This window comes from Tachysurus vachellii, chromosome 5, assembly GCF_030014155.1.
Source record: "Tachysurus vachellii isolate PV-2020 chromosome 5, HZAU_Pvac_v1, whole genome shotgun sequence".
Classification (NCBI taxonomy): domain Eukaryota; kingdom Metazoa; phylum Chordata; class Actinopteri; order Siluriformes; family Bagridae; genus Tachysurus; species Tachysurus vachellii.
The window spans coordinates 20,120,788-20,251,394 of NC_083464.1; the positions used below are offsets into that span (position 1 = coordinate 20,120,788).

The 130,607-nt window shown below is 37.4% G+C and overlaps 10 protein-coding genes and 1 long non-coding RNA gene across 25 annotated transcripts; 7 read left to right on the forward strand and 4 right to left on the reverse strand.

Moving 5' to 3' along the window:
* The first annotated feature begins 1,766 nt into the window (after positions 1–1,766).
* cct3 (chaperonin containing TCP1, subunit 3 (gamma)) lies at positions 1,767–7,173 on the forward strand. The gene is made up of 14 exons (XM_060870298.1): positions 1,767–1,881; positions 2,462–2,523; positions 2,598–2,648; positions 2,992–3,054; positions 3,140–3,236; positions 3,391–3,508; positions 3,711–3,897; positions 4,397–4,546; positions 4,638–4,770; positions 4,899–4,980; positions 5,092–5,272; positions 5,593–5,838; positions 5,966–6,097; positions 6,891–7,173. Exons 1-14 carry the CDS (start codon positions 1,854–1,856, stop codon positions 6,981–6,983), a joined length of 1,623 nt encoding a protein of 540 aa, XP_060726281.1. The 5' UTR covers positions 1,767–1,853; the 3' UTR covers positions 6,984–7,173.
* A 2,795-nt stretch (positions 7,174–9,968) lies between these two features.
* On the reverse strand, positions 9,969–15,827 carry tmem79b (transmembrane protein 79b). Of its 2 annotated transcripts, none has more exons than XM_060870299.1 (5): positions 15,674–15,827; positions 13,702–14,381; positions 13,112–13,306; positions 12,736–12,952; positions 9,969–12,093 (listed from the first exon to the last, which is right to left on the reverse strand). In XM_060870299.1, the coding sequence occupies exons 2-5, from the start codon at positions 14,270–14,272 to the stop codon at positions 11,892–11,894; spliced, it is 1,185 nt and encodes a 394-aa protein (XP_060726282.1). In that variant the 5' UTR covers positions 14,273–14,381; positions 15,674–15,827; the 3' UTR covers positions 9,969–11,891. The 2 variants fall into 2 exon arrangements, with proteins under 2 accessions (XP_060726282.1, XP_060726283.1); XM_060870300.1 differs by lacking the exon at positions 15,674–15,827 and adding an exon at positions 15,014–15,068.
* A 1,356-nt stretch (positions 15,828–17,183) lies between these two features.
* Positions 17,184–19,928, reverse strand: LOC132845318 (cortexin-2). 2 transcript variants are annotated; one of them, XM_060869267.1, is made up of 3 exons: positions 19,249–19,277; positions 18,850–18,893; positions 17,184–18,719 (listed from the first exon to the last, which is right to left on the reverse strand). In XM_060869267.1, exon 3 carries the CDS (start codon positions 18,618–18,620, stop codon positions 18,387–18,389), a length of 234 nt encoding a protein of 77 aa, XP_060725250.1. In that variant the 5' UTR covers positions 18,621–18,719; positions 18,850–18,893; positions 19,249–19,277; the 3' UTR covers positions 17,184–18,386. The 2 variants fall into 2 exon arrangements, with proteins under 2 accessions (XP_060725250.1, XP_060725249.1); XM_060869266.1 differs by lacking the exons at positions 18,850–18,893; positions 19,249–19,277 and adding an exon at positions 19,712–19,928.
* A 4,040-nt stretch (positions 19,929–23,968) lies between these two features.
* phf20l1 (PHD finger protein 20 like 1) lies at positions 23,969–37,096 on the forward strand. Of its 7 annotated transcripts, none has more exons than XM_060870301.1 (24): positions 23,969–24,107; positions 25,124–25,257; positions 25,343–25,514; positions 25,854–25,949; positions 26,575–26,665; positions 26,747–26,835; positions 27,985–28,150; positions 28,231–28,356; positions 28,497–28,546; positions 28,700–28,922; positions 29,280–29,414; positions 29,952–30,125; positions 30,295–30,354; positions 30,471–30,761; positions 31,054–31,266; positions 31,503–31,553; positions 31,652–31,753; positions 31,994–32,137; positions 32,233–32,417; positions 33,565–33,664; positions 33,744–33,939; positions 34,361–34,610; positions 34,912–35,077; positions 35,777–37,096. In XM_060870301.1, the coding sequence occupies exons 2-24, from the start codon at positions 25,175–25,177 to the stop codon at positions 35,917–35,919; spliced, it is 3,306 nt and encodes a 1,101-aa protein (XP_060726284.1). In that variant the 5' UTR covers positions 23,969–24,107; positions 25,124–25,174; the 3' UTR covers positions 35,920–37,096. The 7 variants fall into 7 exon arrangements, with proteins under 7 accessions (XP_060726284.1, XP_060726285.1, XP_060726287.1 ...); XM_060870302.1 differs by having other exon boundaries at positions 27,988–28,150; XM_060870304.1 differs by having other exon boundaries at positions 25,124–25,202.
* Positions 37,097–38,029: 933 nt separating this feature from the next.
* Positions 38,030–70,494, forward strand: tg (thyroglobulin). Its single transcript, XM_060870333.1, is given in 49 exon segments — positions 38,030–38,096; positions 38,099–38,182; positions 38,762–38,870; positions 38,984–39,078; positions 39,280–39,468; positions 40,015–40,174; positions 41,646–41,752; positions 41,975–42,118; positions 42,293–42,475; positions 42,897–43,949; positions 44,953–45,549; positions 45,628–45,861; positions 46,118–46,255; positions 47,434–47,511; positions 47,725–47,825; positions 47,946–48,060; positions 49,152–49,352; positions 49,467–49,673; positions 49,788–49,933; positions 50,044–50,188; positions 50,737–50,901; positions 51,128–51,277; positions 51,422–51,586; positions 51,764–51,886; positions 52,109–52,224; positions 52,706–52,814; positions 53,182–53,379; positions 53,714–53,884; positions 54,157–54,243; positions 54,396–54,479; positions 54,657–54,788; positions 55,075–55,248; positions 57,050–57,161; positions 57,275–57,354; positions 57,478–57,615; positions 57,821–57,886; positions 58,732–58,866; positions 58,964–59,128; positions 59,389–59,593; positions 60,271–60,358; positions 60,642–60,780; positions 61,087–61,283; positions 65,166–65,330; positions 65,468–65,635; positions 65,739–65,926; positions 67,635–67,742; positions 69,068–69,208; positions 69,322–69,515; positions 70,038–70,494. Coding segments are annotated over 49 exon segments (8,247 nt in total). The 3' UTR covers positions 70,169–70,494.
* On the reverse strand, positions 60,802–64,835 carry LOC132845926 (src-like-adapter). The gene is made up of 7 exons (XM_060870335.1): positions 64,564–64,835; positions 64,102–64,201; positions 63,087–63,173; positions 62,364–62,461; positions 62,149–62,280; positions 61,933–62,056; positions 60,802–61,775 (listed from the first exon to the last, which is right to left on the reverse strand). The coding sequence occupies exons 1-7, from the start codon at positions 64,640–64,642 to the stop codon at positions 61,556–61,558; spliced, it is 840 nt and encodes a 279-aa protein (XP_060726318.1). The 5' UTR covers positions 64,643–64,835; the 3' UTR covers positions 60,802–61,555.
* Positions 70,495–72,849: 2,355 nt separating the features above from the next.
* On the forward strand, positions 72,850–77,823 carry ccn4b (cellular communication network factor 4b). 2 transcript variants are annotated; one of them, XM_060870311.1, is made up of 5 exons: positions 72,850–73,015; positions 74,693–74,969; positions 75,408–75,662; positions 75,841–76,034; positions 76,265–77,823. In XM_060870311.1, the coding sequence occupies exons 1-5, from the start codon at positions 72,935–72,937 to the stop codon at positions 76,517–76,519; spliced, it is 1,062 nt and encodes a 353-aa protein (XP_060726294.1). In that variant the 5' UTR covers positions 72,850–72,934; the 3' UTR covers positions 76,520–77,823. The 2 variants fall into 2 exon arrangements, with proteins under 2 accessions (XP_060726294.1, XP_060726293.1); XM_060870310.1 differs by having other exon boundaries at positions 76,220–77,819.
* Positions 77,824–77,987: 164 nt separating this feature from the next.
* On the reverse strand, positions 77,988–83,487 carry ndrg1b (N-myc downstream regulated 1b). Its single transcript, XM_060870309.1, has 14 exons — positions 83,289–83,487; positions 82,387–82,492; positions 82,115–82,235; positions 80,908–80,970; positions 80,739–80,799; positions 80,408–80,494; positions 80,055–80,111; positions 79,822–79,925; positions 79,595–79,657; positions 79,440–79,491; positions 79,291–79,338; positions 79,014–79,049; positions 78,868–78,919; positions 77,988–78,681 (listed from the first exon to the last, which is right to left on the reverse strand). The coding sequence occupies exons 1-14, from the start codon at positions 83,337–83,339 to the stop codon at positions 78,473–78,475; spliced, it is 1,110 nt and encodes a 369-aa protein (XP_060726292.1). The 5' UTR covers positions 83,340–83,487; the 3' UTR covers positions 77,988–78,472.
* Positions 83,488–84,733: 1,246 nt separating this feature from the next.
* ptp4a3b (protein tyrosine phosphatase 4A3b) lies at positions 84,734–108,154 on the forward strand. 5 transcript variants are annotated; one of them, XM_060870315.1, is made up of 6 exons: positions 84,734–84,832; positions 100,514–101,027; positions 101,379–101,471; positions 105,404–105,534; positions 106,741–106,815; positions 106,958–108,154. In XM_060870315.1, the coding sequence occupies exons 2-6, from the start codon at positions 100,923–100,925 to the stop codon at positions 107,073–107,075; spliced, it is 522 nt and encodes a 173-aa protein (XP_060726298.1). In that variant the 5' UTR covers positions 84,734–84,832; positions 100,514–100,922; the 3' UTR covers positions 107,076–108,154. The 5 variants fall into 5 exon arrangements, with proteins under 5 accessions (XP_060726298.1, XP_060726299.1, XP_060726296.1 ...); XM_060870316.1 differs by lacking the exon at positions 84,734–84,832 and adding an exon at positions 88,695–88,810; XM_060870313.1 differs by lacking the exon at positions 84,734–84,832 and adding an exon at positions 89,744–89,940.
* Positions 108,155–109,291: 1,137 nt separating this feature from the next.
* Positions 109,292–117,891, forward strand: csnk2a1 (casein kinase 2, alpha 1 polypeptide). 2 transcript variants are annotated; one of them, XM_060870318.1, is made up of 15 exons: positions 109,292–109,434; positions 110,548–110,645; positions 111,161–111,239; positions 111,641–111,769; positions 112,997–113,108; positions 113,223–113,324; positions 113,559–113,609; positions 113,913–113,972; positions 114,152–114,235; positions 114,420–114,530; positions 114,661–114,762; positions 115,332–115,432; positions 115,553–115,701; positions 116,653–116,742; positions 117,427–117,891. In XM_060870318.1, exons 4-15 carry the CDS (start codon positions 111,669–111,671, stop codon positions 117,546–117,548), a joined length of 1,185 nt encoding a protein of 394 aa, XP_060726301.1. In that variant the 5' UTR covers positions 109,292–109,434; positions 110,548–110,645; positions 111,161–111,239; positions 111,641–111,668; the 3' UTR covers positions 117,549–117,891. The 2 variants fall into 2 exon arrangements, with proteins under 2 accessions (XP_060726301.1, XP_060726302.1); XM_060870319.1 differs by having other exon boundaries at positions 109,318–109,455.
* A 6,606-nt stretch (positions 117,892–124,497) lies between these two features.
* On the forward strand, positions 124,498–125,905 carry LOC132845319 (uncharacterized). The gene is made up of 5 exons (XR_009648412.1): positions 124,498–124,513; positions 124,618–124,659; positions 125,556–125,600; positions 125,750–125,785; positions 125,893–125,905. It is a non-coding gene; the product is annotated as an uncharacterized LOC132845319 (long non-coding RNA).
* Positions 125,906–130,607: the final 4,702 nt, after the last annotated feature.

Sequence of the window (130,607 nt, forward strand, 5' to 3'; positions counted from 1 at the left end):
GCTTGGAGAGAATGTATGAGGACATTTGGACTACAACTGACTGTCATCTACTGTCTGATCAGTGTATAACATTCTTTAACATCTAATATTTTAGCTGTCTGGTGATTCCCACATTGTCAGTGCCAAGATGGATGCCACCGCCAATGATATTCCTCCAGTTTATGATGTACAAGGGTAAAGCTAAAATTTGTGCTTGGAATTTTAGAACAAATTCGGTTAGTTTGTTATTCAGTTGCATTGTACTGAACATAAATATATCACTTTTGTGCTTTAGATTCCCAACGATTTACTTTGCTCCTGCTGGACAAAAAGACCAACCAAGGCGTTATGAGGTACATGTGATTTTAAAGGAACGGACAACCCACAGTTAAAAATCCACAAAATTTGTTTCACTGTTTAGCTGGAGAAGGATTTTAGGAATATGTTTGGGAGTTCCTTTGTGCTGTTTTAAATATTAATTATTTATAGTACAGACATTTACACATTTTGCTTTATCAGTATCATTACTTAAGGTGCAATTCCTTGTATGATTTTCATACTGTACTAATTAAGGTCCTGTATAATGAACAGATTAAAAGGAACTGAATTTGTGTTTTATATGTCTATTTCTTCTCTTAGGGTGGACGTGAGGTCAGTGACTTCATCAGCTATCTAAAGAAAGAAGCTACAAATCCACTGGTCAATGCCAATCTAAGGTATGACCTGTGAATTTGACTTGACATTGAGAAAGGTCAAAATTCAGAATATCTGACATTCTGGACTCTGAGACAACATGATTATCATTTCATCCCCATATTAGCAGTTTTTTTTTCTTTTTTCATTTCTTTTTAATATCAATCTATAATCATGTCTGGGATACCTGGAGCTGCTCCACCATTGCATACATGAACTATAAAACATGTTGTAATGAACTGTAATTTCATCAATATAATTCAATTCAACATAAATTGAACCTGTATTTTTGCAGTTTTTCTAACAAAGCAGGAGGCTCCAATTTTTTTTTGCATTGTGAATGTTCATGAAAGAGATTAACACTATTTTACATGAGTGTAAAATAAAAGGTTTTATTATATTGAAATACAAAGAATATCTAATCACAGTTTTTTTTAGATATGTGTGTATTTATATATATACATATATATGTATGTATGTGTGTGTGTGTGTGTGTGTGTGTGTGTGTGTGTGTGTGTGTGTATATATATATATATATATATATTTAATTTGCGTATATATTTGTTTATGGAATACAGGAATTAGATTAAGGAATACGGATGCATAGGAAACCTGCATATTGAAGCTATTTTGTACACACTGTGATTGACATAAGCCTGTGATATTAAAGGAATTTGGTGAATATGTAATGTGTCACAGTCAAATACTTTTGCATTTATCAATATTTCAAAGTTTTTTTTTTTTGGACATTGTAAAAATTTGCCAAAAACAATGGTATGTAACATCGCACGGCCATGATTTTGCCAAGTCCTTGACTTTGTTCTCTTCTGCAGATGAAATTTTAAATACTTTTGTCCATACATCTTTAGACTATTGAACAAACTATTGTTCTAATACATTTCTTTATATGGACCGTTACACAGTCACAGCAAGTTCACCAGAAATTTCTGGCACGTTCACTAAAGCCCGCCCCAACACAAATCAACTTCATAGAGGATTTTCTCTGTCCCGCCTATAACGACTAACACGTCGCTGTGATTGGCTAAGCATACGGTCTATCAAACTTTCTTTGTCGTTCATTGGTGGACAGCTATAGTGAGTCTCCGACCACGCCTCAGTCTTCCTTTCTTCTCTACACTGCGTGCTGATCTCTGTGCCGGCTAACGAACCACGCCGCAAACATGATGGGGAGACCGGTTCTCGTGCTCAGTGAGGCTCTTTGCTTTCTATGTCCTTAAATACGAACTTGAATGCCGTTATGTTAACGGTACTACAGTTAACTCAATATGACCGTTTCTCATAGTGTCTGATGGGAGGCTAACATGCTAACTAGCACGGCATGGGCCTTGCTTGGTCATCGGTTAACTTGCTTATCCGGCGCTTAGCTTAGCTTAGCATAGATTAGCTTAGCATGGTTTAGCTTAGCATAGTTTAGCTTTCTTGTCAGTCTGTGGTTACTTATCTATGTTTTTACATGCTGTATTTAACGTCATGGTCTTGCTCTGCATACAGATCGATGGATGATGCTATATTTTGTATTTTACGGTTATAGTTACGGAATGCATGATAACATTGTATTATATTCTGTAATAAGGAACTATAGCTGGAGATGCTAACCGGGTTTTGGAATTGGAATGGAAGGTGGTGATGTTACTCAAGTCATAGTGCTAAAGCTAGTCAGTCAAAACTGGTTATGAATGCTGGTTTAGTATTTAGCAAGCTTTACAGTCCCGAAGGGCATGCAGTTGTTTCTGTGGTACACTTACATTTATTTATTTTATTATTTTAGGCCAGAATATGAAAAGAGAGTCTGGCAGGAAGGTCCAGATAGGAAATATTAATGCAGCTAAGGTAAGTTATTTATTTAATGAACAAATTCACATCTCATACACTCTTGAGTTACACTGATGTCTTTGGTTTTACAGGCTATAGCAGACGTAATCAGGACATGTCTGGGACCAAGAGCTATGATGAAGGTGTGTAATGATTTTTACTTGGTCTCAGCATCCGATCCATACTGACCAGTTATTGTGGATTTTGCTGTAGAATTGTAACCGGGTGCCATGATGCCATATGATATTTCCAGCTGAATAGAAATGACAATTTAGTTTAAAAAAAGGAGACACATCATTCTACTCACTAAGGCATTATCATCTATCTGTGGTGATTTGATCACAAATGGGTGGGTCTAAATAGTGTCCATTGCATTTTGTTGGACAGTACTGAAGCATCTTTTTTGTCCCGTTATGATTATATCACTATGAATGCTTGTAATAACAGGTGTGCCAAGGGTTTACAAAATATTTTTGTTTTGAGCAGATGCTGCTGGACCCTATGGGAGGAATTGTTATGACCAATGATGGCAATGCAATTCTGAGAGAGGTACTTAAACATTTCTAGCAGACTGACACGGTGATGTACCTGGTGTTCTTTGGTTGATTGCTTTATCACTAACTTTTTGCTGCAGATCCAAGTGCAGCACCCTGCTGCCAAGTCTATGATTGAGATCAGCCGCACTCAGGATGAGGAGGTGGGAGATGGCACGACTTCTGTCATTATCTTGGGTGAGTGGATTCTTCTTCCACTTGTAACACTATGGATTCTTTAAATACTTGTTTGTTGCCAGTTTGATAATTTGAAATCAGTTTTTGATATGAAATGTACTGTTTGGAATATCATAAGTGGTCACAGTATAATAAGAGACCGCATTTCATGTAGCTGGAGAGATGCTGTCAGTGGCTGAGCACTTTCTGGAGCAGCAGATGCATCCCACTGTGGTAATCAGTGCTTACAGGCAGGCTCTGGATGACATGCTCAACGTGCTCAAAGAGCTCAGGTAGTGTGTCTTTCCAAACATGCTGAGTTTCGCTCAGGCTGATGAAAGTGTTGGAGAGATTATTAATTTATCTCAGCAATGCTCAATGCATTTTGGAAGTTGGGCTGCATGTAAACACAAATAGTCAAGCAAAACAATTCACGTTCTCACACTGGCTTTGGATGGTGATGTGTTTAGTAAGCTGGTTCTTTTTGCCCCTCAGCACTCCAGTCGACACAAATGATCGGGAAATGATGCTGAAGATCATTAACTCAGCAATTAACACCAAGGCACTGAGCCGCTGGTCAAGCATGGCTTGTAATATTGCGCTGGATGCCGTGCGCACTGTGGAACTGGAGGAAAATGGCCGCAAGGAAATCGATATTAAAAATTATGCCAAGGTGGAAAAGGTAGGGGTCACATGGGATTTTGTTTTCATCAGCATAATGAGTAAGTCTGAGGGGGAAAAACAATGAATATGAATGATATAGTATGAATATTTAAACAAGAAATAGCTTGTATTTCATTTTGGCTGTAATTATGCTTTTGCTGCTGTTCAAGCTCAAGGGTTCTAAAGTCAGCTAGTTGTCTGTGCTGTCTTGTTATCATTTTTTTAGGAGGGCACACTGTTCTCTTTGCATTTTAATAGTTTTTACATGATTATAGTTTCATATTAAATAGGATTTATCTTTCTTTGCTTGGAGTTTAGGCTAAGATTTCTGTCTAGTCATTTTATGTTATGGTTAAATATTCTGAAAGGAGATGTGTGCCATACAATCATCGTCGCCTGCAAACCTATTTTTTAAACCAAGGTTACATTTGTTAAAAAAAAATATATAGTTCAGTGATTTTAGCATAAACTACTGGGAATATAATTTTTTTTCAAACAGCTTTTTTGGGTTTGTGTAGGTGCCTGGTGGGTTCATTGAAGACTCATATGTGCTGAAGGGGGTTATGGTAAATAAAGATGTAACACACCCCCGCATGCGCCGTCTCATCAAAAACCCTCGCATCGTGCTCCTTGACTGCTCCCTAGAGTACAAGAAGGGTGAGAGTCAGGTAAGGCAGAGTAGCAAAATAATATACGCTCTTCCATTTACTTCCACACACAGCTCCAGCAAACGTTATTGAACATTTTTACTTTCTCCAGACGGATATAGAAATCACTAAGGAGGAAGACTTTGCCAGAATCTTGCAGATAGAGGAAGAATACATCCAGCAGATCTGTGAAGATATTGTTCGCCTCAAACCTGACTTGGTCTTTACCGAGAAGGGAATCTCTGGTACACACACACAAGTGCACACACATTCTGCAGTTTAAATGCATAGAATGTTACATGCTGTGATCCACACCAATAACACTTTCAGGTGATTTGATTTGATTTTTCCCTAAATATCTTTCCCACCTTAGATCTTGCTCAGCACTATCTGATGAAAGCCAACATCACTGCAATCCGCCGTGTCCGTAAAACAGACAACAATCGCATTGCAAGGTAAGACTGGAATCAAAGAGTATTGCAATTTTCTTTCTTTCTTTATTTATTTATTTGCTGAGGAGTTATGAATTTAACTCATCCTTCAATGTTTTTTCCTTTGTTCCTCAGAGCCTGTGGAGCACGCATCGCCAGCAGGACCGATGAGTTACATGAGGAAGATGTGGGAACAGGTGCAGGCCTGTTTGAAGTGAAGAAAATTGGTGATGAGTATTTCACCTTTGTCACTGAGTGCAAAGACCCCAAAGCCTGCACTATCCTGCTGAGAGGAGCCAGCAAGGAGATCCTGGCGGTGAGACATTAAACAAGTTATAAGTATGCTTATCCATGCACACCGTCGATCTGTTGGTCAGAAATTCCCAATAAGAGCGACATAATATAGTATCAGAACAGAGCTGTTCATGTGTAGGTTTATCCAGAGGGTGAATGTTATTAGAGCTGTGCAGTTATGGGTATGGTTGCTTTCCATGTGTGATAAGGATATAGGTATGGCAGCATCACAAATTCTTTCCTCCAAAAATCAGGTTTATAGCTTAAAAACGGATTCATGAAATGGTGGTATGTCAAATTTTACTGGCTCCCCCTTATTTTCTGCAATACTGTGTGTCCTAGGAGGTTGAGCGTAATCTACAGGATGCAATGCAGGTGTGCCGTAATATCCTGCTGGAGCCGTGTCTGCTGCCAGGTGGGGGAGCTGTAGAGATGGCTGTGTCTCACAGGTTGTTGGAGCGTTCACGAGCCCTCACTGGTGTTGAACAATGGCCATACCGTGCCATGGCCCAGGCACTTGAGGTCATCCCTCGCACCCTCATCCAAAACTGTGGAGCCTCCACCATCCGTGTGCTCACATCCCTTAGGGTGAGTGTGATTGTGTCCAAGGTCCCGCCCCCTCCCCCTCCCCTTACACCTCACTGCATATTATGTGCTTATAGCGTGCAATTGTTTCCACATTGTGAGCGTTAAAATAAAACTCTTACTGCTCCAGGCAAAGCACACTCAGGAGGGCAGCGCCTCATGGGGCGTTAATGGAGAGACGGGCACTCTGGCAGACATGTCTGAGCTGGGAATCTGTGAGCCGCTGGCTGTCAAGGCCCAAACGTACAAGACGGCAGTAGAGGTATACACTATAAAAGCATTACTTATTTACCACTGATTGAGAAAATGCAATAATTATACTTCTATGGTTAGTTTTCTTTTATTTTTGAATAATATAAGCAGTGCTAAATATGAGTGATAAACTAAACATCTAGGGCAGCTATTATTTTACCCGACTGACATAAAGAACATTATCGGTAGCATCATACAGTGCTTGTCAAATGTCAGCAAAAAGTCACAAGGAGGCAGTATGCCTTTATCAAAAACTGTCTATAATAAATTATTAATAATGTGTTTACTGATATTTCTTAGTAGTAAAAACCTGGCCTTCACACAGGAATAATAAACTGAGGCCAAATCCCAAATAGGCTTGATAACGCATGCTCACTATATTAGGTATATATGCTTCAATCTAATGTCACATTAAGGGCAAATTGTTTATTTCTAGACCAAATAACACCACGGCCAAAAAGCTTTAGGAAAAATCTCATTTCATTAATAAATAAAAAAATTGCACAAATTAATGTGATCACATTTAATTACTAACAATTTATTTATTAATTAATTACATTTTATTTAAATTAAATTTAACATTCTGTAAATGTAATTGTTTTATTTTTACCTTATGTTTTAGTATTATATACTTTTCAACTTTATAATAATTTCATTTTTTTTATATAAAATTTGAATATACTTTCATCAGCTTACATTTTTACTTACTTTTATGTTGAATGCTTCTTTTTTTTTTTCCACGTTAATTCTTTGTGTTTATTTCCTATGATCTCCATTATTGAGCTGTACTCCTATCTTTTTAGACGGCAATTCTACTCCTGCGTATCGACGACATCGTGTCTGGCCACAAGAAGAAGGGAGAGAATCAAACAGGGGGAGGACAGGGAGCTGAGTAAAAGGAAATGAAGAAAGCAAGGCTGTGAAATCAACCACAAGATGGATGTCTAGAATAGCTAACTGATTTCTGATCGACTTGCCATCTACCTGCTTTTATTCTACCATTAGCCTTGTTTATGTAAAGATTTACTTTGCTGTTCGTTTTCAAGCCCTGTGTGAGGATTAATTAAACAGACGTTTAGATGTTTACGTTTGTTGATGTTTGTATGCACTCTGATTCTTCACTCCATAGTTACCTGATGAGGTTGTTACCTTTATTTTCTTCTAAATTTCATGCTCACTATTAGATTAGATTCATTAATTACATTACATTAATTGTCATTACACATGTGCAAGGCAACAAAATGCATCTAACCAGAAGTGCAATAAGCAGCAAGTGCAAGATGTAAAGTATTTACAGTATGAACAGGATAATATAAAGAGGAATATACTGTGGACATATCGGTATGTATGTACAAGATATACAGGTTCGGTGCTATAGACATGTAAACTACAAAGTGTTCTATATTATATCAACAAATATACAGGTGATATTGACATAATATACAGAGGTGGGTGGTCACTGGGAGACAGAGTTCAGTAAGGTGACAGCTCTAGAGAAATAGCTGTTCCTCAGTATACTGGTTTTTGTCCAGAGGCTCCTGAAGCGCTTACCAAAGAGAAGGGGGACAAACAATCTATGGGCAGGGTGGGAGGAGTCTTTAAGAATGCTGAGAGCTCGACGCAGACAGTGTTTCCTTTGGTTGTCCGCCATTTCTTCAAATAAAGGTCCAGTGATGTGCTTTTCACCACCCGTTTCAGAAATTCTCATACCAGACTGTGACACAGTTGGACAGGATGCTCTCAAACAGCGATAAATATCCAGGAAGGCTGAAGACAGGTTATGTCTCTTCAAAGTTCTCAGGAAGAACAGGCTGCTGGTGAGCTTTCTTGACCAGGCTGGAGGTGTTGGTGGTCCATGACAGGTCCTTAGAGATGTGGATCCACTTGAAGCTGGAGACACGTTCAACTGACAGCTCGTTGATGTGGATAGGGGCATGCGTGCCTCCTCTCTCCCTCCTGAAGTCCATAATGAGCTCCTTTGTTTTGCAGATGTTAAGGAGCAGTTTGCTGTCAGCTCACCATGTGGCCAGATGCTGTACCTCTTTCCTGTAGGCTGTCTCATCGTTGTTGGTGATGAGGCCAATCACTGTGATATCATCAGCAAACGTGATTATGGGATTAGATCCATGCACAAGCCTGCAGTCTTGAGTGAAGAGGGAATAGAGGAATGGGCTCAGCACACAACGCTGTGGTACACCTGCGTTAAGGGTGATGGTGGCGAGCGGATGTGGCCTGACCTGACATGATGGGGTCTGTTTGTCAGAAAGTCCGTAATCCAAGTTTGGTGATTAACTTGTTAAAGATAACTATAATAAATGCTGAGCTAATGACTGCATCCTCTGTGCTCCTATTGCTCTGGTAGAACTGATGTGAGTCCAATGTGGATGGAAGGCAGTCCTTTCGGTTGTCCAGGACCAGTTGCTTAATTCCCTTCATGTTAATGGGTGTGAGTGCTACTGGGCGAATGTCCAGAATGGTACAGTTCAAATCATTTATCTAACTATACAGGAACCATGATTTTACAGTTTAAATCTTAAAGAGGATTGTGTTTATACTATAGTATATTATACTATGTTACAAAATGTAGTGGCTCTGACAGCTTCATCTTAAGGTCCCATTACCCAACTCTCCTCCTATAATTAATTGACATCTACTTTTTGGTGCCTTATTTGTCCAGGATGTACACAACTGACCAGCAGCTGAATATTCTTCTTTTAGACGTTTGTGTTTTGTTCTATTTTGCTTTAGGTAATATATAGAAGAATAGAATAGAAGCCTTTATTATCACCACATATACATTACAGCACAGTGGAATTCTGTTCTTCATATCTCCCACCTGAGGAGTTTGGGGACAGAGTGCAGTGGCAGCTATGATACAGCACCCCTGGAGCAGGGAGGGTTGAGGGCCTTGCTCAAGGGCCAAACAGTGGCAGCTTGGTAGTGCTGGGGCTTGAACCCTGATCCTCCAATCGACAACCCAGAACCTTAACCACTTGAACCACCACTGCCCACATATACACTCATCAAACACTTTATTCTGACCAATAATGGTGGTTAAGTCCTCTGTTTTCTCTCAAAACAGTCTTTTGATTACACAAGATGTCTGAAACATTCCTTTGAGATTCTGGTCCATATTGACATGATTGTCAGCTGCGCTTTCATGGTACAAATCTCACATACTTCTCTATCCCAAAGGATTTTGTACTGTTTCTAGAGCTGGTTACTGAGAAGGTCACTGAAGAACACTAAACTCATTGTCATGTTTATAAATCCAGGTCCACCAAGTTGCCACTGCAGGAGCACTGCAGTTGCCACTGCCCTTAACCCTCAATTGCTCAGGTGTATAAACTGAAATGAAAAAATGTAAGTCACTCTGGGTAAGGGTGTGTGCTAAATGCCTCTGCAGGGGCACTGCAGTTGCCACTGCCCTTAACCCTCAATTGCTCAGGTGTATAAACTGAAATAAAAAATGTAAGTCACTCTGGGTGTGTGCTAAATAATGTAAAATCAGAAGGCTGGAGCCAGTCAAGTGATTATTGATAATAATGGGTCTATAGTGTGCCATTAAAACATTCTCCACACCATTAAACCACCTCCACCAATCTGGACTGTTGAGACAAGGAAAGTGGTGCCATAGATTCATGTTGTCGGTTGTTTGTATGTTTATCTAATTTGTATAATTTTAGTACAAAAGTCAATCGTTAAGAAAGTGTAACTTTTGCTTTCTGACAACTTCAACTCATTTTACAGGACCAAGGCAGTGCTGATATCAGTGTAATACTTGCAATATTAGTTGCAGAATCTGTAATGTATTGGAAACAGCGACAGTAGCCTCAAGAAAACAGGAGAAATTTGCAAAAATGTAAAGAAACATGCCAAGGTTAAAATATTTCTAGTTTATTTTGTTCAGTGTACAGTATATAAATGCAAAAAGTAAATACACAATATTTAAACTTTATAGATTGATATATATATTTACATATACACATGCAATCATATGTTCTCTGTCTTTTAAAATAAATAGAGAATTATACTGGGAACAAATAATCATGATGACATCTAATTATTCAATAGTAGTTTTTCTAGAAAGTGGTATTTGTATTCATTTTAGTTCTGGACTGCCAGAAAAATTAGTGAAGTTTCCACTTGCTTGTTGTCATTCCAGATTGTAATAGGCAAACATAGACCACATGTGCAGATTATAGAAAGCCTTGACCTGAAGCAAAAAAAAAACAAGAATAGTTTCAGGCCAGCACAAGGCATGATCAAGCATCTAATGCATGATTACCCAGAATCCCATCTGCACACACAATCGGATGGCCAAAATACAGACACATCTCCTCTCACTCTAGTCTAGGGAACTCTAGGACTGAGAGCCAAGTACAAGAAAAGCCATGATACGTGCAGAATGTGCAGTTCATAAGAATGACTCTTTTGGGATAGATGGAAGAGCTTTCGCGATCACAAAAGGAGTCCAGAAATGACCAGTTATCACAATTTTACCACACTGCTAAAATTTCTACATCTGACAATAGTAGCCATATTTATAAAACTCCAAATGCTATCTGAGTGATTCCCAGTCTGGCATTTCAACAATGTATTAGTTCTGAAAATTATCATTGTGCATTATTTGACTGTATTATAAACCCTGTGATGACTGTGATACTTTAACTACATTAAAGGAACCCCCCTGGTAGTTAGAAAGGAAAGTAAATAGAACTGTGGTTCTACAAGCGGAGCACATTGCCAGAGAACAGTAGCTAGGGATAGTTTATAGGTTATATTATATTATATACAGCTTTTAGAAGACAGAAAAAAAACAAGCAAATGGGAAAAATTCATTAGAAACTGCCATGGCAGTCCTCAACTAACATTGCATACATAGTCTTTTATCACTGTTTAAGGGATACAATGACATGTTTTCAGAGGAAATAAAAAATAAATTTGTTGCATCTTATTTACAAGAGTTAATACAAAAGCATGCAAAAATACCATTTATGCTTCTTAAGAAATTTAACACATTTGTTGTCTTTTTATACCAGCTTGAAATTTCCTCTTCACACATACTTAGATAATCCATACCCAGCATCCCAAATTCATGAAAAAACCTGTATTGAAATAAGTACTAAGTAATGTAAAGTAAAGGTTTTACACATTCTCCTTTTTTGTACTACCATTTTTAAAGAAATAACCCACTTCATGTATATTGCACACACAATTTCAACAAAGCTATGCGGCTATTTTTAAACTCGACATGGCAAGAAAAGAAAAAAAAAATATCACTATGTTCTTTTGGCATTAGAAAGAAACTAGAAGTCTATGAAAAAAAATCTTTCCACATCTGCTTGTGTTGCATTCATAAACAAATTATTTTAAGCAACCTGCTATGACTAAAGCATTTAAATCTTGCTTGATAATGCTCTGGAATTATAGTCATTAGCAGTATTGTTCACATGACTGTAGCATCATAGAACAATAACTTACTTTAGGGAATCTTCTTACTAAATGTCTTACATGTCTGCAACCATATACAGTTTAACCCCACATAATCTGTCAAGACAGATGTGGAATGTCATAACAATCATTCACAAGCAAAATGACAATCACAGCATGAGGTCCATTATAGCCCGAAGTTGTTTATTGGCTTCTAAGACTAATAAAACTTTTTTTTTTCTTTTTTTTCAAAACTGGAATACTACCTTTGATATGTACATAGGTGTTTGATACATGTCCTATGAAGCTAAGAAAAATAAGACATAACTAACAAAGAAATAGATGAAAAAAATGGGGCATCAGATCTCGTTCTATCCCCAGAATCTCTGCCTGTACTCCTGAGGAGGGTTGAGTGGTTCAATCTCATCCTGGGCAAAGATTGAGCCAGCAGATTCAGCCATGAAGATGAAGTACAGGTTGGCCACCAACATGGTCAGCATAGGCAGGAAGGAAAACCCGAAGCCAAAACCCCTCAGACTGCTGCCCCATGCTGCGGCAATCCAGTACACCAGCCTGTGGATTAAACAAACACTGTTGAAGGCCACTACTGTTTATGTGCTCCTGCAAAGTGAATGAGTTACACACAGACACACACTACAGTGTGATGTATTAAAGACAAACAGCTGGAGGTGAGCATGCTACACACATTCTTCGGTGTCTACACAGAAATCTAGTTTCAAATATCTAGTGCCTCAAAAATCCCTGATTTGCAAGATTTGACATTCTGCCACAACCCTGTGAATTGTTACTGAATGAACAGGGAACAGCAAGGTGTTTATCAATGGATGTGCAGGGATTTTAAAAAGAACACGTGTGGCATGAGCTTGGATGTCACAAATCATTTTTCTTTTAACAAACACACAATCGTTTGTTTACAATGATTTATTCTGCAGATGTAGATGATTCTCAAAATCAGAAGGTGTTGATTCGGTTTGCTAACAAAGCATGTCTCTTGTTATGACCAACATACATGATGATGATAATGATGATGATGATTATTTTTATTATTATTATTATTATTATTATTATTAATATAGCAGGTGCAACTACAGTCAAAAAGATATGGAAAATCATAAGCATTGCACCAACATCAGCACCTACATTTACTGACCCTGGGCAATGTATACATTAACCTGAAAAAAGAGATTATGTTACCTGCCAATGGCAAAGACTATGGTGAGGAGAGGCACCAATTTGAGAAGGTGCTGGTTCAGATAAGCAGCCATGACACTCAGCTGAAGGAAATACAGGAGGAAAAGTGAGACGGAGTCGTCAACGTAGCGGCGGTGGATGTTCACCTCTTCAATTTCTCCATCACAATGAGGATTCAGAGAACGGTAGCGCACACGGGAGACACCCAGCACCAACACACCTGAGAGAGTGAAGATCAGAATGAACTAAAATATCTGCATTGAGTCTTATTGTATACAGTTTCTCTTTATCAACAGGAAAGAACTGTTAGCAGCAATAATCCACATCAATCAAGTCAGTGTCTTGTAAGGAACAAAGTTTTCCTTTACAGACTCCTTACCCAGGACAATCGGTATGACTGCAAAAACCGAACAGCGCAGTGTGTAGACCAGTCTTAGAGGGGCGCTATCCAGCAGAGGAGCATCAAAGGGCAAGAAAGTGTGACCACCCCACACCAGGACAGGGAAGATCAGAGCTGACATCATTAAAGATACTCCCATTTTCAGCACATCACGGTATTTCCCACCACATGAACCTCGAAAAAAAATAAAGCCATGCAACATTGGATTACTTCAAAATCACTTTTTCTTTCAATCAGAAAAGTAAAACACCATGGGGAGAGAATTACGATTATGATTTAATTTTTAAGTTTGAATATTCTCATAGATCATAAGGATAAATATGGAAATATGATAATTTTCCTATGAAAAACATTTTTTAGCATCTCTTAATCTTCTTTAAATCAAGAATGCAAAGAATTATGTGTAATATTTATTTTACATCAGTTTTCCAGTTCTGTTTAAGGCTATCAATACTTGGAGAATTGAAAAGATCCTTATGTGTCTGCCTAACACATTTATAGTAAAAATTAAAATATAAATAAATAAATAAATAAATAAATAAATAAATAAATAAATGTGTTTCCCTCACAGTTCTGTTTGGGATAGTCATGGTTGTATCCATGTGGAAGTGTATCTGGATGTCCAAGTAAGACATGATTCTCCTCCTCCCACATTTCTGACCTGCGCCTGGGTGGCTCCGGCATGCTGGTGGAGCGCAGGACGCTAAAACTTGGACTGAAGACCCCAGCTGCTTTCTCTGGCATACTGTTCAACTCCTCCAGCTCAATCTCCAAATGTGGAACCTTCTCTTTTTGCTCAGGCTGCGTTTCCTCCCTGCAGTCTTCACATGCTGCACTCTTTTCTTGCCCACCAATCTCTCGCTCACTCTCAGTCCTGCTTACTTCTCCACCGCTATCTGATCTCTCGCTCTCCTTGCCTTGTACAAGATCCATTTCACTCTGCTCTGGATTGAGAACAGATACTGCTTCTTCTATCTCACCAAGCTGATCAGCCTTGTCTCCCGGCCAGGGCAGCGTGCTTGGCTCCGTTTCAGCACTGGTGAGATTTTCTTCTGTTCTTTCCATGTCTGCATTTATCATCTTTTCAGTTTTCCAGTCAGTGTGATCTGGCACAGAGTCTGAAGAAAGGTCCTCAGACATCTTGAATTACAATATTATAGACTTATTTTATAGCGGTGCATTAAATACCATCCAAAAGTTCATCAAAGGCCATCACTCAGAACATGGATCACATTTTAGTTTCTCCTTTCTGGAAAAAAATGCAGTAGGTCAGCAGGATATATTTTAAACAACATACCACAATAAATGTTTGTTATTGGTGTTTTTCTTCTTTTTTCTCCCTTAAAAATCAAGCTATTCAGGAAATCATATTGAAACAAATTCAAAGAAAAGTGCGGTTTCCCTTTAGTGTCTCAAGGCCTCCATATTTTGAACACATTTTTGCAAACAACATTAATGCTGATTTTGCCTTCATACAATTTTACTAACAATGAAAAATGGATTAATTATAAATGTATTTCTCTGTTTATTATATTAACATTCAAGTTTAGTGTGTATTATTATTATTATTGTTTATTTCTCTATGTTTTATAACATTAATATAATAACATAAATGTTATAACTTATGTTTAGTGTGTATTATTATTATTATGTATTTCTCTATGTTTATTATATTAACATTTATGTTTAGTATGTATTATTATTATTATGTATCTCTATGTTTATTATACTAACATTTAATGTTTAGTGTGTATTATTATTATTATTATTATTATTATTATTATTATTATTATTATTGTTACAGAAAGTAAACATCAGGAAATACAGATATACAAATAAGTACACAATGTGCAGTATATTGTAATATATTTAACATGATACCTGTTTAACTGGTATGATAACATGATTGTCAGTCAAAGTTTGTTTGATACTGAAAAAAGGAAATGAAAATCCAATTATCTACAAACAAAACTAAGAAGAAATGGTGCATTTTAATGGCTCTGTAAGGAACTTGGCATTAGATGAATATTTAAAAGGAGATTTTAGGAAACAAGAGAGACATTTTTACCCAAAGCCATTAACCAAATGTTTTTTATTTTATTATAAAGAACCAAAAATAGAAAAAGAAAAAAGGAACTAAAACGCAAGCTACGTGCAAAACATGTTATCATAATGATCTCAGAGTAATTGAACTGAAATGGTCTGAAGTTTGCCATCTTGATTTAGACGACATTAATGTGCACTTTGGCGTCGCGACACTGAGAAACTTTGCGTGTGCGATTGCGACACTGCAGCTCGACACAAAACAAACACAAACAGTCTGTATAAACCAAATTACGACATTAACAACAACCATTATAAAGGATTATATAAAGATTATATACATTATATTAGTCTATCAACACGGACATACATGTAGATAAGAGAGAGAACAGGCCCAGGTACAGGGTTTCAGACAGGGTTTAAATCCGGAAGTCACCAAAACAGAAACTCTGTATTCAGACACCAACAAACAGTCAGGAACAAATCCAGTATACTTACCCAAAACTCAGTGTCATAGATAGCCTGAAGGTTTGGTCAGGTCAGTTTTCCCAATGAAACATGCTCTGTGTCTTGTTTAGAAATGTTCCGGAAGTTCAGGTGTGTACAGGTGTGTTGCGTCGTGTAAGTGTGTGTGTTTTAACACATTTCTCTCGACTCCATGCGCCTTCTACTGGCTGGGTTTCGCTTGTCGTGGTGTGGGAACGATGACAGACCACAGTTAAGAACATTAACGGCGTAAACGCACATGTTGGATATAGTCCTCTCATCTGAAGCTGGACATTTTCTCCAATGTCACCCATAATCTGCTCTAATGTGTGTGTGTGTGTGTGTGTGTGTGTGTGTCTTCTTTTTCTCTTGAAGCTTATGAAGTTTAAATTTCATTTATTATTTTTCCATTATTTGATCACTATGATAATGATAATGATGATAATAATTTTTAATTTTTTTTAATTTTATGATGCTATATTGTAAACAACGCAAGAGAATTCACCAGATGGGGTTCTAGTCCATGGCAGGTATTATTATTATTATTATTATTATTATTATTATTATATTTTTAATACATTCATTTCCATTCATTTATCAGGAAACAACCTATTACCTATTGTAATTGTCATCTCTACTTTCTTTTGGCTTCAGAAAATATGGGCATGTAGTTATATATATTACAACGGTTGCTACTATTTTAACCTATTCATCATCATCATCATAACCATCATCATCATTATTTTAAATAAAATATTAAAATTCTGGATGATTTTTCATTTTTATTAAGTCAATTGGTTAATGTCAATGTAAGAATACAAAATGAAATAGTGAACGGACTTCTGTGTCCTAATGTGTACTCCGTCCTAATATGGCTAAATAGACTGCTCCACAGGTTACTAAATGACATACTGGACTGTTGACATTGCTCTCTCATCTAGCTTAAGCTCAAATGAAGCCACATCTGTACATAATGGTATAATAAGGAAATAAAGATGGACTTCTGGATTTGAATTTCTTGCTATGTTTTTACATTAGTAATCTTATATTTGTATTAATGAAATCATAGAGTTTTAATCCATATGACAGTAATTAGTGATTTATAAATATGACTTAGCATTTCAGTTTCTAGCACATGTGCACTGCTGTCCCATAGACAAGGATTCAGTGAAACTAGTCAGTGGTAAATTATAGAAATACTCTTTACTAAAAGTAATGTGAGAGTAAATTAATTATCACTTATTCAACGTCTATAATAAAAAATGAAATTGATTGATTAATATCTGTTTTCATGTCTGTAAAATTGATGATTAGGTCATTGTGACATTTCCTATTCAAGGACTAATTGCACATAATACACATATTCCATAAAAATTCATAGATATGTGTAATAAAAAAGACTAAACTTTCTGTAAGCATCTGAAAATATTATGGTTTTAAAAATCTCTAGAATGTAGAAGAGTTTCTGCCCATATTACATGTAGGATAGCAAATAATTTGACTTCTCAATCTTTCATTCGGTAACTAGGGAGAAATACATTTATCTTTATTTGGAAACAATTATAAAAAGCACATCAAATGCAAGACCTATTTGTGAACCACATGGCACATGGTCTTACTGGAGAGTGTCTCAGTATTAAGTACCTAATATATCAAACACCCCCACACACACACACACATTCACAATGTGCATTGTAATGACTGACTACAGTAACTCCTGATGCTAAAGCTTAATGTGCTGTGACAATAACTGCCTCCAATGACAGTTTCAAACAGAGCAATCTCAACTATACAGACTATAAATCAATAGCAGGTAGTAGAGTTAAATAAAAACAGGCACTGAAATGGCAATTGATATCTTTTGCACATCATAGACACATTTCTTGTTTAAGTGAGCTGGATCTCTTTTAAAAACATGTACTTAAGCTAATCACAGCTTTGCAACCAGAGCATTTGCAAAATCAATAATGCACTGATAACTAGTGCACAACAGGAAATTCACACCATTTGAATGAGCAGTTCATTTCTGTAATTAGAAAATACTGTTGAACATTATGCACCACATCAGACACACCCTATTAAAGCACACTGCAGAGAAAAAAGACAGAAAGAGAGTGAGAGAGAGGAGGAACTTGTCAAAGCTCTCATCCAGATGCCTAAGAAGGCTGCTTGGTCATTACATTGATTGACATTTAGCTTAATAACAATGAGGCCAGTTTTTCTGGCAACTCTGTAAACACACTGAATCATAAGGCCAAAAGCTCAGAACTTTCTCAACAATGAGATTTTACGATTCCTAATCCAAAGCACTTTAAGATTTATAAAGGTAGTGGAGTAGTAAATTAAGTAAAGGATTTACCCTCATTGTGAGAATTAACAATTTACACTGCATCAACATGAGCTAAATAGCTCACCCAAACTGTTAATGACAGGTAATTGGCTAGTTTTAGCTTCGGGTGTGTCATCGCTAATACTTGTCAGGAACCCTGGATGTGACATCACTTATCAACTGTGGTGAAATATGTGAGGTATTGCGCTGGCAGTAAATTATCCCATAAGAATAAATGGAAGAAATGTATCATAGAACATGTTTTTTTTTTTTTCTTTCAGAGACTTCATGCCACCATATGTACACCACTGGCATGGGAATGTTATTCGAATCTGTGTTGGAGACTGTGAGGTAGCCATCATGTGGCATCGGTCCACATGAATCCCAGGCAGTCCCTCAGGCGATGCGGTAGTCAAATGTGTCTTTCTCCATATAGTCTGTCCATGTGGAAGAAGGCATGCTGCTGTAGGGATCCAGCAGAATACGGAAACATCGCACAATAAGCAGGCCCAGGAAAATGAAGAGGAGCAACACAAAGACGAAAGCTGCCTTTTGCTCAAGGGTCAGGAAAGGGATGGGCTGAGTGGCCCCAGACGCAGACAGCGTGCTGCTGTGGAGGTGCTCCGCCATCCTTAGGTTCTAAATGCTCTCGGTAACCCACGAACCTCCCTCACCACGGCCTCAGTGGCATGTAGCCAATCACGTTGAGCCTCAGATTCAACAAGTTTCCTGTCAGAAGCATTTTAATATCATTAACGTAGGTCCTTTTTTATGACAAATTGCGAAGCACACAGTTCAATTATGTAGAACATTCTAGAAATAAATAACAAAAGCAAAAAACGAACATGTCATGTCATACCCCATCCTTCATATTGGGTATAATCAGTGCTCTTTTCAGCAATACTGCAAGTTTAAAAATAACAAATACACATATTTTTACATAAATATTTGTTTTGAGTGTAAACGCAACGCTTTATGCCAATGTTCAGCAACTGCCAATGTTCAGCTTGTTGAGCATGCACTACCAGCAATTTAGATGGTTTGTACTGTGAAACCTATTAATCATTAGTATATATTAAATATATATATATTTCTATAATCATGTTCTTAAGTCCTGGAGAAATTCCATTCTGTCCACAAATATCCACATTGCAACTAGCCCTTTACATCTGTGTATCTGGAAACACATTTGACATGTATGGCTTTAAATATAGAAGAATCAAGCTGGTATTTTTATAATCAAAGATGTTAAAATTACCGGCTACACTGGAGGGTGGTGACCTTACAATGGTACACTTCTTTGATGTCAGTACCCAATAATAGACCTGGCACTCCCTGCGAAATTTCACGATTTCATAATGTAGGACCATGCATGTGCTGAACCTGTAACTCTTTAACCACTCGTATTTAACTCATTTCATATTTGTACGAGGAATATTATGATGCATAATAACATGTCTACAAATGTTTACCCAGTAAAAAAGAAAAAAATCCAGTAAACTCACATGCATGTCTTCATTGCTCTGTTAAAAGAATTATAATGTATGTGTAGCAGTACTGGCAATGCCTTACCTTGTTTAGTTTCATATTGATTGCAGTTTCCTATTTTTTATATAAGCCAATATTCTGACTCTGGCTCATATATCTATGGAGTTGTGTATATGGGAGCTTCGTGTTCCATGTCACTAGCAGTTTGGAATGCAATGCAATCACTCACTTACCTGTTGTGGAGGAGCAGCTAAAAGAGATCCGTCAGAGGTAAGCAGATGGACGACAAAAATAAACTGTGAAAGTCTCAGCCCATTATGTGAAAGTCCATTATGACTCCCTGCATGAAGCCATACGTTTTGCCAACTTTTTAACGTAGTCCCTCAGTTCATTCAGAAATCAAAATAATAGCTTCGTTTCCTTGCTTGCATTCCTGGCTTTTGTTGTGCAACTCCCTCTCCTCCCTACCAGATTGAGTGTGTGGTGGTGTCATATCACCCATAGCAACCAGTTGCCATAGCAATTCCTCAAAGTGTGTTCACTGAATGCTGGGCGAGTGAGAGAGATGTGTGATCCAACCAAGGCTCTCTGCAAATCACTGTTTCAGTGAAGCATGAAGATTCAATAAGGGCTTAGAAACGTGCCATATCAACACATCATAGTCATCATCTCTGACTTAAGTCATGGCCAGAATAATAATACATTTTCATTTGGCATTTCTTAGATATTAGTGGTATTAGTCTGAGAATTCTTTATTAACCAAATAAAAGAAAAATAAAGCTTCACAGAATTACACGCATAACTAAAAGTGAGCTTTTATTATAGCACAATATTCTATATTTGTATTCTATTAATATACTATTAAAACTTTTCCATTAAATGAATTAAGTGTGAACAGAAATGCTTAATTCTTATTAAATATATTTGGAGGTCTGAAGAATGCCCAGACTTGGAAGGTGTAGAATCAGTTGAAATTACCAGGCAAAGTCATCCAAAATTACCAGAAAGACTGTCAGTTGATCAAAGGTACAAAAACACAAACCCAAAGAACAGAATCGTGAATAAACACAGCAAGGGTCATACATTCATTCATTATCTACCACTTATCCAAACTATTCTCGGGTCACGGGGAGCCTGTGCCTATCTCAGGCGTCATTGGGCATCAAGGAAGGATACACCCTGGACGGAGTGCCAACCCATCGCAGGGCACACACAGTGGTGCGTGCCAATCAACCTACCATGCATGTCTTTGGACCGGGAGAGGAAACCGGAGTACTCGGAGGAAACTCCCGAGGCACGGGGAGAACATGTAAACTCCACACACACAAGGCGGAGGTGGGAATCGAATCCCCAACCCTGGAGGTGTGAGGCAAACGTGCTAACCACTAAGCTACTGTGCCCCCCAGGGTCATCCATGTGGAACAAAAGTAATAACACAAAGAAAGACACGGAACGTCACGGCAGCAAACAATACTTTGCAATATTTGCAATATAATAATTTGTCTCTGAAAACACCAGCTTATTAAGCGCTAAAGGCATGAGCTAACCTGGAAGTAGTCAGTACTCTGGCGGGGTTAAAGCTGGTGGTCGGGAGGAGGGGCGGATGACGATGATGTTACAGGACCCTCCCTCTAATGAAGACCTCCAGGTGTTCTTTTGGGAGGCCGTCCCTGGGGTATAGGTGCAGGGCGGTCTGTGGAAGTCTGTGATAAAGGATGGATCTAAGATAACATGGGCATCCACCCCTTTCTTCAGGGCCATAACCCTAGTTGACCAGGTATTGGAGTCTGCTACCCCTGCAGAGGGAGTCCATGGACTTATTAGAATGCTGACTCTTCAGTTTCTAATGGCGGTGTTGGAGTGGGGTTTGAACTTTCTGTAGTGGATTGGAGATACTGTAACTGGGGGGGTAGCTGAAGAAGCTATGAATTTGGGGCTGAGTTTGTGACTTGGCAGCATGTACTTGAAATTTCTCATTGAGTGCCATACTAGGTGGCCCAGTTTGTAGGGTGTATGGGGTCATCTCCAGAGTTTGCCTGCAGGCACTGATGCCAAATAGCCCTCTGGACATGAACATGGGCACTCACCCACATTGTTTGGCTCTGACAAATCCAAATGTCTGAAGGGTCTCCAGACCATGGGAACAAAGGGAGTTGATAGCCCATAAAAACAGTGAAAAGGGGTCAAACCTGTGAAGGACTGGAGCAGGGAGTTTTGGGGATATTAAGTCACTACAGGAGTATTGTTCTTGGCTGCAGTATAATCTGAGATAATGGCCAAGCTCCTGGTTCAGACTTTCAGCTTGACCATTAGACTGAGGATGGTATCTGGACGTGAGGCTTCTGTTGACTCCTAACTGCTCACAGAAACCAGGAAGTGAACTGAGTCCCCCGGTCGAGGCTATGAAAAAACCCCAAAGCTCCAGGGAGTTGAAAACCACTGAATGGTTTTCTGTCTGGTTGGCAGGCACGGTTTGGTGAGAGAGGGCATTAGCTTTGCTGTTTTTGGAACATGGTCAATATATAACAGTGAAATTGAATCAGGTATAAAAGAGAGCCTAGTGGCTTGGTGTGGGTCGAGTTGTTTAGCGTTCTTGAGATGAACTATGATCACTTGAAAAGAAAATGTAAACCTCTTCAGCGAATGTTTCCATTCTTCTAAAGCTTCCTTGATCAAAAAATGTTCTCTGTTTCCGATTAACTTTCGCAGGGGTCAGTTTGCAAGAGCAAAATGTGCAGGGAAAGAGCTTGCTAGGGCTGCCGTGACATGACAATACTACCCCATCCCGCAGTTGGATTCCTCTACTTATGCCACAAAAGGGATACTGGGATTAGGACAGTGTAGAATGTGTGCTGTGGTAAACCTGTGCTTAAGACGCTTGAAGGCCACCTGCAGAGTCTGTCCAAAGGATACCCCGAAGAAGCTATGCAAGGGGTGAAGCCACAACAGTGTAGTTTGTTGAAATGTCAATAAAGGGTAGTGAACTCCAAGAACCTTTGTAACTCCTTTATGCTAGTTGAGCTCATCCATTCTGTTACCACCTGTAATTAGTTTTGGAAAATTTTACTCTTCTTCTGCTTATTATGTGGCCCAGAAAATTAATTGTGCCCTGGTGAAATTTGCCTGGATGTATGGTTGGAGTTAGAGGACATGGGACTCTAGGCACACGCATAAATAATGCTCCTGAGGTTGAAACCTACCTTGTAATGCGCATTGTCATGGTAGAGGATTGTGTCAACCCTCCGTGGTAAATGATTAGAGATGAATCAGTTAGTTGAAAAAAGTATGTGATGTGACATGCTGAACCACATGTCCAGTCTGCAGTTGTTTTACCAGCAAAACTTGCAAGATGAGCTTGTTGCCAAAGCATGTAAGTTCTCCATTTTCATCACTCTTTCAGGGGATGAATTTCAGTTTGTTATCCTAAATGGTCACATATGGGTAGAGTTGACAAAACCTGAAATACAATCCTGAACTACTGAACCTTTAAATTTGGATTCATCTTTATAATTACAGGCTTCTGCTGTGCTAGTCTACTATAATTTCCCACTTGCTGACAGTATGCACTAACATTCACAGTTACCTTAAATACAGTATATGGCATACAATAACTTTGCAAAGGTTTGGAAAGTGGGTTTAGCCCATTTGCTTAATGATTATTTTCTATATTACCTGCAATGCTGTTTTACTACAATCGGATGGTTATGCCAATAGAGGTCTCAGAATAGAGACAGATGCAGCTGGAGTTTAATTCTCTAGTCTGCCCAACTCGATCATCACCTCTGGGCACTCTGCTGGATAATCCCTTGTACTGATAACTAGTGATCTGCCATAACTAAACACAACAATGCTGCGTAGCATTATGAACTTTGAGTCTGGTGCATGCTGTATCCACTACATCTACAGGTTACTGGATAATGGTGAGTCTTACAATGAGAACTAATCCTAATATTAATCCTTATGTTTGAGAATGATTTTTTTCTCTCTCCTATTAATCAATATTATCTACATCCATTGTACACAACCAAAAACTTGGGGTGTGTGATAGCCTAGGGGTTAAGGTCTTGTGCTACCAATCAGAAGGTTGTGAGTTCAAATCCCAGGTCTGTCAAGCTGCCACTGTTGGGCCCCTGAGCAAGGCCCTTGTTGTATAAAAATGAAATAATGTAAGTTGTTCTGGATAAGGGTGTCTGCTAAGTGATGTAAATATCACAAAAAATTCAATATACAGAAATTTAATGTGTTTCACTGGAAGTTTTCCTTTAAGTACAGTTTGAATTTTGAGCTCAAATTAAAAATTATAATTTTTAATTTGTCATTTTCCACGTCTAAATGAAATATACATTCGTCATATTTTTTTCAAGAGAGAGATTTTTCACGAGAAAAAGTGAAAACATTTTTGAAAAAACAAAAAACAACAACAACAAAAAAAAAAACAATTACGTACGAACCTACGTCTGTTCTCACGTGACCTATGCGTATTACGTCATTCCAGAGGTTGCCGTACGTTTAGACGCCCCCTGTTTGGTGTTAGCTTAGCTGGCTTAAGGTTTAAAATGTCTCTGAACAGAAGAATGAAGAGACAGCAGTGTAGGAAATAATATCAAAACCCTCAATAAAGTTTCAAAGGTAAAGCCTTCGGTGCATTTTATTGAATTATATATATATATAAATTACACGACAGAACTATAAGAGTACCGTGTTAGTGTATAATGAATGGCTAAAAAAAAACTAGCCTGTCATTTTTGTACATAATGTTATTTTAATCCCCTCGAAGCGTCTCAGCGAGTCTTAACACCACTGATCCGAGATCAGCTGGTCCAGGTCTCAGCGTCCAGGATGATCTCTGGCTTCTGTAAAGTTACTTTTATTATGTTTTAACCGAGTGTTTAACCACGACGGGGCTCAAATATTAATCCTTCACTGTCTTAACTAGCCGTTAGAGATTCGGGCTATAAGAAGTGACCCTATATCGGTGGTGCTAGCGTTAGCAACCTAGCTATAGCTGGTGGGTTTAATGTTCTCTGGCTAGCGAGCTAAACCTGAGCCAGGACGGGATTTTTATTCATTTATTCGTTTCATACGATTCTAAATAAATCCCACACAAAGCTACTGAAGGTTTTACACGTCGACTGTAAAAAAAAAAAAAGTAGAGCTAAAGTGTTCTGTTGTGTGTTTGTGCAGTATAGCTAGCTAGCTAGCTTGCTAAGTAGTGTTAGCTGTCTGGCTAGGTCTGTAAGCTAGCCACTTTTTTATGGTCTTGCTAGCAAACTTTCCATGTTTGTGTATTAAAAATGCTGCTTGACCAGCTGTTGGATGAAAACGGTCATTTTTGGTTATCTAGCACTGATTATTCTACACATATATTCAGTTATATACATAATGTCATAATTGACTCCTTCACTTTTGTAATGGAAGTTAAACTTTATGGTAAAAAGTAGCTTTTAGGTTGTGACAGCTGGTTAATTCGTTAATGCATTACTGGACAATCACATCCTGAAGCTGGATATCTAGGTTGTTAGCTGTTTAAAAACTATTACATGATGTTTGCTTTGATTTCTGCTTATTGCATATCCAGTATAGTTTTATGTGCTTGTTTGTTTGTTTGTTCATGACATGCATGTTTTTGTTGTCTGTATTTACAGGAGACGTGAGTGCGTGTGTCGTGGGATAGAATTAAGCAGATCACCTTGAACATGAGTAAGAAACCTCCTAACAGGCCAGGTATTATTTTTGAAGTTGGAGCCAGAGTGGAAGCACAAGACTATTTACAAAAATGGTAAATGAGGGGAAATGGCTCAAATTATGCAGTTTTGTTTTATGTATAGGTTATATTTATTCTCCCTTTTCCCTAAACCCTGAAGGTACCCTTCTCGTATAGAGAAGATTGATTACGATGAGGGGAAAATGCTTGTCCATTTTGACCGCTGGAGCCATAGATATGATGAGTGGATTTTATGGGACAGCAACAGGCTACGTCCACTAGAGCGACCCATTCTGCGTAAAGACGGGCTGAAAGAAGAGGAGGATTTAACTGTATGTCTTCATAAATAATTCATATGTATTTAGTATGCACTAAAAAAAGGCAGAAAAACAATTTGACGAAGAGTAGAAAAAACGTAGTAGAGCACCTAACCTGGTCTTGGTTCCTTGCTTGCAACCCGTCTGCATTAGTTTTTTTGTTTCTATCAGTAACCTGAGAGTAGCTATTAGTTTCCATTAACCAAAATGTCCCAGACGGTCACAAAGAATGTCCTTGTAAAAGCTTGCAGTTGTTTATGGAAATTGTATAAGACTTAAATGACCATTTTATTCATTCAGATGAGAGTATGTAATTGGACTACTGTTTTTTTATTTTTTAAACATTTCTACCAGGAGAAACTTGGTGAGATGAGATCATCTCGCCTGCGTGAGCTCCCTGGGTGTACAGAGAACACAGAGGACCAAAAAGACTTGCCACCACAGAGACAAGTACACACATCAATTGCCGATCTTCTCAGATCTGGCTTTCTAATAACCTCCTTGTCTCATCACTGTTTTTTCCCCCTCTATCAATTACATAGTTTTAGAAACAAAGGCAGGATTGTCTTTTAATATGCCATTTGATAGGATGTCTTTATATTGCTTCATAGTGGTACAGTTGGCTTTGAAATTGCATGAAAATACTTGTTGATATATTCAGTAGGACTCATCTACGTACAGGCCACAAGTTACTCCATATTCTCCCAACAAGTAAACAAGATCAGTTAACATTTAGTGATAGCTGGCATACTTGTATAATCAGGCGGTTCACCTTTTGAGTTTCTTTTTTGGCAGCTGTTTGATATTAAATTCTTGACGTCATCAAGAATTAGAGAATTCTCCACCTCCTATCAGGCTAACATATATAATTCATATGTTAGACATTGCTGTTGATACTATTTTGTGTAAAGTTGAAAATGATAAGAACTAGAATTTTCATAATCGGAACTATTTCCATCAGTTCTTTACATGTATATAGCTTAAATATATTGCTAAAATCTTGTGAATGTTTATAATGTGTGATAAAGCACACACTCAAGCAGTTTCTATAATAAAATATGTATGTCTATTTCAGTTACAGGATTTGAAAGATGGTGAAGAAGTTCTTGCCCGATGGACAGATTGCCGGTACTACCCTGCCAAGATTGAAAGTGTCAACAAAGAGGGCAAGTATCATTTTCATGTGTCTCAAATTACCTTTATACAATAATCTCCTATAGCCTGCCTAAACATGTCTTTATTCGCAGGAACCTACACAGTCCAGTTTTATGATGGGGTTATTCGCTGTGTGAAACGAATCCATATAAAATCCATGCCAGAGGATGCCAAAGGACAAGTAAGTGACTTTTTAAGATGTCCACAACAGAATTGTTTCATAGGGAAGTTAACACAGTTTTTACTCAGAAATCTTACCTTAACTCTTAACCTTACATCACTTCTTTTTCAAAAGTTATCAGATTATTGATGAATTATGTGATGACTAAAAATGTTTTTCATACTTTTTTGAGCATAATCTTTAAAGTGATGCCTGCAGCCATTTTTTTTTATTATTGCTTTTCCAGACAATGAGTTATACATGCCCAGTTACCTATAGAGTTTTTGGAACATAATATTCAGTGTATGTTTTCTGCTTTGGCCCTGGGGCTGGGCAATAAAATGATATAATGTCCTGTACTGTGATAAATTATGGCACAAAACACTTTTCTCAGTGATTGATGATTAATGCAATGCCTTTTTATGCACTTACGCTGCACTTTATTAGGAATCAACACTATACGAACACTGGGTACGGCTTAAATTTTCTCTGTAAACAGACTCCGTTCTTGGTGATGTGGATTCCACATGATTTTAGAACCATTTATTTCAGATTCTAGTCCATTCTGGTCATTCTCCTCTGATCTCTCGCATTAACAAGGTGTTTCTGTCTGCAGTACTGGATGTTTTTTCTTTATTGAAGCTTTCTGTACACTCTAGAGACTGTTGTGCATAAAAATCCCAAGAGATCAGCAGTTATAGAAATACTTAAACCAGCCAGTATGGCAACAATTATGCCACACTTTTTCATCATTCTGGTGGATTAGCTGAAGCTGCTTGCTGAGATCTGCATGATTTTATGCCTTTTCACTGCTGGGACGTGATTGGCTGATTTAGATAGTTGCGGGAATGAGTAGGAATATGAGTTGTTCCTAATAAAGTGGATAATAAAAGAATAATTTTTTTTTATTAGTGTTCTATTTGTGTTTTCCTCCTTCCCAGTGTTAAATTATGTATTGTTGACATTACATTGTAGATGTTTTTTTTACACATTTAAACCAATATATAATAAATATGTATTTTAGAACTGCTTTCCTGCATAGTGGCATTATGCTTTTTTCTTATCTTCTACCCCGGTCCACCCCACACCCAAAATATGTCCAACATCCTGATATGCTTTGTGGCACATGTTAATCTTTGCCGTGACCAGAGACATGTTATGTGTATGAAGCAGGATTGGATTGCCCTTGTGAAGGCAGCCACAGCTGCAGCCAAGAGTAAAGGAGGCTGCAGGCCTCGCACCAGTGCCAACAGCAACAAAGACAGAGAAGACAGAACAGAAACCAGGCTTGATGAACTCCATGATGAGGATATCAATGCTGAATCTGACAGACTTGGTATGAACAGTTTTGGTAGATAAATAATCATTGACTGTACTATACATTTATTCATGCATTTCTCCTCTGACTCTGTTAAGGCTCTTCTGATGAGGAAGACACTAAGCCATCTTCTGAAGTCCTTGAGATGGCTAAAAGTAAAAGAAAAAGCAGCAGACAAGGTAGTTTTTGCAATGTGAAAAGAGCTCGTCTCAACAAAACAGCAGGTATCATTTGTCTACTTAAATGTTATCATGACTTCATAACCTTCTTTAATGTTAAATGATCAAATTATATTTCATCTCATGTGTTTCTGTTAAGTAAAGTATATTGTTATTTAATTTATGCTTTGCTTTTTTCATTGTAGCCTGTGCCAAAAATGAGAGTGATTGCAGAGATCTTCCCATGGCATCACAGGTGTGATATACAACTGAGTTGATCTTTGTAACATGGATTCTATGCTTCTTTTGATCCTGCTAGGCCATTTCTTTTCTTTTTGATAATGACTGAATGAATGTGGTAATATCTCTGCCTTTAAAGATTTTTTTTTGTGTGTATTTTTCATCATAGAGTGGACTAGCAGCTGAAACATGCCCCGGTGAGGAGCCTTTGCAGTCTGCTGTAACCCAAAGGCATTCCGCATCCCTGCCCAATACACCCCCAGGGGCATCACGCTCTTGCAGACTAAAACATGATTCTGGAGAGTCAACCATCAGCAGCTTGAGCACAAGTACAGCAGCTGAGTCTAAGCCCTCACCCATCTCCATTCACACCCTCTCAGATGCACACATAGGTGGGTAATTCCAAAGAGTCTGTTACCTCTAACCACTAATGTTAAACCAAGGTGACCAGGGAGCTCAATTATTTTTCCTTAGAAATAAAAACACCATTCAAGTACCACTTCAGAGATATTTAGAAGCAAGTAAAGGTGTGTGTCAAAGTGTAGCAGATAGATACCAGCCACAAAAATGACTTTTGCAAATCTGACAGGAACTGTCATTCATGGCATATGCACTACTTGGCCAAAAGTTTTTGAACACCTGACCATCACACCTACATGTGCTTTTTTTTTAACAGTTCATTTAAGATTTAGCCCCCCTTTGCTCTTGTAATAACCTCCAGTCTTCTTCGTCTGTGCATGTGAGTGTAGCCACTTCAAACTCTCCTCAGAGGCGCAGAAGATCCCAGCGTCTTGCAACTTCCTTAGACCCAACATGCCCACCCTCACCACCTACTCGGGATTCCAACTCCAGCACACCACAGACTGGCTGTAGTCAGAGAGCAGGTACAAGATCCAAAAAAAGGGCACAAAAAAGCAGGGATAAGCAAGTAATAAGGCCAAATAATGCCCTCTAATGTTACTGGGGCAAGAACCTTCTCCTTTAAAGGATTGAAATTTGCTATATAAAATGTAAATAATTTCACTAGAAATCATTGCATCAGGCAATTTAAATCAGTTTACGTGTGTAATTCTGTGCTTGTCAGTGACGAGTCTGAATTTAGGAACAGCTACATTTCCTTTGCCAGAAGGGTAATGAAGTCTGGCTCTTGGCTTACAAAGCCAGGAATCCTAACAAAGAACAAATAGACAGAACATGATGAAAACATGAATTAAATTCTCTCAAAAGTGACAAGGGATATGGATTAAAAGAGGAACAGTAGATATTCTTTACGTGTTAGCCAGCTTTAAATCCTAAATCTGCCTTTGTACATGCACATTTACCCACAGCAGCTTTCTCTAGGTAAATGAGGTGGATAGGGAATCGTTTCCCTTGTTTTTTCCATGTAATTACCTCAGTTAATGAAGTATTCTGCTTTTCAGATGCTGACAATAGTTGTTTGGTGAAAGCGGAACCCCCTTTAAACAAACCAGTCACTGGTACTCCTGTTCCTTCTCTTGGAACTGCTCAATCCACAATCGCTGAGAAGGAAGGGAGTAACATGTTGCTTGTCAGTCATGCATTAGTGGCAGAGAGATTGCCATCTGTTGTAGCAGGTAAGGTTGTGCTCATACAACAGAATGGCTGTATTACTTTTGATTTCTCAGTTTAGAATAATTGTTAATATGGGCCGACCTGTTCAGTCTTTTATATTACTAAAAATATCTGAGGATCATTTTCAATTATATTATTTCTCTCTCTCTGTGTCTCTGTCTCTCACTCCAGCTACTGGTCCAAAAACTATTTCTAGGACCCACAGACCCAACAAACATGCCAGAGAGCCCAGTATGTAATGCAATTTACATTTAATGTAAACTTTCAGAGTCTTTTTAAACAATTATTTTGCATTGATTGTTATGGATAAAAATAATGTATTGGATTCCTCACCATTTCCCTTCCAGTAATAAATACCAAGCGATCTGATGACCCCATGTCTCCTAATGAGTCTCTGGTTGACCTGGACCATAATAAGTTCAAGTGTCAAATTCCAGGCTGCTCTAAAGCCTTTCGGAAAGCCAAGCTGCTGGACTACCACCTGAAGTATTACCACAATAATGATAAAGAGTTGGAGGGTGAAGTATGTTCCCCTGAAAGAGAAGGTCGCACCAGGGCCACATCTACTTCTGTACCTACCAGCAACATGGTGGAGATACCCGATAGCAAGAGGCGCAGGACAGTCTCCACATCCTCCTGTATGTGCAAATATACTTTCAGGGAATATGTACTTGATTTCCATTGTCAGTTTATTTTCCTAAATATGCAATAACTGATCTTTTATCTTTATCTGCATAAAATGCTACTTATTTTGTAGTCAGAATACGCAAAAGTGCATGAGCCTGACTTTTTTTTTGTCATAAAAAAAATGTATCGTGTACTGATTATAACACTACTTGCTTACTGTTAAGTGTTATCTAAGGCATGAGCTTTAGCTGCCCAGCGGGATGAAAATTGCTACAAGTTTATTTTCTTTCCTTCCCCCCCCAGCTCTGTCTTCCCAAGGCCACATATTACAGCTGGACTGTGCTGGCTCTTGTCTGAGGCCCCCAAAGTTCTGTAGGAAGAAGCATTCATCTGCTTCTGTGAGCTCGGACAGCACTGAAGTCTCACTTCCTCCTTTATCCAGAGAAAGGACTTTTGAGAACTTCAATGACAAGCTCCTCAAGAGGGTGACTGAGCAAGACAAAAACATTGATCAAGGTATGTATTAAACAGATTTTAAGCCATGTGTAATCAAGATGCATGGAAAACATGAATTTCACATGAATTTCTCTGATCCAAAACGTGTATGGTTTATTGTACAGTTTATTGGGATTATACTCCCTTCACTATAGTAAGAGTCTCTGTCTTACCACAGTCTAGTTGTCACAATTTACTGCAGACATAAGCACCATCATAAGACTGCACTTAAGTGTATTTAAAACTCCCCTCCCCAGGGCTATGTATGAAGCCTGAAAGGAAATTCCAAGAGAAATGCCAGCTCATTGGTAAGCTCTTTTGGGCTACTCTGTTTTTCTGTCTTTAATGTAATCTCCTTGCACATTTTCATAATTTAATAAAATGTTGATTCCTTGTCCTTTGTCAGGGAAAAAGAGGGATAAAGAACGCAGAGATAGAAAAGAAAAAGACCCTTTTAAACTGAAACAAAAGAAAAAGAAAAAGAAGAAGAAGAAATCCAAGCAGTACTGTAAGTCATTGCATTTCTCGGTAGTAAATCCAAGGAATTGTAGATTTGTCATTTTGACTACCTCAGTCGCCACAGCTCTTAGTATGAAAGACTTTCCGGATTTGCCATCTGTGCCCTACAGTGAAAGGCATATTTACCTCATTAAACATTCCACAAGCTTATCAAGGATTAGGCAAAGAGACATCAGAGCTACTGTATTAGCATTGGTGCAAATGTTTAACTCTCATCATCTTCACACAGGTTACTCTGATATGGAAGATGTTTCCATGTCCTTCTTGGAGAGATCAGCATATCTACTCCATCACTCTTCCTCTAGCTCCTTTTCTAAACACACAGCCTTCCAGTTTCCTCGTGCCATACTGTCAGTTGATCTCACAGGAGAGAGTGAGTATTCAGATTCTCGAGTCAGAATGCAAACAGCAGTCTTCTGGTGCTTAACAAATGTTTACTTTTCCCAATCACTGCTTATGTCTTCCCAGACCTATCAGATATTGACTTCTTAGAGGACTCCACAACAGAGTCTCTGCTGTTTAGTGGTGATGAATACAACCAGGATCTGGATTCTCTCACAATGGAGGATTTCCAGGATGAGGAAGACGAATCGGCTAATGAGATTGTTCGTTGCATTTGCGAAATGGATGAAGAGAATGGCTTCATGATTCAGGTGGGCATGTGTGAAGTCTTGGGTCGGAACACATTTACTCATAAGATACCCAAAAGCATTCTTGGTTATTCAGTTTTAATTTACAATTTAATTGAAGATATTTTAGTAATAGAAATGACCAACTTCATTTGGGTTTAAGAATGTTTACCATTCGTGATTTGGAAGCGGGGTTAGCACCTCCTTTTACCCAGGATTATGAAACCCTGCTCCAAAGGAGGATTAATACAGCTTTTGCAGTGCCAAATGTTTGAAATAATTAGGTGCTAGAATGTTACACCTAGATGGTTGACAATTGAACAGTGTTTCCCTCATATTGAATGGAAGCAGGATGTAGAAGCACATAACAAAGGTGTCTTGGGAGCATCAGTTGGCATTGAATGTCACAGAAGTATCAATGATGGAGACTTAAAAGCTTTTTACATTGCTCTGGATAAAGGCATCTGCCAAATGCTGTAAAAGGAAGTGTGTTGCAGTAGCAAGGAGGAAATACCTGACACTGAATTAATGGAAGTTGGATACCAACAAATGGCAAAACTTAAATAGGTCAAAAAAGACTAGAAAGTTGCAAAGCAAAACAATAACTGCTCAGACGCAGAACAGCAGACTGTTCTTTTTTTTTTTTTCCCTCCTCACAAAGCACAAGACAGTCTGACAAGCACACACCGGTTGTGCTCTGTATTTATCCAGGCATGGTTGTTGACTGCAAATATGCAAATAAGAAGGGTTTGGGATTGTAGTGTGAAGCATAAGTGTGAAGAAAAAGATATTTCTGGATTCTGTTTGCAGAGGGTTTATAATTCAAGTGTGAAAAACCATTGTCTGTCACAAAAGGAGCAGTCACAGGTTATGGAAATTGATTATGGAAAAGAGATTTTTTTCTCATTTAAGAGTCACTAGAGGGAGATGTAACCCCATAGTGAGTCCCTAGTGGGGATCCACCCTGAATTTTTAACTCAGACTTGCTAGCCAATCATGACCTTAAAAATCTATTACTTGTATGCAGTGCCTAAATGCTAAACACGGGTACAATAGGTCCATCCTTTTATTATTTTATTCTCATTAAAATGTGTCTTTTTCCTCTGGAGGGGAATGAGTAATTACATCATTTCTGTGCACATGATGCATTGTGATTGTTTCTTTCCTTCAGTGTGAGGAGTGTATGTGCTGGCAGCATAGTGTGTGTATGGGACTTCTTGAGGACAGTATACCTGACCAGTATATTTGCTACATCTGTAGAGACCCACCAGGTAAATAACCCTCCCCCAAGCACAAAACTAAATTTCATATCGATTTTGAGTAATGTGATCTGATTTGTTTGTCTACCAGGACAGAGATGGAATTCCAAATATCGTCATGATAAAGAGTGGCTATATAAGGGCCACATGTATGGTTTATCTTTACTGACTGAGAACTACTCGCATCAGAACGCTAAGAAGATTGTTTCTACTCATCAGTTACTGGCTGATGTTTACAGTGTTAAAAAGGTGCTCCATGGCCTACAACTCAAGATGGACATCTTACAGTAAGTGGATTTATTACCGAGTCTGTGTGAATCAGAGAGGCTCATAGATAAACCTGAGAAAGTATAGGGCTGATTTATATTTCTGTAAACCTGTGTGGTCATTGTGTGTAGATGTTTGCAGAGATTTCTTTTGACTTTCACATATGCAATAGGGTGGCATTATCACAGTTATAGAACAGAATGTACAGAAAACAAAGCAAACATAAGCATAAATTCTTGTTCTGGCTTTGGCTGAGATTACCAGTGCTGCCAGACCTGCCTCCCTGCTTATCTAATCAGCTTTTGCATCGCAGAAGGCAAGAAACAAATGAGAGAAACATTCACAGAGAAATGTTTTGTCTGTTTTTGTTTTTGCTTACTCTCAGACCATCATCATACAGGCATAGGCATATTTTGACGTTTCTTTTTTTTTATTCCAAAGGAATAAACACAATCCCAGTTTACACTTGTGGGCTCGTTCTTGGGTAAACTCTGATGAGGACCAGCCTATGGGTGGAGTTCCAGACTGCATCATGTTCCAGCAGCGTGTCAACCAGAATTTAAATACTGAGACTTATATCACCAGTGAGCACAGCTACCAAAAACCTTCTGGTATGGGCCACCAACACAAGCATGAGCAGAGCTTCCAGACTGCCTCTCAGACGCTGTCATTTATACCAAAGGAGGAGGAGGTTAGTTTGATGGTCACTTGTGAGCTAGAAATCAACATAAGGGAGAATTAGGGAATGCATTCTATTTTAACACTGATCTGATGAGACACACCAGCCCCCATTCCAAAACAAATGTGTATAAAGCTTTCTAGAGTTAATTGTTAATGCACTAAATTACAGTATAATTTTTTTTTAATGAATACTAGTTATAACTTTGTTATATCAGCTAAAGAGTACAGAATATGCTTCTGCTAAAACTGAACAAACTGAAAAGGCTCCCAGGCTAGGTCTAAAGTCTGATGCTCTATATGTTTGGGTGCAGGTGAGCAGTGCGATTTCATTGTCTGGCTGTGTGAGTGAGAGCAGCTCAGGGCAGGTGGAACCAGCCAGAAACTGTCTGCAGTGGCAAATGAACTTACTCACACACATTGAAGACGTTCAGAACCAGGTGGCTGGCCGCATGGATCTCATTGAGAAAGAGCTAGATGGTAAGATTGGCATAAAATTTCCTGCAGTAATAGGCAGCCATATAAATGTCCTTAGGGTGGTATGATAGGATAGTAGGTCCTGCGGGTGTCTGGTGGACTCCATAGCAGCTTTTATTATCCAAGGACCATTCAAGAGTCATGTTTAGGGGTGTGAGTCGGTTTCCCTGCAAAAAAAACCCCAACTGTGCAACCAGAGAACATTCAGTTGTGTAAATTAATGAGTCTACACAGTGAACCTTACATAATTTGGGAAATTCCTCATAAACGTTCATTGTCACAGTTGTTAACAGGACAGCTTCCTTCTTCCTTGAGGGAAATAGAGCTTCACAGCGGCTATGTTTCCAGGTGGACCATTAAAAAAAACACAACACACACGTCTCCCGGAAATTCTGTATAATCCAATCAATCAGATAATGACTTTGAAACTTCTGAAATGTTCCCAATTTTGCAGGCCATATGAATCAGACGCTCAGCCAACGGTTCATAGGCATGACATCTGAGGCCATGAACCAAGGCTGAGACTAGGTGTCATAACTCCTGATTTAATTAAATAATAATTATAAAAATATAATAATTAATGGTCCATATTAAATATGCTCTTTTGTGCAGTAATCATTCTAGTCAACGATATGCCTTACTAATGCAGAATGCTAACTATTTATGTTGTTGATTTTGTCCCTCATCCTGCTGTGGGTTTAGTGTTGGAGAGCTGGTTGGATTTCACAGGAGAACTGGAGCCTCCAGATCCGCTGGCCAGACTGCCTCAGCTCAAATGGCGTATGAAACAGCTGCTGATGGACTTAGGGAAAGTGCAACAGATGAGCACAATGTGCTCTGTGTAAGCATGGTCACAGGTTGCAAACACGTAAGGGCTGTGTGTGTGAATTTGTCAGAACCTTTAGGGCACAACAGCACATACATGCAGAAACTAATGCACAATGCATGCTGTTAAAGAACACAGTTAAAGAAAGTGTAGATAATGATCCTCTGCAATGGTTGTTTCTCCACTAAGTAGTAATGGAATTGTAGGACGAGCAAGAGCTGTGTTCGTAATAAAGATCGAAACCATGCAGCATTCAAGTGTTTACTGTCTCAACAACGCATGTAGATGAGGACAATGTTCACATTATCGGTGTATTTAAATCAACGTAGTGTGTTTACTTGCCCCACTGCAATCAGCAGATAATTAAAAATATCTTTGAAAAATAAAAAAGACATGAGTAAAGTGGTTTTCTTTCTTATCTTGTAGAAATGGCTCTCAGAATAAAAGAAACACAAATTGATGCATCTTTCCAGTTTTCAACTGTTTGTCTATAGAAGTTTAAATTTTTTTTTTTATTTAATTTTTTTTTTAAGTACTATCTGTGTGTTCCCGAATTGTATTTGGGAGAAATGAATGTTTCTCAGCTCTTATTTTGTAACACATTTGAGGAATAAATCTTTACCAGGTATCCAGACTTTCTTTGAGCCTCTTAAAACCCACACGGGTTAATTTGCCAAAAAAGCTCCATTGAACTACATTGTATAAGTGGATAGTCAGGTTGAGTGATTCTCCATGGCAGTGCCCACATTATTTCAAAATATTTTGGTTAGTTATATTCTAACAAATAATTTGGTCCAGTGTGCTAGTCCAGAATGGTTGTGTAATGTATTCATTCATTATCTTATCTCCAAATTCTTGCTTCTGAAAAGCTTTGAGTGTCATTTATTTGTCCCCAGTGTAGTAAACTAGTGTGGAGTTGACAGTAAATGCTTGTGACAAGGATTTTAGCCCGGGTTTATTTTTAAATGTGTATATACTGTTTCTATGTACTGTAAACAACAGGTATGAAAACAAGGCATAGTAGGACAATATATACTTGAACATGTCTGTTTATTCAACATTTATATTGCTCTGTATAAAAGTGTTTAGACCTGAAGTTGATACCAGCTGTACATTAGAGTTTATTTAAAAAAACTTGATGCAACTAACTTTATGTAATTCAATAAAAGACTAATAAAAACTATTTTCTGTTGAGATCTCTTCAGTGTTTGCGTATGTTCTTAAGTTCTTCTTTTACAATTCAGAGTACATTTTGCTCTTTATGGTGATTGCTTTTTTCACTTTATCCTGACAATACTTTCAAGTGCACATTCAGAAACTGGATATTCTAAACGGTGTATACGTGTGTATATATATACATATATACATATGTGTGTGTGTGTATATATATATATATATATATATATATATATATATATATATATATATATATATATATATATATATATATGTGTGAATATATATATATATATATATATATATATATATATATATATATATATATATATATATATATATATATATATGTGTGAATATATATATATATACATATATGTGTGTGTGAATATATGTATACTATATATGTGGTAGTATCAGTGGATATCATGCAGAATGTCATGGTAAAACATTCTAAAATGAACAAATAAATATGCAATGAAGCAAAAGTACTGCAAAAAACACTTAAAAGAACCCAAAGACAATACACAGATGGGGGAAGGCATGCTGGAAATATAAATGCATGCAATAAGATCTTTCACTGTAATAAAAGGCATCAGACACATGAATGAGCCATTTATAGTATATGTTTAATTATGTTCAAAATATTTAAACTTTTCTTTGAATGAGTAAATAATTGTTAAAGTTGAAATACATATCCTATTTGTGTAAGAAAATGAAAACACAAGTCTACTACTAAATATTGGACAATAATCTAACAGACCTCATCCTGGATGAGCTCACCTACCTGACTCAGCTCTTGATAGAAAGTGGCTACTGTGATTAAAAAAACAAGTTCCAAGCTTGACTGCTCACTTTATCACGGTGTATGATCCTTAAGTGCTTGAAGTAGCCAAAAGAGCTTTATGTTTTAATAGTATAGAAGTCAGAGATTTCTGAAGTGCCATACAGCAATGACAGTGCAGATCCACACTGTATATAAGACTGGTGTGTTGCTGCTCTCAGTGGGTATGTAATTGCATTGGAAAGGAGCGATTGCAAGATGTACCTCTGTTACCTTTTGGTTTTGCTTAGAAGCTTCTCTTTTACTCTGTGCAAAATTTCAGGTAAGTCTATGTACTTACTCCTTATTTATTTCTAGTATTTATGAGGAGCACTGACTCTAAAACTTCGAGCTATTGCATTAATCATGAGAGCAAGTCTTTATGCTGGATGCAGTTCACCCTCTAATCCTGTATCTTCCAAGCTGCTTATGGCTAAGGTTTTCACTTCTGACCATCAATACACATCAATACTCTTTCGGGAAGGCTTTCCTCAAGATTCTGGAGTGTGACTGTGGGGATTTGCCTATTCAGCCACAAGAAGGTCTGTCGGTAGTGATTTTAGGCACTGATGCTGGGAGTGGAGGCCTAGTGGAGGCCAAAAGGGTGTTTAGTGGGGTTGGGGCCAGTGCTCTGAGCAGCTCACTCTGTTTCTTCCACTCCAACCGTGGCAAACTATCTCTTCATGGAATTTGCTTTGTGCACAGGGGTCTTCAAATTGTAATTCTACATCCTACACAATTGCATGCTTCTAAAATTGTTTAGGGAAGAACCACATATGTGTGATGATCAGATGTACACAAAACTTTGACCATATATTGTATTTCAGGGCATTGTGAGCATTTGTGAATATCTCTGCTCTAGAATACCAGCTGGAGTCGCAAACTGGGAGTCAATGTGAACAGCTGAGAGCTAATAGAGCAGCACAACAGCAGGTCCACATCCCCCAGTGTTCAGAGGATGGTCGCTACAGGTGCACTAAGACTAATGAACTGATGTGCTACAAATGTGAAGCAAATGCTTATTAGTGAATAAAACCCATTTAAAGTGTATTAAACATGACCTGAAGAACTTGTGTCTCTGTAGACATGTGCAGTGTAATCATCTTGGGGAGTGTTGGTGTGTTAATGGAGATGGAATTGAAATTCCTGGAAGCCGACAGAACACATCTGTGGTGCATTGTAAGTGCTAAAAATGTTAAATATTCTAAAGTGTATGCCTTATTATGCTTCTATGATAGTTCTAGGTGATTACTCAAGTGGAATTTGTGTCATCATCTGGACATGGTGTCAAGCCAAGCGTATTCGTTTCACATTTTCAGTTTCCCATCTCACACTGCTGTGCCCAAGTGAACATGAACAAATGAAACTATTGTGCCTCAGGTCTGACTTCATGCCAGCTGCAGAGACAGAGGGCACTGCTGAGCCAAGACACTGATCTGGTGCCTCAGTGCATGGAGTCAGGTGAGTACCAGCATGTTCAATGTGACGGAACTCTGGGCCAGTGCTGGTGTGTGGACCTGGAAGGCATGGAGATCTACGGTACAAGGCAGAATGGCAGACCATCAGATTGTGAGTGGGATTGTTATTGCAGTTACAGTATATTTGTATAAACTGCATTTCACTAGCCTAAGTGAAAATAAAATACAGGATGCATTTGTGTTATAATCATGTAATATTCTTATTTTTAGAATATTTTGTAATGTGTTTTTTAGGCTTTTACTTAAGGGATAAGAAAGTGATAATTTCATGGATGTTGGAAATTTATTAAATTCACTGGCTGGCTTATATGCCCTATAAACCATATCAAAAACATTAGTATTTGTTTTACTAACATAAGATATTTCAATTTCCCAAATTTCTGTTTGGAATCTCTGTTTTACACACTTTACCACAACATTACTTGAATCACTAATCGATCTGATAATACTTTTCCTCTGTTATTTTACATAAGGAATATTTGCACAACCAAGCATGTTAATTTGAACCAATTTTCTTTCTTTTTTTATCTTTTGAAAATCCTTATATAGCCAACGCTTTGGAGGAACTGCAGCACCCTTTTCCTCACCTGTTATAAGTACAAATTATATAATATTTGTATTTGACCATTAATTTCAGGTCCAGGTGTGTGTCAGGTGAAGGAGCGTAGGCTTCTACATGGAGTTGGTGAGCCATCTCCTCCACAGTGCTCAGATGATGGGACTTTCCTTCCTGTGCAGTGCAAGTTGATTAACACCACCAATATGATGGTCTTTGATCTGTTACATACCTTCAACAGGTGAGAAATTTATCATTTTCAATTTTAACATCCTCTCCATTTATTAGACAACAAGAAAAAATAAAAAATGGATGATGAGGAAATCATAACAAAGCAGTAGAGGGTTTAGTTAAAGGTTACTTGAGTTAAGTGAGTCTAATTTCCATTACACATCCATGGTAATCTAGGGACATAATTTGCCAGGGTAGGGTGAGTGGACTGGGGATTTCTTTCTACATTTTATCGGTTATCTAAAGTACAGTCCAGTTTAAATTAGATGAGGTTGCTTAGGTGTTTCTTGTGGTGTTAGTGTAGTATGGAGACACATACTCCCAGAGATTAAACCTATTTGTCCGAGATCATAAAGAACAGGGATGTCCAAACTTTTTTCCCCAAAGGTTGACAGATTAGACCACATTAGGCACAAAAAAAAATCTCAGAGCCAGTCACTAAAACATTTTAGAGCTCCAATACAGTGAAATTAATTTTAATGGAATAAATGCATAAGCGTAACACCTGACACTTGTTGTGATATTAATGATCATAAATTGACATTTCAACAATTCACAAAAGGTTTTCCATGTTTAATGCTCATTATGATGACCTTGTTTTGTTTCATAAGGACTCATGGTATTAACATCCTTAATTACTGCAAAAATCTTTTGCCTTATGAGACACAAACATTTGCTATAGTTTTTAATGAAAATGTATTATTGTTTCTGGCTCTTTTGAAATTGTTCCATCTCGCTGTTAACTTTGCTCTTATGGTCTGTAAGAGTAAATATCATTAAGTAAATTAATAGGCAGAGATAAAAACTAACTAACTAACTACACGTATTAACACCATCCCACAGTCAAGGAAAATTGCATTGTATTTTCTACTGGTCTATCCATCATTCAATTTAAGAGAGGAGCTGCTGCCCACTTAACATCTGTCCACTTGTCCATTTGGCCTTGGGGTTGGACACCCTGGTATAGAAGCAATTTTTTTTTTTTAAATAAGTAGCATATTTTATGATGAGCTATTTTTAATGTTTCTACTGACAGTTATTCATGTCAGGCTATGGCTCCATAATTATTGTTTTTGAACTGTAGAGACATTTGGAAGTTAGATATTTCCTCCTGTCTGTCTAGAGCTTGTTTTTATCTTGTTTTACATGATTTCCATGTTATCTATCATAAACGTCATTATCTGTCATTTAAATATAGTCCACTTTTTTAAGTACCTCCAGGTTGTTGTGAATTTCCTAATTATATTATATTATACTATATTATTCATTCATTCATTCATCTTCTACCGCTTATCCGAACTACCTCGGGTCACGGGGAGCCTGTGCCTATCTCAGGCATCATTGGGCATCAAGGCTATACTATACTATACTATACTATACTATATTATATTATATTATATTATATTATATTATATTATATTATATTATATATTGTCACTATTTTTTTCACTGAACGTTTATGTGGTACATGTATATCTTAGATTTCCAGAGCTTTTCCAGACGTTCAGTGGTTTTAGAAAGGCTTTCCCTGAACTGTCCAGCTACTGTTACTGTGCTGATTCTCGAGGCAGAGAGCTTCCCAGCACTGGTGAGGCTAATACTACATCAATTCAGTAGCACAACTCTGATTCATATACAAACTTTTGACACTGTATATGTTTATGTTTGTGACAAATGTGACATACCTCAATATTTTGGCAAATAGCAGATCTGTCTTTTAAGAGCTGGTTCCCAGTTGTGTGGTTAAAGGTCATTTATCATTTTTCTGCCAGTAAATGCTCTCTAATCTGCTGCTGTTCTCACTACACAGGCCTGGAGCTGCTCCTGAGTAATGTATATGATACAGCTTTTTCAAGCCTGGATGTAGGAAGCTCCTTCTTGCAGTCCAACATGTATCGAATCCTGCAGAGGAGATACCTTGCTGTCCAGCTGGCCCTGACCGGACAATTTAGATGTGAGTTTACAATATTTCAGTCAGTATGTTAGTCAATTAAAATTTCAAAGTAAGGTTAGTCTTTGACCAATAGTTCAAAGTTAGATTGTACATGCACAACTGCAGAGGATCTGTTGAATACACTATAATACTTGTTAAATAGCTTTTGAATAACAGTAATTTATGATGATGTAGGTCCAACACCATGTGAAAGGGAACGATCTGCAAGTTCCCAAGCTGGTAATGTCTTTGTACCTTCATGTGATGCTCGTGGAATCTACTTACCAACCCAGTGCCAGGCTGGTGGGCAGTGCTGGTGTGTGGACTCTGATGGCAAGGAGATCTTTGGGACTCGTCAGCATGGAGTTCCCAACTGTCGTATGTTTTAAAAAATAATAGCCAGTTGTAACCATGTTTAAGGAATTGTTTAGCAAGCCATAAATGGGACATTTGACATCAGTCTTTACTCATTGTTAATGAACTGAGTTCAATGTTAAATCATTGGCAGTGTTTTATATTAACGTTGATAAGAGCTTGTCCTTTAAAGTGATCATGGCACTGTAATAGTGGTTGCAAATTGTAAAATTTGATTAACATGGTGTTAGATGGAGTAGTAAAAACTTGGCCAGCAGATAAAACTCTTTTTTTTGGTTCTCAGTCAAAGCAGCAGATGTTTAAATCATGCATAATGAATAATTGCAGTCACATTAGGATGACCCAAGAGTGTATGCTTTAAAATGCTTTATTCTTCCCACATGCTGCTTTTGGATCTCAGCTGTTTTCTTGCATGTTTGTGTAGGCACAGGAGCAAAAGACTGCCGCTCTGAAAGGAGACAAGCACTCTCCAGGCTCTTTTATGGTCCAGCTGGATACTTCAGCCAGAATAATGTATTTTCAGTCTCTGTGGCAAACCCACAGAAATCGTTCTCTCCTTTTGTGCCATGCAGCCTGGAATTCCAAGAGCTCCTTGCCAAATCCGGTCTTTCTGGATCCTTGCCTAAATCAGAATCACAGCATTTGGATGTTGGGGAAATTCTGGCTGAAATTGTGCAAGGATTGTTTCCCACAGGAGCTCTTGCTTTAAAGGCCCTGTCGCTCACCACAAACCCAAAAAGACTCCAGGAGAACCTTTTTGGGGGCAAGATCTTGAAGAACGCAGGCAATTTTAACTTTACTGGTACTGTTGGTGGTAGAGGCACTTTGAGATTTAGTCAGCTTTTCAGTCAGATTGGCTTGATCCAAAATGGTGAGGACCTGCTGCAGCTATCCACGTTCTTCTCAGATGACTCAGTTAGTGTAAATCTGGATCAGGAGATCTCAGATTCATATGGCCGCTTTGTAAACCTTAAGCGCAACAGAGACTTGATCAAGCTTATTGGCACAGTCCTAGAAAATGAGCAGTTCTTTACAACACTACAACAGGCAATTACCTTGCTCAAAGCAGAAGATAACAACAAGCTAGGACCAATTTTCCAGGCAGTGTTTCAGAATGACATTTGCAATGCAACTGCTACCCTGTCATCACTGTATGTACCCCAGTGCACAGAAGATGGGCAGTATCATGAGATCCAGTGCCAGGGTGCCGAATGCTGGTGTGTTGAGTCTAATGGTCTGGAGGTTATGGATTCTAGGTCAACTGGGTCCAGACCAAGATGCCCATCTCGGTGTGAGAAGGAGCGCAGAATGGCCATAGAAGTGAAATCCAGCAAGTCAGCAGGCTCGGAGGTGTTTATTCCTAAATGCGAGAAAGATGGAGCGTATGTGCCATTGCAGTGCCTTGGGAAGAGCTGCTTCTGTATGGACCACACTGGAGCTAGACACAACAAGCTAAGATCTGGAGGGTCTCTGCAGTGTGAGTAGTTATTCTGAATAAACGCCTGATTTATCTGATTATAGGGCAGACATTACAGAACAGGGCAATTCATGTAAGGTAACTGAAAAAGCTTTCTTCTCTGCATCTGCGTAAAAGTACATTTTGAATGCATGCAGTTTTTTTTCACATACTGATATTAGATGAAAAGGCATTAAGCGTTAGCTCAGGCAGGCCTCGGAGTCAAGTGCATCAGCTGCTAATCAGCCGTTTCCGGCGCGCCCAATCCGGTACGACTTCAGTAATTTACGACCCTATAAATTCCTTTCTCTCGAGCCGCTCTCGCGCACCGCTGCTGCTGCATTTCTAAACACCCCCCCCCCCCCCCCATCACCGACTCCTCCCAGCCAGAACCTGTCGTCCAGTCCATTAAGTTACCTTCACGTATTCGCGTCTCTTTCCCTTCTCCTTCTCCCTTCCCCTCTCTCTCTCCCCTATTCTATTCACCAATCTATTCTTTGTCAAACTGCAAGCGAAAAAAACAAACAAACAAACAAACAAAAAAAACTTTTCAATTACATGTATTCCATGGTTGTGTTTCTGCTCCGGTGGGTCTCTTCGATTCTTCAGCCGCCGCTCTCCCCGCTCCGTCCACGCATGCGCACGGAAGGCGCGCGGGAAAATTTGCCCAGAACAGAACCATACCGCCAACACTAACTGTATGCATATCGCTCAATAAATCTTCTTTTGACAAAGTGGTCCTGACTGAAATAATTATTGTTTAGGACAGTCACCACTTTTAAACTCACAAGGAGATATGAATATGAGACCATTACTACAGAACAGCTACATAAATACTGAAATGGTTTTAAATGTAAATGTACTACTACTAATAATAATATTAACAATTTTTCAATCGGAAAGATATTAGGCAAATTTCCTTACATTTATTTTAATTAGTTTTCCTGGGATAGCCAAAAATTCTCAAAATGGAAGTTTCTCTGACAGTGTAATGTCTTATTTTGTCATTTTCTTTCATTTCCAGGTCCAACAATCTGCCAGTTTACTGCAGCCCAGAATTTCCTGAAAACAGTCAATTCCATTCTAGTCAGTCCTGCTTCAATATCACAACTGTCTGACGTCTATATCCCTCGCTGCACTTCGGATGGTAGTTGGCACCAGATTCAGTGTGATGGCCCTCCTGAACAAGCCTTTCTGTTCTACCGCCAGTGGCGTCAAATCAACAATGCTGGAAAGCAGCTCCCTCTATCTGAACTCCTTAATATTCTGCAAGAATACAGAAGAATTCCAGAAGCAATGGCATCATTCAAGGGCTTCCTCTTTGCATTATTTCGGGCAAGACATCAGAAAGTGTTTCCTTCTTTGGCAAGATTTGACTCATTTTCAGAAATTCCATCTGAAATCCTGGATGGGAATGCTCAAACTATTTTTGGACAATCTATTTTACTGAACCCTTTGTCCCTATGGAGACTTCTCAGAGGAGACACTAGCCAGTATCCAGGCCCGCTGTCAGACTTCAGTGCTCCTTTGGGTCATTTTAACTTGCGTCAGTGCTGGTGCGTTGACCAGAAAGGAGCCATGATCCCTGGCTCCAAAGCTACAGTCAACCAGGTTCCAAAATGTAAGCATTAATCATAAGTACAAATTCATGATATTTTAGAAGTACAGCTAAAATCTTCATGCTTTTACTGTTTTGCAGGTCCAGGGTCATGCTCTTTGGTGCGGGATCAAAGTGAAATGTTGTTAGCAGAGGTTGAGAGACTGATCTCTCTTTCTAACAGCTCTAATTTGCCTGTGGGTTATAGCTTCCTCCTGGCAGAGAGTGTAACGCTAAGTCCTGAAGAGCTGCAGCATGCAATCACTTCTGGATTTCAGATTTCTGACATTCTGTTGAGTAATACAAACTCTGCCCTTCGCCTTGCAGCACACTCTAGTATGCAACTTTTGGCTTGGTTCCACCGCTATCCATATTTTTATGTCATTTAAGGCTGTTTTTACTGTAAAATCCATACAATTATATGATACTTTATGGCCTGCTATTATATTAAAGAATGAATGTTGATGAGTGCTGATAATTTACTCATTTTGTGACCTATTTAGTATTGAATTTGATAAACAGCACCATAGTAACACTGTATTTATGAACACTGCGAAAATATACATGGTTCAATGATCTCCCTTTGTTACAGCTCTTCAGTTTTACTGGCAGAGCAGCCTATTGACCAGTTTAAGAGACAGTCAAAGTCTGCTGTTTGGATATCAGCCATATAGCCCACAGTGTGATGCTTTTGGTCAGTGGCTGCCCAATCAATGTTATCCAAGCACTGGTAAGACATGACATCTTATAACATTTAATTTATAACAGCTATCAATTATTGCTGTGCAAATTTTTATTATTCACAATATTATCTATGTTTATTGTGTGATATCTGATTACAGAATACAGTATTCCTATAATGTGATATTTTGATATCAATTACAGAGTTTTCCAAGTTCTACAATGCACTGTTTAAAATTGAAGTTTCATTGACAAAACTCACACACAGTCAGTACAGTCAGTAAAACAGATGTCGATGCATTTCTTAGACTTCATTGATTTCACACAAAATGCAATTCAGTGAACACATCTTTTCAAAAATCCATAACTCTTTTGACATTCATACTCCACCATCGGCAAAACACTATATATTTGCAGCACATTTTTCAAATCCTAATATAATAGAAAATCTTAGTAGAACAATTACAAAGAAATTAAAATCTAAAATATTATCATTCATCTAATTGCAGTTTCAGCTAAAAGCATACAAAGATGTCCTGTTTGTATTCTTGTTAGTATAAGGGTCTGGCTTCAGAAGACAGGTTTATTAAGACAGGTTGGTAGGAAAGAAGAGTGGCATAGAGATTCTATAAAGTTCTTTATAAATAAATAGGGCTATTGAACAAATTGCAGCACTTATTCTTTCTTGATGTTGTCCTTCAGCTGTGACCTTTTTGTGGTTGCCACAGTGGAGCATACAATTCACATATCTGACTTTGGCACAGGTTTTACTCCAGATGCCCTAACCCTTTTTTTTTTTTAAATCTGGGCTTGTGACCGGCACTGCGAGTTAACTCCTCAATGTCTGGGTTGGTTCTTTGCCCGAGGAGTGGTGAACCCGCCCCAAGGCAGTGAGAGCATAGGATCCTGTCACTGGACCACCAGGAACTCTCTAATTTGTTCTTATTAAAGTACATAAACTTTAGTACAAAAGTGGAAATCCAGGTTTTAAAGTCTTGAAAATTGTGTAGGAAGAGTTTTGAAACAGTGGCTTTATTATTGACCGATGGCTGTAAGCCATTGAAAAAAAAACATAAAAGCATACAGTATACTGTATAATAAAAATGAATTTCCAAATAGATAGTCTAATTGTGTTGTAATGTATGCTTCAGCATTACATTATATTCCTGGTTGGATATTTTGCTTATATCAGCTATAGGAATCACATACGAGACATCTTCTCTGCAGGTCATTGTTGGTGTGTGGATGAAGTTGGAGGTTACATTACTGGATCTCTTACCGCTCGTTCCATACAACCCTTAAAGTGTAAATATTTATTACTACATTATTTTTGTGCTTAAAGCAGTTTTACAAGATTTACACATTTCCACTGCTGAATTTACTGCTGTAGCTCTTATCTGATTGTAGTTACATTTGTTTTGGCTTGGCATTGCACATGAAGAATGTTTACATCATCATTAATTATATAATCATTGCTATGGACATATAATAACAATTTTGTCACATGTTGTTTTTCAGGCCAAACTACATGCCAGAGATCAAAAGCTCAGTTCAGTATGTCTGTTTGGAGTAAGGCAACTCCTAACATGTCTGTTTCCTACAGACCATCTTGTGAGGAGGTTTGTTTATTTTTACTTGGACATATTCTTTCCAACGTGTATAAGTCATCCATTTATTATTGCAAACCAGTGTTACACCTGCGTGTGTGTGTGTGTGTGTGTGTGTGTGTGTGTGTGTAGGATGGCGATTTTTCTGTGCTCCAGAAGAATGATGGAAATGTTGCTTTGTGTGTCAGTCCTGCTACAGGAGAACTCATCCAACCAGCCACACTTAGCCTTATAGGAGAGCCAGAGTGTAAACAGAGTGGACTTTTATACAACAAAATATTTTCAAAAAGCAGTAATATAAATTCACTTTATAAATGAGTTTAAATATTAAAACTCACACGTCATGTTTAAAGATTCTATATTTCTATTTCTGGTTACTCATAAATTGCTGTATACTCTCAAAAAAACCCACTTTATTAGGAGCACTGTACTAATACTGGGTAGGACATCACTTTTCTCTCAAAGCAGTCTTTGTGGCATGTTTTCCACATGCCTGACACATCCCAAAGGTGTTCTACTGAATTTAGATCTAGTGACTGAGATGACCACTGAAGAACTCTGAACTTATTGTCATGTTCATGAAACCTTTTGCTGATTAATTGAATTTGCTTTGTGACATGGTACATTATAATGCTTGAAGTAGCTATTAGGAGATTGTAAATTGTGGACATGAAGCAATGTATGTGGTCAGCAACAATACTCCAAAAAACTTTAGGATTCAGTGACTGATTGATGTTAACAGGCCCAGACTGGGCCAAGAAAACATTCCACACGCCACAAAGCACAAGGCAGGTTGGGTCCATGGATTCATGCCCAATTCTGACCCTACCATCTGTGTGCTTTAGCAGAAATTTAGATTCATCAGGCGAGGCTGCATTTGCCTGTCTTCAGCTGTCCAGTGTAAGTGAATCTTTGCTCAGTGCAGCCTTTCTTTCAGCCTCAGCTTTCTGTACTTGGTTCAGAAAAGTGGAAACTGACCTAACCATGACTTCTGCTGTTGTAGCCCATCTACCACAAGGTTGAATGTGTTGTTCATTTTTAGATGCTTTTCTGCTCACCACAATTGTACAGAGTATTTATCTGAGTTACTAGATATTTTTTGTCAGTTCGAACCAGACTGGCCATTCTCCTCTGTTCTCTCTCATCAACAAAGCGTTTCTGTCTGCAGAACCACTGCTTACTGGATGTTTTTCTTTATTACACCATTCTAGTTGTCTGAATGATTAGATGTACAAGTGTTCATAATAAAGTGCAAAGTGAGTGTATATGCTGTGATAAAATCTATACTATATATGGTTACAAAATATGACTTATTCCTTCTTTTACATGGCTGTAAAGGTCCCAGTTGGTGTACTCTTCAGAAGAAGCTGGCATCCGAGAGAGAGGAAGGAATTGGCTATTATCCAGAGTGTATGGAAGATAGTCAGATGTTTACTCCTAGGCAGTGTGATGAGGTTTATTGCTGGTGTGTTTCTGAAAGTGGCCGGGAGATCCCCTCTACACGCAGTCCCCGCTTAAATAAAACACCTTCCTGTGACAGTAAGCATTTTCCACTTCTCTTTTTTAGCCCACTTACTTTAAATATTAGTGAAGTTTTTTCATAAGAGTTGTTTTTTTAAAGTAAAATTGCCCTTTTCCTGTGTTTTGTGTTAGCTCCACAGTGCCCTCTTGTTTTTGGCACTTCTACATCCCATGGTACTATTCTCTGTGGCAACGACAGTGTGGCTGGGGAACAAAGGCAGCGCTGTGAAGTTTTCTGTGACGAAGGTTATATGAATGCCCTGTCCGCGGAAACATTCTTGTGTGATCCTGTGAACAGAAACTGGCTGAGTGAAGCTCCTCTGGCCTACTCCTGCCAAAGTAAAATTTGAAAACACTCATAAGTATAACCTATGTAAAGATGCAATCATCACCTTTTGTTTACACCTAAAATCACCCAGAATATATTTATCTAAAAATACATGTTCTTCTCAGGAGTTCAGCCGCTGCAGACTGTGCAGGTATCTACAGTTTTGCACCTGTCTCTGGCAGAGGATCAGCAAAGCTGCAGTGTTCAGCGCTCTGTGTTGCAAGCTACTTTACAGTTTAACATGAGAGCAGCAGGACTCTGTAGCCTACAGGTATCCTACCTACACATATATAATAAAAATATATAATATATAATATTAAATTTGATATCTAATTCAGCTGTCCAGTTGAAACATATTTTCTGTGCTTGTTTGTGACTTAGCTTCCTTCTGGTCTGATCTCAATTTGTGATGAATCGTCTGTCTCTTTGGAGTGTATAAGCCAGCAAAACCTCAATGCTTACATCACTTTAAAAGCTTACCTCACTGATCTGCCAGTCAATGTCCTGCCTGATCTCCATGACATTGGTAAAAGCAACTGCATCTGATGCACAACATATACAACTGATGCACAATAAATATCTCTTTTAAATGTGCATTATACATTTAAAAGAGATCATCCATTCTGTTTTAAGGAAAGATGGTTTGAAAACAATTAAAATTTGTTAAAGATGTGGTTGCGTTTTTTAAAAATGTGTTTCTGGACTGAATGATTATATAATTCCAAAGATATCTTAGCAAAATTGTTATCTGCAATAATACGATGCAGTGTAATCTCTGTGGTTTCTTTATTCAGGGTTTTATTTACATTTTTCCAGCTGGAAATTAGCTCCACCCCAACCAAAACACAGCTGCTCAGCTCTGCTTGTTTTTCTTTAAAAAGCAAATCCACAATGCATATGTCATTGGAGTAGATGGGGTCAGTTTTGGGATAAAGTAATGTCAAATAGTTTTCATGCACCTCATAGGCACCTCTGAAAACTACAACTGCTCCTTTAAATGAATCAAACAGTAAAATTAACCCCGTTTTAAGCTGTTGTTAAGCTAGGCTAACATTAATTTATGTTTCTGTTTAGACACGGTGCTCAGCAGCCAGATGAAACTGGATGGGGTGATGGAGATGATCAGAAACAATTCGTACCAGTCAATCTTTGTCTTGGAGCGCACTACAGCCTTCTCCTTGCCTGCTTCTTTCGGCTGCTCTGTAGGGTTTTGGCTGCTCCCAGACTCTTCTGGGTGTGGTAAGCTGACTCTACTGCTCTTTTCTCTGCTAATCATAGGCCTGCCCTGGATAATGAATGGGCGAAGAGACATCTGGTCCAATACTGCCAGGTTTTATATATTTATCATGATTTTTTTATACCGTTGTGTAAGTGTACTGGAAGACCTTTTTTATATTTTTAGTACTTATCTATGGTTACTAGTAGTGTGTCTTTTTAAATTTCATACATCCTGTGTGTCTTTTAGTGCAATGTCCAGCTGGCTCGTTCTCCAGTGAAGGTAGATGTATTAAATGTCCACATGGCTCATATCAGTCTGAAGCAGGTAAGGACCTATGCATTCCCTGTGCCACAGGAACCTCCACGGCAGCCCAGGGAGCCTTCAGTCCCTCACACTGTAAGGGAAAATTTGAAAAGTGACCCATTTTGCATGCCCATGTAGAATTAATTAGAACCATCTAATGGTTGTTAGGACATGGTTGTAAGAAACTTTGTTTTTTAGTGATATAAAAGTGATGCCATTGTTATCTCTGGTGTGAAGGTGTTTCAGAGTGTCAGCAGAAAAAGCTCAACTGTACTGTAAAAGGGGACTTTCTTTCAGTCCAAAAGCACTTCTTGACTAGCAAGTGGCTTTGTGTCACAGTAGAAGGGGAGGAACTGTCCTGGACATCTGCAGATGAACCCATCACTGCAGAGCAATGCAAAGGTAACAAATGACCTAAAATCATGCAGCTAATCTCAAAAGAAGGAATGTATATTATTTATCAGTAAAAATAAATATTAAAATTTGGAATGAAGATACATACATGTTATGTCCTATTTTTGTCCATGTCCCTCATATTTCAAATTAAGTGTGTGTGTATTTGTGTGTCTATGTGAACAGTTTTGGAGAAATTTAAGGTTGTTTCAATGTCATCACTGTTGCTGAATTCTGTGGATTCTGTGGTGCTGCAGTCTATTCCCTCCTCACAGCCAATGGAAACTCAGATTAGAAAATGCGTGCTTGGTGAGTGTGTATGCATGTTGTTGTTTGCTTGTTGTTTGCTTGTTGTTTGTGTGTGTGTATGGATCATTTAGGCATGTTGTCACAATTTGAATTTGTTTCAGAAGCACTAAATCTTGAATGCACTAAAATACATAAATCACCCACTAACATTGTAAACACTTAATTAATATCTGTTATAGCAAACCAAAAGGACCATTTTGTTTTTTACTTTCCTCTCTTTAGATTGTGCAAAAGACAACTTGTGCCAGTATGTTGCTGTTTTCCGTGAGGGAGCTCAAACCTTATGTGATTTCTACAGCACACAATCAACTAATGTTGAATGCAAGACCTCTCAGGAAGTAATAAATTCACATCTTTCTCATTAACATTGATTCATTTCTCGCTAATAATGTGCATTAAATCAAGCTCTTTCACTCAGAGGCACACAAATCATCCATCTCTCCACGCAATATGCAGTGAATACATTTAATCTGCGTCTTAACACAAATATGGTCAGTGCCTCAATTTAATGTTTTGTGCTTTTCTCTGGAAAAACTATTAGATCAGGTCGATCTCTCATAAATTCAGGCTCAGGAAATTCTCCTCTATTTTTAAGAAACATTTCTGCAAGCTTTTAAGCTGTTATTTGTAAAACAATTCTAATTCAAAAAAGAAACATCTGGAAACAAATGATTGGCTAATCAAATATAGAACGGTCAAAACACACGCATGTGCATTTTTTTTCCTTTTGACATTCTTGAGTGATTTTTTTATTAAGATGGGTAACATCAGATACAGGATAAGTAATCTGCATTGACTTTGTTTCATTTGGCATTGCAGACTAAAGGGTTTCTGGGAAATGAAGCAGCTGATGCTTTCCAAACTCTGAGCTGCATGTTAAAAGTCAAGGTTGGAGACAAGCCTAATCTCACAGTGCTTAGAAAGAAAGGTATGGTAATAAATCTGGGTAGTTGTTCTAAATTGCCTAATAAATATAATAATAATGTATATATAGTCTATTTTGTATGGTGCAGCATTTGACCATATCTACAGTATAAACTGGTCCATGTATCTGTAACAAGATAAACAGTGCTATTTTTAATGTTGCCACAAGTTTTCATAACCATCTTACTCATCTTTATTTTTAGTAAGTTATACAGTAGTTAAAATGGATTTTTGGTATAGAGAATCTACTACCTCACATTTCCATGTGTCAATATTTTGATTAACTTTGGATGGCCTTGACTAAAACGTGAAACATATCAAGAATTCTTTCTCTTTCTCTCTATCCCAATTTCCTTGTTTTCATACCAAAGGACATGAATTCAATACTGCTGGAAGTAAGAGCTTTAAGAGACTGAGTTTTCACAAAGTGACTTCTGGAGCATACCGCACGGTTGTATTTGATGCAGCCGAAGCATCTCTAGATGATGTACACCACTTCTGTGCAGACAGCTGCAGTGAGGAGAGCTGCTGCGATGGCTTCATTCTCAACCAGAATGTCTTCAATGGAGGTCAGTTTTTGTTTTACCTCTGAATTAAGCACTTAAGGAATTGTTTGTAACCACCATGTTCCAATGATCACAAATGACATTGGTAAAAGCAACTGCATCTGATGCACAACATATACAACTGATCCAAAGTCACTGTTGGGCTCTTAACAAGGTCCTTAAGAACAAAAACATTGTACAGAAAAAAACAATTAAACATCATATAGGAAGATATTTTTCTTAAATATATATATATATATATATATATATATATATATATATATATATATATATATATATATATCTGTAATATGGGTAAAGGGTTGAAGAAGTAAGTTTTTCTTATTGGGATTGGCAGGATCAGTAATGTGCGGTCTGCTGAGTTTTCCTGGTGTGCTGCAGTGTAATGAGGACGACTGGGACGTAAGAGGCATAGCTTCATCCAGCCGAACCTGTGGAGCTGGACTCAAATATAACAAACAGCAGAAACGTTTCACCTTTGAATTTGGTGGACAGAATTTCATCATCAGTAAGACACTTGAAGCTCACTGCAGAATTTATGTAAAAGCTTTTGGGAAACATGTGAATGTTAAGTTTTAAATATTATAAAAGATTCAATCTTTCACCTTAAAGAGTTTTATTTGATGGAATCCCTGTGAGAGTTTAAGAGACTTTTACAGGTAGAAGCCCTTTAACAATCTAGAACTATTGAGGGTCTTAAATTATTGTAAACATTGTAGATTTTTTACGTATAAGATCATTATTACATTTTGTTGAGTAGAACTGTTGTCATGCTTCCAGCTGATTCAGCTTTGCCAGCATCAAACAAAAACAAAACTGATTACCAAGCCAGTATCATCAGCTTCCAGCAGGTCTACCTCTGGACAGGTACAGACCCAACAAACCTGCATCATGCTCTAATCTATATAACAAAGTACACATTATAGACAGTTAAGTTGACAGAACAATGCTTATCTTGAACAGCACAGCTTACTATCGTGTTTGCATTATTGGTACAACATTCATGCTTTTGTCTGCAGAGTCAGATATGAGTTCACGCCCAAAGACTGCTGGAGCATGTAGAGGATCAGCACCTCTAGAAGTTTCCAGACCAACTCTGTCTGGTATGAAACTTTCTAAGACTCGTACTTTAACTGAACTTTTAAAGAAGTTGATATAATTATGGTTGACCGGACATGGGGGACATTACTGTATTTTTCAAGAGTACTTTATTTTATAGTACTCTTGAAAAGAAAGACACTGGTGGTCAATTTGTTTACATTTGTTATATGGCCTTGTAGACTCAGTGAAGGAGAATTTTGAGGTGCTTGATGACTTTAAGACTGATTCAAAAAAAGAAATACCAAGTCAGCAGTACTGGGTCTTCAAACACCAGTTCACTGCAGAAGAGGCTCAGCTCTGGTGTCTCAAACGTAAGCTATAAACTAAGTTAATTCAATTAATCAAATTCTGTTGAAAGCTTTGATATAATTCACTTTTATGAATAAAGTTCTTATACGTTATTTTTCTTTCTGCTGGTGTAGTACGTCCGTGCACTTTAATCTCCAATAATGTACTGTTGAGTTCTTTCATAGATTTAAAAAATCACTTTAAAGGTTCAAAAGATGTTACTACCTTGATGGTACCACCACAGTGTCAAGGAAAGGTTTGTTAACTTTAATTCTGTGTGTCTGTTTTCTGTGGGCGTTTGTAATGCAGGCTGTTTGGAGGAGGAGTTTTGTCATGTGACAGACCTTCAAGATGTCGGCCCTGTGTATTTTACATGCTTGCTTTATCCTGACACACGTGTCTGTGGAGCCTATGATAAGCCTCTGAGACAGGCCTGCAGTCTGGTACTGCCACGGGATCCTCAGACTGCCTACCAGAAGAAGGGTGAGCTCAACACTCTCTCACTGTCTCACTGAGCAACCCTGCATCAATAAGCTAAACAACCTCAGTGCAGAATGAGTTAGAAACTTATGCACTTTATTTAAACAGCACCCTTTAAAGACCCCACTGTTTTTAAATTTAGTTCAGAATCTTTAATAATTTCACATGGCTCTGGTATTAGTTCTTCCCACAGCTTTGTTTTGCCAGAAACCACATGAGACCTATCTTTTCTGTATACTTAATAGCTTGTTTTGTTATCTGCTGATCTTAGCAACTGTCCCAGCATTTAAATAACTTCTAGGTTTGTACAGCTGTGTGTGTATTGCTCCTAGCCTCAGCAGTCAGTGAACTGAGAGCTCATCATCTGAGTTCTCAATGCGTGGGCAACCTGTATTAATGAGCCCTGGTGAACGAAGCAGCTGAAGATTATGTCTGGTGTACATGAGAGCTTCTAGGCTGATGTTTAAACAAATTTTGTCTTGGCAAAGCCATTAAAGCCAAATGTTTATCTGGGAAAGCTTTTCAAAGGCAACATATTTAAGATAAGCAATTTTTAAAACACAATATACACAATAGATTTATCTTTGAATATAACAATCTATCAATGTATAGAGAGAATTGTAGCTGGACCATTCAGTCTGTGTTACAGACTGCCCTTACAATTTGCATATATCACACTAAACAGAGTACCTTTGGCCCTTCTCATGACATATAAATTCACCAGATGAGCTCAGAGGATTCAACACCTCGGTCTCAGCCAAAACTGATTAATTAACAACTCATATAGCATTTAGTTTAGACCTAAGTCATGGTAGACCTAACTGCCTTTCTGCCAACTGCAATGTCACATATGAAAACCATGGAATGTTCATATAAATAAAAAAACTACTAAAATTATTTCATAATGATTTTATGATTTTACAATGGTTATGGTTGTTAGAGTCATTTTCTGAACTAATTTACCTTTAAAAATACAAAGACATTACTTAATTGCAGGGATTTCCGAGCAAACTGCAAACCTAATAAAAGTGTATATTCAGTGTTTTCACGTGTAGTGTATATTTTCGTTTGTTTCTCTGTTTGTTGTTTAGATTTTGTTATAGTTTTAAGTTAACTAGATTATTCGAATAGGCTTCTTCCTGGTACATAATTGTTCCCTTGCATTTGTAAGAAGTCTTTATTTTGTCTCCAAGGAGAAAAATCAGTATGTCATTTGTTACTGGCAGCCACACAGTAGTGAAGTTTTCCTTCACTCCATGTGGAGTGCTTTCAAACACAAAGCATATTGAGGCCATGTGGTAACAGCATCTGCAGTAGACCTTTAAGCTTCTTCAGGCTATTCTGTCTGCTATCTATAATGTCTGTGTTATGCTCTGTATGTTAATATCAAGATCATAAATATAGACATTTATTCTTTTTCAGTACACAGGAAATATGGAAATGTTTGTTTCGTGAGAATTATAGCCAAACTGCTAGGACAACATGTCTGTATATATCTGTTTATATCCATATATTGTGCCTATATTACTGTATGTAGTCATTAAGTAAGAAACTTGACTTCTTTATATATGACTATATTTCTCTTGCCATTTTTATTTTTTAAAATTCACTCTGTTTAGCTGAACTTTTCCATAATATATTACTAGCATTTGTATACAAACTCTCCTTTATTGAATTTAATCTTTATTAAAATCAGGAAACGGTCTATTGTATTGAAATTAGTACATCTGCTAACTATAGATCCTAAAGTTTTATTTATTTAGACAAATACACATAAAGCTGATTCTCAATTCTCTCTTTCCAGTCAATCTAACTGGCAGTGTGAAAAGCTTCTACAGCCGTGTGCCTTTTAGAAAGATGGTGTCTTATTCTGTCCGCTACCGTGTTGGTATGCTTAACAAGTCTATCACTGAAGGGTAAGACATAATATGACTTATAATAAGAAAGCAGAGCATCAGGAACAATGTTTACCCCAACTACAGTATGTTTTATGGTTCACGGTTAATGTTTATGTCACTGCTATGATCAGGTTCTTTGAATGTGAGAGACACTGTGATGAGGATCCTTGCTGTAGGGGAATTGGCTTTGTTCGAGACACTGGAGCATCTGGTATGAGCATGTTACAGCTTTTACAGTGAATTTTCCTGTGCTATTAATGCATACAGTGTATTGCTAATAGACAGACTACAACTACATCTCTGTCTTTCTTTTTCTTTCTCTTTCCTGGCTCAGATGTTCAGTGTCTGACTCTGAATAGTCTGGGGATTCAGACATGTGGGGAAAATGAAAGAACTAACTGGAGAGTACAGGACTGCTCTCCGTCTAAAATACAGACTGAAGTCTACCCCTTTGGCTGGTATGAGAAACCAGGTATGTATGTGTTAGGCACATATGCAGACATACAGTATGTATTTGCTTGTGACATATTCCTACAATGCAAGCATCCAGTGTGAATGCATTTAAATTACTATGTTGACTCAAAACCTCTATATTATTATTGTGAAGTTTTCCTGTAGAACAAACAAACCGATCCTACTCATTGCTTACACACATTACCCAACCTCTGTGTTTCTAGTGAATCAGTGGACAGAAAGCCCTGGTATTTGTCCTTCCTTCAAACTTCGCTCTCCCTCAAAAGTTGGTGAGAAACATACATTTTTATTTTAAACCTGTTTGGTAGAAATGATAATTTGTTATAAATAGGTGCCCTATGTCTAAGTTATACTTAACAGTGTTTTGTTCTTCTATTAGAGTAAACCTGTAATATGGAATTTTATTATGTTAACTGAATATTAATCACTACTAATTAGCTTTGGTCATATTTATGCTAACTTGAATATCGATACCATCTTTTTTTGTGTCATATCCTGCAACTGCATCTAATATAGAGTCCCAAAGGACATCAAGTGTCTCTACTGTGTAGTTACACATAAATTATGCACACAACTATAATGTAACTACTGTCAATGTGTGTGTTATGGAAAGATGACAGAAGTATTTGTATCTCATATAGGTCTTGTGCATATCAGACTTAGCATACAATTAAAGGCACAATTGATAGTACTTATACAACTGTCACACATTTTGTTCTCCAGGAGTATGAAGTACATTCAATTCATTCAATACTGTTTTTCCATTTGTGTTGTGTGATAATGTTAAATTGAACATTAACTACATAGAAATTACACTTAACATGAATGTTTGCTTTCTGCAGTAATCTGCAAAATAAAAAACAATGAATTGCTTTAAAGTCAGTGGTTGTGTCAGGTCAAGTGACATTTCTGTAACCTTTTTAGTAGTAGTAAATACATAAGGTAGTTCATCACACATCCTGATACAAAATAAACCAGCAATTTATGCTAATGTGACTACCCATGACCCGTCAGAATACATGTGCCCATCTCTACTACATTCGGATTAACTACTGTAATCCATGGTATATACAGAATGCTATGGAAATGTATTAATGTAGATTATTATTTACAGTTAATTTGAAAAACTGGAGACTACTGGATGCCTCATATGTCATGGTGGACTCATCCATCTCTGCATTCGACAAAGTTCATATCAGCAGAGATATTGCTGATGAACTGGATAGAGTCCGTGACTGGTGTGTGGCTGGTGAGACTTCCCCTTATAACACACATAATAACAACTCTGGTAATCAGTGAAAGACACACCTACAGCTGTGTGGGTGTCTGTGTGTGTTTCTCTGCAGCCTGTGAGAAGAAAGACTCCTGTAAAGCTGTGTCAGTGGCCAGCAGAGAGTCAGCAGTGAGGTGTGTCATGTACCCAGACACTCATATCTGTCTACCGACCTCCACTGGCATGCACTGTGTCCTCCTCACTAAGGAACCTGCCCAGTATATCTACATAAGGAATGGTGAGCAAAGTACTTTGGGAAATTTGCCAAACAGTTAAGAATAGACTCTACAGTCATCCTATAATGTATTTATCCAGATAACAATGTGGGTTTTTTTTTCAAGAAAACAGAAACAGAAACATTGAAACAGCCATTAATGGGACCTCAGTTTATAGTCAGAATTGTATCGTCATTATACCATTTTATCTGACCATCTGAAACATTCTTTTAAATAGCATCTCACTGTCTAATGTTAGTGTTATGGAAATTTTATCTTTAAGTTTTTAGGCAACAGCCAACCTCTGTGTCCATCCCTGGCCACGGAACACTCCTTGGTAAAAATGAGATGAAGCTGATTGGAGTTGACAGCAAGAGTGTGACTTATTTCTTGGGTGTTCCTTATGCAAGTCCACCAACTAGTGAAATGCGTTTCAGGCCCCCAAAGCCAGCTGACTGGACAGGCACCTGGAATGCCACTTTTGCTCGGTGTGTATTTACTTCTGTTTCTTTATGTCATATTAAGATTTGAGTTACATGCACATAACAAGGCATTAAGACAAAAATTGCATCAGTATTCAGGCCTTGCTTGGTCAGCTTATCATTTAATTCATCCACATATTTGAAATCATATACATATCTTCTACAGGAAAGAACCTTGTAAAATATAGTGACATTACTATATACTATGTCAGTGCAAGATATGGAAAAAATAATTGCAAATAAAGCAACTAGAACTGTTCATGCTGAAATATATTGTAATATACTGAACCTCTGTTAGATTTTTTACTTTAAAGCCTTTCATCTTCTCATTCATAGATCAAGTGATGTTGTTGTTGATTTTAAATTCTCTCTTGCTTTTATATCATATTCAATTTGACAGAAAAAGCTGCTTCTTTCTTCTGCATTTTCTCTTCCCCAAATTTTTCATGCTTAAAGGCAAGTGCGTATGTTTAAAGTTTGTGGTCTGTAGTCTGTACACCTTTAAGCAAGAAAAATCTGGAGTCAGTGAGGCATGAACTATGTGATTTGCATAATCTGAATCTAGAAAATCAACTTAACAGCGTTTGGACTTAACTTGCCAATTAGGAATATGGGCCTGAATGTGGTGTTTTGCATTTGTTTATTGTGTGGATATTTGGGCTTATATGTTGGAAATGTTTCAGACCTGCTTGTCTTCAGCCTGGTGACACTGATAACTCTGACTCCAGTGAGGACTGTCTTTACCTCAACATATTTGTACCCAGCAGTGTGGTAGGGCCCAATTAGATCTCTTTCTCTCTCTGTCTCTCTCTCTCTCTCTCTCTCTCCCTTCTCTCACACAATCACACACACACACACACACACACACACACACACACACACATGCACACACACACGCACACACACACACACACACACACACACACACGCACACACACACACACACAAAACTACATCATTGTTTATTTGAACATATGCTGTGTAAATTACATGTCCATAAACCCTTATTTCTGCGTTCTGTGGTGCAATCTTGATTTGTGTGTGTGTGTTATAGATGCAGACTACTTCAGTTCTAGTGTTCTTCCATAATGCTGGCTCCGGTTTTCTAGATGGCTCTTACCTTGCTGCTGTAGGAAACATCATCGTTGTGACAGCAAACTTCAGGGTGTCTGCTTTTGGATTCTTTAGCACAGGTACTACATACTCCGTAAACATATAGAAACACATTGTTTTTATTATATAGCTTTATTATTTATATAGTAAGAAGCTAGTCTGTTCCAGACAACACTAACTTTCTATCCTTTAAAGAATGTTATGCTTTAGGTTCACATTTTAGTGTGAATTTCTATATTGTAATAATTCAGGACTGACAATATTAAGTATAGCCAGATATGAGGTGACTCTGTTAAGTATGGTATCCATTAGTTGCAGATTACTAGATTGCAGATTGTAAAAATTCATTCACAACATTTTAGTTACACATAGCTACATGATTACAGGTTCCAGTAAATTTTCGGAGAACTATGGGCTCCAGGACCAGGCAGCAGTGCTGGGGTGGGTACAGGAGAACATCGCACTTTTCGGAGGAGACCCCACCAGGGTGACAGTGGGAGCAGACAGAAACGGTGCTGACATTGCGAGCCTTCATCTGTCCTCATCTTCATCTTCGTCTCTGTTTCAACAGGTTTTTCTTATGGTAAATGTTTGAATCAAGATAGGACGATGCGCAAGTATAAAGACAAAGTACAATAGTAAAAAATCTGTGTCCATCTTTGGTATTAAGGAGTAGGCAGTATGGAAATAGTGCAATACTTTGAGCGAAATATTTAACTTGCTCAGTTCTCTACATTCATACACCTGTGGCAAGGTGTCCTTCTAATATAAGAAAGAAAAGAACCTTATCCCTTAGCTTTTGTCCATTTGCGGTATAGATTTTAGTTAATTTTGTTTTGTTCCTTTTGTTTAGTATTAGTCTTCCTGGTCCTCTTCCTCTGGGACTCTATTGTACATGTTGTGTCTTGGAAATGAGTAGATAGACCTCCACTTTTTTCTCCCCCCGATATGCCTTTTTTTCTCTTCCACTCCTGCCAGAAAGAGATAGGACGATACACTGTCCTGCACGCCGGCACTGATGTTCAATCTGCATTGTGCAGAGATGGCAGTGGTGTTCTGCTGGTCAAGATCCGTTCTGAGGAGGGATTAATACTTTAGCACAGTTACCAAAAACTCACGTATTTCAGTGAATGTTGGCTGTGATGTGATTGGTTCACAGATTAACCGCGGGTAGCTCTGAAGCTAGACACGTAAGCAGTATATCTAGATATCTCGCTATTTTTGTTGTGTACCTGTCCATTCCAGTCCAGTTCAAGCCATGAGCTCTCACTATAGGAGCAGACTGAGATGTGTGTACTGAGTCAGGGGCTGCCAGGCAAGGACCACTGAGTATACAACACAGACCATCTGCTATGTCTATGTGTGAGAAAAACAACATCCAGATTGAAATGCAAATACTGGATTTTACATTAGTTCTCTCCATGGTTATATTATTTTGTCAGCATTACCTGAGTAGTGGTTGACCAGGTCCTCTAGACACTGGAACGTTAGGCGTGGAGAGATGAAATACCAGTTGTTTGGTAGACGGAGTATCCGATAATGCATTATAGATCTGTGGCGCACAGACAGGCTATACACACCTGTAGGACCAAACAAACATGCATACATGCTCAGAAGCTTAAATAACAAGCTAAAGACACTTCACCATGTAAAATCCTTTCACCTCTTCTGCTCTCTCTGATCATGAAAGAACCGACCCTGTTCCCAGGCAGCTGAAGAAGCTCCTCAGCTTTTTGTCTTGCAACCCCTTCAAACAACCACCTGAATACAACAGGGAGAAAGCATTAGTATTTAGCCTACATTATATTTATAATATATTTATTTTCATACTTTTAAGGTAATCTACACTCATCAACCTTATTTAATCAGCCAATCATGAGGCAATGTAATTGATGTTAATTTAGTTCATTTCAGTTAATGTTCCGATCAAACTTCAGAATGAAGAAACAATGTGATGTCTGTGACTTTAACTGTGTTATGGTTGCTGGTATCAGATGGGCTGGTTTACGATGGGCTGGTTTTTGCGAAACTGCTGATCCCCTGGAAATTTCACAGTCTCTAGAGTTTACACACAGTTTCTTAAATACTCAAACATGCATTTCTACTTCTAATTAAGTGAAAAGCACAAAAACAAGACAACTAAGCAAAATATTTTGGTATAATTTAAATGACTAATTATTATTTTTTAAATATAATTTATTTATTAGATTTTTAGAGAAGTTATTATTTTATAGAGAAGTTATTATTTTACTACCTAAAAACAAACAAAAAATAAATATAAATGTTTTATATAATGGCTCATGGTTATGCAATGATGACATATTGTAACTGACTGAAAAGTTATCTGGGGTCTAAACAGCATCACTATTCAGTAATATTGACTTACCCGTGGTAAACCTTAGCTACATGGCAGCGTGGGATGTGGTTTTCCACTCTTGTCTGTAGAGAGTAAACCTTCACCCAGTAGCCCTCTCTGGGAGAAGAAAGGAGGAAGGATAAAAGGCTTGACTTTCTTGATAGACACTCCAAGTCACAATTTAAAACATTTTATTATTAGAAACAAATAAATGAAAAAAAGTTCAAACCCTTCTCCTCAACCCTCCTCTAAATAGACCCGAATATTCATTCATTCATTCATTCATTCATTTTCTACAGCTTATCCGAACTGTACGCGAGACCCGAATATTAATTAATTACTTAATTAACATGTAAACTCTAAATCCTCAACTGATCTAAGGGTCAAATAAGTTGTATAAGTTTAAATAAGTAAAATAAGTTTACTCAAAAAGTGAACTCAAAATGTGAACCATTTTAATGTACCTGCCCATAATTGGTTATTACAGTGAACACTGAAGGTTTACGCCACAAGATCAGCTTTAGAAATTGGGAAATGTTCCAAGAATAAGTCTACAGGAACACTTTCAGTTTGCTTGCATAGTAAATGCCATTACATTTCAGTGACAAACAGATGGTTGGCAAAAAGAATCACAACCCATCACAACACTAGCCTTAATTTTTTGACTGATTTTATGAACTAATTTTATGTACATTTTTCTATGTGGACTTAGAAAGTAGATTTTTTATGAAGCTTTTATGAAGATTTTTATGAAGACCTGCATCAATATGGCATCTTTAATTATAAAATATAAAATGTGAAACAATTCTTTTGTTTTCTCATTCAGACTACAAGTTGCCAGTTATTTACCTATATCAGCAAATAATAAAGCATAAAATAGCATAAAAATATACTGTATAACTCTATATTCATCTACCCATTCACACTTCTCTTTCCTATCTTACAACACATGATTTTGTACAATGATGTCGCTCTGCATAACAGCGTCTGCCAAATGCGTAAATGTAAATGTACATGAGCAGCCGATAAACGTTAGAGTACTCACTCAGATATGAGTCTCAGCCAGTCTCCAGTCCTGAACAGGGGCTCACAAATTTCAGGGGGAGGATAGTCACTTAACACCACTGCGGGTTCCTTTTCTCTTACTTTTACAAAGTAACACAACAACAAATCAGTGAAGATGACAACATTTTAGATTAAATTAAAAACATGTATGTTAGGTGTTTACTATTTGCATTATTGTCAGTATAGTGTAGTGTTTTTATTTATTTTTTTTTTTACTGACATCAGCAAATATATTTTTTCTTCAGAATAGTAAAATAGATTTTCTACACATAATTTCAAACATCATATGTGAAAATTTGAACCCCTAATATATAAATATTCCAGTTTACCGTTGGTTTAAGCATCCTGTCAGTATTTTTTATATTTTTTAATAAGCTGAAAGTTTAAATTTAAGCTTAACTATTTTCATACAGCATTTTCTATCAGTTACTAATTGTCTTACCTCTTGATGGAAGGTTGTCGATGGTCGTAGCTTGCATGAAATCCCCACTAGACTTAAGAGTTGTCTGCACATTACCCATTACTCGAACTAATTTCCAAGTTTGCGAGTGTTCAGTATGTCCTTATAACTAATATCTTTAACTCAGCATTTGATAAAAGACTTAACTATCATTTTTATTGTGCATTTATTTTTTTATATTCATTTACTGCTGCTGCTAAGTGAAGAGTAGCCTTGAAGAGAAGACCGTGACTGTAGCCTGTCAGAATAGGGAAGCTTTTCTCACCACATTTTCCACTAGTTATGAACAAAATAGGAAGGGGCGATAAAGCTGTCAGCACTATGCAAATTCACACATGCACTGCTGGTAAAAAGCACTATAAATAGACAATTATATATAAGCCACTAAACAGAACAAACTATTTATCTGCCTTATTATAAATTATAGAAATGAGAACATTTCTTATCACAAAATACCATAAAATATAGCTGTTTTTTCCTCCTGGGGTTTATTGATTTGTCTGTTAATGCATTTTGCAGCTTTTAGTTGTTTGAATAAATTGTGTCATTCAATTTCTAGAATTAAATTTGGTATTTTCTTTCAGGGTGGCTCAGTATTCTCTCCAGCTACCGTAATGAGCAAGCAGAAAGCTCAGGAGCAGGCTGTGTCTCTGGGTTTGGAACTAGGCTGCTCATCATTAGAGCTGGAACAGCTACTTATCTGCCTGAGACAAAAATCTGCTGAGAGCATCAATGCTGCACAGACTAAGGTCACTTTCCTAACAACACTAAATACAGGGTTTACTGAGCTACAGCTACTAGATAAATAGAGTTTGAATTTGAATTAAATAATTAAGTCATATTTTTTTTTACTGTCATGGTCAATTGGATAAATATATATACACAGTTGTTGGCAGTCAGTGGTCCCCTGCAGGCCTGGTCTCCAGTGGTAGATGGTGTGATGGTTAAGGAACAGCCATTAGCAGCCCTGAGATCCGGACGCTTCCACAGAGTCCCGCTGATGCTTGGCTCTTCTGCAGAGGACGGTCTGATTAGTAGAGCTAAAAATATCAAGGTCAGAGCCGGCAGAATTTTAACCAGATTGATGAATCACATGGTCAATATGCTTTTATGTATTTACATTGTATTTCTATTGCTGTCTAATGTCACAAAAATAGAACTTTGAGCAGCTTCAGGGAAGAGCAGAGAGTAAAACTGCTTTCTATGAAGCATTGTCCAATTCTTTGGGAGGAGATGATTCCAACGTGTTTGTGAAGGAAGCAGCTACTTGGTTCTACTCTCTGCAACACTCTCCAACTCCCTCTGGCTACAGTGTTTTCTCCCGTGCTCTGGAGAATGCCACCAGGTGAGAAAGAGCAAAGTCGACTGCTTTATACCAAGACATGGTCAGAATTCCGGCAACTGTCGCAGTGACATTTGGATATAATTTATAAATGGAGTGCATTGAACTATAATAAATTGTAAAAATTCATCATGTAAAAAAATCACCCTGTTTTTAAGATTCAGCATATTAGATTTGAGGTTAGAAGTTCTCTTGTGAACGGAAAGTAAATCCACAGTCAAAGAGGACTGACAATCTTTATTATAGCTTTCTCTCATCTGTTGTAGGCATTTTTAATAAAAAAAAATCCTTTGTATGCACTGCAGCATTAAATGTGATGTTTGTGGCATGGTTAAAAAGAAAAGGTACCCAATTAGTTGAAATGTGTGTACATTTAGTATTCTGGAGAAAGTGAATATTCTTAACACAACTTCTAGCTGGGGTCTTTAACATTATCAGTATCAGATTATTAAAGTCTGCTACCATCTACGTGTTTGTGGTTGTGTGCATGTAACACTTTTTTAAGCTGTTTTTTATTAAAATCAAGTTTTATAAAAATGTATAAAATTGTTATATAAATTTAAGTATATCTTTAATTTCTATTCATGGACATTGAATATCACTGTGCTATAATTAGTTGGAATTAAGAACCTTAACAAACCAGAAAGCCAAAATGTTTGAGAATGAAGATATTGTTTTTTATTTCTATTCGAGGCAAAAAATCTAATATGATGAGCGAAAAGCACAAAGTGCCAAAGTAATCAGAAAATAGTCATATAGTATATTAGTATACTAAAAGTACAGCACCACAAAACCTTCTTTAAATAGATTTAAGTAATTAATCAAACATTCACTTTTGCTTTTAAACCTGTTTACTAAAAACTATTGTTCTGTGAGAGATGGAAAGACAGGGCGTGACATTGTTGCTTTATTCCACCTACATAATGACTAGTGTCAAATATAGAATGGACGATGGCTGAACCACACATAAAGAAGTGCACAGTCTCGCAACAAGCAGCACTACAATACAATGTTTTTTTGTACTATATATATAACTATTTGTACTAACTATATACTATTTTAGAAATTATATATATATATTACATATTTTTTATGTGTACTGTAGAAAACTGCCTATTCTCTACACATTGTTGACAGTTTTGTAAGTTGTTCATATTTCAAACATAGTTTTGCCAGATCCGGTACAGTAACAGTTTAAGACCAAACGCTTTATTTAATCTGACTAATCCCCATTTTTGTCCATTACTACACGCTTGAGAAGCCACTGCTACAGTCTATTTGAAACTATCAGTCAAGTTTACTCGTGAGGAAACAAATAAATGTTGTTTTAATAATTAGTCCATTGGAATCTGTAACATGTTGCCGCTAAAAAAATCCACTCATGCCTCACAGTCAAACAGAGTGAGAAAAAGAGACAAATGCATAAATACATGAAGGGAAGCAAAGTTAGGAAGAGACACAGCATGAAGAACTCAATCCTTCCCTGGTGCTTATTTTGGAACATTTTCTTTAGCTACCACCCAAGCAGTTATATTCATGTCTAGTACAGGAGTGGGCGAAAAAAGCCTGAAAAAGCAGCTATCATCACCGTTGTCTTATTTGAGCGATACCAGTTAGAGTTTATTTAGTATATTATATATTTGTCACAGCAATGATGGAGTTAGAGACTTGGATATGTTTGTATGCTCATGACTAGTATTTTCCTCCACAGAGATTTCTTCATCACCTGCCCCTCTGTTGAGATGGCCAGCTTCTGGGCCACCAGCACCCGCTCTGCTGTTTACATGTACCACCTGCCTCAAGACATGGTGCACACAAGGTACAGTACAATACCATTATACTCTGTATTACTCTCAGTAGAGATGTCTTGTACCCATAGATGCAACGAATGACGCATTTAGGATTTGGGGCAGAAGTGACAGTGAGTAGTGGGATAGGGAGATTTTAAATGGGCAAGAAATCACACATATCCAGATAAGTCTGTAATGCTGTAAGTATTCTGGGGAAGTTTGTGCTAGTCACTGTCAAGAGATAACTTTGTATGATGCTACATTTCTCTTATTTTTTTAGTTGCTCACCAAGGTAATATCCTCTATAGTTGTAGCTAACAGACTGGCATTTTTTCCCACTCATTTATTTCCTAATGTCTACCTTCATGTATACCTTCTGTTCCACACATTTGTCTGTAAGTCTATAACGGATAAATCCAAAAAATATATATAAAAAAATAATAAAATCAATCCCCCTGAATTTGGTCACTATGTTTATATATAAAATACTATAGGGCATTGTAGCTTATCAAATAAATAATATAATAATATGTTCTCCCCTTAAATTTCTCATACACTCTAATAAGTGAACCTAAAAAGATTAGCGATATCCTGGAAAGAAATGCTTAATGGCATTATAACCTAATGGCATTTGAGTTATCACACGTCTACATCAGTCTGTCTGTATAAAGGAGGTAAAATTCACTCGTAGCATTTGAAGATGAATGTCATGTTTCCCTCAAGTGTTCACGTTTCCCTCATAAAGGTGGGGAAAGGATCACTGGTTAATTCAGTTCGTTCTGCTTTATTGACTACATTTCTTGTCCTTAATTCTTCTTAGACCATCTTCATTAGGCCAGTATGGTCTTTTCAGGCAGACACCAAAGCATGATTAGAATTTCGCCAGCTTAAACACTTCAACAATGGATTTTGTGCTAAAATGATTTATGCTAGAATTTAAACTATTTAAACTAGAAAGCATGTCTGTATGTTATCTGCAACCCCGTTATGAATTTGTGACTTCCTAAGGGTTCTAACACAGTGCCACACTTTCAATAAAAGTAAAACAGGCTACTCTGGATTCTACAAAAGTTTGGCACATTATTCATCTTTTGTACAGCAAGTATACTGTTACATAAGGGTTCAAAAAGAATCTGTAGAATTTAAATAATTTACAGATATTAACATTGTCAGCATATACAGCCCAGGGTTTAATTTACGGTACATTTTATCTTCTTTCTGGGAGCCTTGATTAATTTTCTTGGAAAATTAAAGGTTTGTATCTGGAAGAACAAAAAAACGGTGTAGGAACCAAAAAAATTTAATTACTCATATTTCTAAAAATGACTTTTATTCTCTTTCCCTCCAAAATCAGTGTTGATTATTCATCTCCTCTGGATGTGCAGTATGTGTTTGGATTGCCGCATATCCCAGAAATGCGAGAACTTTTCACTTCGACAGAAAGAACTCTTTCTCTGCAGATCATGAGCTACATGGCTAACTTCATTAAATCTGGGTAAATATCATAACATCTATTTACGTGCCTTATTGATATGCAGTGGTCACCATGTGTTATTTTCCTATACACATTACTTTATGCTTCATTTTTCCACATAATTCTCTGTGCAGAAACCCGAACCTGCCTCTCTCTGTCTCTGGAGAGTCTTTTAGTGAGCTTTTGCCTCCCTGGCCGCAGTTCCTGCCCCACCCAAATGGACAGAACTATAAGGAGCTGTCTCCTAGCCTCAGTAACCTCAAAAACCTCCAGGCACACCAGTGTTCCTTCTGGTCCCAGTACGTGCCAGTTCTGAGCTCAACAACAGGTCAGTGGCTCTCTGTACTGTGTGTTTGCTGTACTGGGTGTGTCAACTTTACCTAAAATACCAGCATGACATGTGACATCCTGTCAGATTCAAATCTTAATTTTAATCTTTTTAATCTATGATTGGTGTTTAATAGGAGGGCACGGTGGCTTAGTGGTTAGCACGTTCGCCTCACAATTCCAGGGTCGGGGATCGATTCCCGCCTCCACCTTGTGTGTGTGGAGTTTGCATGTTCTCCCTGTGCCTCGGGGGTTTCCTCCGGGTACTCCGGTTTCCTCCCCCGGTCCAAAGACATGCATGGTAGGTTGATTGGCATGTCTGGAAAATTGTCCCTAGTGTGTGAGTGTGTGAGTGAATGAGAGTGTGTGTGTGCCCTGCGATGGGTTGGCACTCCGTCCAGGGTGTATCCTGCCTTGATGCCCGATGACGCCTGAGACACAGGCTCCCCGTGACCCGAGGTAGTTCGGATAAGCGGTAGAAAATGAATGGTGTTTAATACCCTTATATCATGTTCTCTTCCAGGAAAATTCTTGTCTACAAATTCAATTGGAGAGAATAAACCATCTGAAGCTCCAAAGACTGAGCCTTTGTCTGACTTTAGCTCTTTGGTGACACAAACCAAACCCAAGACCGAGAAGGATGCTTACAGTTAAACTGACTAAAATATTTGTTTGATCACATAGTCGGTCAGCCATGATCACATACTTTCTGAAGTTCTATGTATATGTTAGTGGTGTCATAGTGTCATACTCTTCTGGACTTAAAACAATAAATCTGCATTTAAAAAACAAAACAATCTCAGTGTTTCCCTTTAAACAGATGCACCATTAACAAATTATTAGAAACTGTAAAACTGAAGCAGATGCTGTAATCAGTCTAAATTATGGCAGCCAGAATCATTACTGTGTCACATTTAAGGAAGGTATTAAAATAATTGTGCAATTAAAGTTTCCAGCTGTTTCATCATGGTCCATCGCTACTGAACAACATTTATTCTCTAACTAATTATTATTCTATTCTATTTATTCTATTTGCTTTTCTGGTTAAACCATCTGCATGCTATCATTTGCCTTTGACATTGAAACCAGACCATGTTCATGCAATTATTTTTATATAATAGGATGCTAGGATATGACATTTTAATGGTACAAATTAATGGATGTATATTTGTTCAAAAACAATTCAGGAGAAGCATGAGAAAGAACTGTGTTTTATAAATTTGCTGTATTCTATTTATTCGTGGCAGGAAATGCTTAGAAAAGCTCTCATTAGCCAGGCTCTTGTTCAGGTCTTTCAACAGCACAATTTAAGACACGTTGCATATACAGTAAGCAAGCCATTGCTAATCACACACAGGTGTCTGTGTCTATTTATTGCCCTCTCTGTCTCTGCCACTCCACCTCCCATTCACAGCCGGTGCTTTACCATGTTCTTGCTGCCACACACACCTCTCGTCTGAGTCTGATGTTTTGTTTGCGTGTGGTGATAAACTTTGTGTTAAGAAATTAAGATCTGGATTTGAGATGGTTGCTACTACTTCCTTAGATATGATACATATTTACATTGTCTGAAATCACATAATCTAACTCATTCGAGTGTGTGTGATCTAACTTTGTGTGTGTGTGTGTGTGTGTGTGTGTGTGTTTGTTAGCTACATTAGACTCAAAACTCCAATACACAACTATGGAAAGACTTTTTTGGATCACAATCTTCTTGGGTTAACTTTATGGTACCAGAGAAATCCTGTAATTATTTTGTTGTTAATTTCTTTAGCAACATGTTCAGTTAATGACTAAACAAAAATGTAGTCTACAGTATGTTAAGAGGGGGACTCTGTAACCCCAGGGTATAATAAAAAATAAAAAAGTCTCAAATTCTCTCTAACCACCTCTGGTTCTGATTCTTTGCACTCATATATGTCATTATATTACAAGGTATTGCTCGGGTGGCAGAAATGCCACAAATATACACATCAAGTTTTACTAAAAGCCTGGAATAAGCTTCTTATCGCTTCCACTTTGACATTTTTAAGTAATTAGAATATGTATTAAACTTCCACATTCAAGATAATGTAGTTTGACCGAATTCTGCCATTTAAACATGACGCAGAAGCCCAACCATCTTACTTTTCCATGGAAGAATTAGTGTCAAATCAGAAATTAAGTAAAACAGTATTAACAAGTCTCTTTCGGTCTCTTGAAAGTCTCAAATTCATTTTTCATTTTTATTTAAATTATGGTTAATAACCTGTGTTTACATTAGCTAGTCTGAGCATTCCTAGATTTCTGAGAAGGGGCCATGCGCAAATAACTAATCAGCCATAACATTAAAACCACCAAAACAGCTCTGGCACGACACAAGGCATGCACACACATGGACTAACCAAGACCTCTGAAGGATCTGTTGTGCTATCTGTCACGAAGACACAAGGAGCAGATCCTTTAAGTCCTGTAAGTTACAAGATGGGATCATGCACAGATCACACTTGTTTGTCTCGCACATCTCACATAAGCTTGATCAAACTGAGTTTAGTCAATGCAGCTTGATATGCAGCAATGTCTTATATCTGCTGTTTTTGGAGATGCTCCCAACAAAGTCAACGTAATATTAAGGATTGAAGAATAGAAACATATCTGTTTATATAGAAATATTTATTATGCCCTGTCATTTGGGTGATGGGGCTAATTTGTTGGTATTTGCAGTATTTTTCATTACTGTTAGAAGTCGCTGAGACAGACTCGGACAAGATGTGACAGGAAGACAGGGTGTAGTTACAATAGTGCTCAAAAGGAGGCTAAAAAATCTAACCTCTGAAAACATAAGTAACAAAAGACAGATATTGCTGTGAGCCCAAAAAAGTGCACAATCTTTTGGCTGCACAATTCAGTGCAGCTCAGAGACAGAGACTCTGCTAGTTAACAATTAATACCATCCCTAGCACAATGGCGAGATTAGATTAGATTAGATAAGTCAGATCTGATTATCAGAAGAAGCACTAAACAGATGAAGATTAAATTAGAACTAACTCTAATATCAACAGGTATTCAGTTTTGGATAATGTAGGAAATTAAACCATGCTGATGGAAAAAAAATCCAAAAGGTCAGATCAAAGCGGAATGGAAGATCATGTGTTACTTATAAAGCTCAATATGTAAGTCGTTGAGGAAAGGATTTTTCCTTAAACGCTTAGCAGGATTTAGCTAAAGGAGATGAAAGCAGGAGGAGACGAAGAGCTCACGTCAGCACCGCTGTGTGTGTGTGTGTATGAGTGAGTGCGTGCGTGTGTGTGTGCGTGTGTGTGTGTGTGTGCGTGCTTGTGTGTGTCTTTTTTTTTTTCACCGAAAAGCGAGCGGCTGATGGAAGAAAGTCCCGGGCGCACAGAACACCATGAGTTTCATTTCAATGCAGAATGAACTTTGATGTCTGGATGCGTCTCTCGCTGGAGTTCAGTGATGAGGCTCCTGTCGTGGATCCTGTTGGTAAACGGTGGACTTTATCAGGTGAGGAATTTGTTTAACAAATGCTATAGAGCCTGTTCAGTTTGGGTTAACCTCGGACAGAAATTTGTATACACATACGTGTTGCATTAAATAGGAAGTACAAACCTTAAAGCTGAAAGTGAAATCTGGGTTGAATCAAATCAACACTACATAACAAAACCAGAGTCAGTTCTGAACAGTGGAGAATTTGGTCTCTGGACTCAACTATGGATCTCTCCCAGCCTGATAAAGGCACATGATGACTGGAAATCATCTGGAAATGTTTAAAAATAATTAGGAAGAATTTAAAGAAGTGAGTCTAGAATATCAGGTTCAGTAGTTCAGTAGTTCAGTAGAAATATGAATTTTCCTGTTCTCTAAAACTAGACAAAATCTATCAGATTTTATTCAACATAAACACAGCTTTCATCTGTACAACTTTGCCCATGTGTCCAGAAAGCTCAGAAATATTAGCACATGGAGCACTGGAGAAGTAGATTTAAATCGGGAAGTTAGTTCAAGGTTTTAGGGAAACATGGTGGTTTATTGGGTAGTGTTGCCACCTCACAGCTCCAGGGTCTTGGGTTTGATTCTGAGCTTTGGTCTGGCTGGATGCCAGGATAAGCTCTAAGATCTACCATGACTCTGACCATGATAAGGTGGTTAGCTGAATGAGAATGAAGTTAAGATTTTATTTAGATTGCCTGATACCTCATTTCTGTGGTTGGGTGGTTGGGTATGTAGTCTAACTCTGGTGCATGCTGTGTTACGACATGCAGTTTCTTTTTCTTTATTTTAAAACCTCAGGACGTAGTATTATTCTGTGTAGTACGTCTTTAAAGCTATCAAAAACTACCAAAAATATATTTAATTTCATAATAATGCCACATACAAACTCTGAAGCGATCCTGAGCCTATGCACTGGAGCCTGGCAGGTGGGTGTTCATAATTCTGCAGTTGGGACAGGTTTCAGATAAGGAGAGACAGAACTAACAGGAATTCCCCTTTTCTCCAAGAAAGATGCCAACACATTGGGATTTTATTGCTAAGGAGGAAATCATTTCATTTCATATGCAATTATGCTAGAACTTAAAAACCTTGTTATGACATGTTTATGGCATAAATTAAATATACATGTTAAATAGACATAGGCAGTTACATGTTAAATAAATATTTTCTGTTAATCTGTAATTAATATATTAACCAGCTGCTCCTGTTGTCTGAGTTGTGTAATAGACAAGTAATCGACACCTGCTGTCCAAACAGATTCAACAATCAGAGTGGTATAATTAAGAAAATAATCTGTTGCATAAAACACTAAAACAACTGGGGGTTTAGATGTGCTGTGTGGTAATGCAAATTTCTTGGACGTCCCATTTTAATGTCATTTTATTATGAAACCAAATAAAATCTAAGTACATCATTGCCCTTGTTCCTTCTGTGTACATCTAGTCCAATAGTGCCATCCGGTGGAACAGAGTGAAATTAAACATGATTTTTTCCTCCCTCCCTCTCTCTCTCTCTCTCTCTCTCTCTCTCTCTCTCTCTCTCTCTCTCTCTCTCTCTCTCTCTCTCTCTCTCTCTCTCTCTCTCTCTCTCTCTCTCTCTCTCTCTCTCTCTCTCTCTCTCTCTCTCTCTCTCTCTCTCTCTCTCTCTCTCTCTCTCTCTCTCTCTCTCTCTCTCTCTCTCATCCCAAAGGTCTTATCTCAAAGTCCCACAGTCATTCCGGTTGTGAACACAGACCCGGACCTGTTTAACAGAACACAGTACTGTAAGTGGCCCTGTAAATGTCCTAAGGTGGCCCCCGTGTGCCCTCTGGGGATCAGTCTGCTCACAGACGGCTGTGACTGCTGTAAGGCTTGTGCTAAACAGCTGGGAGAAACCTGCAATGAGAGAGACACATGTGACTACCACAGGGGCCTCTACTGTGACTACAGTGCTGACAAGCCTAGGTACGAAAAAGGCGTGTGTGCATGTAAGTGACTTCCCATACTAATTCATTATTTTTGGCAAACAACAATTCACTTTTCACTTTAATACAATTAAGATTTTTTTTTAAATATTCCTCATGAAGAGTCATGTCTTCCTTATTAATAATACAAGTAACATGTCTTGCTAGTAGATCTTATTAGACTGTATATAAACAAATTTAGCACCAAGATATAGTGCATTATTGGTAGAACATGAAAACAGAATGAAACAGCAAGCACTATGAGAATTTTGCTTATTCCTGCTTTTATGATAATTTACAGTAATTTAAGATTTAACTAAATTTAATTGAAGTAAACTTAATTGTCTAGCTTGTTTAAAGCACATTAGACCTGATTTAAGGCAACCACATTCCTGCCACTTTAAGGTTTTACCTTTTCATGTGGAGTAAATCTTTGCAGTTGTTTGTGTCTTTCTGTTTTAGATCTAGTCGGTACAGGCTGTGAGTATAATGGTGTGATCTATCGTAATGGGCAGAGCTTTCAGCCTAGCTGTAAGTACCGCTGCTTGTGTGTAAATGGGGCCATCGGGTGTGTACCACTGTGCACTGAGTCCCTGCCACCTCGGGGGTGGTGTCAGTTACCCAAGCTGGTGAAGATTCCAGGCCGTTGCTGTGAGCAGTGGATCTGTAATGAGCCTCGGAAAACACGCAGGACGAGCCCTAGACATGCTGTGGAGGGTAAGGATATTTAATGATCTGCAGTGACCACAGACATAAATAATTTCAAGGATTAAAGCACCTTGTTGTTTAAGGCGATAAAGCCTCTGCACTGGGGTTGTACATTTTCTGGTTTTGTGTCTATAAAAGTTGTCTTGCCTAGGCTTCAATTGAGTAAAGTATTTCATATTGCTTTCAGTGTCTCTAAACACCAATGAGATCTGGCACAACAACTGTATTACCCATACTACCCCTTGGAGCCCATGCTCAAAGACCTGTGGGCGGGGCGTATCTATGCGACTCTCCAATGACAACTCCCAGTGCGTGATGGAGCATGAGAGCCGTCTGTGTAACCTCAGGCCCTGCGATGTGGATATAACCAAACATTTTCGGGTAAACGCACGTCTTTTTTGTCATTTCCCACCTTGTTGTTTTTAGTTATCTATTCTAATCTAACTAATGAAGTCTTTGTATATATCAGAAATTGCATCAGTTATTACTGATTCACTGATTGATGTGACTAAATACAATATACAGAACCACTCACACACTTCTTCATCATCATTTCTGTCATGCAGCCAGGGAAGAAATGCCTGAACATTTATCGTGAGCGTGAATTTCAGAATTTCACCATCTCCGGCTGCACCAGTAAAAAGCCCTACTGGCCCAAATACTGTGGAGTGTGTTCAGATGAACGCTGCTGCATCCCTTACAAGTCGAAGACAATCGAGGTGGAGTTTGAGTGTCCCAATGGAGCAGTGTTCACCTGGAAGTACATGTGGATCAACGCATGCTTCTGTAATCTCTCCTGCAGAAACCCCAATGATATTTTTGCTGACCTGGAGCCTTACTATGAGCACAATGAGATCATGAACTGAGACTGAGAGGAGCGATGACCACAGGTTTTCCAGTTTATATTACAGTGTGCTCCACTAGAATCAGTGCTGCCTGACAGAATCCTTGATTATAAGGCAAGTCAACATGTCAAAGCCAGAATCTCTCATGTGTGTGTTCAGATAATGCATGACTAATGCATGTAGGGTTAATATACATTCTGGGTGGGTATTACCATGTCACATTCAAATTCTGTGAGTTGGAGAAAATAAGAATCTGGTTTGCACAGTATTTGATTTTGCATCAGCAAAACCACATTATATAGTGCTAGAAAGTATTTAAAATTTCCAAATGACATACACTTTGGGAGTATTTTTCCTTCTCATTTGGAATGTAGTTTGGTTGGAAAATGATTCCTTTGGTATTTTCCAAAGTCTCACAGAGGCACCAGAGGGTTTATGTAATGGAAATGCTGTATAAAATGAATTAGTATGGGATTTTTATATTCCTTACATAAACATGTAATATTTTGAAACAGTCACAGGTTTTAAGCACACATTTTTATAAGGATATAGTAGTTTTGTTTTTACAAAATGTAGAAACTATCTTCCTATGTTGTTTCTATTGAGTGGTACTTTTTAAAAGATTATATTTCAGCAAGTTAATCAGATCTGAAATGTCTTTAATATATGTATATTTTTCAGGTAAGGACAAGTATATGTTTTACCACATATGTCACAATTTACTTTAATTATACATGTAATGTCAGTTAACTTATTTTCTATATACAAATCAAGATTTATGTGAAAAAAAAAATCTGTTTTAATATCCACTGATTAAAGTGGCAGAAAACATGAGTTTTGATTCTTGCCTCTGTATGGAGTGTGTATGCTCTTCTTCCGCGTTGGGGTTTCCTTCCCCAGTTCAAAGACATGCATTATTGACTATCTGGTATCTCTAAATGTAGTGAATGTTTTTAGCTCTGTGATAAGTTGCCACCCCATCCAGGGTGTTCCCCACTTTGTGCCCTAAGTCCCATGGAATAGGTTCCAGGATCCCCATGACTCTGCATTTGATTCATACATGGTACAGAACATGGATATAGGGATAGCTTGATATATGATATTAAATGTCTATAAGACATTTTAATAACTGGTATAAATGTTAGCTGTACCTATCCCTTTCATTACTGGGAACTTTTTTGTAGTCTCTGCTACACAACAATAAAAAATAGAAAATCACTTTCACTTATTCTCTTCAGCACTACAGCATATAAGCAATAAGCACATATGTTTAGGGAGACATACTGTATGCAGTGATTTCCCCAACACATCCTATTAGGTGAGTATTTTTCATTTTGTGGGCGTGCAGTTGCAGTTTGTTGAGCTTCTGACCCACCAGAAAAGAGCTGCCTTTTTCAATAATCTATTGCATTTAACTGAAGTTCTGTTGGTCAAATATTACAGTAAAGGTTTCAATTTCAAAACCTAATTGATTAAGCCTTTTGTTTGGGAGAAAGATCTTTATACAACATTGAAACAATACAGGCTTATGTGCATATGTAATTGGGCTTTATGTAACCTTCATGTGACCAATTTTCTGCAAATGTTGACAATTTGATTACAAATATAACTGAATTTCTGAACAGTCCATTGAGATTTTTCGTTCATATTGTTCGCTATGAAAGCATTTGTTTTTGGTTATATGGGTTGCAAATTGTAAAAAAAGATTGGTTCTCCTGCTTTTTGCATTCATAAAAAGTATAATACACACCTAACAAAAACACATTCATCCATTTAAAATAGATAGAATCCATAAGCAAAATAAATAAAACTGCTTGTATAATGCAGTCTCTGCTTACAAAACTGCAATCATCACATAATTTATAGCCTAGGTCATTTGAAGCCGAGTGAAACTGAGAATGAAGGATGAGGAAATGGTTGATATAATCAGGTTTTTCATGAAGGATGTATGTAAATGTACTAACAGTGATGCCTTCAGCAGTACACCTGACTTGGTTGTGTTGTTCCCAATAATCTCAGCTCTGTGCTGCTGTCAGAGTCATTGTCTATAGATATGCTGGTGTGACGGTGTCCATGCTGCTCCTCTCCAGTGGAATTGTGACTCTGAACAGCCTCGAGAGCGGAGATGCTGCTGCCAGAGACAGTGCGGGAGCGTGACAGGCGGGTCATGCTAACTGTGGGAACTGACAAAGAATAAAAATGATATACAGTGAGGAAAGTCTTGATAGATGAACCGTTTAAAACATACAAATAAAGTTTATATGCTGACATGACATGATGTGAATTCCTCCCATTTAAATAATGTGCTTCCAGATAAGTAATTTAGAACCTGGGCCAAACTTTATCTATCTTTAACCAACTTTACTTACTATATCCCAGTCCCTGAATGAAGTACTTAAAGGCCTCTGCTAGCTTGGCGGGCTGAAAGGAAAAGGAAACAGTGAATAAAGTAAATACACGTATCTATCAATCTCAATAGAAATTAGGACACTTTAATTTTCAAGTGGATCCAAACCTGATCAACCTGAGGAAGGCCTCCGCAGTCAGCCATCTACATCAGTGAGAGTAAAAAAGTACAAAAATTATTTTTATATATATATATATATATATATATATATATATATATATATATATATATATATATATATATATATATATATATATATATATATATAAAATAATTTTTGTACTTTTATATATATATACTATATATATATATAAGACAGCACTTAAATGTTTAATATATTATTTACTGCAAATGAAGGGGAAAGTCATGAAAGGCAGTCCCTGACCTTAAGTAGGGTGGTTTTTGTTGGATTCATTCTTGAATTGAAGTCAACCTGCAAAGAAAACTATTACTGCCCAACACTTATTTGTATATTACAAAATATTCATTGAATGATTCAAAACAATGTTTATATAAGAAATAATCAGCATGTACCACAGCATCAACAGCAGGAGAGCTATCTCCTACAACCAGAAGAGTTGGGCACCTAGATGAACAAAGAACTGTTCAGTAAAAAGAGCAGGGAAAAAAAGAAGACAATAAAATATGATTCAGGCTGAAACAGAAACATTGAAAAACATTTGACTTACTTCAGGGTTTTCACATTGAGGTTTCCACCTGGAGGAGGTCTCTCAACATCCAGATTCCTTCGACTAAACGGCAGATCAGAATAAAGAAACGTGAAAGTTTTCTTGTGAAAAAAAATGAAATGAAATGAAAAAATCTTTTATCGTACTTTTATCGATCTCCTGATCACAGAGTGGAGAAAACAGGACATGTCAACAAATGGCAAATATGTACCAGGTTTTTGTGGTACCTGTTATAGGACTTGACAAACAGCTCCAAGTTTCTCTGGTTAATGTTGTTTAGGATGTGATGCCGAAAGGTTGCTATCAGGTCATGGTTGTTGTGAATTTCCTCCTGTCATATTTCCATATAGTCATATAATCAGTAACAAATAACAATTCCATTGTTTGAATGGACATTTTGTAGAGAATATTATTAATATGAAATTGTTGACATTTTAATGTCACAAGTGTTCTGTCTTACATTTCCAAACAGGTGGGTGATGATCATATTAAGAACATTATGTGTCCAGCCAGAGATCTGTGGGAAGTATCAGCTTGCTTTAAATCACTGAAGTACAGTACATGTATGTTTGAAAAAGACACATATCTAACACTCTTGAAATGAAAATCTATTTTCAACGTGTGTCATCATAAGCATCATTTTTTTTTTAATTTATACACACTAAATGTATTTCTTTTGCAAGATATTCTGACAGTTCAGTGACTTTCCACTGTCTTTCCCTTCTGTAAAACTAATAGTTTAAAGAAAAATGTTTAGGAGCTGATTGTATGTGAGGGTTTATGACTGATTGTAGCCTGTATGAACCGCTGTACCTTATGTGCTGCCCAGTCCATCCAGTCTTCTGCCTGAGCATCAATGTTGATCAGAACAAGACCCTCAACCAGTTCAGGATGGTTCAGCTGTGAGAAAGGATCAACAGATCCCCCGAAACCAATAAGTTAATTTAAAATGTTTAACAAATTCAAAAGGCAGTTAAGGTTTTCTACATACTACTTTTTGTATTGAAGTCTTAAATAATTAAGAATGTATTTATAGTAAGAGGAAGATTCTTGTGGATTTATAGCCCTCATGTTTATTACAATTAAAAGGATTATGTTATAGAGCAAGACTGGGTTTCATTTCTGATTTAGCAGTGCAACTTACAGCAAACTGTGCAAGGATGTAGGCTCCAGCCCCAACTGCCATTCCAATAATGCTCGTAATACTATAGGAAGCAAATGCAGATATTATATTATAATAAAAAGAAAGTGTCTGATATTATAAGTTGGATCTGATATCATTTAATCTTTTTTTTTTTTTTTTGCAAACTTACTCATAATGCTGGAGAACAATAGGGATAGTCTCAGAGAGCTGGTCCATTGAGGGGTAGGTGGATCTACAAAAGGTTAAATGCACTGGTTAAATATATGAAGTTATACAATAGCAATAGCTGAAACATTAACAGTTTATTTTCAAGAAGATGACACAAATTATTTTATTTTGAAATGTCTATTGCAAATACATTGTTGTCACAAAGGTGTATTTTCTAAATTAAATTTTAAATGTCATTTTACTTGACTAAACATCAGCCAATTATCTGTTTATGAGCTGTTTCAGCATCATACTAACACCGAACATACTGAAAACATACAGAGAACAAGTGATCTACAGGATATAAAATCTATAATCATTGTAGGACCTTGAGGCTGATCGTACATTACAACCAGAAATGCAACCACTGTGATTTAGAATTATATATGTATTAGTCTTAATGCTTAAAACAAGTAAAATATTATAATATTATAATATTATAATATTATAATATTTTACTTGTTTTAAGCATTAAGACTAATAGATATATAATATTATAATATACTGTAACTGTGATAATTAATATAAATTCATGCCATTTCTGCCTTCAAGGCAATTTACTGTATTACAAATATTAATAATTTTAATTGTGTTTATGTATGTTTAACTTTTCTCACTCACTCACTCACTCATTTTCTACCACTTATCCGAACTACCTCGGGTCACGGGGAGCCTGTGCCTATCTCAGGCATCATCGGGCATCAAGGCAGGATACACCCTGGACGGAGTGCCAACCCATCGCAGGGCACACACACACACTCATTCACTCACGCAATCACACACTACGGACAATTTTCCAGAGATGCCAATCAACCTACCATGCATGTCTTTGGACCGGGGAGGAAACCAGAGTACCCGGAGGAAACCCCCGGGGCACGGGGAGAACATGCAAACTTCACACACACAAGGCAGAGGCGGGAATCGAACCCCCAACCCTGGAGGTGTGAGGCGAACATGCTAACCACTAAGCCACCGTGCCCCGCAAACTTTTCTAATATTTCTTATTTTAAGAGTATTGCAAAATATAATACTATATAGTCTATTCAATAGATAAATAGATATAATATTATAAATATTTATATATAGATAAATAGATTCACTTGCAAAAATGTCATATTTTGCATTGTAGATTAGTGTCAGGTTTAAGCTTAAACATAGCAGTTAATCACCCTGTGGGGATAGTGCTAGCATCTTCCTGTTGCCCTGGTGCATTGATGTGGCACACAGAGAAATACTGTGTGATTTCCAGCATGTCCTCATGGGTGAACAAATTGCTGAAGCAGGTCTTATCTGCACAGGATCACACAGAGTCATTACATCATTTTGTATATATATATATCAAACAATCAATCAAATCAATCAATCAAATCAATCAAACATCTGCAATGTTGAAACAGTTGGAGAAGAACAGGGAACAGATAAGAGAGAGAGAGAATCTTACGGTTTAGTCCGATGTCATGGTAGGTCAGGATGACAGGTCGGTTTCCCCTAGCAATACCATGCATGGTGCACTGCACGATACCGTATGGAGTCTCCACATTATCTTTCTATAGGAGCAAAGCTAGAGTTTAATAATACTATAGTATTTTGGCTAGTTATAAATCCTGTGTAAAGAGGAGGGATTTTTTAACAACTGGGGTTTTGCATACTCAGGAAAGCCAGAGGTTTACTTAAGGAATGTGCCATACATAAGGTTTTAAAAGTTAAGCATGACAAGAGACATATTGCCACAAGCTACAAGGTTAGCTATGTTGCATGCTACACCAAGTGACAAATTAATATAGTCATTTCTCAAGTAAATGGTTTGTTGTAACTGAACTACCTTGCAAAATGCAAATACCTAGGTTCTAATAAATGTGTCTAGTTTTAAGTGTGTCGAGTTAAGCTAAGACTTTCCTCATCCCTCTCCTAATAAGAATAAGATGGTTATACGTTTTGACTTGATCATACACATAAACATTTATGTTTTATTTTGTAATGCTCTATCAGTCATATATTATTGGTAAATATATTCCTGCATTTAATACAGAGCTGTGGGGAAAAGGGCTTTAAAAACATTTGGCTCTCACTTTGAATTACATTCAACATCACATCACAATCAGAAAGTTCTTCCCTCAGTTCACACAAAGTTTCCATACACTTCCTAACATGTCTTACAAAAAATTGTGAAAAAGTTTTATGAGCACAAAAAAAACCTTAAAATTGTGACAATATGTTCAAAACTCGAGAATATAATAATAAACCTAAGTATAAGAAATGTTCTTAGTAAGATATATTAAGCTAGAGCATGCACTGGATATATACATGCAACAAAAAAGAGGAATAAATAGGAATAAAACTCACAGAAACTTTAGCCTCAGTGATGAAGCAGTGCTCAGAGTTCTCTAGTACCATTCTTGCTGCTGTTGTATTAAATAAATCAGTACCATCCACTCTGCTGTAATGGCTGAATGTGTATTGAGCTGGATTTTAAAGCCCTTTGTTTACAATGTGGTCCCTGCCCCCAGCCTGCTTTGCATGTTGACCAGAAGACAGCAGAGTAATTCTCATGCAAATTAGAGTACAAGGACAAAGTAGTTGGCAATTTAAATATTTTATTTCTTCTTCTTCTTCTTATTTATTATTATTATTATTATTATTATTATTATTATTATTATTATTATTATGGTCAATCAAGGATTTAATTTAGCATCAACAAGAAAAAAAACTGGTGTAAGAAATGAACCAATGTAGATACAATACTCAACATTCGTGTAATGTGAATATTGTTACAAAAAATATAGCAAAACTGAAACGTGTATTTGATACGTGGGTGCAAAAGGAGAGATATCAGCTTTGTAGAAGACACAATGGAGCCCGAAAGTATTGTGTTGATCAGCTTGATTCCATCAGTGATAGGCGTGTTTTATCGGCTGGAGGACGAGCTGTACGTGCTGCATGTGGTGAAGCAGGATAAACAAATGGAGCTCCTCACGTCTCCACACGTGTCCTCACCAGTCTTCTGTAGAACCGGTTCAGATCATAAAGATTCGTTTAAAGATTCGATTCGTTCTGCAAATCCTTGATTAACTCATTTGGCCTGTAATCGGTTTATTTTATTCATTTCATTTATGTTTAAGTGATTTTAAAAATTGTAAAAATAGACCTCCCAAATCCAAATATTTTACTCATAAGTATGAAATTGCATTTGTGAATATTTCTAAATATGATATAAATATATATTTTTAATATCATATAAATAGAAATAGATAAAACAGTGAAGAAAAAATTTAAGCGTTTAATAACGTGATTAATTAATTAAAAAGGAATTATTCTATAATAAATTATATAAACAATAGCAATAAGAATACCATGTAATGTAATGTAACATCTGTGTAAATATCATACTGTATTACAATAAAACTTTTAGACACTAGATGGCGCACTTCTCGCTCTCTCTCTCCCTCCTCTCTCTCTCTCTCTCTCTCTCTCACACACACACACACACACACATTTTTCCTTCTTCGTTCCCAAAATAAAAGATAAATAAAAATGCAATATAACAGAAGACACCACCCAAATCAGTGCACTGAATAGTTAATTTAGTTTCATATCATTTCCCAGAACATTCAGGTTCTGACTGAATCCCTGATCACCTGAGGATATTTAATGCAACACATCCTCTGTAAAAAACAAATAAATAAAATAAAATAAAGACAAATGTTCAGGATTACAGAATTAAAAATCGTCTAAATTGTCACTGTTCTAGCTCCGTGCTGTTGTGTTACACTGTGTACAGTACACGTTGGCCACGCCCACTCTTGCGCTCGAGGTGAAGCTCAGCGTGACGCTGCGTCGCCATGGATACAGTAGAAGGAAGAAAATAACGAGTTCGGTATCGCTGAGATGTGAGTACAAGGAAAAAAAAGTATTTTAACTAACTTATTACTTACTACAGCGTGCTAATTCCACACGTTATGTCGCAGGATTAGTAGCTGTGCGCTGTGTGTACGTGAAGGTGCTGTAGGAGTTTAGTGGAGTTCCACGTTAGCTGAATCTCAGTGCTAATCATTCTCACTGTACGTAGAGTACATTAACATTAACGGTGCAACACGAGTGTAAACATTTGTCTGTTTCTACTCGTTATACAGTGCAGATCTGCGGTCGGTGGTTTGTAAACAAAGCAGGCGGAGCAGCTGAAAGATATCAGGCGGTTTGTGTCTGCTTTAAATCCGTGTCTCAGTGACACATAGTGTGCGTTTAACACTTCTGCTGTTACTGATTTGTTGTGAAGGCAGGACAACAATACTCGGAAAGTATTACACTAAGGGTGTTGAGTATATAACTTCATAAGTGTTCAGATTTTTTTTTACTGCCTCTGGCTTGGAAGACTGCATTTGCATTTGAGACTTGAAAAAAAAAGTGTTGTGGATTTTTTTTCTTCTTTTTTTTTTTTTTCCAGTCAATGAAATGATACAGAATTAGGAGGTGAAGCACTGAACCAAAATGTAAAGTGTAAATGTAAAAAAAACAAAAAAAAAAACATGTGTATTTGTACACACTTGTGGAAACTATGAACATGAATGAGTTAATAGAATGAACCAATCTGCAAAGTTATTTCTAAGTAATTAAACTACATTTGATTTCTATAACGCTCATTACGACGGACACGATCGCAGGGCTTTTCAGAATAGAAGAAATATAGAACAAAAAGATCAAGATTTAATATTAGACCTGTATTTAGATTTCATTGTTTTTATCCCTGAGGCGACGGCGGTAAAGAACAACTCCCTGAGATGATATGAGGAAGAAACCTTGAGAGGTACCAGACACAAAAAGGAACCTCCTCCTCATTTGGGTGACACCAGGGAGTGTGATTATAAATCATTATAAACACTGGAGAGTGCGATTATAAATAACGTCCTTTCTACAGTGGTTTGGAGTTGTGTAACCAGGAGCTCCTAATCAGCTCATAAATTAGTGTAACTTCTGAGTTCATTATAGATTTAACATTAACTCCTCCATGTCAGAGTCTTCAAATGGTCAGTGTAGGAGATGCAGCATATGTAGAATTTTATTTTGTGTATTGAATAAGAGGTTGTTATCCTCAAAAACACACAGTGGTTCATTCATTCATTTTCTACCGCTTATCCGAACTATCTCGGGTCACAGGGAGCCTGTGCCTATCTCAGGCGTCATCGGGCATCAAGGCAGGATACACCCTGGACGGAGTGCCAACCCATCGCAGGGCACACACATACACACACACTCTCATTCACACACTACGGACAATTCTCCAGAGATGCAAATCAACCTACCATGCATGTCTTTGGACCGGGGAAGGAAACCCCCGAGGCACGGGGAGAACATGCAAACTCCACACACAAAAGACGGAGGCGGGAATTGAACCCCCGACCCTGGAGGTGTGAGGCGAACATGCTAACCACTAAGCCACCATCCCCCCCCCACACAGTGGTTCTCATTAATAAATCTTTAGTAAAGTTGTGTATAAATATTAGCATAACAATACAATACTAATTTTTTCTGAGAGATTTACAAAAGTTTTGGAAACACTGATATTCTTTGTCATCGTGTGCCTTGTTGATCACTTAAAGTGTGTTCCTGACCAAAGTGTATTTGCATGTAGTGAAGCGCACACAACTCTAAAAAGCCTGAAAACACAAGTAAAGTCATTTTGACCCAGTTCTATGCCAATAAAAATATTTAATAATATATAATATTAATGGGGGCACGGTGGCTTGGTGGTTAGCACGTTCGCCTCACACCTCCAGGGTTGGGGTTCGATTCCCGCCTCCACCTTGTGTGTGTAGAGTTTGCATGTTCTCCCCATGCCTCGGGGGTTTCCTCCGGGTACTCCGGTTTCCTCCCCCGGTCCAAAGACATGCATGGTAGGTTGATTGGCATCTCTGGAAAATTGTCCGTAGTGTGTGATTGCGTGAGTGAATGAGAATGTGTGTGTGCCCTGCGATGGGTTGGCACTCCGTCCAGGGTGTATCCTGCCTTGATGCCCGATGACGCCTGAGGCACAGGCTCTCCGTGACCCGAGGTAGTTCGGATAAGCGGTAGAAAATGAGTGAGTGAGAGTGTAATATTAATACTAATAAGAAAGCACTAAATGTTCCATCGCTGAGGCGTTTATTTGTAGCTATGTGCAGACAGACCGGTCTGTCTTCTGTTTACATGGTGGCATTTCCTATCTCGCATTTGAATTATTACTTTTATCTTCTAAATTAGTTGGTTTGTGCAGCCTTACTTTCTTTATTACCCATAGTATTTAATTAATGCTCTTTAAACAAACCTACTAGTTTTCAAGAAAGTTCATAATTTGCCTCGGACCTAGTGAACTAGTATGAAGATGTGTTTCTTTTAGAGACTACAAAGCATTACTGCAAATAGTTCTGGGTAATAATATAAGCAATTTAAACGTGACCATATATAAAAGTACAGGAAACCATACAAATTATTTGAATCAAAGCTGGTGAGGTTTATATTAGTTAGTCCTCATTTTCATAGATTTACTCAAACTCGGTTCACAAGTAAGATAACTATACATTTTTATTTCATGAGTACCAAATGTTTTGTTTAGATGCTTTGCCCATGTGATTTATGAATAAATTGATCCATATCGAGCTGCATAAACGAGGTCCAATGTACACACTTACACTGCAGCTTGATAGAGTTTTTTGTTAAATGTGGGATGGTTTTTGTGATAAACATTTGAGTCTTACTGCTTCTGAAGTGCTTACAGACATAGTGCAGATATAGAAAATAAAAGATAACAAGTACTTATTATTATTAGTAGTAGTATTTTAGTAAGTAAAATTTTAGTATTGTGTTTATATGACCACTTTAATTTGATTCTCTTAAAATCAAATAAAAATGATATTACTATTATGATCATGAAACAAAGTGAAACAAAAATACAAATGAGACAAATGACACAGTGCAGGCTACATCCGAGTTGACAGTACTGAATTTAATTTCGTTTTGCAGGCTTGATGAAACTTGATGAAGCTCTGACAGAGCAGGAATCATACTCACACATATTGTATATTATATTACTTATTATATTATATTACTAAGCAGGGATCCTAATCAGATCCTCAATTTTCAACTGACACACCCAATTAATGCAATATGAATGAAATAAGAAGCACAAAACTCTGTGAGGGTGGCAAAAAGTTCAAAATTATTGAATGATAATTAATGAGCCAATTGTACTTACTGTATTACTTTATAGTCAGTAGAGTTAACTTACTCTGGAGAATCAGTTAGCATCCAACTCTAAATCAATCAGATGTATTTATACTGTTCTGAGAGAAATAAGCTGGGCACAGCTGTGAAAAAGAGTTTGAGGAAGACTAAAAACAACTTTACTCATTCATTTTAGACTTTTGCCTTTTGGGGGGAAAAGTAAAAGTAGTATCAGCCAAAGAATGCTACTTTTCTGGTCTCTTTCTACTTGCTAAATTTAGTATTGAATGTGTGGTTCTTTTAGCTATTAACACTAAACTCTAGAAAACTAGTGACTAGAGTATGAAATGCATCTAACCTCACATTTTCTACAGTGTGTAAAAAGTTTTAGTTAATATTTAACTGACTCTAATGTATGTTCTCTAACAGTAAAGGTTGTAATATCGTGACAAAATATTCACATATATAAATATTCTGATTATGTTTAGAGCACCAGATTACAATGTTAAGTTTTGAGTAACCTGAAAGGGCGTAAGCATTGTAGGGTGGCAACCTTTGGGACATTTTAAAGTTGTGTTGAACTGGTTTCTAATTAAAGCTTTGTTTACCTACTTCATGTTGTATCTTTGTTCACTTTCCTGAACACCAACCCTGTGAGCCAAACACAACAGGTTAGTAGTTGTTTTTTATGCCTTTCCTATTGTATATTATATTGTATTAGGTTAAATAGTACAGGATCCTGATGTTATAGTTTTAGTCAGTTAAGGCACAACATTATATACATTGTATACAGCGTATACAGTGTTTACGCTGAACATTAAATGGTCTTAGTGCACATTTCCTGCATTGTTTTTTATCTTCCATTGGGAATCGATTGACACTGACTGTCCTGATGTAGAAATCTTCTGTAGTGTAAGGTCAATTTAAGCTTCTGGTTAAATACATAACAAACATTCTTTTCATGTTTATGGTACTGGTTTAGTCTACATTCTTCTCTCTTATAGTATAAACAATGTTTAGCAGCCAAGAGAAGATACTTGCAAACTAACAAACTTGAGTATGAAATGATTTTAGTAAAGTAATTCCTGAATAAAAGAATAAAAGCTAAGTGAATTTTAATGTCTGGTCATTTGTTATTAATAAAATCCAGTGTTCATATGTTCTTAAAATAGACTGTGTATTTTGTTGCATAGTGCTTTGTTCCAGTGCTAAAGCATTGCCCTTTTTAAGGTCATATAATGCCATGATATGTAAGTAATAAGATCATGCCTGCATGTACACCACAAAAAAAAATCGTGCAGGTCCAGCCAATGTCATGACACAAGTGTTAATCTGTTGACGATGATGCTGCATTTAGCTCATGAGCGTCCCTCCTGTGGAACATGTCACCTTTGTTGATATATTCCCCATGGGTTCTGTTTTAATAGCAGTGCCCCAGTTGATTACTTCTCAGCTGCAAGCCAGGAAGGTGTGTGGAGCAGGAAAGGACAGGTTTCCGCCTACCTGCCACTGGAGCTTAGTGCTCCCAGAGCATTGGAATGTTGGAAAGCGTTACAATTGGCACATGACGGTAAAGCCTAACCCGTGACGTTAGCTGCCACTATGGGGCAAGGGGTGGCTTCCTCCATTGATAGGCAAAAAACTTTATTAGGAAAATATGAGCTGGACAGCTGGAACATTTGGACATAAATAGAGGTACAATATAGATTGGAGGAGGTGTAGCATTGCAATGCTGGTACAAAATATTGTTCTGGACGTTTTTCCATTACAGGCTGTTGCTGTGCCTTAGGCTACAGGACAGGTGAGCTATGATGAGAAATTTAACCGATATAAGAACACAGAAACAAAAAAAAAACAAATGCTGTTAGAAATCTCCTAATCAGGTGGGAATTGTTTTTATCATTTGTTAAAAACTTCCTGCTTGTCCTCTCTTACCTCTCTACCTTATTACATAACGTGATGTACTTTGAAACCACCAGTTCTCTAGGAGTAAGAGAAATTCTGCTTCAAATATCCTCAATTAACTTTTGATTAACTGTTGTATTAAGGATTTTATAGTACATTTAAATGTTCCTGAACATGGTGTGTTGTTTTCAAGCGGCGGTTGAAGACCTACTTATTCAGGAAACACTTCAACTAGCACTTCTTCATTATCTTTTGCATTTTAAAAAAAAAAAAAAAAAACAAAAAAAAAAAAAACACCTTTGACACTTTCATTGTAACTTTGAACAAATGTTTTAAACTCATGGTATCTTAAGTATGTAACTTAGTGAGCCAGCATTAATGTATTCAATGTTAGAGATTTAAGCACTTATGTACGTCGCTCTGGATAAGGGCGTCTGCCAAATGCTGTAAATGTAAATGTAAATGTAAACACTTCTGGCTCATGACAACAAAGTAGAGTCATTATTGAAGGTGTAAACCTGCTACTATTTACCTTCATAATAACATGAGCTTCATATCAGAAGCAAGTGTAAGAACCTATAATTGCAGCTGTCAGTCACATGGTGCTTCATTTGAGTTCACCTTGTCGGGCAGGTTCTGTGTGTTTCACCTTCAAAATATAGAAAAGTTGTGGAGAGAAGAGAAGATCGAGAATGCTTAGGTCATTGTGAAAACATCAGTGGTATTGTTTACAAACATGCCTGAATATATTATTTACATCTGGAGGTTAAAAATAGGCATACATTAATTGACACATCGGGTACAAAACATCCCTGTCTGACAGGATTCCATGTTGTTGTCATGAGCCAGTTTCAAATATAAAACTGATTGACGTTTAAAAGTACTTAAAAAATCTGGACAATCCAGAAGATAGATGTTTTTGTAGGCTTGACAGTCATGATGCAGTTTTACACCCACCTTAGTTTTGTTGTTTGATTTTGAAGTTTGTTAGTTGGTTTAGTTGATGAAATCCCCCCTAATTATGTTGGTACTGCACCATGCTTACATGGTTCAAAAGGTACATCTTTTTTTGTACTATTGACCACAGCACATTAATGCAGGACAAATATACTTGAAGTGGAAAAAATGGGGGCTAAATCAGGAAGGAGATTTTCAACAAGTTTTTTCCTAATAAACCTCTATTATTCGGATGTTTCCATTTCTCCAAAATATAAAGTGAAATATAATTGAAACCACATGATTCTCCTATCATGTTAAAGCATTTCAACCAAAGACCTGTTTCACACAGCAATGCACTGCAGCCCTTCAGTAAGCTTCCATGTTACTCAACGTAACACCTAATTGTCTTGAAAACATCATATTTATATACCTGCCATTTTTTGTTGTGTCTTTTGGGATCCTGATATACACTTATACCTTGGTGTTGAAAGATTACCCCAAAATACTCACTGTTACCTCAAGCTGGCTTAGAAGAATGCGGTATGATAAATACGGTTGTACCTAATAATATAAAATGTTTATACCATGCTGGGATTAAATCTTTTCACCATTTAAATGTTGCTTTCATGATATGTCCGTGTATATTTAAAAAACTAGTAGCCTTTTCATTATTATTGTATTTTCTGATAGTTTCAAGGACAGCACAGGGTTTAATTTGGCCTTTCTAGATCCTTTGTGCACATCTCTAAAACAGCTCTGGAAAACTGGCTTCCACACAAGTTAATGGCTGAAGCGTGCAAAAAAAATCTGTTTCCGTGATAGCACCAAATCTGTTTGGGGATGTGTTTTCATTTTCCTGTTTTCTTGTTTGAAATTTAGTCGATTATTGTACTGTCTGCTCCCTAGTGGGTTAACATTTAAAAGGAAAAGCAAGCTTTATATTGGGCCTTTTTTCAAACCAGGTTGGCAACATTAAAATCATTCTGCATTATGTTATACTTAAATTGAGCATACTTGATTCATTTATTACAGTATGGTGATATTGCCTGAATGAAATCTTAATAGGATTGGCTGTGATATGATGAGCTGACAGTGATTTTAAGGTGCTTTATTGTTATATACCTTGTTTATATGGTTATGTGTGCAGCCCAGGAAACATCAGCACCCTTTTACTTATGGCTCTTGCACCCCCTGTTTAGAAAGTGTGAAACTGCCTGTGACAGCATATATGACACAGTATAAATACAGACACACACACACACACACACACACGCACACACACACACACACACACACAAGAGGCAGGAAGAATATTGTTTGAATGGGAGGGCTTTTTTTTGTTTTGCTTTTTTTAACTGGTGTATGATGAGGTATTTGATCCATTAGTTGCCTTCATTTAACGACATCTGCTGCTGTGTGCTTGTCCGCATTCCAAAACTTCTGATGTTGTACACGAATAAACACTGACGAGGCTTTCTCATGGATCTTATACAGGGTAAGACTACAATTTAGTATTTGAGCTTGGGCACAATAATACAGCTTGGAGACGGAATTGTTTATAGGAAGGCATGGATATTTCTTTCTTTCATTCTTGCTTTCTTTCTTTCTTCTGAATGAAATGTTGTACGCGGTGTAGACTTGAAAATGGGTATCTTAATGAGTTAAACTCAAAATGGGTATCTTAATGAGTTAAAAATGAGTTGAATATTAATAATCTGTGAATGTTATGATGAATCACTGATGTACTTGTGAGCATACTTGGAGTACACTGTGTCTTTTCACTTTCATTTGCAATGTTCCGATCCTGATATACAAGAGAATTGGATTGTAGTTCATACAACAAATGACAAGAGGTACAGAACAAGAAGAATAATACAGAAAAATTAATAACAAAATAAATGCATAGTAACATTTAGAACATTTTTGTTGTTGTTTTCAGTCACTTGGTTGAGAAACTTTGCTGGTGGTTATTCAGGTAACTGAGGTCATGTTTCAACAGCAGTAAAAGCTGGCTTTGCATTTATTTGCATGGGAGTTCACATCTGTCAAAGTATTCTTAAGTGTAAACACCACGCATCACACGGAAGTAGTAGTTCACTGTATTAAGAGGAGTCCAAATAAGTGATATTTTAGCTCCTTTTTTTTTAATATGCAACATTTCTAGATTTGAAACAGTCCCAGGATGCAAGAGAGAATGAGAGAAAGTGCAGTGAACACGCTCCTCAGCGATCTCACTGACCAGCACACAGACACACAATGAAAGGAAATGCTTCCTGTAGGGATTCTGCCAAGTTCCGCCACCAGCGGGCCAGTCTTATTGTGGGAATTGTGTTCTCATTTGCATTTATCTTATACCAGAACTCCAAGCTCTGTCCTAAAGATAAACACAGGGATTCACAGGGGCATTGAGAAACCCCAGAGCCCCAGTTCACATTAGATGTCTCACAACTAAATGGAGCTGCTGAAACATCATTTTAGGTGTGTGGTTTTATTCCTTGCTGTTTTTCATCTTGGGTCATGCTGGGACAGGATAAGGTCATCCTTGTGGGATTTATGTGGGGAAGAATTGACTTCAGATTAATATGCAGAAAACGACCGCCGGTCTTGAAGCATGCATATATATCCAAACAGTTTATGAATCAATCTGAAGTCAAAACAAATAGCTTTAATTGTATAATAAATGCAAGGTCCAAAAAGGACTCACTGGGGGACTCCTGAAAAAGGCTTTTTATTTTTACGCAGCTAGTGTGTGTAGATGCACGTAGTCCTCTATCTCAAACAACTCTGGGATGCTTCTAATTCTTGGTTTGCTAGTGGGAGAACATAAGTCATGAGTGTTGTCCTCATGCAGGTGACTGGGAACATGACAGAGTTGATAATGTTGGTCATAATCAAACTCACAGTGTAATTTTTTCAGTAGAATGAAACTTGTTTTGGATACATTTGATTACAGGATCATTTTGTTTTGCAATGCATTTTTTTCTGGTTTCACTCAAAATTGTTTGAAGAAAAATATTCCGTTTTATCAGTAAACTTATAGGTTATTTAGCAGATTGGCACTTTTACAGGACCGTTTTTAACGACACCAAATAAAAGTGCAGACTTGGGTTTTAATATGTAACATTATTTTATTTTATAGCAAAATAACAGTTTACACAATCATTTTTAAAATACTTATTAGATATTTTAATATAGCATTTAAAAACTATAATATATATATTAAGCTATACACTAAATCTGTACTGTAGCAGTTTCTTATCTTTGTATTTAGTATTTCTTGATTTACTTTCAGCTGTTCTGGCAACATGGCAACATACAAACTCATACAAACACTCTCAAAGAGTTTTCTAAACAAATATGAAAATAAAAAAGAAGAAGAAATATACAAACATAGCACTTGATTTACAAATACCTTTGACTGACAAATTAATGGGTGGCACAATGGCACAACAGGTAACGTTGCTGCCTCAAAACCCCAAGGGTGTCTGGTTTAGTCCTGAGCTCATGGTTGAAGTCAGCCTTTGCTGAGTTTCACATGTTCACCCTATGCTGTTGCTGGTTTCCTTTGGGTTCTCTGGTTTCCTTCATCTGTCCAAAAACACACAGGTAGATGGACCAGCTACAAATGTTTAGTCGAGAACACTACCCTAAGCTGACTCGTTGGGTTGGTTATATATCATTTGAGCTACATGGCTCCACCCTAACCCTTTACAATTCAAACTCAGCTGGGAGGTCAGGGCCATTAAATATCTCTTCTGTCTTTCATATTGAAGTGCCTTTACTTCTTTAGTGACTCAAAATGAAGGATACAAATTGGCTCTCTGCTTCGTGCCTTTCTGCCTCATATTGTTAGCAAGGCAAAACCTTTGCAGATGTCCTTGTGCTTTGTGTAGTTAACCGATTCTGTTTGTGACATTCAACTTTAGAGTGGGTTCAACTGGAAAAACAAGGTTATCAGAGCTAGAAATGAAAGTGATCCATAAAAATGAATTTTGGCAGCAGCCATCCAGCGTCTTTCTCACAAGGAGACATGTTCTGAAAACTTTCTGTGGTTTAAGACTGATGTAGATCAGTATGAATGTGGGTTATTATAGTTTTTACTGATTTGAAAATAAAACTGCTGAAGTCCAAACAGACACTTCTACAGTGTGCCATTGTGACTCTTTGTCTGCATAGAACCCAAAACCTGAGACAACTACAGTGACGTTACTGAAATGAATATATTCGTTGAATTGATTTTTACAGTGATTTCGTCCAAAAATGAATTGTACTGCAAAGAGCAGGGGCACAGAGGGTGACGTAGATGAGTAACAGTAGCAAGGTTAAATATGAATTATTTAGGTTTGTGTAAATCTTCACATTTTGACATTTTTAACTACATATAGTCCCACAAACAAACTTTCCTGAGCTGAAATATGATACACATTTGCATATATGACAAATAAAGGTATAGTATTTCAAAGTCCAGTTACCTACAAAAGTGAAAAAAGAGATGTTTTCACTTAAAGATTCCATTCTGACATTCTGAGGAGCATTTAACCCAGGGCTGCTATCTGATTATACACTGAATTAAGCTCACACATGTCCACGTTGATGTGCCACTTAACTTTCAGTGCTTGATAAGAGTCTGACATTTACTGTGTGAAAAAATCACGCTTGCAAAGGTTTAGACATCTGTAGGCAGGGTGGTTGTTTTTTATCACCATGTGTGTTAAGCTGATTCCTTGCCCGAGATAATAATTACAGGTATATAACTTAAGCAAAGTTAGAAAGCAAATACAAACATTTCCACATTGTTGTTTCAGTGAAATATATATTTATGGTTTCTTAAAGTTTATGTGTCCATATATGCCTGCATTTGAAAATGACAAGAAATGCTGCTTTGATTTTTGTACATACTGTGAGCAACTATTTTAATTTGACATCACATGCTGAGCCCTGAGTAGGAATTCCAAGTTAAAGGGCTCTTTAAATAGAAATAAGTTGAATAAGATGCTGCATGAGTTCCAGACCATAGCAAAACAAAATTTTGCATATGTCAATAGTAAAATATTTAGAGTTGTAGTTCTTTCTTGCTCTGTAAAATCTGCATGAGAGATGGTTGACTTTTTCGCTTGTACTTTTAATGTTATGCTGCTTAAAGATGATCATGTTTTATAACAAACATGGTGAGTGGTGTTTAGCTTTGTCAGACTCTTAACAGAGCTGACAGGATGATATCACTGTTTCCATGTGGATTACATTAATCCAAGTCTTAATTCATTCATTATTTCCATTCTGCTCTGTCAGGTACAGCGGGTTACAAGGGGTAGAGATAAAGCTCTTAGGTCGTTACAGTCTCTTACAGCTATTTAAGGGCAATAAATAGTTGGAAAGGCAAATACTGTATGATTTAGTCGCAAAACAATGAATGGAATTATTTTGTTGGTATTCTTCACTTACTTGTTAACACTCTACTGAGTGGCAATGGGAAGTCATTCAGCACCAGCTATGTTGTTTGTGGAAAAACCCATTTTAATCTCCACTACATCAACACTAGGTTACCTGTCATTGTTGAACTTTAAACTGTATATATTATGTTTAGAATGGTTTTACATGTTACTCATGTCACTGAAAACAATGGACACTCATAAGTCTTGGCTTTGTCTCTGAGGTTGGTTGGGTCTCAACAAAGCTTTTGCCAATTCAGAAGGTCTTTTAAGAAATATAAAGCCTATTATGAACAGATTTTGTGTTTTATGAATAAACTTAATCTGACTTTCTGTGCACATAAATTTGCATGTGTTTATACCTAATCCAACATCGGAATTTCCAGTAAGATGAGAGATTTAACATTGTCATGATCTCACTGTTTGTGCTCTAGATTTCTTATATAATGCTTGTGCTTCAGCAATGCGCATATTTTTTTAAAGGGTCATTTTTGTGTACAAGTAAGTTATCTAAAAACCTCCAGATAAAAACTTTCAGATAAAATATGAAAATGTCAGTTACACATCCCTGGAGGAGTTCTCCTAAGAGCATTACAGCAGGTATGTTTGTTAACTCTTTACCTTCTGTTGTCTGTGTAATAATTTGTTTGATAGATTATGTCTTGTTGATTAAAATTATTTCTAAAGAGCATGGTAGGCATGGTAAATAAAACACTTAGATTTAAATCTACACCTTTGTAAATAATTTGAAATGCCTCCAAGCCTAGAGAGGCATTTCAAAACTGAGAACATACTTTTCAAGGAACGACTCTCTGCGGACTTTGTGGGAATTCATTTTCAAATGCCAAACCTTACTGAGTTACACTGACATAGACTACATCTACATTTTCACACAGGCAATTATTTAATCCTGTCATGAAAGTGGCAGGCATCCAGAGCAGCCTCTACATCTTAAAGGATACTCCTATTTCAAAACAAGTCGTCCCCATGTCCCTGGGTTATCTAAAACATAGAAGCTTTCTTCATTTCATCCCTGGCTAAATTTATTAGGTGGCAGCTGGTGAGGTTAAATTTAGAACACAGGTGGCCATGAAAGCTGTGGTGGCCTGTAGATCAGCTCTACAATCAAGTGGCCTGGAGAAACGTGAATGAACAATGCAGGCTCAGACCTCAGCTCTCATCCTGTCAAAGACAGGTTCACACCCGCAGGCCTGTTTAACACTCCAACAGCTTGCTCTCTTCTTTAGAGTGTATTCAAGTAGTTGTTAGTGTTTTTTGTTTTTCTTCCATTGTGTGCCATTGGAAGCTGCGGTGTATTCTAATGTTGTGCGGAATGAAGCGTGTGGTTTAGGTATTTTTGGAAGAGCTGGCATGCATTTCAATTAGGTGCTATTTATTACGTGTGATTTGATGGCATTTGCTGGCCATGATATTTAAATAGCACGAGTGAACACTTGAATAGATGTCATGTGATTTAAGGAAACTCTTGTCATGCTGAATACGTGTTGGTTTACCCTTTTGTGAACCCTTATTCAAAACAACTGGAACCTACTGACCTGAGCGTTAAGGTCTATATTTGAACAGCTTTTGAAACAGCCTATACGTTATGTAAGTCTTCAGAACATGTTCCTTTTTTTCGAAGCATATCTCATCAAGCATACATGGTGTGGTTTGGCTCTGGAAGATTACTGAGCTTCTTATCTGCCTCACGTTTCTGATAAAGACCTCCTCCATGCTCCTGTTTTCCTGTCCCACTTAACTCTGAAAGCCTCTTCGCACCCAGCCTCACATAGCTTCTGTATGTTCTTTTTTAGTGTTTGTTAACCTATACATAGTTTTTTTTTTTTTAAATGTAAGCTATCTTCCAGTTGTATCTGAGTATAATGTTTAACAGTACAAAAGTATTTGGATTACATTCTGCACACCTCAGATCTGAAACCAAAAAATTATCACTTGGTGCCAAAGCTAAATTTTGTTCCATTCTGTGTTTGTAAATCTAACTTTGCATGTGACATGTATGATTTGTTACTATGATAACTTTTGTAAACCCCCTTGCCTCTCATTATGCCATTGGCATGCAAGAATCCCCTTAAATTTGTTGTTTGAACCTCATTCGTGGCCTCAGGAAAACGCATTGCAGGTAAACTTGTGTATAAACGTATTTACAGCAAGTGGAGCTAGCAGAAGGATCGGTTTAATGATGTGAAATGATTTCACAATGAAGCTTTTCATGATTTGCAGGTGTGTCCTCGGGGATCTCGGTACCAACTGATTTCCTTTTCTCTTCAGCTTCTGATCAAGAAACGGATAGACATGCTTTAGATACTTTCAAGGGAGGTGCAAGTGCAAAGCTTAGGAAAAGAAGGCGATGTTGCAGTCACAAATGATCACCCAGTTGTTCTACTTACTAGCAAGTCCACATCCAGCATCATTGTGAAACTCAAGAGACAGAATCAGGGCTAGGGTTAGGATAACAAAAGTTTGTTTTGCTTTCAGTGTAGATGTTGCTATTTAAGTAAGGGAAATGGCAACGATTACCATATTACTTTGAACATATTGCAATTCTTTATCAGAAATCGTACTTAAATAATATTACTTAATTCATGATAAATTAAAAAAAAAAATCTAAGGAAATCTGCATGTTAACACTATCAGTTTTGCATGTCTGGCATTCAAAATGCTTAATGTTTAAATGGACAATCTCTCTCTCTCTCTCTCTCTCTCTCTCTCTCTCTCTCTCTCTCTATATATATATATATATATATATATATATATATATATATATATATATATATATATATATATATATATATATATAGAACCTTGGTTCTCAGACAGGGCTCAGTGATTCCCCAGGGGTATCTGAAGCATAGCCAGGGGCAAATACCACTTTTAAAATTTTAGTACACAGATGGAAATGGAGCTTTTTTTTCCAATTACTGAAAAGCTCAGAAATAAAATCACATCTAAATGATATGCCTATTTATACTTAAGTGTTAAAGTGGTCTCTGACTAAAAAAAAGTTTTGGACCCTCAGATATTTAGTGTGGGGAAACGGGAGGATGTAACGAGGGAGCCTGTGTATGTTTTGATTTTACACCTGTCGCTTCTTCAGCGTTTGTACCTTCAACAGAAAGGGTGAAGGGGAGTGAGAGGAAGGTGGAGGTGGAGATTTGCCACTCGGACTAAGAGCATTAGAGTGCATTTGGTTGTGACATTAGCAGCACGCGCTGTCAGAGTCATATGCGCTACTAGGGCAGTTCGGACCGGTTCAAGGCAGAAGCGCGCGCCCGCTCACTCTGTTCTCTGCAGCTGACAGGAAGGTGAACGCGCCGCCGCCGCTGAGGGGAAACTCGAGCTGATTTTACTCCGTGACATTTCGGTTTAGTGCTTCACTTTGACCTGGTAATTCATTATAAAGTCACCCGTGTCGGCTCCCAGTCGTGTCGCTACTGTTTTGAAACGTTTTTCTCCGTTTTCCGAATCGAGAAGCTAATACAGGTGAGCGGGATTATCACACATTACAGTCGAAATAATCTACAACCTGTGAGTCTTGTTTTGTTCAGAGTATTAAACACCAAGTACCGGTGTTACTTTATGGTAAAATATTAGATAATCTTTATGTCATTGTTCCTTTATAAATCTCGTGTAACGGAATGTTTCCTCAGGACCGCGGTACATCCCATAATACTCCACAGTGCTCTGGACGGCAGGAGGTTTAAACTCTAGTGCAGAAAAATGTAGACAAAATATACAGACAATAAATCAACAGAGCTGTAAACTGTTGTCCTGTCGTGCAGTTTGTATAGAAACAAACAAACAAACAAACAAAAAAAGTAAATCTTCTTTGAAAAGTTGTTGATTTTTGTGTTGTGCTCCAAAAGACTTGTGCAGTTATTGAACAGAGTAAATGTTTAAACTCCAAGAGGTTGTGTTGGTGGAGATGGACTTCATGTTATGTGCAATTATAAGTATATGTTTTTGAATTACATTGTTTTTGGTATACATATACACACACACACACACACACACGCTTATGAACAGAATGATCTATTGTATAAATCAACATCACTGACATGGATCCCTTCTTTTTTCCTGCAGATCTTTTCCTTATTCCATTGAATGTTGATGGAGTTCCTGCAGGGCAGCGGTGACTACTGCCACGCCCAACATTATCAGTTCTGAACCCAGGTGACACTGTGCTGTTTCATCCTGCTGAACTCCCTCACTGCCTGGATACCTGTTGACTCCTGATTTCACCAAACACCAGATGGGTTAAAGTGAACTGTGGCTCAGGGCTCTTGGACAGTGCTCCACCCTGCTCCAGCCCATGTCTGATTCTACAAACATTTCAGAAAAACAGGCAACTCGTTTCATTTGTACCGATAGATACTGTAGCAGGAACCTCCTGTGTGACAGTAGAGTAAGCGTAGCACTGTCAGTCAAAGAGAGAGTGTACCGCTGCTAGTGGGTGTGTTTTACCCACATATGGTGTGGCCGGCTCTCAGACATGGCCAGGATGAACCGACCGGCCCCTGTTGAAGTCAGCTACAAAAACATGCGCTTTCTGATCACACACAATCCAACCAATGCCACTCTGAGCTCCTTCATAGAGGTGAGAGATGGATATATTCCGGGCTGGGATATAAAACGAATATCATATGGCTATTTTTGAAGGCATTTCTGGTGAAGTTTAAGTAGTTATGTTACAGTGCTATTAAAAGTCTCTTACTATCAAGATCATTCTAGAAAAGGGTCACAGCTGATGCGTAGTGAGGTTATACCAGCTTACACATGGAGGTTTTATTGGTAGAATAAAAAAATAATGATTAATTCTAATACAAATTATAAATAAGTAAAGAGATTGTACCTTTACCTTAAGCCTTAAACTAGCATGGAGTTTATTCTGTGCTTTCATTCTAGTTTTGTCCTCCTGGCTCAAAGTTACTGTGTCTTAATTTTGTAGGATCTGAAGAAGTATGGTGCAACCACAGTGGTGCGAGTGTGTGAAGTAACATATGACAAGACACCACTGGAGAATGATGGCATCACAGTCATGGTGAGCACTATGCTGTGCTTAATAATCCTGTACTGTAGATTACCCGCCCTATGCAAACTTACCCTAATTATGATGCATGGCCTTTGTATTTTCTTAATTAACTTTACAGATAAAATGGCCAGCTACAGTACATGATATAGCCAAAAGTTTGTGGATACTTGAGCATCACACTCATATGTGGTTCTTTCACAAACTGTTGCCACAAATGTTGAAGTGCAAGTTGGAAAGTTTGGAATTGAAGTACTTGTGTTCTGCACAGTGTCCTCACCACACCGAACACCTTTAGAATGAACTGGAACACCGATTCTACAAAAACACAACCATGCTCCAAAATCTAGAGGAAAGCCTTTCTAGAGGAGTTGAGGATATTATAACAGCAAAGGATGGATTAAATCTGGAGTGGAATTTTGATAAGCACATACTGTATGGATGTGATGATCAGGTCTCCATATACCTTATAGTATAGTAAATCTCTACTATTTCTGGACTATCCAAAAGGGTTGTTGCCTCTTTGGTCTTCTGTAGCACCTTGCAATAGCTTGATCTGCTAACTTTTTTGCTTACTCTGATAAAACCCTGTCAGTCTGTAGGTGCTGAAATCCGTTTTAGATTTTCCCTGTTGATTTCCACACATACAAGCCAAGGATATTTTGTGAAAACTAGCATATTTTTCAAGCGGACACAACATCACCATTGTTCATGGCCTTGGCTTCCCACCTTGTGTATGTTTGGAGGACTTAATGGGACTAGAACAGCACATCAGATCCAAAACATCCCTATCTTACAGGTTTTCATAAAGCCTGTAAAATATTGAGCCATTCCTTGTCACTTATTCTAGGAAACATATGTTATTGGCGTTGTGCAGTAGAATGGGTATGTTTCACACACTAATGAGCTTAGGTAGTTTCTCCACTGTCATACTAAAGTTGTCAGTTGTTGTTGACCTCAGATACCAAGCTATGACATTGCATTTTAGAATTCATTGAATAGGTAAATCAGTTACTATTTTTATACAAATAAGCGTTTAAGGGTTAAGGGCTCTGCTCAATGGCCCAACAGTGGCAGCTTGGTGGTCTTGGGTTTTGGACTTTGATCAGTAGTCAAAAGTCTTATCCACTGACCACTCATCATTATTAATCCTTAAAAACTTTTGAGAGTCCAATTCTCTGGCTTGAGTTTGTTGTGGAAATTTGCTCACTATTTACACAGGTACTGCACAATGCAAACACAGCATTTTCTGACATGCTCAGGTTATGTGATGAAAGAACACAGAATCTGAGCGGCAGCCATCTTGGGTATAGTTAAAAGCAAGCATAAACCGTCAAAAGTAGAAGTAACCTCTCTGCAGCTCTCAGCATTTGTTAAAGGGGATTCCCTCCATGCTTTTTTTTGGTAACGTCAGAACTTTCACTCACTTCTCCCTCTCCTTTTTTCTCCCTTAATCTACTCTATCGCTTATTCTCTGTCCCTCCCATTCCTGGGAGTTTACGTGATTTTGTATGGATTTTCCCCATTTGGCCTTACTCCAGGCTTTACGTTTTTCCATAAAAAAAGGAAATAAAAACAGTGCATCTGAGACACAGCCAAGTTATATAAAACCGCTTCCTCAGTGCTGTTAGAAGAACACAAAAGAAAGTAAAATTTTTATAGGGGCTATTTAAGCCTTTAGAAAAGCTGAATTGATCGTGGCTTAAGCAGAAGACCCAGTAGCTGTTGTGATGCTGAATGTTACAAACTTTCAAACAGAAATAAATATTATTAAAGGTTATCATTTTGTTTTCACTCCTGTCAAGGTTTTTTGGCACCTGAAGAGTTTCATCATTTTGTAGCCTATAGGCAATCACCTCATCATTTAACATTACAAATTACAGCATTTCACTACTTTGAACGCTGTCCTACTGAATTACTTTAGAATGTTCAGTGTGTTCAATGTGATGTAGCATTTGTATCACATATTACTTTCAAATGCTGAGAAGTTTTAACAGCTTTGATTAAATAATCCCTTTGAACGTGTCCTGGGATTTACACTGTTACAAGAATCATTTTATATATTGTAGAGTGCTTCAGTGTTTTGGTAGTTGTGTCTGAACTGAGGTTATCCGGGTTAAACGTGTTGGCATACTGACTGTTTTGGTTTAACAAGCGGCATAGTGTTCTCTGAATAGCCCTATGATCTGTGGATTTGTGTCTGATGGGCTGCCAACTTCTATTTGCAGACAGGTAATGGAGACTGGAAAACACTACAGCAAGCTTTAGTAAATAGAGAAACCCTTACAAATATGCCAAAGTTAATCTCTTAGTGTAAAGATAAAAATAGAACTTGACCCTTAGTGATGTTTCGAAGTGCACGTTTCTTGGCAGCATGATAGATTTTCTCGCCCTTCCCACTTAGTAAGTAAGTTATATCATAATGTATGACTATGGCTTCAATAGGCAATAGTGTTAACATCTAACTGTTGCCTGAGAACTTTCAGTCAGCATTTCTGTGAGTTCTTTCTGAAGAGAAATGTAACAGTGAGACTTGGAGTGTTTGAAAATGGAAACGTTTGCTGATGGGAAACAGGTGCCTAAGGCTTCTCCCTTTCGTGTAAGATGAGAATCTGGTTGCTGGAGAAATAGCAGGTATGTGATTCAAGGAAAATGCCAGAGCATTTGCTACAATTAGCCGGCAGGACTGGAGACTGACCTGCTTTCCCAGAGCATATAGCAAGCACAACATGGCCTTATGGAATTAATAGCTTACTGTGGACAAACCAGACAAGTGCAGGGAGCTATTAACTGCTTACAGGATTTAGTTTTTATTTTTAACTCAAGAGTCGTAGTTACTCGTAAATGTTTACATTTATTACATTAAGAGGTTTTCTCCCACGAGTTTAAAAGTGCAGCATGTACCATGTTGTAATTGTTGTAGTGTTGTATTTTTATAACACTACAAGTGTCTTCCAACTGCATCATTGGTTGGTTGCTGTGCTTGCAAATGACATCTGTATATTTTGTTCTCCAGCCTGTCAAAGACATTTGGCATAAACCAGATAGTGTTAGCAGGTTAAAAAGACACAGATCAGGTAAGCAGGTAGCTTGAATTACTCAGCCTTGCCTAGAATATCTGAATTTGAAATGCAGATATTTGTTTCCTGGAGTTGGGGTATTGAGACTTTTGACATATCTAAACTGTAGTATGTACGCATGTAGTATGTATACAGCTTTCCTGCCACCTTTGAGCTGATACCTATGACACAGCACTGTCTGATTTACTGTTACATGGTTGTCAATGTGACTCATAACAACTCAGGAAAATCAGATTAATATTTGTTCTCTTCTTCACTAACTGTACATTTTTTTTGTTTGTTTTAAAAAAAGTTTTCTAAACAATGCGTTTGTAATGTATCTATGCTCATTGTATTAGTTTATGCAGGTTTTATAATCTTGTATCATAGATATTCTTGAGTAGGATTTTTCTGTTTAGCATGCTTGCATGGCATTATCCTGCCATATCTGATTCAGTTCTCAGATTTGCTGCTAAACCCTGTGGTGTCCTTGTTCCTGCTGGTGCTGCCTGAAGTGGGAGAGACAGCAGCATGCATGTGTGGTACAGTACATGCCATGTTTGCCATGGCACAGCTTGTGAGAATCGCACTGGAGTCATCAAAGTCTTTTCACTGATTGGTGTGATTTAGATACAGTAGAGAGTCTGTTCAGTCAAAGGCCTGATATAGGCCTCCTTCTACAGATAATATTCCCACAGTATAGATTGTTATAATAGCTGTCATGTTCTTTTCTATACTGCCTGTTACTTTCTCTGACCCAAATTCAGCCGTTCTGTTCCCTGCAGAAATATTGTATGTACATTACATTCACATAAAGCAAAGCTATAGATTGTCAGTTGTTTATTCTAAGCAATGATTGTTTGACAATGCCATTTTTTTCTCCAGGACTGGCCATTTGATGATGGAGCTCCTCCTCCCACAAAGATTGTGGATGACTGGCTTTCACTGCTAAAGCATAAGTTTTGTGAGGACCCTGGCAGCTGTGTGGCTGTGCACTGCGTAGCTGGACTTGGTCGGTTAGTAGATTCTGGTTAACATAGCTTTTTTTTTTAACATAGCAGACTTCACTGTCCAAACAAACCTGAATGTTTACCTGAGCATTTTGAGATTTAAGATGGCAGGATCATGGATAAGAAATAATTTATATTATCATAGTATAGATGGGGATGTAATTGTATTTTAAATAAATAACTAACATTCTATGTAGAATTTTATCTAGCTGGATTTTTAAGCTTTAAATCTCTCATTCTAAAATAAGTCAAAGCTAAAAGCCATTTGATCTGGAGTTCTATTAGCAGAAAGCCTGGTGTGTGGGGATCGAGGGAACCAGAGTGGTATACTAGGACTTGTTCTCATAATACACTTTGCAACTGCTTGCTAAGATTCACTCATCTGATAAGTTTATTATTAGAGGCACTGGGCTTGACATCTAATCATGAAGCAAGAAGTTGTTAAGCACCTCTTTTAATTGCTGGAAGTTTTTTTTTCAGATGGTGATAAAAACAATAACATACAATACTAAGTGTGAATAAGTGACTGTCGACTGTTGTTATTCAAAGTCAATCAAAGCTCATGGAACCTGTGCATCCCCCCTTTCTCTCTCTCTCTCTCTCTTTCTATTTCTCTCGCTCTCTCTGACTCTCTGACTCTTTGAGGCACCAGGCTTTCTGACGTAGTTTGATGGCCCTATGGGAGCCCTCTGCACATCTTGACAGAGAGCCAATATTTGCTTTACACGGGCAAGTTTGTTATGCTGTTGATCTGTAGGAGGCCTGTTTTGGTTGGTGTTCACTGGATACACTGGATCATAAGAGGTTTGAGCCAAGTGGTAAAAGACTTCTGAGACTAGAATGATTAAATTTTTTCTCAGATATATTTTTTAATACTTTATTTTTTATCATAGTGGCAAACAAAATTATCAAAGTTAAAGGACTTCTTTCCTGTCCAAAATATTTAAAGCATTTTTGTCACTAAAATCTTGCTTTTGTTTACTGCCAGGTTTAGCTTAATTTTGAAACTGAATGTGTTGTTTGCATGATAAATTCTGTCCATTTGCTTGATCAATGACAATGCTGTCAGACTGAAGAACCTACTTTTGATATTCACCAGGTGATATCTGTCCTCTAAAAAATAAGTGAACAAAAGAGATTCTTTTTCCATAAATTGTTTTGTGGCTCATTAGCAGTACATCATGCTTTTTGTGATGAATTTCTCTGTTACAGAGCTCCAGTTCTGGTGGCCTTGGCACTGATAGAAAGTGGAATGAAGTATGAAGATGCCATTCAATTCATCAGACAGTGAGTATGCATTAGGCATTGCATGACACATTTGTAATTTGTAAAGAAAAAACATTTTATAAGGCATATATATGTCTGTATAAAATCCAAGTACAGAATTATAAAAATTTTTTTTTGATTGATTGATTTATATTTTTAATAGAAAACGTCGGGGTGCCATAAACAGCAAGCAGCTGACCTATCTAGAGAAGTACAGGCCTAAGCAGAGACTGCGCTTTAAAGATCCACACAACCACAAGAACAAGTGCTGCCTCATGTGAGCGAGTCTCTGCTCATCTGCCACTGAAGGAATTAATTAACAGGTTAAACAGGACTAATGCCACAAACCCAATGCATTTGGATTTAGCTTTTATTATATGGGAGGACTTGACCCATCCTTAATCTGTGTGAGACCCCTAAGTGTAAGGGTTTCGTGAACTCAGGGCTGAGAAAGACAAGCCTCTTGCTATATGTCTTGATCCTAAGTGTCTCACAAATGGTGTTACAGTACATATATATTTACACAGACTCACACACACACACACACACACACACACAGACACTCACATGCACACACAATACATGCAGTATATAAACAACCAGCAAGATCGGCAGCACACACTCCAAAGATAATCTACTGCTCCTTTTGGCAGGAAAACATATTACTAACTTTTTGAACAAAATCGCTTGTTTATATGTTATTAATCATGTACAGTTTTCCTATTTCTATCTCATTTATGTAATTTTATTTCAAGGCTTGGCTTTCTAGTCCCACTTTTCTGAACATCACAAATGGATTTGGCAGAGACTGCTTTCTTTGTGGTGGGTGGTGGCTTTTTTTTTTTTTTTAATAGAGCTATATTTTACATTATGATGTGAACTTCTCTGGGATTAGAACACTGCACCATTAGGACTGTGTATGAGAGTGAGTTGGATAGATAATAAGAAGCACACTTTTTGGGTTGTTTACATTAGAACACCTTTGTTAAAATTAGGCCAGAAGAGATTTATAACAAGCTTGTTTGTCAAACGTTTAAGACCTCCAGTTCAACCCTGCTTCTGGCTTACCGTGTTTTTTTTTTTTTTGGGTGTTTGTTTTTTTTATTTAAAAGTAATTTACAAGAAGTGTCTTCAACATACTGCTCTATTAATTCTGCTGCCATGGACATAGGAAGCAAATAAATCCAGAAATAAGAAGAAAAAAAACTTTAGGGCTGAATGATCCAGGTACTGAGATACTTCCGGTTCTGAACATAAGATTAAAAAAAATGAATACATTTTTCTGTCTTCTAAACCACAAGCACATCCAATTTTGTTCACGGTCTATGAAATTGAAGTAATAAAGTAATTTTTTTAAAAATCTGATTTATTCTGCTTTTTAAAGTTTTGGTCTTGAGCTATGTCGGGAACTGTTAAAAGGAATTCATGCAGACATGCAAATTACATAATATACATATTTAGAAAGGAGGAAATACTGTTTACATGCTGGAAACAGACACATTTGGTACTATGACAAAGCCTTGGAGGATCACTTTAATAAGATATCTTTCATGTTCAATCATGCAGTTATTTAATCAGCCAGTCATATGGCAGCACCACAGTGAGAAAGAATTATGCCGATACAGGCTTTAATGTTTACATCACATTTCAGAATAGGGAAAAGTGCAATCTCTGACTTTGATCATAGCATAAAGGTTGGTACCAGATGGACTGGTTTCAGTATTTCAGAAATTGCTGAACTCCTGGGACTTAAACGCAGTCTCTAGAGTTAAAAAAAAATGCTTTATAACTGAAGTGAGCAGAATAACATTTCAGCATGTAAAAAAAAAAACAGCTTACGGTGGATAAGCTACAGCAGCAAGATACCACATTAGGTTCAATCAAGAACAGGAATCTGAGTCTATCGTGAACACAGACTCATTCAAAACAGACAGTTAAAGATTAGAGAAAGAAACCAGACGTTTCATCTGGGTCCAATGTAGGCTCATATTCTTGTTCTTGGCTGGATGTGTTGGGTGTTCTTTTCTGCTTAACATTAATATTTTATAAAGAATGTTTATTTATACATCCATACATATATTAAATTCAATTCAAATGTATTTCTATGGTGCTTTTAACAATGGGAAATGTCTCAAAGAAACATAAAAACAGGAAGTTTCTGAAATCTTTCGTGCCATTTCTTCAACTGTGATGTTTTGCTGTCAGCAAAGACAAAGAAATATGCCAAATAATATAATATTTAGCTTACTAAAATGGAAGGGACATGTCATAATAATAAAAAGTAATAATAATAATCTAGGATGTCCATATATACTGACAGACTATTACAACTCTGATTACAGCACCCTTTAACAAATAGAGATAATTTTAACACACATACAAGTGGGATGGGATGAGGGAAACTTTACATGCACATTTAGTAGGTTTGATGTGAAGTTGTTGATCTTGGAACAAACAGTGAGTGTGATTGGTGGTGTGGGATCCCGGACTGTAACCGACGCTGGGCTTCCCACCGGAAGTGTCCCCCCCTAAGGCGCTTCTCTCTGTGTCTAGCTATAGCTAGCGTAAGAGCTGCTACTACTAGCGTCGGTTTCTAGCTTTGCTCGATCCGCCATATTTTCCACTAGGAGACCCCGAGAGGTAACATAACACGTTTTTAACGTGCGTGAATTGCATCGTATTCCCATTTTAAAATATCCACAACCGTAACGTGTCGCGTTTTAATCCTAAGAGCTTAAAATGTTGCTAATGATCAGAGGCTAAATTATTTAGCCTAGCTTACTAGCTCACCTTTTTTTTTTTTTTTTTTACTAGCCTTAGTGTTTATCGCTGTTTTTCTAACGGGTTAGTTTGAGCGGTATTGTTTCTTCGTCCGTGTTTATCTAACTGCACTGATGATTAATTATACTTGGGTTTTTATTATATGAGTTTTATAAACCAAATGTGGTCTTTTGATGCGATATTTTGCCGCTTGCTTGCTAACTCTCCTCCATCACCCACCCGGCTTTGATGTGGCGTGCCTCGCTAGCTAGCGACAGATTAGCGACAGAACGAACCTAACGCTAGCTGTTTTATCGCTTAGCTACAGCTTTGATTGATAGCGCCTTATTTGAGACCTAATTAAAATGTGAAGGTATGTTTAGGGTAAACGTTTAAATAACCCATAGACTAAAAGCTAAAGCACTGGAATTAAACGGTAGCTACCAGGCTATATATATTTTAGGCGTGGCAAAGCATAGTGCTGTGTTAGCACGCTAGCTATAGACACCGTCCCCTGTCTATCTTTTGGACCATCAACTCTACACTATTTATGTGTTTAGACGACCGGCTATCGTCATGTAGGTCGTTAGGTTTATAAAGCAAACCTTATTTTGTTAAGTAGCAAGGTAATAATAATATTAAATACAATTCGACAGCAATATTTAGCTCTGCTAGCTTGTCTGGCTAGCAGATTTAAACAGCTAGGCCTGTGTGTGAGAAGGGAGACGTTCATCAGTTCGGGTTATTTCGTTTGTTTTAAGAACAAGACGAAATAATACTGAGATATGAATGAACTAGAAGCTCTAACTGTAAATTAAAGACCGTTTAAGTGACTGAAGTGTTAGTGAAAACTAACCAGGGCTAGTCGGATGTGTTCTGTCAGTCGTTACTAGTGAGTGAGACGCAGTGCGAAAGGATCCATTGAGTAAAATCTCTGCCTTGTTCATTAATATATCACTGCATTGCTTAATATGATTTGATTGTGTTGTACAGGTCATTTCAGTATTCAGAAAGCGTCGAGGAATGACATTTTGGAGTGCTGTGCCTCCTGAATAAAATGCTGGATGTCCTCTTATAGCAGTTCCAACCAGGTGAGTCAAAGCCACCTGTAATGAGCTTTTCATTCCACACCTGAATTATACCTCACTAGAAGTAGTAGAAATTTAGAGGGAAATTTAGAGCCTTAATAATTAATATAGCTATATGGAAATAGAGTTGGAAATGACTAAAATCTTGATAAAGTTCTGTTTAATGTATATTAAATGTAAAAATTTGTTGCTCTCATTGCATGCTTTTTCATAACGTTAAAGAAACAGCATGTCCGTTTTTTTTTTTTGGACATCATGGGATTTTTACACTAACACTTGAAATACAGTAATTTAGCTACATATTTATCAATGTCCGATAAATCCGGTTGTAGTATATTTAATCAGCCCAGGGTGTAGATTGTAGATTGTCTGATTTTGTCTTTTAAAATCTTTGTTTTAAAGGGAAAACCTTTTAAAATGATTTGTCACAGAACAACTGTTCATATATTAATATTATTGTTTGATTGTTTTTAATCATTGCTTGTTTTTATTTTTATTTATTTATTTCTTTTTTGCAGCTTATGCTCCTCCATAAAGCAACCACATCTGCTTTCATCAGCCCCACCTCTCATCTATTGCTTGGAGGAAACCTCCAAGGTAATATTTCAACAAAAATAAGTGTAGTGGAAGCTTTTGTGAAGTATGATTGTGCTTCCAGTAGTGTTTAGGAAGTTAATCTTCTGGAGGGACGAGCAAAATTCAAATAAGCAGTCTCGTATTGTGTTTCTCATAAAGCATACCCTAAGTCATTAGATTTTATTTATTTATTTTTTTTTGTAAAATTCACTATTTTAAAACTCATCTGGTTATTTTATGATTTTTTTTCTGATTGTTGTAGATTTGTCGTTGCCTTAATTAAATTTGATCCTCTAAAATTTCATATTGTCATGAATTTCTCTTTGCCAAGTCATTTAATTCAACCTCCAATGTTGTCGTTAGTGTTTTGGTTGAAATTGTACAGCAGTTGTCCTGTATCTGCGTCTTTTCCTGTTTCCCAGGTGGTTTTGGGAATATCCAGAGAAGAATATGTCTGGTCCTGTCTCAAGCCGCTCTCGAGTTTACCCTGATGTAAACACACAGAGACCCAGAGAGTACTGGGATTATGAGTCCCATGTGGTAGAGTGGGGGTGAGTACAAGTCTCCACAGAAGTAGTATTGAAATAAATATTTAATATTTAAATGTCTTTTGATATTGAGTTATTAAAATGTACCTTTGTACCTGTGGTGTTCTAAATATAATGAATTATACTTCACTCTGAAGTTATTTGTCAGTGCTAATAGATAACTTTTTTGTAGTGTTTTGTTAATCTAGCAAAAACACCAAGTATCAGGGATGCACATTTCAGACAAAATTACTATTTGAATTTATCAAGGTGCCTCTTTCTCCCCATCTTATGTGATTTTGTCTAAAACATTTTCTATTTACCTTGACAGAATGTGAGCTTACCCCATGAGTTAAGGTATTAATGTTAAATAACATCTTTCAGAATTTCTTCAGGCTACTCGTAGAAATGATGTTGCTAAAATCAGTTAAATCTGTTTTTAAAAATATTTAAAATCGCATGATCATTTTGAGCTAAAATATTAAACCGGCCTATAACAAAGTGAAGAGAAATCAATGTTGCCTATTTTACAACATTCCTGCAAGGTGATGAGTTAGATTCTGACATGTTTATCTAGCAAAATTAACCGACTTCTTAGGGTAGTGCCACACGGTTTGATGGCAGCACGCAGTTGCGTCCTCCTGGCTAAACCACTGTTTTCACATAGAGCGAGCGAGCGGTACTTCTTTGGACTTTTATGCTGTTCAGCTATAATTCAAATGAAATCAAACTCAGATGATTCACGTTTGCCTTTTTTTTTCTTTTTTTTTTTTTTTAAATAAATATCTTGTCCACAGACAACATAATATAAGATGGTGCAAGAAACATTGCTGTTTCAGCAGCACTAGTGGAAAAAAGTTCTTAAAATACCACATGACGTGTTTGAAGTGAGACAGAAAGGCCCTTAATGCTTGTGAGGGTGGTCTTGTGCCCTTTGTCTTAAATTGAGAAGAAAACTGCAAGCAAAAAAAAAAAAAACAAACAAAAATGTAGCTTGTCCCCTGTGAGCATGTAATGTTTAAAAATGTGCATAACATGTAGGTAACTACACATCTCCTTGCTGATGGCATGCTTTCTTGCTACTTTGTTTAGCATGCAACTCATTATTATTGTTCAGTGATATTCACACACCTATACCACACAATGTTCACATTGTTAAGACTTGAATAGACAGAGATTCACAAATCCTTGTATTCTGGTTGAATTGAAGTAATGGCAAATTGAATTTTGCGGGGTGTGTTTGTTCTTTAGAAATCAGGATGATTACCAGCTTGTGCGAAAGCTGGGTCGAGGAAAGTACAGTGAAGTATTTGAAGCCATAAACATCACAAACAATGAGAAAGTCGTGGTGAAAATACTGAAGGTACTTTACCTGTTTTTTGCATGCTGATTTTACTTTAGTATTTTCAACTGCAAACTGTGTTAAGTATTACCTGAAAGCAGCTTCTCACGTTGTAATTGTGTTGTCTTAAAACAGCCTGTGAAAAAGAAGAAAATCAAGCGAGAAATAAAAATCCTGGAGAACCTGAGAGGAGGCCCCAATATCATAAATCTTTTAGACATTGTCAAGGATCCCGTGGTAAGTGTTTCTGTGATGATTTATCATGTTTTGAAACTGCTGGTAGTTCCAAAATAACCAGTGTTTAATTTAATGAGTGTACATGATGGTTATGTATGTATTTACAGTCAGATTCATGCTGGTTAAATTCGGCTTGGCTCGAGCGAAGTCTGACACCTGAGTTTGAATAGTACAGCGTGTGCGTTTTGTGTGTGCGCACAGCAATAACATCTGTCCAATCCTGTTTCCCTACAGTCTCGGACACCAGCCCTGGTTTTTGAGCATGTAAACAACACAGATTTCAAGGTAAGATAATAGTAGCTGGAGGTAGAATAAGATGTGCGTTGGTGGAAGTATTTCATCAGGGTGTAGGTTGTAACAGTTACTCCTGAAGTGTTATGTTGTTTTTCTTACGTCCTAACATAAGAAATAGTCTGAATATAGTCCTGAATATCATTTGACATCTAAGTTAATTTCACAGCTCTCTTGGCTTTTGGTTGATTTTGTCTTTGGCAAAAAACTTTAAATGTACGTTCTTATATGAAGCAGTTAAACGTCACTCTATAATCAGTCCTTGACTAACGTGAAGCTTGTTTCTGTCTCATACAGCAATTGTATCAAACATTATCGGATTATGACATTCGCTTTTACATGTATGAAATTCTAAAGGTAAGATGTTTCTTTTCATTCATTCATTCATTCATTCATTCATCTTCTTAATAGCTAAATTTTTATTAAGTTTTCTGACTCCAAAGTGAAATTTTAAGAAAATGGACCTGCTTTAATGGCTGTCCTGTGTTTTAACTGAAGCCACCTGCTTTGTCTGGGTCTCTTTTATTTTTTGCTAGGCTCTAGACTACTGTCACAGCATGGGAATTATGCACAGGGATGTCAAACCACACAATGTCATGATTGACCACGAGCACAGAAAGGTAAGCCGATACCATTTTTCAGTTAGGCTCAAATATATTTACAATATTGTAAAATATCTAATAAATTCCTTCACATTTTTAATGAACAAGGGCCCTTAAGCAATGATTACTGAGTTGTAATAAGTACAATATTTAAACCGTCCTTAATACTATAATAATAAAAGCTGTTCTTTGCCTTATAAAGCTTCGTCTGATTGACTGGGGCTTGGCTGAATTTTACCATCCAAACCAGGAGTACAATGTGCGAGTTGCTTCCAGGTACTTCAAGGGTCCTGAGCTACTTGTTGACTATCAGGTAAAGACAGTTTTGTACCCATGTTAAATGTCATCATTTAAATGCCTCACACTACATGGTTTTATTCACTGACTATCATTAAGCTTATTAAGCAAATGGTGTGTGTATATATATTTGAAATCATTTTTAGATGTATGACTACAGTTTGGACATGTGGAGTTTGGGCTGCATGCTGGCCAGTATGATCTTCAGAAAAGAACCATTTTTCCATGGACATGACAACTATGACCAGGTAGTTCTTCTATTTTTAAACTGAAGTAAATAAATAAATAAAACATGGAAGAAAAATTGGGTTTATTGCAGTTTTCTTTTGTTTTTGTGGAAATATGTAAATATTCTTAGTTTAGTTGGCTGCTGGTAAGGCATTGCTTGGACAAAGAAGTTTGTTTAAACATTAAAATACAGGTGTGATGCTGTAACCAATGCTGCCAATGTCTGTGCCATACAGTCTGCCTCATGATGGACTCAATTTTATTAGTAGGATTCATTTCTGCATGTGTCGGATATAATCTTTTACATGTTTAGGATTGTAGTTAAAAATAAACACAGCTGCTAACTATCTATAATGCACAGAAAGGTGACCATATCAGTGGTCAGTGACTTTTTTTGGCAATAGTTTAAGTATGCTAATTAGCAAATAATTTTTTTTAAAGCTAGTTAGGTTTTAAAACTATTAGATCATTAAACTGAAGGCAGTGCCATTTGACTTTTGCTTATTTAAGACGTGGAATATCACGGGCAGTGAATGCTTCATTGTTTATGCACTACTAATGCAAAATTTTAATTCTTTTCTCTAAACAGCTTGTACGGATTGCAAAAGTCCTAGGCACAGAAGACCTGTATGATTACATCGACAAATACAACATTGAACTGGACCCACGCTTTAATGACATTTTGGGAAGGTAACTGTGAGCTCATATGTAAAAAAAAAAAAAATCATTTTTTTTCAAGACCCTAAAAATAAGTGTAATGGTTTTTTACTATTTGTGTAGTCTGTTAATGAGTGCTGTGTGTTTGAACAGGCATTCGCGTAAACGATGGGAGCGTTTTGTGCATAGTGAGAACCAGCACCTTGTGAGCACTGAGGCTCTGGACTTCCTGGACAAGCTGCTGCGTTATGACCACCAGGCTCGCCTGACTGCGCGTGAGGCCATGGATCACCCCTACTTCTGTAAGAATTATTTCAGACTTCTTCAAATTCATTGTATAAATACAGCTAGCTGGCATGCTTGTTTTGTTTTAGTGCTAGACTTATTCCAAATTATTCAACTAATGTGTGCTTTTAGTGACCCCTCTTTTGTTCTTTGAGTCTTATTTAAAAGCAAATTGTTCAGAACCATTGGTGTTTGAATGTTGTAGAATTACTGCAGTTCAGTCTGGGTTATCTTTTTACCAACACAAAATACTACTGCAAATTTTAGCAAGAAAATTGTGGAACAAAATTCAGTCATGTATCATTACTATCTGTTGGCTTGTTGTCAAGACAGGATCATAGGCTTCCTTCAGGTGAAGTTCGTTCATGTGTTCATTGCACATAGTGACGGTGCCAAGACTAGACTTGTATGCTTTTATTGTTGCACTGAACAGTTCTGGGTATGAGCTGCTTCTCCCACATCTTGCTCAAAATTGACATGCATGACTGAAGCCTACTGTTGCCTGATGCACAGTTATATAACGGTACACTTTGTCAAAAGTTCAACTTTTGAAATGGCTGATGGTGGGTGTGTAAGTTTCATGCATTTTGAAATAAATGATTGGGGGATGGGGGACATCTGACTTTTTTTACAGACTTTGTATTTCCAAAAACATAAGTGAACAAGGATGGAGTGGTTATTAATGATGAATGAGTCAGTCCCAGTATACACCAGGCGTTGTAAGGTTCTAACTCGCATGCGTTTTTTGCTGCTGGTCATTTAGCATTTAACTGTACTCATGAAAGCAATAAAATAATAGTAAAGGGATTTGAAACATTTCAAATTTTTGCCCTTACTGTGGCAAGCTTGCAGTTCAGCAAACATCTTTTGTAAAACTTAGACAGTAAGATTTTACTTAAATTGCATTATTTTGAGTAATTGGTCATTTGGGAATTTTAATCAGTTCATGCATGCTTGTGTTTTTTCAGACCCCATTGTGAAGGACCAGGGTAGAGGAGCTACGGCTACTGGAATGGCTGCTAGCTCCACTCCAGTCAGCTCCTCTAGCATGATGGCAGGTAAAATAATTAGCTTTCAAGGTTTCAGGAGGTGCTGATTAGAATGCTTTATTAGGAAAGAATCTTTATAGGATATTTCAAGATGTCCCGTATATCGTCGCTGTCGGGCGGAAATCTCATATCTCCAAAACCGTTATTTTTCAGGAAATGAAAAAAAACGCTGTACCTTATCTGCAGTGCACAGGGTTTAGTCCGCGTTGCAGTGGATTGTCTTGCGCTAAATTCCTGTCCTCAGACAAGCACCAGAACTAGCGGGGGTCAAGATTTTTTTTTCTTTGAGCCCAGTGTTTTGAAGACATTTACCTCAGAAGACGTGTTGATTCGTTGCGACTCTTATTAAGGAGAAATATGCCGCGAAGCTCTCCCGCAGAGTGAGGAAGAGGTGGACAGTTGAAGTGTCCATGAGATTTGCGCTCAAGCTATTTTCAAGACTTTAGTTTGGTTAATAACTTGTAAAAATAACAGACCCACGTGGGGACTGACCAATAGCATCGATATGTGAAAAAATATGAAATTGACCAAATTTGGACATACGAGGTTTCCGCCCGACAGCGACGATATGCTTTATACTTTTATAGCAACAAAATAAATTAAACATCAGCTTCAGTGCACTATAGAAATGCTTCAAGTCCAATGAGAGACGTTAGCATCAATGCATGTGACCGCTCTGTCATTTTATTGCAGGCATCACCTCAATGCCAGCCAGCACACAGCCCATAGGCAGCATTGCAGCTGGCTCTCCTGTCATCTCTGCTCCCAACACGCTGGCTACACAAGTACCTGCCGCCACGGGAGCCCAACCTTAAAGCTATATCTCTCTCTCTCTCTTTCTCTCTCTCTCTCTCTCTCTCTCTCTCTCCCTCCTTCTCCCTCCCTTCTATCCTCTATTTGTTCTATTGGCAGTGTGGACAGTGACAGCCATTGACTTTTTGTTGTTATTATGTTAAAAAGTAACAGAACTAATACAGTTACCCTTTTTCCTCTCCTCTTCAGTTCTGTTCTGTAGGGATATGGACTCACATTGTTTTAGCGCCTGCCAGTGAAAGCTAAGATAGGCATGCAGGTGCATTTTCTCTCTTCTCACCGTGGCTGTCTTGACAAATACATATGTAGAACTGAAGAAGGAAAATAAAATTTATTTTATATGTCCCTCAAGTATTCTTGTTTTTGAATACTAGTTCTTCTGACCATGTTCCCATTTGGTTTTGTGTTTGTGGGGTTTGGGACAACACAGCATTTTATTTTTTCACCTTTGGGTGTTACTACACTGTGAAACTTCATTACAAACTTGAGCGGAATGCAGACTTGTTTTCAGTGTTCGCTGGGTTCATGGTTGCACCCGTTCTGCTGTACCATGCTGGAGCTTCAGTTGTGCTGTTCATGTGGATTTTTACATTCTTTTACATTGTACATTCATGTGGACCGGGAGACAAATTCAATCAAAACTGCTAAAACAAACATGACTGGCGTTGCGTATTCAGTCAGTGTGTACAGATTTTACTGATCAGTATGTAGATGCTATTGTTACATGTTACGTTATTGATTATTTGGTAGCAGGTTGATTGGATTTGGCTGTGGACTTGATAGATACTTGGTAAAAAGTGGCCAATGCTGAGTACCACAGATTCACTAGTATGCCAATGTGTGTTACTCACAAAACTGAAGTTGTCTTTTTGTTTTTGTTTTTATTTTAAATGAAGCTTCTGACAAATTTGTTTAATACCAGGAAGAATTTTGTAAGTTTTTTTTTTTTTAATTTTTTTTATTTGCTCCTTCTTGATTGATTAACCAGTGAAATGTCTCAACTCCATGATTAAAACAATTAAAAGAGGCTAAAGATCTCTTTAGCAATGCATGTTGTTTTTACTTTAATATGGCTGACGGAAGAGTCTGAAAAGGACAAATCGTTATATTTCTCTTTTCCCCCAAATGTTTGCTTAGACAGACAGATCTTGTTTCTTAGTGAAGTGCTTGTTATGTTAAAGGTGTGAAGAGACTGAAAACATCCACTGTCTGTATTAAATGTGGATTGTTCAAATCTATTAAAATAGCATTGTGTATGGTAAATTAAATCCTCACATTTTGTGCTATTTTTAAGCTCATTTATCTTAAGATATATTGTTCAAAAAAGAAACTGGTGCAGATTGGGTAAAAGGGATTTTTACCAAGCCCTTATTATGATAAGCATGACTTTTATTATGATAAATATGAATTTTTTTAAATAAAAATTACAATGGCAAAGCACATGAATATGAAGTATAGGCTGTTGAAATTTTTAACTTGTTCATAATAGACTTCAGTGGTACCAGTTCTAAGGTTAACTATGCTGAAGCTACACTAGAGATGTGCACCCAGTTTTTCTGTGGTTTGTAGCTATTAATGTTACAAAATATAATAGATCTGATTTATTGTGCTGTGTATGCTTGTAATAAAAACAACAGTATAGCTGGCACACTGCCATAAAGCACAGAGGGGATTAACATTTGTGATTATGTTAGCAAGTACTCTGATAATACTCTGATTTGTAGTTGCATGCTAGAGTTTAAGTCTGTTTTACATTCATGGAAATATTCCTTAAAATGCATCAGGTGACAAACCCAGCCATTTTCACATTATGCTTGTGTACGTACATTAGATTTTTGGATAGTTTGGATGTACCAGCTGAGAATAAAGGCTTGTTTTCAGCTACATCCCATGACCGTGTGCTGCACATGCCCAGGCATGTCATGTCATGAGATGAGATAAATGAAAAGTGCAGGATAAACAGCGATTCATAAATGCCTTATTAAATCTGTTTAAAAAATGTGATTTGTTTTCCAAATTTGTGCCATTGAAACGTTTTGCCCTGTATGCTACCGATTATGAAGTTTGTTGATTTTTTTTTTTTTTTTTTTTGTGTAATGCAATAGGAATACATATGATGTACATTTCCTGAACTTACTTTGGGTTGTGCACCATTTTACATTAATGCACTAAGGCCACAGTAGCCCTATAATAAACGGTGCATAGCTACATTTAATTCTGTGAACCAAATAGGATGTGGGAGTCACCTACCTGGATACCTTCTTGCATAACAAGACCATTCAACAAAGTGACATACTTCACATCTTTTACAAATACTGCTGTCATATAACCAGATTTCCTTGGAACTTTTCTGTGTGTTAGGTCTGAGTGCAAGAGAGTTCCTTGTGTCTTTCCTCCACGACAAATAGTAGGTTCATGGCTCCGTAGTGGCTGACCTACTATTACCACAGGATACACACTGGCCAGTCTGCAGGTTCAGCTGCATGATCAATCTGATTAGTATCAAAAAGGCACGTTTTAAAAGCTATTTCTGTTCAGCATCTTGCATAAGCTTATAAGGAATGATCTTCAGGGACTTAACCCATTATAGGCTCTTGTGATATCCACTAGATACCCTGCCACTTTACAGAAAAGTAGTAACAAGTTTTTGACCACAGTGACATGCACTGATAGACTAAAAGATGCTTGAGGTTTGGGTATTATGGGCTTTTGTGTTCAGTCTTACCTGGACAGTAACGTCACAGGCCTCAGTCCGTGTTTCATCTTGAGGTGCCAGGAGCACTGGTATGGCTGAATTAGCTGTAGGTGCTAAATCTGGCTCTGCCCTTATGTGATAGCAGACTCACTTCGGGCATGAACCTGCCAAGGTCTTCTGCCCAGAAGTGAAAGAAGGCCTAGTAGCTGAATGTTGTGAGGGAAGAAATTTAGAACATGGTGGAGTCATTTGAAGGCCAATGCATCCAGGTCAAGTGGGCTGTCCTACTTCACTGTCCACAACCTGCAAGGGCATTGGCTGCAAGGAAATGTTCCACATGTACTTTGCCAAACTTGGCCCAGATTTAAGATACCATATCTGGGGTAAGATTCCACTCCCAGGGGTATACCTTAGCACACTGCTGATAGGTGTGTTATGCATCTAACCATGGGTGGGCCCACTTGCAAAAAGAGACACATGATTATTCACATATTTGACTGTCACAATTGTCATCTAAGCAGACTAGATGCAGACATGACATTTCAGAACTGGTAAAAAAATAATTTTAGGGCCATACGAAATGCCCTCAATTATAGCTTTTTGATATGTTCTCAGGGCCACACTTCCCACCAGCCAGTGATTGAGGTGCCATAGTCTCTAATGGGACACTGCTGCCAGTGCAGACCTCCTTTTTTATGATGGTTTTATGCTGCTATTAATGTAGAGCCTGTGACTTCTTTCTACAGTCATCCATTTCTTAATTTCAACAGTCCCAAAGAAACTACAGCTATGGCTGCTTTTAGCAATCCTTGTATCAACAGCAGAAGCGGTTACTACAAACAGCAGCCTGACTGAATCTGATTGGTTGCTTTTGTGTATTTGTTATTCAAATTCAGCAGTATCTATCTGCTTACAGCTCGAAAACAACCATAGTACTAGGGAGAGGCCAAAGAGTTGATTTTATAATAGTAAATCCTGTCCGTGGAAGACAATCTTCAATGTGTGTTCTGGAGTGGAGTCATGGTTGATGGGAAATAGGAAATACTCTGATCCACAGATATTAACTATGCTTGTTGTAAGTTTATCATATGGGTCCTAGTGTCTTGCTCATGTGAAACTGACATGCTTTGTAGTTTTAGAATAGTTTTAGAACAGTATGTAGCATACATGTGGTCTAAGAAAGCAAAAAGAACAATATAAAAATGGCATTATGATGGTAGTATTTATTAAAAATATTGCTTTGTTGGAAGGTCTGAGCATGTGTGCGCACAGGCCAACCCTGGTGGTTAGGTGAGGTGAAAATGAACTCCAGGGTAAACAAAAGATTTAAGCAAGATCATGAAAAATTTGGTCTTGATTCTTGACTACAAAGAGTGTCATGACTTTATCATTATTAGTTTCTGTATAGAATTTATGAATAAGAGAGAACTTTTAATACTATGGTCATGATAATTGTTTTGTATTTTGGTTATTAAAAGGTTTCTCTGAGTTCACCAGGGCATGTTGTTACTATCATGGCTCAGTTTCTGTTGATCAGGTGAGCCGTCATATGTTGTTGGTTTTGCAGATGCCAGCTACATGTTTATTTGATCTAATCAGTGAGGTTCCTGCTCATTAGATCTAACTTCATTATGTTACAGCAAATAGGAAATTTGGGATCATTTAAAAGAAGTTCAATTAGAGTCTACCTGCAAACTGTTAGAAAAATCTATTTCGCTCTTGTTTCTGGCAATTGTTTAAAATGACCACATGCAAATTCTGTTATCCTGTTTATTATAAGCAATTATTACTTGTGAGTATTTATGGCCACATAAATTCATTGATGTGAAGAGGCAATTATTGCCTCCTTATAGCTAATACTATACACATCAAAATATTTTCCTTTATAAGGCAAAACCCACAAAGACTCTTTTTTTCATTGTCTTTACTGCCACCTTTTGGATAAATGGACTCATGCAACTATATTCATGGGTGTGTTAATATTAGCTATGTTGCATAGAATATTTCTAGATTGCATAATTGAAGCCAATCTCTGTATATGTAAGAGCAATTATTTATTTGATGTGAAATAAAGAGAGCTACTGACTGTTTCTGTTTATTTCCATAGCAGTAGCATTGACGTGGACTAAGAAGACTTGACAGCACAGGTGTTTATAATGTACAGAAACATGACCAACGGGTACAAAAATGTATAAAGCATTAATACAGTGAGTAGACAGCAACTTTATTTGTAGTTGTTCGTGCAGATTTTATCGAGTGGTAACTCAATGGTTAAGGTGTTGGTTTGAATCCCAGGTTCACCAAGCAAGGCTCCTAACCCTCATTTTTGTTCAGTTGTATAAATGAGATGAATGTAAGTTGCACTCGATAAGGCCAAATGCTGTATATGTAAATCAGATAGACTCCAACATCAAGTTTATATCTATACATTAGTAATCTTTTTGAGACTGAAGACAAGAAACATCATCCGGTTGAGCGATGCATCCAAGAGGCACTTTGCACCAAAAATAGAGAAGAAAAAGACATGCGGATCACGAGAAAACGTGTAATAAAACCATCACTTTTGTTACACCCTTGTTTTTAATATGCTTGTAACATTTTTAGATGCATATTCAATGGGCATATTCATGCACTAATCCACACAGCTACTTGGTGCCTATTTGTTGTGTGCTCTCATTGTTTCTGGTTCCTGCAACAAAATGGCATAAAATTTTCCACCCAGGCAGGAAGTGCTAGAGGCTGAATGTTCCCATGCATCAGGCCCTGCAGCCAATACAATACCATTAAAACTAGGGTGAATGCAGGCTTTTGTCCCTGGGGATCTCCTGTTCTGGTGGTTGAATCTGGCCAGAGATCAAAAGATCCCAACCTTTCCTTTGGTGTTTTATTACACCAGGTGGTGAAAAAAAAAAACAAATGCATTGAAATTAAATGTAATAATTCCAACTGTATGGGTTGGCTTCCTGTCTGCCTACACAGTGTCGTCAACATTTGTGCGGAGAATTAAGAATCCCATCCAGCAATGTAACTGGGTACAAAAAACAGTGCATATGTAATGCTAACAATGACAATAATGATATACAGGTTAAAAAGTATATTTGTCTTAAAGAAGTAATAACTACTGAAGAGTTGCCTATAATACTAGCTGTTATTCAAATAGTATAATATTCAGTACAAGCTATTTAAATAACCACACACTACTACATTTTTCAAGTTTGAACACAATAGTGACTAGTGTAAAACCTATAGACCGTTGCCCCATGTGTGGGGCCCCTTCCTTTGTGTGGCTAACACTAGCTCCTTGATTGAACTTCTTTTCTTGTCCTAAAGAAAAATAGTAAATTGCCATTCAATGAATGCCCCACTGCAGAGCATGGGCTCTGTTGTCCCATTCATTGCTGTTATAGCTCAGTGAGCTGTGAAGTGATCTGTGCAGGTATAAAAGCAGTCAGGAAGAGGATGAGTTCTGATGTTTACCACTTTTTGGACCATTCTGCTCAAAATGAGACTGTGAGTAATCAGACCACATTTTTATTTTTTCTGCTTTTCTGCTTATATCACTTAGCATTGTTAAGTTTATTTGAGTTACTATATTCCATAATTTCTCATTTTCTCTCTCTCTGGTTTAGATCTTGTGTCAGCTCTGTTCTGTTGATGCTGCTGTTTATAGCAGTTGTGTATTCAGCACCTCTGAAAGGTAATCGTTATTGTGTCTCAGTCTAAAATTCTTCACTTGTGTTCTATTTACTTCATGCATTACATCATGCAATTATCGATCAATAGATATAGATCAATAACCAAGAGCTTGTTTAATCCTATATTTTGCCTGCTTTTACTCATGCTAATATATACTGTATATATATATATATATATATATATATATATATATATATATATATATATATATATATATATATATATTATATACAGTGTATACATATATATATATATATATATATATATATATATATATATATATATATATATATATATATACACACACACACACGCATGTGGTAGCCTAGTGGTTAAGGTCTTGGGCTACCAATCGGAAGGTTGTGAGTTGGATCCCAGGTCCACTAAGCTGCCACTCTTGGGCCCCTGTGCAAGGCCCTTAACCCTCAATTGCTCAATTGTACAAAAAAAATGAGATAATGTAAGTCGCTCTGAATAAGGGCATCTGCCAAATGCTATAAATGTAAATATAAAATTTATTTATTTCTTTTTTGCTACATCCAGGAGAGAATGAAGGCTTCCTAAATTTTTTAAATGGTAGGTTCTCTCTTTTTCTCTCTCTCTAATTGAAAAATTATTACAGATTTATTTTTAATTAAATTAAAAAAAAACTTCAAATATATACTCTCATCTCTTTCCAGAAGCCTTTAATCAGAACAGCCCTGAGCCAGCAGTCATAACTGGTATGTAAAATAAATCAGAAGTTTTCCGGATCAAAACTGAGTGTGTACTTTATACATGCTATATAAAACGAGCTAGACCATACAAATCCTGTTTCCTGTTCTAGTGTTTGCACCATTAACACATTAACATCTCTTAAATTATGTAATGTATCCACATGCACATACACATAAAGTCAGCATGTGTGTATATGAGGCTGCATTGCCACAGACCAGTTAGTGACCATGCTAACTCCTGTACTCTGTTAAAATCAACTGCAATGGCAAGTGAGCATCAGAACTGGGCCATGAAGCAATGGAAGGAGGTGGCCTGGTCTGATGAATCACATTATTTTTTACATCATGTGGACAGACAGTTGCATGTTTATCACTCACCTGGGGAACAGATGTGGAACAAAGATGCACTATGGGTGGGAGGATAGTCGGTAGAGGCAGTGTGATCTGGGCAAATGTTCACGTTAATTTTATTGTTAACATGTAACACCTGTATTGGCTGGCCACACACACACACACACACATACACACACACACACACACACACACACACATTATATATATGTATGTATACATGCATATAGTGTGCATATGCTTAAATAAAAAAAAATTTTGTCAGTTAAAATTATGGCCCTGAGTTTATTTTACCCCTTACAGGAATAACAGACTTCTAGTTCAATTACAGTCCACAAAATTATTTTAAATCAGAACAAGGATTCTAAATTCATTTGGTCAGCCTGATTTTAACCAGTACTGATCCAGACCCACAAGGTGAAGATTTGACACCTCTGGTTTAGACAATCAGTCGTTTTGATGCTTATTGACATATGGTATAAGTCTGAAATGTTTACAACTCATGTATTTCATAAGGTTTGACACTGAGTTGTTCTCTTTCTTTTGTTTAGTCTCAGGTCCATCAAATGCTGCCGGTGTTGCAGAGCCAATAGCAGGTGCATGTCAAGGCAGTAGAGTGGATTAAAACCATGCAGAAAAATAAAATTTACAGGCCAAACTGAGAAATGTTCCATTTGATTAGTTTTGATGTTTAAATGAATACTGTGCAACATGTTCAGCTGTTTAATGCTCTCATTTTCTACAGTGTGCTCTACTTCCTCACCAATGGATAACCCTACAGGTGGGTTTGAATCATTATGTCCAGACTAAATATGTTTTTTTAGTTGAGTTCCCAGTGACATAATAATTTTCCAATTTCCTCATTATTATTATTTAATGTGGTTCCAGCGTCTGATTCGGTGGAATATCCAGGTCAGTCACAGGGGATAGATGATAATTCATAGTAATTAAGATATTATGCTAAACATGGAATTAAATACACTTCCCCTGTCTCTGTTCTTTCAGACATTGCTGATGAAAAATCTAAAGAGAACAGCAAATCTGCTGATCAAACAGGTAAATTAAATTGACATAGTATTATTGACTGTTACTGTGTAGTAAGACACATTAATAGATAGATACATGAGCTTTTGTTACATTCATGAAATTCGGACATCTGAATGTGAGCTGATCAGATGTTATATCGTCTTCTAACACACCATTTACCACCATATAGCCTACAATCACACACTTATATATTAAAAAGGCTGTTAGTCTGTTACAGAATTGAGCTACACCACACAATATTACACACACATTTGATTCAGAGGATTATGATCCCAGAGTTTAAAGAAAAGAAACAAACTGCCATATTTTTTCAGAATAAACCAGTGAAACCTCAGTGAAAAAACTTTTCTGCATAATTCATATTTGAAGAGTGATTAGCATTAACCTGTCTTGGTTATTTGCTTTATGTCACAAAATATATTATATTATATGAAATAAACAAACATGCACATGGTAATTAAAAGACATTTGTGGCTCCCTCTTGCTTTAGACAGTGAAAATGCAGAAAGGACATATGTGGACAAATATGTTAAGACAAGGACTGAGAAGAAACCCAGCAAAACACACACAGTATATTTTAAATGATGTGGCAGTTTTCAGGGCTCTTGTATTATGGCTCTATTAATTTCAGCGTAACACAAAGACTACAGATTGCCTTTTGTGTTAGACAACTACAAACAGGGACATTAAAATGATTTAATCAGCACTTTACTTACGTCCTAATATATTTACATCATTACATGTGTATATGAAACCATTACATGTTTTTTTTATTGTATGGTCCTATCACAGAGAATAGGAGCAGCCAGGAGACGTATGGAACTTTGGATTCTGTGACAGACAAGAAGAGGAAGAGGAGAATGGACACTGAGAGAGGAAGAGAGGAACAGTTGTCTCAAAAGTTGTCTGAGACTGAGGCCAATTTTGTTGACATTTACATACCTGAAAAACTCCAGGCTAAAGAGAGAAGCAGAAAAGTCTATATCTCTAAAGAATCCCTGAGTGATAGCCAGAATATTATTGATCAGAGTCAGGAGTGTGTGGAGGTGTCCAGCTGGATGATGGGATATCCAGAAGGAGAAAACACTAGCGTAGGTGGTGCAGGTGTACAGCCACAGAGTAAAGAGGGAGTCACAAATTATGATGGGCCAAGGAAATTGTGTGCTGGTAGAAAGAGACTGAGGACACCAAGAACTCAGAGAGAGCAGCTGGACACAGATAGTGCAGAAAGAGTTAACAGTGAGCTTCTAGACCAAGAGAACAGCAATGAGAGTATTCCAGCTCAAACCCTGTGAGCATTTTCAGTTTAGAACTCTTGTTATTTTTGCTTGTTATTTTTGCTTGTTGTTGTGATCCTATAACTGTTAAAAATTGTCCAAAACCTTCCTATTTTTGCTTCATGTCTTATTCACTTTCATTTGTCCCTGAGACATCTCTCTGAATACCAAACCCCTGCTACCTCCTTAGTCAGACAGCCCTCATGATGGCTGCCACTTTTTGATCATCAGATGTAAACTTTGGGTCATCCAGCAGCAAAGCTGTATCACACAGACCTTCCAGGTACAGCTGGCTCGTCCATGTCTGCTTGGGGCCATAAATTATGTAGCTCGTCACGTCTGCAGCAGGATTCATGTGCTCTAATGGACCTCAGAGAGTCTTTCGCCATCTCGTAATCATGACAGAGATGTCAGCGTGTTAGAGAAGATTTACAGCAGATTCTCACTCGTGAAGATTGTGAAATGTGCTCTCTAGTTGCAGCTGTGCTGCATGGTTATCATTCCAATCTCACTGATGCTACAGTGTAAAAAAGGAAACTCATGTAGAGAGACTGGACTATATGATGTAATCAAAATAAAACACTGGAGAAAAAAATACTATTCGCTATTAAAAATGATTATTAAACACTATTAAAATTATACCTACAAACATAGATGCATACATGCTATTAAATAACTATAAATATAAATTACACTATTAAAAATGATTATTAAACACTATTATAATTCTAAATACATACATACATACATACACACACATACATACAGTGGTGTGTATGTTTTTGTCATACTTTATTGTTTCAGATCATCAAACAAATGTAAATATTAGTCAAAGATAACACAAGTAAATACAATCCCCAGCAAACAGCCCCCAACCATACAACCCCTCCCCTCAATTACCCCAAGAATGCAGGAACGACTCATCCAAGATGTCACAAAAGACCCCACAACAACATCCAAAGAACTGCAGGCCTCACTTGCCTCAGTTAAAGTCAGTGTTCATGATTTCAAGATAAGAAAGAGACTCGGCCAAAAATGGCCTGCATGGCAGAGCTCCAAGATAAAAACCACTGCTGAGCAAAAATAACACAAGGGCTCCTCTCAGATTTGGCAGAAAACATCTTGATGATCCCCAAGACTTTTGGGGAAAAACTGTGTGGACTGACGATGACAAAAGTTGAACTTTTTGGAAGGTGTGAATCCCATTACATCTGGTGTAAAAGTAACACTAAAAAAGTAATTTCATCAAAAAAGAACATCATACCAACAGTAAAATATGGTGGTGGTAGTGTGATGGTCTGGGGCTGTTTTGCTGACTTGCTGTGATAAATAAAACCATGAATTCTGTTGTCTACCACCACATAATCCTGCAGGACAATGTGTGGCCATCTGTTCGTGACCTCAAGCCGAAGCGAACTTGGGTTCTTCAGCAGGACAATGATCCAAAACACACTAGCAAGTCCACCTCTGAATGGCAGAAGAAAAACAAAATGAAGACTTTGGAGTGGCCTAGTCAAAGTCCTGCAATGAATCCTATTGAGATGCTGTGACATGACCTTAAAAAGGCTGTTCATGCTCGAAACCCTCCAATGTGGCTGAATTAAAACAATTCTGCAAAGATGACTGGACCAAAATTCCTCCACAGCGCTGTAACAGACCAATTGCAAGTTATTACAAATGCTTGATTGCAGTTCTTGCTGCTAAGGGTGGCCCAACCAGTTACTGGGTATAGGGGCAAGCACTTTTTCACACAGGGCCATGTGGGTTTGGGTTTTGTTTTCCCTTAATAATGAAAACCTTCATTTAAAACTGCATGTTGTGTTTACTTGTGTTATCTTTGACTAATACTTAAATTTGTTTGATGATCTGAAACATTAAAGTGTGACAAACGTGAAAAGAAATAAAAAATCAGGAAGGGGCAAACACTTTTTCACACCACTGTACATACATACATACATACATACATACAGTACATACATACATACATACATACATACATACATACAGTACATACATACATACACTCATACATACATACATACATACATACATACATACATACATACATACATACATACATACATACATACACACACATACAAATATACACACATACATACATACATACATACATACATACACACACATACAAATATACACACATACATACATACACTCATACATACATACATACATACATACATACACACATACATACATACATACATACATACACTCATACATACATACATACATACATACATACACACATACATACATACATACACACATACACACATACATACATACATACATACATACATACACACATACATACACACATACATACTCTGCAAGAATGCTGTTTTATGGAATTGGACCAATTCAGAAGGCCACTAGTATTAGTTGTTTGTTACTGTATTGCTGAAGTGTTTGATCTTACAAGTTAAAGACATGCTTAAAATACTTCAGAAACATGAGCAATGCAAGAATTATGAAGTCTTTGTTGGTATCGCAAATATCTGATTAAAGATTGATCTGATTTTAGAATGTGAAAATGTCTATTTTTGTTAAACGAAAGATAAATAAATGGGTGATCTTTGCTAAATATTGTGTTGCCACTTGCAAAAAAAATGGATATCACTATAGCTGAATTTAAATCAACAGACATTTTTTATGGCTAACTTTTATTTTTTTAAAGCACAAATAAAAATGCTTTTACAGTGCCTTGCAAAAGTATTCATACCACATTACAACCACAAACAAAAAATGTATTTTATTAGGATTTTATGTGATAGACCATCACAAAATGGCACATAATTGTGAAGTGGAGGGAAAATGATAAATGGTGTAAAAATTCTTTTTACAAATAAATATCTGAAAAGTGTGGTGTGTATTTGTCTTCAGCCCCACTGAGTCAATACTTTGTAAAACCATCTTTCGCTGCAATTACAGCTGCAAGTCTTTTGGGGTATGTCTCTACCAGCTTTGCACATCTAGAGAGTGAAATTTTTGCCCATTCTTCTTTGCAAAATAGCTCAAGCTCCGTCAGATTGGATGGCGAACGTCTGTGAACAGCGATTTTCAAGTCTCGCCACAGATTCTCAAATGGATTTAGGTCTGGACTTTGACTGGGCCATTCTAACACATGTATATGCTTTGATCTAAACCACTCCATTGTAGCTCTGGCTGTATGTTTAGGGTCATTGTCTTGCTGGAAGGTGAACCTCCGCACCAGTCTCAAGTCTTTTGCAGACTCTAACAGGTTTTCATCTAAGA

Excerpts from the sequence above, each read along its gene's own strand:
- ptp4a3b (XM_060870315.1), top strand. The coding sequence starts at position 100,923 with ATGGCCAGGATGAACCGACCGGCCCCTGTTGAAGTCAGCTACAAAAAC. Across the intron at positions 105,535-106,740 it reads TGCGTAGCTGGACTTGGTCG|AGCTCCAGTTCTGGTGGCCT; the intron begins GTTAGTAGATTC and ends TCTCTGTTACAG. Across the intron at positions 106,816-106,957 it reads GCCATTCAATTCATCAGACA|AAAACGTCGGGGTGCCATAA; the intron begins GTGAGTATGCAT and ends TATTTTTAATAG.
- cct3 (XM_060870298.1), top strand. The coding sequence starts at position 1,854 with ATGATGGGGAGACCGGTTCTCGTGCTCA. Across the intron at positions 3,898-4,396 it reads ATTATGCCAAGGTGGAAAAG|GTGCCTGGTGGGTTCATTGA; the intron begins GTAGGGGTCACA and ends GGGTTTGTGTAG. Across the intron at positions 4,771-4,898 it reads TACCGAGAAGGGAATCTCTG|ATCTTGCTCAGCACTATCTG; the intron begins GTACACACACAC and ends TTCCCACCTTAG.
- tmem79b (XM_060870299.1), bottom strand. The coding sequence starts at position 14,272 with ATGTCTGAGGACCTTTCTTCAGACTCTGTGCCAGATCACACTGACTGG. Across the intron at positions 12,953-13,111 it reads AGTCATACCGATTGTCCTGG|GTGTGTTGGTGCTGGGTGTC; the intron begins GTAAGGAGTCTG and ends TCACTCTCTCAG. Across the intron at positions 12,094-12,735 it reads ATAGTCTTTGCCATTGGCAG|GCTGGTGTACTGGATTGCCG; the intron begins GTAACATAATCT and ends TTTAATCCACAG.
- csnk2a1 (XM_060870318.1), top strand. The coding sequence starts at position 111,669 with ATGTCTGGTCCTGTCTCAAGCCGCTCTCGAGTTTACCCTGATGTAAAC. Across the intron at positions 114,236-114,419 it reads TTGACCACGAGCACAGAAAG|CTTCGTCTGATTGACTGGGG; the intron begins GTAAGCCGATAC and ends TGCCTTATAAAG. Across the intron at positions 115,702-116,652 it reads CATGGATCACCCCTACTTCT|ACCCCATTGTGAAGGACCAG; the intron begins GTAAGAATTATT and ends GTGTTTTTTCAG.
- LOC132845926 (XM_060870335.1), bottom strand. The coding sequence starts at position 64,642 with ATGGGTAATGTGCAGACAACTCTTAAGTCTAGTGGGGATTTCATGCAA. Across the intron at positions 62,462-63,086 it reads GTAGCTAAGGTTTACCACGG|GTGGTTGTTTGAAGGGGTTG; the intron begins GTAAGTCAATAT and ends TGTTGTATTCAG. Across the intron at positions 61,776-61,932 it reads AACTGGACTGGAATGGACAG|AACGGATCTTGACCAGCAGA; the intron begins GTACACAACAAA and ends ATCCCTCCTCAG.
- ndrg1b (XM_060870309.1), bottom strand. The coding sequence starts at position 83,339 with ATGGTACTAGAGAACTCTGAGCACTGCTTCATCACTGAGGCTAAAGTT. Across the intron at positions 82,236-82,386 it reads CCATGACATCGGACTAAACC|ATAAGACCTGCTTCAGCAAT; the intron begins GTAAGATTCTCT and ends GATCCTGTGCAG. Across the intron at positions 79,658-79,821 it reads TTTGTCAAGTCCTATAACAG|TCGAAGGAATCTGGATGTTG; the intron begins GTACCACAAAAA and ends TCTGCCGTTTAG.
- phf20l1 (XM_060870301.1), top strand. The coding sequence starts at position 25,175 with ATGAGTAAGAAACCTCCTAACAGGCCAGGTATTATTTTTGAAGTTGGA. Across the intron at positions 25,515-25,853 it reads AAGAAGAGGAGGATTTAACT|GAGAAACTTGGTGAGATGAG; the intron begins GTATGTCTTCAT and ends CATTTCTACCAG. Across the intron at positions 30,355-30,470 it reads CAAACATGCCAGAGAGCCCA|TAATAAATACCAAGCGATCT; the intron begins GTATGTAATGCA and ends TTTCCCTTCCAG.
- LOC132845318 (XM_060869266.1), bottom strand. The coding sequence starts at position 18,620 with ATGGCGGAGCACCTCCACAGCAGCACGCTGTCTGCGTCTGGGGCCACT.
- ccn4b (XM_060870310.1), top strand. The coding sequence starts at position 72,935 with ATGTCTGGATGCGTCTCTCGCTGGAGTTCAGTGATGAGGCTCCTGTCG. Across the intron at positions 73,016-74,692 it reads TAAACGGTGGACTTTATCAG|GTCTTATCTCAAAGTCCCAC; the intron begins GTGAGGAATTTG and ends CTCATCCCAAAG. Across the intron at positions 74,970-75,407 it reads CGAAAAAGGCGTGTGTGCAT|ATCTAGTCGGTACAGGCTGT; the intron begins GTAAGTGACTTC and ends TTTCTGTTTTAG.